General features: G+C 38.0%; 1 protein-coding gene across 2 annotated transcripts; it reads right to left on the reverse strand.

Moving 5' to 3' along the window:
* Positions 1-228: 228 nt before the first annotated feature.
* Positions 229-98569, reverse strand: CEP162 (centrosomal protein 162). 2 transcript variants are annotated; one of them, XM_066254215.1, is made up of 27 exons: positions 97981-98569; positions 96594-96675; positions 89747-89858; positions 84063-84209; positions 83567-83750; positions 80798-80865; positions 77810-77925; positions 76275-76305; positions 73404-73520; positions 66523-66711; positions 65507-65588; positions 60830-61112; positions 59354-59612; positions 49620-49753; positions 49133-49360; positions 48493-48633; positions 46658-46770; positions 44622-44727; positions 38794-38920; positions 37463-37626; positions 36391-36495; positions 32221-32448; positions 30281-30933; positions 19507-19648; positions 17075-17173; positions 13697-13831; positions 229-2205 (listed from the first exon to the last, which is right to left on the reverse strand). In XM_066254215.1, exons 2-27 carry the CDS (start codon positions 96648-96650, stop codon positions 1996-1998), a joined length of 4230 nt encoding a protein of 1409 aa, XP_066110312.1. In that variant the 5' UTR covers positions 96651-96675; positions 97981-98569; the 3' UTR covers positions 229-1995. The 2 variants fall into 2 exon arrangements, with proteins under 2 accessions (XP_066110312.1, XP_066110314.1); XM_066254217.1 differs by having other exon boundaries at positions 97977-98569.
* Positions 98570-144179: the final 45610 nt, after the last annotated feature.

Here is a 144179-nt window from a genome sequence, read left to right on the forward strand (position 1 = left end):
CTGCCATGTGCATAGCTTATCCCAAAACAGAATATAAAATCCTCATCAAAATAGGATGCACTTTTGCTGTAAGTAATCATCTATGCAATGCCTGCAACTTTCTTGTGTTTCAGAATCAGTGATGTCTGTGCCTGGAACAAAGCCCACATGAATAGCTGCTCAGAAACAGGGAGGAATGGCTGTAGCTATAAATTAATAGGTTTGCAGATAAAACACACACAAAGCAAATAATCAAAATAGTCTATATTAATATATAACTTAAAATAAGATTCTTTCCCATAAAAATGTAGCAAATAATAATTAATGCTTTTTCTACCCTCTTAGGACAAGGACATTAAAAAATACGGGACATTAAGCAGTCACTGTATTTCTTATATTTAATTTCTGTATTTCATGTTTGCTATTCATAATTTTACCAAGATCTATTTTACCTGTCCTTTATACAGTATTTCACATTGTAATTATTCTAGGATTACATTTATTAACTTATGATTATTGAGCAAGTGGAAAGTGGCCAAAGTTGAGATGTTTTTATATTTACTATACCAGAATTTATAGTATGAAAAAAAGAATGTAAAAACTCAACTTTTATATTCACATTTTGAATATATTAGATGGTATAAACTTCTCAAATTAACTTCATTTTAAAATCTTCTGAAATGTAGCTACAATGAAATGAAGAATTTATGTGGCTTTCAATAATTATGCTTCTGTTGGACAGTGCTCAGCTATAACATTTGAAAACAAAGGGGCTATAGCTTTAACTCACCAGTATCTTTTTTTTTTTTTTTTTAGAATTTTTTTTTTTTCTTATTGAAACTGGAAACGGAGAGAGACAGTCAGACAGACTCCCGCATGCACCCGACCGGGATCCACCCGGCACGCCCACCAGGGGCGACACTCTGCCCACCAGGGGGCGATGCTCTGCCCCTCCGGGGTGTCACTCTGCCGCAACCAGAGCCACTCTAGCACCTGGGGTAGAGGCCAAGGCGCCATCCCCAGCGCCCGGGCCATCTTTGCTCCAATGGAGCCTCGGCTGCGGGAGGGGAAGAGAGAGACAGAGAGGAAGGAGGGGGTGGGGGTGGAGAAGCAAATGGGAGCTTCCTATGTGCCCTGGCCAGGAATCGAACCCGGGTCCCCCGCACGCCAGGCCAACGCTCTTCTGCTGAGCCAACCGGCCAGGGCCAACTCACCAGTATCTTTTAATCTTACAATACTATCTGCTTTTGGAAATGGGAATTGTAAAATAATAATCTGGCTACTTTTGTACATGCTTTGAATTTTTTCTAAAGAACATATATTACTTTTTAAATAGAGAAAGTAGAAATGTTGTATTTTGTCTATAATCTTAGAGATAAAAAATGGACTGGTATTTAAGACATGTAGATAAAACAATAAATCAAATCCCCCTACTACTTGTGAAATATATTTTGTATCTCCATCAGGTGAAAAAAGAGGCATTTAGAGGTAGCAGTGGAAATCTGGGAGAGCCGAAGATAGTTCATTGTCTACTTGTACAGACGTTAACAATTTCTGCCCAAATTAGCAGAAGTTCAGCTAGTCAGGTGCCTGTCAATGTGGTTGTGCAAGCCACTGTGCTCACATTCCTCTATTTCCATGAGAAAGAGGCGCTTTTTTTCTAGCACTGAAAACTAAGAATATAGTCAACAATGACAGAGTATGTGCAACTTTCTTTTCCTATTTAGAATATAAGTGAGAACTTTTACTATAAAATTCACCAATTCTAATCACCTGACATAAAGAGACTTGTCCATAAATTATTTAAAATATAACCGGTTAATGACTTTCAGTAAAATATACCATAATGCTTTTTCCTTACTGGTTAAGGGCAATTTATTCTGAAGGGTAGTTTTGTGCTGTTCTCTGGCAATATACTGGACCACTTGTTTTCAAAAGCCTTCCTCTGACAGTGGCACAACCCCAGCCACCAGACATCTTCAGGACTGTCCAGCAGGTCCTGTGGAATCTGAACTCCTAGTAATAATCTGGCGCAGTCACTTCCTCTGCAAAAGCAACTGGCACGACCACGCCCTGCCGATGCAGCTCTCGGAGAACATCTAATATTGCGTCCAACTCCGTGCGGAACTTGTCCAGCTCACGGTTCTTCAGCTGTGCGAGTCTTTTCCATTTCTCAATTTCTTTGTTTTGTTCAGTTTCTACTACTTGGTGTGTATGCTGTATTATCTGTAAGTAAAAGAAATTCCATATTACTGTGAGTTCATGGGGGTGGGTGAAGAACATTTAACAATCTCAAAGAGCTGAAGTGGGACGGTGCTGGGGGCAGTAAACCAGTGACCTGAAGGAGGAGGAGCCCTACCTAATGGAGCTCACTGTGCCAATAAACAGGCTTGCAGGCAAAGATGGCTACAAGAGGGAAAGTACTATCTAATTCTGATAGGAAGTTTTATTTTATTTTATTTTAAGCTGTGAATAAGAGTACCATTTAAAGCATCAGGAATTTCTAGAACCTTGGAAAACATCCCCCAAACACTATTCCTCTTCAGAACACCACTTGTGATACAATCAAGACAGCTTTAATACACAACACATCACCACACTCATTATAGAACGAGAAATAATGATAAAAGCACACACAGGTAGCATCTGCCGTGCGCCAGGCTTGGTTTTAAACATTTTATGCATGTTAACTCATTTAACCCTGCCATACACCCAGGAGGTAGAATTTATATATTTATCTGCATTTAACGGGTGGGGAAATGGAAGCACGGATAAGATAAAAATGATAATAATTTGGTCAAGGTTCATACACAGCCCACTGGGGGCAGAATCGGTTTCACACCCAGGCAGCCTGGGCGGAGTCCTGCTATTACCCACCATGCCAGACTGCCTTGCTTATGTGGGTCAGTTTTTTCAATAGTGAAGTGAGGGCACCCTGGCAAATACCGTAAGGGAATCATTAGTCATAAGCAGTACAAGTCACAGAAAGTTAGACATATAAGAACTAGGTTGGGCAACAAAATCAATAATTTTTTTAAACATGCTTGAACATCTCCAGTATAATTTTTATCTATAGTCCTGCCTTGCTCTAGAATCACTTCATAATTCTAAAATAAAAGCACTTTATTTATTTATTTATTTTTAAAATTTATTATTTATTTTATTTTATTTATTTATTTTTAGAGAGGAGAGAGAGACAGAGAGGGAGAGAGAGGAGAGACAGAGAGAGAGAAGGGGGGAGGAGCAGGAAGCATTAACTCCCATATGTGCCTTGACCAGGCAAGCCCAGGGTTTCGAACTGGCGACCTCAGCATTTCCAGGTCGAAGCTTTATCCACTGCGCCACCACAGGTCAGGCAATAAAAGCACTTTAAAAATATTATGTAAACAGATGTTTACGGGGAACACAAAATACTGTATAAAATTTCAATTCTAAGGTAACATCACTACAGTTTCAAAATTATTTCCTTCTGATGAAAATTTAAGATCTTCCTAGCAATTTTCGAGTACCCTATACAGTATTGTTAACATAGTCATCATGCTGTAAGTTATGTCCCTAGAACTTATACTGGCTGTTTGCACCCTTTGACCATGTTTCCCCAGTTTCCCCACCTGGCAACCACTAATTTCCTCTCTTTTTATGAGTTTGGTATTTTTTAGATTCTACACGTGAGAGCATCCAATATTGTCTTTCTCTGACTTGCTCCACTTAGCATAATACCCTCAAGGTCCATCCATGTTGTCACAAATGGCAGAATTTAATTTTTTATGACTGAGTATTATTGCACTGTATGTATATACACCACATTATTCATTCTCCCCGCCAGTGGACATTTACATTGTTTCCATATATTGGCTGTCACAATAATGCTGCAGTGAACATCGGGGTGCAGATATCTCTTTGGTATAGTGATTTTGTTTCCTTCAGGCATATAAAGTGGGAATGTTGGATCACATGGTAGTTCCATTTTTAATGTTTTGAGAAACTGCCATACTGTTTTCTTTAGTGACTGCACTAATTTACACTACCACCAACAGGGCACAAGTGTTCTTTTTTCTCCACATCCTCACCAGTACTTGTTATTTTTGTCTTTTTCATGATAGCTATTCCAATTGGTGTGAGGTGTTATCTCCTTGTGGGTCTGACTTGCATTTCCCTAATAATTAGTGATCTTGAGCACTTTTTCATGTAACAGTTGGCCATTTAAATATATATATTCTTTGGAAAAATATCCAGGCCCTCTGCCCATTTTTAATTATTATTTTTGCTATTGAGTTATGAGTTCCTTGTATAATCAGGATATTAAACCTTTACAGATGTGTGGTTTCCAAAGACTTTCTCCCACTTTACAGGTTGCCTTTTCACTTTATTTCTTTAGCTATGCAGACACTTTATGGTTTGGTATACTAGTCCCACTTAACTATATTTTGTTGCTGTGCTGTATCATATCCAAAACCTCATTATCAAGACATGTCAAGGAGCTCTTTCCCTATGTTTTCGTCTAGGAGCTTTATGGTTTCATGTATTATATTTAAGTGTTTAGTTTCATTTTTTTGTGTGCGAATATTCAGTTTACCAGAATCATTTATCGATGGGACTGTCATTTCTCCATTGAGTATTCTTTACTCCTTGGTCAATATTAGTTGACTATATGTATATGCATGGACTTATTTCTGAGCTCTTGATTCTGTTCCATTGTTTTAATGTGTGTTTTTAATGCCAGTAACATACTATTTCAATTACTGTAGCTGTGTAATGTAGTTTAAAATTAGAATGTGTGATGCCTCTAGCTTTGTTGCCAGGATTGATTGTGCTACCTGGGGGCCTTTATGGTTCTGTGAATTTTAAAGTTGTTCCTTAATGAGTGGAGATACATTCTTTGAAACTTGTTAGGCAGTTTTGTCACTGTATAAACATCATCGAGTGCACTTAAACCTAGATGGTATCTCCTAGTATATACACTTAGGCTATGTATATAATCTTATGGAACCACCATAAATATATATATGCCATCCATCATTGACTGTATGCAGAACATGATTATACTATTAAAAATGTCAATGAAATATTGATACAGAGTGCACTAACTGTATACATTGACTTTGGACATTTTAACAATAAAATTATTCCCTGCTTTTCAAAAATTACCTTAATGCCACTTCTATGATAAACCTATACACTAGTATCTGGTTTTGCTAAGCAAAAGAAATGCCAAGATTTTTGCATTTGTGAGTAAAGGCAAAAGTGAACATAGCATTCATTGTTTGTTTTGCAAGCAAGCTGTTGATAGAGGCAGCATGCACCCCAATCAGCAAGGGTGGCACTGCTTTTACTCTGTTAATGTTATCTTAGGTTTTATGGGGCATTTGGTATGACTGGGGGTCTGAGAAGGCTAAAAATTTTACACATGAATTCTTGGAACTGCTTCTATTTACACCATTTCTGCTTATGAAAGGTTTCATAGGACTGACTACTTTTGGAGAGTGTGGGAAACCTGCATTAATTCTTCCAATCTATGAATATGGAATACCTGTCCATTACTTTTTTGTCTTATTAAATTTCTTCCATCAGCGTCTTATATTTCTCAGTGTACAGATCCTTTACTTTGTTGGCTAGATTACCAGGTATTTTATTGCTGTTGGTGTTGCTGTACACAGGAGTGCTTTCTTTTTCAGATAATTTGCTGTTAATATGTAAAAACACCATTGATTTTTGTAGATAGATATTTGTACTCTGCACCCTGAATTCATTGACTAACCAAGTTTTTAGGTGTAGTCTTCAGGGTTTTCTCTATATAAGATCACGTCATCTGCAAATAGAGACAATTTTATTTCTTCCTTTCCTTTTGATGCTTTTTCTTTCGCTTTCTTGCCTGATTGATCTGGCTAGGAATTCCAGTACTGTGTTGCAGATGAGTGGGGAGAGAGAGCACTCTTGTCTGGTTACAGACGTTAGAGAAAAAAGCTTCAACCTTTGACTACTGAGTATAATGTTAGCTATGGGCTTGTCATATATGACCTTTATTATGCTGAGGTACTTTCCTTCTATAGCTAATTTGTTGAGAGTTTTTGTCATGAATGGAAGTTGAATTTTGTCAAATGCTTTCTGTGCATCTATTGAGATGATATGATTTTTATTTTTCATTCTATTAATGTGATGTACCACATTTATTCATTCATATATATTGATCCATGCTTATATCCCAGGGATTAATTCCATTTGATCCTGGTATGTGACAATTTTAATGTTACAATTTGGTTTGTATTTTTTTTGAGAGTTTCTGCATCTATATTCATCAGGGATAGTGGGATCTAGTTTTCTTGTCCTGCAGTATTCTTATCTGGCTTTACTATCAGGATAATGCTGGACTTGTAAAATGAGTTTGGGGGAGTGTTTCCTCATCTACTCTTTGGAGAAGTTTGAGAAGAAATGGCATTTATTTGTCTTTAATAGCTTGGTAGAATTCACCAGTGAAGCCATCTGGTTCTGGGCTTTTCTTTGTTGGAATATTTTTGATTACTGATTCAATCTCCATACTAGTATTGTATGTGTTAATGATTTCAATCTTGGTAGATTATGTTTCTAGGAATTTACCAATTACTTCTAGGTTATCCAATTTGTTTAGGTATAAAGGCATAGCTCTTTTTATGGTGCTTCATAAGTGTAGCAATTTTTACAAACTTAAGGCCAGACACCTTACCAGCAAAAAGATTCCAGTTAGCTTGACTGAAATACCCACTTTCTTGTGGTGCTGTGAAATACCCACGGTAGTTGTTCATTGGTCTCCTATGATCCTTTGTATAGTGCTCACAAAAATTAGGGGATATTTAATTGCTTCATATTCATTTTGAAATGCTCCTTGATTTTTTGTGAGCAGTATATTTTTGTGGTATCAGTTGTAATATCTCCTCTTCTTTGAATTTTTAATCTTAAATCTTCTTTTTTGCTGGTCAGTCAAGTTTTGTCAGGTTTATCATTTCGAAAATCAATGCTTAGTTTTGTTAAACTTTCCTATTGCTTTTCTATTCTATATTTCATTTATTTATGTTCTAATCTTTATTTCCTCTCTTGCTAAATTTTTTTCTAGTTCCTTGGCATGTACAGTTAGGTTGTTTGAGGTCTTTTTTTCTTGATGTATGGACTTTATCCCTATAACCTCCCCTCTTAGAATAGCTTTTACTGAATCCCATAATTATAGGTATGTTGTGCTTTCATTTGTCTCAAGAGACATTTTTATTTTCCTTTTGGTTTCATCTTTGATACATTGACTATTTAGGAATGTTGTTGAATTTCCATGTAAATTTGAGATTTTTTTTTTCAGTTTCCTTCCTATTGATTTCTAGTTTCATATCATTGTGGTCAGAAATGATACTGGCTATGACTTCACTCTTCTTAAATTTGCTAATTGTTTTGTGGTCTAACATGATCTGTCCTAGAAAATATGCCTCATGTGACTGAAAAGAATGTACATTCTGATACTGTCAGAGGAAATGCATTGTATATGTCTGCTAGGTCTATTTTGTCTACAGTTCATTCCAAGCCTGCCATTTCCTCATTGATTTTTCTGCTGGATGATATATCCATTGTTTAGAGAAAGGCACTAAAGTCCCCTACCATTACTATATTGCTATTTTATTTTCCCTTTTAGTTCTGATATAGTGTTTTATATATTTTGGTGTGCTGGTATTGGGTTCATAAATATTTACAATAGTTATATTTTGATGGATTGACCCCTTTATCATTTTTTTGTGTCTTCTGGTATTTGTAGCTTAAAATTTATTTTGTTTGATATAAATATAGCTAGCTAGTCCTGCTTTCTTTTGGTTAACATTTGCTTGAAATATTTTTTTCTACCCCTTCGCTCTTAGTTTATCTGTATCTTTAAAGCTAAACTGAATCTCTTACATGTAGTATATTGTTTGGATCTTGTTTTTTCATCCATTCAGCAATCCCATGGTTTTGAATGGAGAATTTAATCCATTTATATTTAAAGTAATTATTGATTGATAAGAACGTATGATTGAGATTTTGTTTTCTGATTTATATATCCTATGTTCCTTATTTCTTACATCTTGTACTCATTTATTATTTGATGACATTTATAGCACTTTTTTTTTTTTTAACGAGACAGAGATAGACAGGAAAGAAGAGAGATGAGAAACATCAACTCATAGTTGCATCACTTTATGCCTTGACCAGGGAGCTCCAGCTGAGCCAGTGACACTTTGCTCAAGCCAGCAACCTTGGGCTTCAAGCCAGTGAACTCTGGACTCAAGCTAGCGACCACGGGATCATGTCTGTAATCCCACATTCAAGCCAGCAACCCTGTCCTCAAGCTGGTGACCTCGCGGTTTCGAACCTGGGTGCTCAGCATGTACCACCACCTGGTCAGGCAATATAGCACCATGTTTTGACTCCTTTATCATAATTCTTTGTGTAATTACTACAGATTTTTCCTTTGCGATTACCATAAGGCTTATATAAACTGTGATGTATTTACAATGTCCTATTTTAAACTGATAAAAACTTAAATTTGATAGCATACCTTATATTTCTACTTCTTCCACCCTCACTTTCAGGTTATTGATACTATAGTTTACATATTTTTATACTGTATATCCAATAACAAACTAATGCATTTATGGTTTTTAAAATAAGTTTGGTTTTTAATTTTTAATCTAGAGTTCTAAGTAAATTATGCACTATTATAATATTAGAGAATCTGACTTAGACTATATATCATATTTACCATTATTAGTGAGTTTACACCTACAATCATATGTTCTTATGATGTTAATTATCATTCTCTTATTTCTACTTGAATTCTTTTTAGAACTTTTGTATGGCAGGGCTAGGGATGATGAACTCCATTAGGTTTTTTATGAAAGTCTTTATTCTAATTTCTAAAGGACAGTTTGCCAGGTATAGTATTATTTTATTTATTTATTTATTTATTTATTTTTATTTGTATTTTTTCTGAAGTTGGAAATAGGAAGGCAGTCAGACAGACTCCCGCATGTGCCCAACCAGAATCCACCCGGCATGCCCACCAGGGGGCGATGTTATGCCCATCTGGGGCGTTGCTCTGTTGCGACCAGAGCCATTCTAGCGCCTGAGGCAGAGGCCACAGAGCCATCCTCAGCGCCCGAGCCAACTTTGCTCCAATGGAGCCTTGGCTGTGGGAGGGGAAGTTAGAGCCAGAGAGGAAGGAGAGGGGGAGGGGTGGAGAAGCAGATGGGCTTCTCCTGTGTGCCCTGGCCAGGAATCGAACCCAGGACTCCTGCATGCCAGGCCAATGCTCTACCACTGAGTCAACTGGCCAGGGCCAGGTATAGTATTATTGATTGACAGTTTTTCTTTCAATATTTTTTAATATATCATCTCACTGTCGCATGGCCAGCAAAATTTCTGTTGAGAAATACTGTAGTCTATGGAAATTCCAACATATGTAACATGTTGCTTTTCTCTTGCTGTTTACAAAATTCTATTTGTCTTTGACTTCTTAAAACTTTTTAAAGAGATATGACTGACATATCACACTATATTCACTTGAAGTGTTCAACATAATTTGATATTGATATATACTGCAAAATTATCACCAAATAACTCTTATTAACATCCATAGTCATTTAGTTTACAAAACTTTTCTTTTTACTAGAAATTAAAATGTTTAAGAAACTTTTCAATTACAGTTGACATACATCAGGTGTACAACACAGTGATTAGACACTTATATCACTTACAAATTAATCACCCTAATAAGTCCAATACCCATCTGACACCACACATAGTTAGTACCTGTAGGCCCTATACTGTACTTTACATCCCTGTGAATGGTTCTTATAACTTGCATTCGGTCTACTTTAATACCTTCAACCTTTTTCACTCACTTCCCCCACCCTCTTTCCATCTAGCGACCAGCAATTTGTTTTCTGTACCCATGAGTTTGTTTCTATTTTGGTGACTCCTTTGTTTTTTTAATTCCATGTATAAGTGAAATGATACGGTTATCTTTCTTTCTCTGTTTCACTTATTTGACTTAACATAGTACCCTCTAGGTCTATCCATGTTGTCACAAAGGGCAAGATTTCATTCTTTTTTATGGCTCAGTAATTGATTATTCCATTAAACTCACACATACACACACACACACACACACACACACACACACACACACACACTCTTTATCCATTCATCTACTGAGGAACACTGGGTCCCTTCCATATCTTGGCTATTATAATCTGCAATGAACACAAGGATGCACACATCTTTTTAAATTAGTGTTTTGGATTTGTTTTCATAAATACCCAGAAGTGAAGTTAGTGGGTCATATAGTGGTTCTATTTTTAATTTTTTTGAGGAACCTCCATACTGTTTTCCATAATGGCTGCATCAATATACAATCCTATCAACAGAGCATGAGGGTTCCGTTTTTTTCACATCTTTGATAACTTACTGTTTGTTGATTCATTGCTCATAAAATAGCCATTCTGACAGGTGTGAGTTAATACCTCATTGTGGTTTTAATTTGTATTTCTCTGATGAATAGTGATGTTGAACATCTTTTTATATGTCTATTGAGCCATGTGTATGTCCTCTTTGGTGATATCTCTTCAGGTCCTCTGCCCATTCTTAATCTGATACTTTCTTAGGGGGGTGGTGGTAAGTTGTACGAGTTCTTTACATACTTTGGAGACTAATCCCTTCTTGGATGTCTCATTGGTGAACAACTTCTCCCATTCAGTAGGTTGTGCTTTCATTTTGTTGATGATTTCCTTTGCTATGCAAAGACATTTTAGTTTAATGTAGTCCCATTTGCTTATTTATTTTTTTTTTTTTTTTTGTATTTTTCTGAAGCTAGAAATGGGGAGAGAGTCAAACAGACTCCCGCATGCGCCCGACCGGGATCCACCCAGCACGCCCACCAGGGGCTACGCTCTGCCCACCAGGGGGCGATGCTCTGCCCCTCCGGGGCGTCGCTCTGCCGTGACCAGAGCCACTCTAGCGCCTGGGGCAGAGGCCAAGGAGCCATCCCCAGTGCCCGGGCCATCTTTGCTCCAATGGAGCCTTGGCTGCGGGAGGGGAAGAGAGAGACAGAGAGGAAGGAGGGGGGTGGTGGAGAAGCAGATGGGCGCTTCTCCTATGTGCCCTGACCGGGAATCGAACCCGGGTCCCCCGCACGCCAGGCCGAAGCTCTACCGCTGAGCCAACCAGCCAGGGCAAGGGTGATGTCTATTTAACATAATCAGCAGTTCTAATGCTATAGAAATGTTTACCTGAAACCTATGTGCTCTTATTGATCAATGTCACCCTGTTAAAATTTAATAATCTAAATAAAATTTTAAAAAAGAAAAATCATGATAGTTTTATAGGAATTTCTTGGTATATAACTTGTTTTGCTACTTTTAAAATTCTTTGTCTTAATTTTGGCATTTGAATTATGATTTGTCTTAGCGTGGGCTTCTTTGGGTCCATCTTGTTTGGAATTCTCTGTGCTTCCTGAATTTGTATGTCTATTTGCTTTGCCTGATTAGCCTTTTATGAGCTGTTTCTCAGTACACTATAGTCTTGTGGGTTTCATGGACACAAGACCCACTGCCTTTCAAAGCTGTATGTTTTGGGGGCTCATCTCTCCGGTGCAGGTCTTAAAGTACCCAATATGTGGTTCAAATTCTTTGCTCCTCAGGGAAAAGATCTGTGTTTTGAGCTCCCTCTTGATTGTGAGTCACTAAGCTGGAGGTGGAGACTTTTAATGAGATTGTGTCTCAGCTTCCCTGACCTGTTTTGATGTGGGTTTTTATTTGCATGATATATAAGTTGTTCACCTAGTTTCTGGGTTGCTTTCAGAGACTATTCTATATGTAGCTAAAGATTTGGTATGTCCATGGCAGGAGGTGAGTTCTTGAACTTTTCTGTCACAATCTGACCTCCACTGGTTGAGCCCTATAGATTCTGACCCAAAATCCCCATGAGGTGAGACCTAAGTGGGCCTCCTGGGAAGCAAACTGCTGTGGTGCCAAGCTGGATGCTTACTGTGGGCTCTCTTTTCCCCACTGGAGAAAAAGTAGGTCCCAGGGAGCCTTCTGGTGCAGCACTATGCTGGCCTGTGGGAGGGCCAGTACTGTCAGTCAGAGTTGGCTGTTCCCTACCCTTCTTAATGTAGTCCTTCTTGGTCTCTGTGGGACAAATGGGTAGGTCAGTCCTATCTCTGTGCTCTGAAATTTCCCCAATTGCCTTGTTTATGAATGCATGCTAGCTGTTCTTCCTGTGAGGGAAACTGAAGTCAGAACAGCCAATGTTGCCATCTAGATGACATCCCAATTTAGCATTTTACTATGAAACTGAAATCCATCACCTTCTCTATAAATCAAGGATATCTTTAAAACTCTACTACCTTTATACAATGTGTTTTTAAGAGAAATCCACAAATAAGAGTAAGAATGAGAAATTTTATTAATCTCTTTGCTCTCCATTTCACACTCTGTAGTTCCTATAATAATAATAAATAAAAACTAGGGACAAGATCCGTGTTTTGAGCTCCCTCTTGATTGTGAGTCACTAAGCTGGAGGTGGAGACTTTTAATGAGATTGTGCCTAGGGTTTCTCTGTGGAACTTAGGTCAGTCATAAAGCTTTTAATGTATGTGAAATTTCTGTTTGCAAAGAATGTATAAATTTACACTGTTTTAGACTAAATGTTTGTGTGCCACCCCTAACCCTTTTATATGTTTAAGCCCTAACTAACTGTGTGGCTGTATTTAGGGTTAGGAACTAATAGAGGTCTCAAGGGCAGGGCCCCTGAGCACAACTGGATTACGATTGGACTAGTGTCCTTATAGGAGGAGGTATCAGAGAGCTCTGTCTCTACATCCCCTCTGCCACGCCACAGTGCACACACTGAGGAAAGGCCAGGTACGTGCCAGGATGAAGGCTCTCACCAGAAGATTAATTAGCTGGAACCTTGATCTTGAAATTCTAGCCTCCAGAACGGTAAGAAAATTAATTTGTTTTTTAAGTTTCCCAGTTAATAATATTTTGCTGTACCAGACCAAGCTGAATATATACCGTTGAAGCAAAGTCAAATATCAGCACCAAGGCTAATGCTTTAAACACATATGACCTTACTTCTGCCAGTTTTTTTAAAATTTATTCATTTTAGAGAAGAAAGAGAGAGAGAGAGAGAGAGAGAGAGAGAAAGAGAAAGGAGGGAGGAGCAGGAAGCATCAACTTCCATATGTGCTTTGACCAGGTAAACCTAGGGTTTTGAACCAGTGACCTCAGTGTTCCAGGTTGACACTTTATCCACTGCGCCACCACAGGTCAGGCATGCCAGTTTTACTATTAAGTCATCTGTTTATAATTAAGTATATAGTAATATTACTAGTGTTGGCACATAATTTAAATAATCACATTTTAATGTAGAGCTAGTTTTTACAAATATTTATTGAAATTACTTGAACTTCTTAGATACCTACCAATAATTAAGAACATGATAAAGTTGTTTCTCTATTTCTTCACATAAGGCAAACCAATCTTCAGGTATCTGAGATTTAAAGTCATTTTTCTCTTAAAAGCTATGTACATATTGTTAATAAAATCAATATATAATGGAAACACTTTAAAAAAAGTCAGTTTTGCTAGCGATGACAAAACTATAGCAAACTGGGAAGTATTTAAGGAGAACTATACAATTATGTAAATGTGATTTACTACTTTACCTGTTGAAGTTCTTGCTCTCTTTGTTTATGTCTTATTTCCATGTGCTGAATTTTCTTTTCTAAGCCCATGAAATGTTTCATTTCTGGTGTATGGTTTTCTTTGGCCTCTCTCAATTCTTCTAAGAGTTTTGTAATCTAAAATTGAGGTATGAAGTAAATGAAAAACTATGATAAGAAAATAATTTATTTTAAAAGGTAGATTTAAAAAGAACATTAATCACATTTTCTTTGTTTAAAGTTTCTCCAGATAAGAGGCTTCTTGTTAAAGGTATCTTCAGTTGTTAGGGTAATTAATACCTTTTGTTCTCTATGTCAGGAAGTAAAAGCTCATCCTAGATCTCATAATTTCAGATAATTAGACCACCTTTACCTCCCACGTATGTCCTGGCTTATGGCATTCACAATTAAGCTGCGCATTTTTCTTTGGTACATTCAGCTTTGCTACAAAGTATTTGTTAATAGAGTGATTCCTTTTAAAATTAATACAGAAAGAGTCCAATAAATATGGATCCTTCTTTTATCAACTCCCTATAACACTATTTTTAATTCTCTTTTGGCTCTTATCATATTAAAATTTATGATTCATCCCACAAATAAATGCATGCATACAGAGATAATGAAATAATAATCTTTCTGTGCTGGCTGCTCTCTCAGGTCTAGAGATTGCAGAGATGAAAGACACAGAGGAAGTTACAATCTGGGGCAGACCCTTCTTTTATACACCCTGGCCCACAGAGGAAATGGTATTTTATGTCACCAGAGAGTTAAATGGAGAGGATGTGCAGATCTTTATTCTGGGCTTGATGAAACAATCAGTTGCTTTTTCTTTATGCCATATAATTATAATTTACTAACATCAAAATAATTAACAAGCAAATGAAAATAGATAAAATTAACAAATTCAATCATGTTTTACATGGAAATATCCAGTACCTAATGACACTGATAATAGTAACACACACACACCTCTCTTCCTAAATTAGCTTTAAAAATGTAAAAATACAAGCAAATTAAGTCAGAGGCACATCTCAAAATTTTTTTTTTGTTTTGTATTTTTCTGAAGTTGGAAACGGGGAGGCAGTAAGACAGACTCCCACATGCGCCCGACCGGGATCCACCCAGCATGCCCGCAAGGGGGTGATGCTCTGCCCATCTGGGGCGTTGCTCTATTGCAACCAGGGCCATTCTAGCGCCTGAGGCAGAGGCCATGGAGTCATCCTCAGTGCCCGGGCCAACTTTGTTCCAATGGAGTCTTGGCTGCGGGAGGGGAAGAGAGAGACAAAGAGGAAGGAGAGGGGGAGGGGTGGAGAAGTAGATGGGTGCCTCTCCTGTGTGCCCTGTCCGGGAATCAAACCCAGGACTCCTGCATGCCAGTCTGATGCTCTACCACTGAGCCAACCAGCCAGGGCACATCTCAAATTTTAAGTGAACTATTTCTAACAACAACCAAAAAAAAGCAGACTTTAACTGGATTAATTGCAGAAAGGTCAGAGGCTTTCTAGAACATGCTGTGGTGATGGGTGCCAGGCATCACGTTACAGTGTGTCCATAAAGTCATGGTGCACTTTTGACCAGTCACAGGAAAGTAACAAAAGATGATAGAAATGTGAAATCTGCACCAAATAAAAGAAAAACTCTCCCAGTTTCATACCTATTCAGTGCAGTTCGATGTGGGCCCATGCACAGATTTTTTAGGGCTCCTTAGGTAGCTATCCCGTAGAGCCTCTACAGACTCGTCACTGACTGATAGCCCACCAGAACGGGGTTTCTCCACCAAACTGCCAGTCTCCTTCAACTGCTTATCCCACCGAGTAATGTTATTCCTATGTGGTGGTGCTTCATTATAAACGCACCGATATTCACGTTGCACTTTGGTCACGGATTCAAATTTAGCAAGCCACAGAACACACTAAACTTTCCTCTGTACTGTCCACATCTTGACTGGCATGGCCGTGGGCTGCTCCACTGTATACACGGTGTTACGTCATCATCTACGCATGTGCACATGCAGCCACATCATCCTACAGAAACTGGGAGGGTTTTCCTTTTATTTGGTGCAGATTTCACATTTCTATTGTCTTTTGTTGCTTTCCTGTGACCGGTCTAAAGTGCACCGTGACTTTTACAGACACACTGTATGTCAAAACAACGAAAGATTCCAAACTGCAAAGGCTGTCAGAGGCGCTGTCATACACGTAATGGTTAAATGTCACTTTAACTTCTGTACACTCTTTAATGATTGAAAAATAATTGTGAGTCTGTCATTAGACAACATTTCCAGCCATCGCTATCTTATGATCTACATATAATCCATCTCCTGACATACAGCTGGGGAGTTCTTGGTCAACTGATAACAGAGCTGAGTGAATGCGAGTTCCTGTACGGCATGCTACGATGGAGAGATGTCCAAGGAACAGTGAGGGACACCTACTTGAAAGGGAGGTGGGCCGCAGGATTCTTGAGACAACTGTGTTTGAATCAATCTTCAATTACAAGTAGTAATGAGCCATGGCATTATGTGCTAGGCACTATTTTAAGTACTTTAAAGATGATGTCTTAGTTTAGTTTATCAAACATATTTATTTATTGTCTGATTCCCCAAATAAAATAAGCTCCATGAAAGCAGGGATTTCTACTTTGTTCTAAAGCTGTGCTCAGCAGAGAGAAGGTATTTAACAATTATTCATCAACTAATTAATGAATTAGTTTCCATGATTAAACATTCATTTGTAAATTACATAAATTCAAAAATTTGCTTCTAGACAAGACTAGAGAAAATATCCTTTCATTTGTATCTAATGAAATGCACCTTTAAGAGAATTATTAAAGTCAAATAACTTATTTTTTAAAAATTCTTGTATTTTAGTGAACTTATCCCATGAAGGTAACTGGACACATATGCAAAGATGCACGATCAAAAACGCTTCCTGTTTCTATAAAAGGGGCATAACAGTACCTACGCTTTGGGGTTAGAGTGAGAACCACACAGAGCACATGTCACAGTGCCTAGTACATACTAAACACTTAAACATTGACAACTATGAATGGTATGGGAGTTTCCAAAAAGGTCTATTTCCTGTAATTATATTATTATTGGTGATCCAGCATCACTGTCATGATTACTTTACCAATTTTTCTAACCAAATAGTCTTAGTACAAAAATGGCTTTAACCATTCAAAAGAACTGAACATCATATCTCCACTGCACAGAAAATAACTGACTTTCCATGAACAAGTTATTAATATTATCTTGACATGTGGTATTTTTAGGCTATGTCTAATTGCACATTTAAGTTAAAAAATTTATGCAGAAATATGAGTATGATTGAAATGGCTAAGAGAAGCTTAAGTTAGCCCAATATTTCTGTTATTTCTTACCTCTTTCTGTAGGATTTCTTCTCGAACTTGAGAAACTACGAGAGACTCTTGTTTACTCTGCAGCTCATTAACTTGATCTTGGAAATGCTTTATAAGTACCTTGGAAATTGTTAGAAGTACTGAGTTAAGAAAGCTCTTCCTTGAACATTATTTGAAAAATATAAGAAAGCTAACTAATGACTTTTGTTTGTACTAAAAAGTAAAGATCCTAATATTTTAAAATTACCATATTCTAGAAATCAACGGCCATTGGAATTAAGTTCATTGAATTAAATTTACTGAATAAATTCATTGTTTCGTTTCTTTCAACATTTAACATAATGTTTATTTGTAACAAAGCCTTATATATTACAAATTAATGACTATGTAACTACTTGACTTCTTTGTCTCTAGTACTTTTCTTCTGAAGGCCTGAAAAATACATGTTAGAATAAACTTTTATAAAGTCTATAAACATTTTGAAGAAAGTGGCCAATATAATCTTTATACTTCGTGATTAAGTAGAATAACAGCTTTGCATTAAAGAGCTATTAAGACAACTAAATAAAGATGACACAAGCCTAATAATATCTGTGATATAAATGTTAGTCTCATATTTTGAGACAAAGAAACAATACAAGTACTTCCATCAGGAATTGAAAAAATTTGGGAGAATTCATCTCTTTAATGTTTTTACGATCAGACTATGCTGACTTCGTTTAAATCAGTTTGCAATATTATATATGTAATTCTGGGAAAATAATGTATTTATGGCATTATGGCACAATGATACTACTTTTCCCACCTCTCCTAGACTGCTCTCACTATATAATCACTTAATATATATATAATGTCTATACTGCACACTGACACCCGATTCTTATGACGAAAAAGGCTACAGTTATCTGCAAGGCTATATAATGGTTCCTTTTTTTTTTTTTTTTTTTTTTTACAGAGAGAGGGACAGACAGGAAGGGAGAGAGATGAGAAGCATCAATTCTTTGTTGCAGCATCTTAGTTGTTCACTGATTGTTTTTTTCATATGTGCCTTGACCAAGGGGCTACAGCAGAGCAAGTGACCCCTTGCTCAAGCCAGCAACCTTGGGCTTCAAGTCATCGACCTTTGGGCTCAAGCCAGTGACCATGGGGTCATGTCTATGATCTCACAATCAAGCCAGCGACCTTACACTCAGCTGGTGACCCCGTGCTCAAGTGAGATGAGCCCGTACTCAACCTGGCAACCTCGGGGTTTTGAACCTGGGGCCTCCGTGTACCAGTCCAATGCTCTATCTACTGCATCACCATCTGGTCAAACTATAATGGTTACTTTTGAAAAGTACTTTAAGTCTTTTTCATTGAAGTATTAAATACAGCCATAGTCATTTCTTAGCTATCTGAGATTAAATTACAAGCCTCATTACATTTCACTGTTAAGTACCCCAAACACCTCAATATGCATCTCCTTACAGGGTATTTTTCACAAAACCACAGTAACATTTTACACCTAAGAAAATCTACAATAATTTCATAGTATCTAATATCTAGTCCATATTTAAATTTCCCCAACTGGCAGATTTATTTTTAATTAAGATGCTATTAAATAATATAGGTGGGAGAGGTGGTGGTGAGATAATTATTTCTTGAAGTTTTCCCCCTCGGCTTGTTTTTTTAATAATAAAACCTACAGAAAAGATGAGCAAAATTAACATTCATATATTTTTCAACTTGAATTACCAACTGCTAACATTTTGCCATATTTTTTTTTCTTGGATACACCATTTGAAAGTAATTTGCATATTCTATTTTAAGGCTGTTTTTTCAACTTACTACCACCATAGAAGAGGCCACATGGCCTCTGAAAGACGTCTGAAAAGACATCCAAGAAGGATCCAAAAGGATCCAAGAAGGAAGATGCTTTTGAGGAAATGCAGATGAGTTTTTGGCATGCCTTGTCATCATTTTTAAAAGACTGTGCTTCATAATAGCTAGAGCTCTCTCTCTCTCTCTCTCTCTCTCTCTCTCTCTCTTCATTATTTTATCTCCAGTGTCTGACTGTCTAGAGACCTAGAATCATTATTTGTTTAATGAACAAAAGGTTACAGGGCAAAAGTGACTACAGCAATTGTCAGTTGGGACTTAGGCTAGAGGAAGATGGTTTAATATTTAAGTTCAAGTACTAAAGTCTCCATCACGTTAGAGCCCTCAACGTTCCAATAACACCTATTTAGAAAAAGATCTATTTGAGGGATATAGGGACAAAAGTGCAAAACAGAGTTATAACTTTAGAATAAATTTACGGTAATGGTTTCCTTACATAAAAAGAAAATCAAGCCAACAATACCATTTCTATCACCAACATAACAGTGAATTTAAAGTATTTCCAAATAATGTTCTATTAACAATAGTACTGAAAATAAATCACATTAAAGTCAAAATCTGTTAAGGTTACCTACCTCTTGAGTTGCTATTTTACGATTTAGTTCAGCTACTTTGGAAGAAGAATTTTCTATTGCATTTTGGCAAAGGAGTTTTTCTATTTCCCTCTGATGAGATGCTTTGAGAGATGTGATGTATGTAGCAGTATCTTCCTTGATCCTTTAGAGCAAACAAATGAAAACAACACATAAAAGCAACTTTTCAACCTCTAACCTCAAGGTTAGCACAAAAATAGAGTAAGAAGCTTCGAAGTTCAAGAAGCAATGGGAGGGAGGGCAACACTATCTACTGCACAGTGTTAGGTGCTTACACATTGTTTATTGCCTAAGATTTCTTACAGCTGCTCCATGAGCTCACATTATTTATTGCATTTTATAAAGGCAAACTTCAATATAGGAAAAAGTGATATATCTTGGGTCCCAGATCAGTAAACTACAGAGCTGTGGTTTGAGCCCAGCAGAGCGGAACCTCAGAGTCCAGGCCAGGCCTCCCACTTTCCCTCCCACCTGTGGCTGCACTTTCTGAGGGAGTCAAAGGTTTTAAATGTTCTGTTTGGATTTAAAGAATAGGGCCTGTCATTTTACTTTTAAGAAAAAGTCAGATTTCTTGCCCAGATTCTTATTTGGATTATCACAATTGTTCCTTTTAAAATCTCTAATGCTTTTCTAGGCAACGATCTCCAGTTTTGTCCCATGCATATGGCTCAGTTAGGTGCATGTTGTAAGAAGAAAATTTTACAGTAATTTTCAGGATACAGGGTAACTGAACCTAATTAATTTGGACCATTAAGTGTGACTTTTCATTTGTCTCAGACAAAATTTATGCATTCAGAGGCAGTTTTGTAAATGTTAAAGTTATAACTAAAGAGCTGATATATTTCTTATAGATAAGCATGTCTTCTCTTATTAAAAAAATGTTTTTTAGAAGGACAATATTTTAATCAAAGTAGATATTTAGTAAATTACGGTTGGTATCTGTTAATGACAATTCCAAACCAACATATCTGTTGCTTATTTGATTATATGAATATTTCATCATGAGAACAGTGTGATTAGGGTCCTAAGAAAAACATAAAGATCTAAAGCACCCATGATATAACTGTTCATAATAAAAAACAGCCTAAATCTGGGACTAGGAAAGGTTATTTCTCACTTCTCAGACCCAGAGCTAACAATACTAAAAAATTATAAATATGTATAGAAAAAATTATAGGAAAAACCTGAATTTTAAATCATTTTTAGGAAAGAATGTGATTCTTTCCAAATAGCTTCACAGCTACTATCATATTCAGTTCTATAGGAAAAGTTTAAACTTGGAAGCAATATGGTTACCATGATGACACAATGAGACATTGCTGCCAATTAATAGTAAGTATTTGTTAGCATTCCTATACTCATTCTTCCTGCATTCTACCAGGACGTATCTATTCCTTCATGCAGGCTCTCATTACTCATCATGATGCCTCCAACTCTGTGTTCCTTCAGTCAGACAGATGTACTGAAGTCCTAAGCTTTGAAGGGCATATGTTATATATTCTCAGTATATAATATAAGTAATGATATTAATTAATGTAGCTCTCAAGGAGGTACAAGGAAGAGTTATGATTAGTGCTTTCTTGGTACACAAATTATATAAGAGTTGGGAGGTAGAAGGAGGAAATTTCTTGGGAAGCTCTAGGAAATACTTTGTTGAAGAGGGAGGACTTGAAACATGAAAGAACAAAAGGCAGTGAAAAAATTCAGCAAGTGAAGCTTAGAAAGTCAGATTTTTGAGGAGGGAGAATGAAGAAGAGTCATGAGTCAGTTAAAAGGACCAGAAACAGGAAAAAAAAAGTGTCAGAGCTGCCATGTCATGGAGGTTAAAAGGGGAAACCGTTCAGAAAAGACAGTGTAGTCAACAACGTCAAGGAGAATGGGGATGGAGAAAACACCACCGGGCAGAGAAAAGTCACTATTGAGACCAGGCTTAAAAGAATAACGAGGAGGAGAGCCACATTTAAGAGAAAGTGAGATGGAAATAAAAGAAGAGGCTACTTAAAAACTGGTACAGAAAGATGGAGAAAGATGACCAGAATTTGGTTTGATCAGGTGAAAAAAATCTGAGCATGTGAGAAACTTCCAAGGAAACAGACAGGAGATAGTACTTGGAGATTCTGAGAAGGAAAGGGATGACTACAAGTTCTTTAAGGCATGAATGGAAGTGATCACAAGATTTAATTTGAAAAGATCATTTTGGGAGTGACGTCACGGAAATGGCGCCGTGAGCAGCGCATCCGACAGATCTCCCCAAAATCACAACAAATTTATCAACTAGAAACAGAAAAATTTATCCTTGGAGCATTCCGGAGTTCCACACAAACTGAAAGCGAAAGGACTGTTATCACTTGAATCTGAGAAACGAGGGTGTAGAGGAAGCTACCGCAGGGACGTTCATTCAAGCCGCAGTGCGCCTGAGGTGAGTCAGCCCACACTCGGGAGCGGCGAACAGCTGCCGGCGCGCGCCCGGTCCGGTTGCAGAGCGAGCACCGCCCACACTCGGGAGCCGCAGAGGGAGTGCGCCTGCGGTGAGTCGGCCCACACTCGGGAGCAGAGAGCAGCCGCCGGCCTGTCCATTGCAGAGCGAGTACCGCCCACACTCAGGAGCGGCGAGCAGCCGCCGGTGAGCAGCCGCCGGCGAGCGCCGCTAATGTTCCCAGCGGCCCACGCACTGCCAGTGAGAGACCCCAGCCACCGGTGCCCGGAGCCCCCCATTCGCGCGCATGCCCTGGGCAATCCACGCACCCAGAGCGCCCTACTGGCCCGCACACCCAGGGTGCCCCATTATCCTGCACCCGGTGCGCCCCAGCCGCCAGCAGCGGGGCGAGCGGGAGAGGCGCCAAGGCGGTCTTCCCTACTTGGGAGATTCTCTCCGTGGGCGGGGCACCTCACCCAGCCATTCAAGCTAACAATCAAGCGTTGGGGGAGGGGCACTCAGGCAGCCTGAAATACCTTCGGGAGCACAGCTGCGGACCCAAACACTGAAATTAGCTTAACCCATGAAATCTGCGCACCCATGGGTTCTAATTGATAAGATCTCTCTCAGTTCAGCGATCCAAGACAAGACGCGTGATATTTTTTAGTGCCTCTCGCTAAAGGGGCAGGGGCAACTTCTGATTGATAGAGCCTCCATATTCAGGGATAAACGCTAACAAGAGGGACTTGGCAGATAATAAGATCTATACTACACTAGTCGCAAGCAGAGACTAGTGCCTCTTCTTCCCAGCCAAAACAGGCTACAAAGTGTGGAAAGCCTGGGTTGAGTGGTCCAACTGAATGCTAGGTGCTAAACAGTTACCTTGACAACAATTGACTCCCACCCCTGCCTGATTACACTGGAGGCTCTGACTGCCAGAGCCTTTCCCAAAGCCTTGCACTGAGTGGGGATAGAGTGGGGATTTCCCAGCTCTTTGAGCCTCTTACTCCCCAGGCAGAAGCAGTTGCAGCCTTATAGCTGGATCACCAGGCTGCTAATTCAGGAAGGGGGGACTAGGAGAGAGACTCCAGGAAAGCAAACTCTCTCATCGTTGGACCCTGCAAACGCCAACAAGCCTTGACTACCAGCAAGACTAAAGCCAATTATATGACACTGCCATAGAATCCCATCAACTGCAAATCCCTACCTAAGTGTGACACAGGGGCAGAGCCTGGGGTACAGAGTCACTGACCAGGAAGAGGGAGAGAAAAGAAAAAGGAAGAAGTTAACCTCTCAAAATCAAGAAAAATCCACAGACTTTACAACTTGTTCCACTAATTTTTTGTTTTTTGTTGTTTGTTTCTTCTATCTTATTGCCTTTATTATTATTATTTCTATTTCCTCCACCTCGGTCCTTCTATTCTCTGCCCATCTTATGCTTCCCTTTTCTTGAACTACACTACCCATGAGTGTTACATTTTATTTCTCTTCTTCATCCTCACCCTCCTTTAAGGTTATACTCAAAAACACTTAACTCTCACTCTCTCCTCTTTTTTTTTTTTTTTGTTTTGTTTTGTTTTATTTTGTTTTTTTCTCTTCCTTTTTTTTCTTCCTTCGTTTTTCTCTTTTTCTTATTTTTTCTTTTCTATTCGTTTTTTCTTTTCTCGTTTTACTTTCCTCCCATTTAATCCTCAATCAAGAACAAATTAGTTAATTTGGGACTCAAGGGTTTTTTTTGGCTTTATTTTTCTTTTTCGCTTTTGTTTTTGTTTTTTTTTTTTTGTTTGTTTATTTTTGTGGCATTTTGGGTACTTTTTACGTTGCTTTTTAACTCACTAGCATTCCTCCCAACCCAAGGTCTCCATTGTATTTAGTCTTCGCTCCACTTAATACAACAGATTTTTACTTATTATTTTTATTTTTTTCTTCTTTATTATTTTTTTTCCTCCTTTTTTCTGGTTCCCTCTTATCCCTCTCATTATATCTCTTAGTCGACCATCACTTACAAGCAAATCATCTTATGCTTGTCTAAGATTTTCTTCCTTTTTTTTTGCATTTAGTAGGTCCCTACTCCCTTTTTTTGCCCCTTGAACTCTTCACCCCAAATCAGGCCCTCCATTATAGGCAGTTTTTGATCCATTTAGCATAATATAATTCACAGGTCATCACGATATTTCCCTGAGGAGGGGAGAGGAGGGAAAGAGAAGAAAGAAAAAAGGGGGAAATAATAAATTATTACTGTTTTTTTTTTGTGGGGTGTTTTACCTTTTTTTTTTTTTTTTTTTTTTTTACTTTTTACTCTTTATTAATTCTAATTAGTGCTATCAACAAGACCACCCTCAGATGCCAATAAGAAAGAGGAAATCAAATATTATGGATACAAAAGAAAGAGAGGTAACACAAATAGATGTGGAAAAATCTATGGAGAAAAGACTTAACATATTGGAAGCCTTGGAGCTAAATGACAGAGAATTTAAAATAGAAATCTTAAAAATACTCAGAGATATACAAGAAAACACAGAAAGGCAATTTAGGGAGATCAGAAAACAACTCAATGAACACAAAGAATATATTACCAAGGAAATTGAAACTATAAAAACAAATCAAACAGAAATGAAAAACTCAATTCACGAGCTGAAAAACGAGGTAACAAGCTTAGCTAACAGAACAGCCCAGATTGAAGATAGGATTAGTGAAATACAAGACAAACAACTTGAGGCACAACAGAGAGAAGAAGAAAGAGACTTAAAAATAATAAAAAACGAGAAAGCCCTACAGGAATTGTCTGACTCCATCAGAAAGAATAACATAAGAATAATAGGTATATCAGAGGGAGAAGAGAAAGAAAATGGAATGGAGAATATAGTCAAACAAATAATAGACGAGAACTTCCCAAGCCTGTGGAAAGAACTAAAGCCTCAAATTCAAGAAGCAAACAGAACACCGAGTTTTCTTAACCCCAACAAACCCACTCCAAGGCACATCATAATAAAGATGACACAAACCAATGACAAAGAAAAAATTCTCAAGGCAGCCAGGGAAAAGAAGAGTACAACATATAAAGGAAGGCCTATTAGATTATCATCAGATTTCTCAGCAGAAACTCTACAAGCTAGAAGAGAGTGGACCCCAATATTTAAAGCCCTGAAAGAGAGGAACTTTCAGCCAAGAATACTATACCCATCAAAGCTATCCTTCAAGTACGAAGGAGATATAAAAACATTCACAAATACAGAAAAGATGAGAGAATTTATCAGCAGAAAGCCCCCACTCCAGGAAATACTAAAGGGGTTTTTCCAACCAGATTCAAAGAACAAAAGAAAACAACACCACAAGTAACAGCTCCACCAAGAACACAATAAAACCAAACTTAAACTGTGACAACAAAGGAAAAAAAGGGGGGAGAGGATGGAGATTAACAGTAGCAAAGGACGATGAAGTGCAGAAATACTCATAAGATAGGGTACTACAATGAATATGGTAGGTACCCTTTTCATTACTTAATGGTAACCACCCTTGAAAAAACCACCACAAAAACACTTGACTTAAAAAAGGTAGCAACAGAGGAAAGAAGTATGGAACACAAACAAACAAAAACAAATGATAGAAAAACAAAAGAGAAGAATCAAACAAGATACAAAACTAACAGAAAGCAATTTATAAAATGGCAGTAGGGAACCCACAAGTGTCAATAACTACACTAAATGTAAATGGATTAAACTTACCAATAAAAAGACACAGAGTAGCAGAATGGATTAAAAAAGAAAATCCAACTGTATGCTGCCTACAAGAAACACATCTAAGCAACAAGGATAAAAACAAATTCAAAGTGAAAGGCTGGAAAACAATACTCCAAGCAAACAGCACCCCAAAAAAAGCAGGTGTAGCAATACTCATATCTAATAATGCTGACTACAAGACACAAAAAGTACTCAGAGACAAAAATGGTCATTTCATAATGATTAAGGGGAAGTTGAATCAAGAAGACATAACAATCCTTAATATATATGCACCAAACCAAGGAGCACCAAAATATATAAGACAGCTACTTATTGACCTTAAAACAAAAACTAACAAAAATACAATCATACTTGGAGACCTCAATACACCGCTGATGGCTCTAGATCGGTCATCCAAACAGAGAATCAATAAAGATATAGTGGCCTTAAACGAAATACTAAACACCTGGATATGATAGACATCTACAGGACACTTCATCCCAAAGCGACAGAGTATACATTTTTCTCTAGTGTACATGGAACATTCTCAAGAATTGACCATATGTTGGGCCACAAAGACAATATCAGCAAATTTAGAAAAATTGAAATTGTACCAAGCATATTTTCTGATCATAAAGCCTTGAAACTAGAATTCAACTGCAAAAAAGAGGGGGAAAAACCCACAAAAATGTGGAAACTAAACAACATACTTCTAAAAAATGAATGGGTCAAAGAAGAAATAAGCGCAGAGATCAAAAGATATATACAAATGAAAATGAAAATACGACATATCAGAATCTCTGGGATGCAGTAAAAGCAGTAATAAGAGGAAAGTTCATATCACTTCAGGCCTATATGAACAAACAAGAGAGAGCCGAAGTAAACCACTTAACTTCACACCTTAAGGAACTAGAAAAAGAAGAACAAAGACAACCCAAAACCAGCCGAAGAAAGGAGATAATAAAAATCAGAGCAGAAATAAATGAAATAGAGAACAGAAAAACTATAGAAAAAATCAATAAAACAAGGAGCTGGTTCTTTGAAAAGATCAACAAAATTGACAAACCCTTGGCAAGACTCACCAAGGAAAAAAGGCACAGGACTCAAATAAATAAAATCCAAAATGAAAGAGGAGAGATCACCACAGACATCATAGATATACAAAGAATTATTGTAGAATACTATGAAAAATTATATGCCACCAAATACAACAATCTAGAAGAAATGGATAAATTCCTAGAACAATACAACCTTCCTAGACTGAGTCATGAAGAAGCAGAAAGCCTAAACAGACCAATCAGCAGGGAGGAAATAGAAAAAACTATTAAAAACCTCCCCCAAAATAAAAGTCCAGGCCCAGACGGTTATACTAGTGAATTCTATCAAACATTCAAAGAAGACTTGGTTCCTATTCTACTCAAAGTCTTCCAAAAAATTGAAGAAGAAGCAATACTTCCAAACACATTTTATGAGGACAACATAACCCTCATACCAAAACCTGGCAAGGATGGCACAAAGAAAGAAAACTACAGACCAATATCTCTAATGAATACAGATGCTAAAATACTAAACAAAATACTGGCAAACCGAATACAACAACATATTAAAAAAATAATACATCATGATCAAGTGGGATTCATCCCAGAATCTCAAGGATGGTTCAACATACGCAAAACGGTTAACGTAATACACCATATCAACAAAACAAAGAACAAAAACCACATGATCTTATCAATAGATGCAGAAAAGGCTTTTGATAAAATACAACACAATTTTATGTTTAAGACTCTCAACAAAATGGGTATAGAAGGAAAATATCTCAACATGATAAAGGCCATATATGATAAACCATCAGCCAACATCATATTAAACGGCATAAAACTGAGGACTTTCTACCTTAAATGAGGAACAAGATAGGGTTGTCCACTCTCTCCACTCTTATTTAACGTGGTGCTAGAAGTTCTGGCCAGAGCAATCAGACAAGACAAAGAAATAAAAGGCATCCATATCGGAAAAGAAGAAGTAAAGGTATCACTTTTTGCTGATGATATGATCCTATACATCGAAAACCCGAAGGACTCCACAAAAAGATTATTAGAAACAATAAACCAATACAGTAAGGTCGCAGGATACAAAATTAACATACAAAAGTCCATAGCCTTTCTATATGCCAACAATGAAATATTAGAAAACGAACTCAAAAAAATAATCCCCTTCACGATTGCAACAAGAAAAATAAAATACCTAGGAATAAACATAACAAAGAATGTAAAGGACCTTTATAATGAAAATTACAAAGCATTGTTAAGGGAAATCGAAAAAGATACAATGAGATGGAAAAATATTCCTTGTTCTTGGATAGGAAGAATAAATATAATCAAAATGGCCATATTACCCAAAGCAATATACAAATTTAATGCAATTCCCATCAAAATTCCTATGAGATTTTTTAAAGAAATGGAACAAAAAATCATCAGATTTATATGGAACTATAAAAAACCCCGAATAGCCAAAACAATCCTAAGGAAAAAGAATGAAGCTGGGGGCATTACAATACCTGACTTTAAACTATATTATAGGGCCACGATAATCAAAACAGCATCGTATTGGCAGAAAAATAGACACTCAGACCAATGGAACAGAATAGAAAGCCCAGAAATAAAACCACTTTTATATATGGTCAAATAATCTTTGATAAAGGGGCCAACAACACACAATGGAGAAAAGAAAGCCTCTTCAACAAATGGTGTTGGGAAAACTGGAAAGCCACATGCAAAAGAATGAAACTCGACTACAGCCTGTCCCTGTGTACTAAAATTAATTCAAAATGGATCAAAGACCTAAATATAAGACCTGAAACAATAAAGTACATAGAAGAAGACATAGGTACTAAAATCATGGACCTGGGTTTTAAAGAACATTTTATGAACTTGACTCCAATGGCAAGAGAAGAGAAGTGAAGGCAAAGATAAATGAATGGGACTACATCAGAATAAAAAGTTTTTGCTCAGCAAGAGAAACTGATATAAAAATAAACAGACAGCCAACTAAATGGGAAATGATATTTTCAAACAACAGCTCAGATAAGGGCCTAATATCCAAAATTTACAAAGAACTCATAAAACTCAACAACAAACAAACAAACAATCCAATAAAAAAATGGGAAGAGGACATGAACAGACACTTCTCCCAGGAAGAGATACAAATGGCCAACAGATATATGAAAAGATGCTCAGCTTCATTAGTTATTAGAGAAATGCAAATCAAAACTACAATGAGATACCACCTCACCCCTGTTAGATTAGCTATTATCAACAAGACGGGGAATAGCAAATGTTGGAGAAGCTGTGGAGAAAAAGGAACCCTCATTCACTGTTGGTGGGACTGTAAAGTAGTACAACCATTATGGAAGAAAGTATGGTGGTTCCTCAAAAAACTGCAAATAGAACTACCTTATGACCCAGCAATCCCTCTACTGGGTATATACCCCAAAACCTCAGAAACATTGATACGTGAAGACACATGTAGCCCCATGTTCATTGCAGCACTGTTCACAGTGGCCAAGACATGGAAACAACCAAAAAGCCCTTCAATAGAAGACTGGATAAAGAAGATGTGGCACATATACACTATGGAATACTACTCAGCCATAAGAAATGATGACATCAGATCATTTACAGCAAAATGGTGGGAACTTGATAACATTATACAGAGTGAAATAAGTAAATCAGAAAAAAACAAGAACTATATGATTCCATACATTGGTGGAACATAAAAACGAGACTAAGAGACATGGACAAGAGTGTGGTGGTTACCAGGGGTGGGAGGAGGGAGGACATGGGAGGGAGGGAGGGAGAGAGTTAGGGGGAGGGGGAGGGGCACAGAGAACTAGATAGAGGGTGGCGGAGGACAATCTGACTTTGGGTGAGGGGTATGCAACATAATTTAATGACAAAATAACCTAGACATGTTTTCTTTGAATATATGTATCCTGATTTATTAATGTCATCCCATTACCATTAATAAAAATTTATTTAAAAAAAAAAATCATTTTGGAAAAGAGGACCCTGACCTCTTAGAACAGCGGTTCTCCACCTGTGGGTCGCGACCCCGACGGGCATCGAACGACCAAAACACAGGGGTCGCCTAAAAATATGTATTTCCGATGGCTTTAGGCGACCCCTGTGTTTTGGTCGTTCGACCTCCGCTGGGGTCGTGACCCACAGGTTGAGAACCGCTGTCTTAGAATGTCAATTCGTTTCCATAATAACGTTTTGACAGCGCTCTGTTGACAGTGCTCTGCCTATGGCAATCATAAATAATGATCTTCCGTCAAAAGAAGGCCCCATGGGTCATGTACAAAGAAGACGAGACTGATCAGCCCAAGGACATGGCTTGGGCTGACATGGACATTCAGGTTCAGGCTGACAGGAGATTCTGGCTTCCAAAAGCTAGAGGATCCTACTCTGAAACATCTATGCTTAGCGATATAATACAACTTCTTAAAACTTGACTATAAATTCAGTTTAGAGTATACAGTAACTATCCAAAAGAAATGAATCTTATAATTTAAAAAAGTTTTATGTTTTTGTGCCCATGTATTTACAAATTCACATTTTACCTTTTTATGGCATTCTCAAACTGGTTCATAGCTACTTCAGATTTCATCTTCAGCTCATTCATCTCTACAATTAATCTCTCCAGTTCACTTTTCAATCTGCTGTTTTCTTGTAAAACCTCTGAAATATGGGAATCAGTAAAGGTGTGTGGTTGATAAAGTTTGTCATCCAGGGCTCCAGGGAGGGAGTCAGCATTTCCCTTACTTGGGTGCAAAACCTCTTTCTTCACCCTTTTTGTAGTCATTTCCTCCCTGCCCCTGGAGTTCTGATGAGAGAGCATCATTCTTCTTTCCTTCTGAAGCCTCTCCACAGTTTTCGAAAGGTCTTTTATTTCTCTTCCCTTTGCAGCCAGCTCCTCATTGAGTCTTACCAGTTTAGCTTTAGCATGAGCCTGTTCCACCTGGAATTCTATAGACTGGAAATCTTGATCATCTTTGCCATTTTTCTTGAGTTCTATTTCAGCATTCTGACGTTTAAGCATGTCTATTTCTGCTTCAAGGTTTCTTACAGTGATCTGATGGGCTTCCTTAATGTCATCAAGCTCCTTCTCTAGTGCTTTAACCCTGGAGGCGTGGTCATGTTGGTTCTGGGGTGCTTCCTTCAATTTGTGGGCAAGTAGCTGCTCCTGCTCCTCCAGTCTCTGTTCATACTGAATCTGAAGGAAAGATTCCATGTAATGCCAAACCACTGCTAACCATTTCATTAGTCACTGAAGCCCTGCATCCTACCAGAACCTACCATGTTGTTAGTTTAGAAATCATTACACATTCTGATGCCTCCTACTCTCTGCTCTCTGAGTTAGTCCAATGAACTGAAGTCCTAATCTTTGGAGAGAAGAACATTATATATAGTGGTACCTTGAGATATGAACAGACCAACATACAATTTATTTTTAAGATACAAGCTGTGACTCGGTCTGTATTTTTGTTTAAGATCCGAGCGAAATTCCGAGATATGAGTCGTGATTCGGAAAGCTGCTGCTAGTTGGCACTGGCGCATGGGTCCAGTATCAGCAGTTTGATATATGAGTTGACTGACTTACGAGCTTGGTTACAGAACGAATTAAATTTGTATCTCAACGTACCACTGTATTCTCAATATGTTATATAATTTTGGAATTAATGCTGCTTAATAAACATTAACTTACACATATTCTTGCATACCCCAAAACTTATTTTAAACCCCCTATTTAAAGCTTATTTTAAACAGTCAAACCTATTATTGTATACTCTTTCCTATGCAAATCAACAAACTAGATACTCTTTGAGGATAAACAGGGAAAGCAACTGGGGGTACTCAAGTCTTTATGATACAGCACATTTTCAGCTTTCCCTGAATATCAATTAAGAAATCTCACAGGGAATAAGTCAACTTGAAATTTATATCCTGGAGATTTTTATTATAAATAAAGTAACCTCAATTGTTTAGTCTGTGAACAAGGCACTGACAGTGTTTGCTCATTCATTCAATGACTATTTAGCTATGACTGAGTGCCAGGCACTGGGTCAGATTCTGGGGATAAAGAAACTCAATTTTCATCTTCAAAAAGTTCACAGCCTAGTGAGGAGAGTGACATGCAACAGTTTCAATGTCCCATAACTGTGATAATGGGCCTCTGAACATGTAAATTTCAATAAAAATATTTTCAACCATGATAATTCAAAAAGTTTTACACTGAATATATATCAGATATGCTTTACTCTGCCTTTTCATGACATGACTTAATTTACACTAATTCTAATATCATTGAGAACTTGATTATTTCATGTTTAAAATAAGTTACTGAAGGAGGACTAAAAAATAAAGGTTTCTTATGCATCTGACACTCATGGTGAAGATTTTGAAGGAAAAGATGTTTACAGCTATTTGCTAAAATGAGATCTAAGAAGCCCAGCCCATGGTCCATCTCCGAGCCCTATTGCTATGGCTACCTGGTACTTACTTTCATTTTCTGGAACTCCTGTTCCATGGTACGAAGGCTTCTCTTGGCTTCTTCATCCTTGCCCTCCAGATCGGCTTCTAGATTTTTTATCCTTTTTTCCATAAATTCCATTGTATTTCTATCCACTGTATTTCTACCCACTGTATCACCAGCTGCTGATGCAGCCAATATTAAAGCAGGCAAAGAATTAGGATATCTTCTCTTTAAAATTCCTTCCATTTCCTTAACCTAATAAAATATTTTTGTATATATGTATGTTCACAAATATATTATAATTAAGCAATTTAATACAGATAACACTATATTAGTTATGTCTAGATTTCAAAGAGATGCTTATATCACATCTCAGGACTGAGATGAATGCACAAACACAAATTAATTTTAAATTTTATACTTAGAGTAGCTGAAAAAAAACCTTATAGTATGATGTCTAATTAAGTACTGATGAATTTACAGAAATCTTTTTACATTCATTTGAAATAGATCTTGGGACTATTCTACTACAATACCTTTAACAAAAGAAAGCATACAAACATATGCATATATAAAACCAAAGACAGAGACATGAACATCAACCTATTCCTGTATGTGCCCTGACTAGGGATCAAATCAGCAATCTCTGTGCTTCAGGATGATGCTCTGACCAACTGGGCTATCCAGCCAGGGCTAATAACCAGTTTTTTTGAGGACAAAACTCTTTTCCCTCCTTTTTATTCTACAGACCCCCTCAAATGATAGTGCTTATGCTATCTACTATTACTTATTTGCACACGAATGTGCAAACTTATTGCAGGTAAACATACAGCTTCCTATGCACCTGCCTCTTCCTGTAACAATCTCCATCCTACCCTCACCAGCCCCACCTCCTAAATGAAGTTTAATCTATTTTAAAATAACTTCAACTAAGGAGGAAGGAGGACTAGATGACAAAGACTAATGTTCATTTAGTCTACTATAAAACACTAACATATTACACCGTCTCTCTGAGAGAATGGCACAAGGGTCCACAGAAATTAGTTTGATTTTATATATGCATATGTGTGTATGCCTTCTTTTGTTAAAGGTACTGGGGGTTAAGGTATCTTTGAAAAACATATTTAAACATTAAATTCTTCTAAGTTTTCTAGCCTCTGAATATGCAATCAAATAAAATAGTACCTAAGAGGCAGTCTGTGCAGTGGTTAGAGCACATTTGTTGTTCAACTGTATCACTAGCTTCATGACCTGTGTCAACTCCTCAATCAAAATCTCTTTTGCCTCACTGGTAAAATGGGGATGATAACAATATCAATGTCATGCCATTTTATACAATTAAGTGAGGAACAAATGACATTTATTTTGGTCAAGTGCTTGGCAGAGTGCCCAGCATATAGGGAGAGTTTGATAATGTTAGATATAATTATAATGTGGTCTCAAAAGCTACCTTTCTTAAAGACAAGATAGGTTGCTTGTACTCAAAATCCCATTGATAAATTATTCATACAGTATTATGTATTAAAGGGTCACATCATTTGCAAAGTTAACAGCAAATATTTCCATTCATAAAAACCACTTGAACATTCACAGATGTACCATAAACTGGGATATATCCAGATAGAAATATCAATAACATTTCATCTGTAAAATTTTCAAAGCTTTGCTTCCTCTGGTATTTAAAACCAAGTAATTTGCATTAGATGTAAGCATATAAAGGTATATATATACACACCACATGTATAAAAATATCTAAATTTTAAAAATGAATTTAACATAGTCACAATGCATTCATTTAAAATTTTAAGAAATTGCCCTGGTTGGCTAGCTCAGATGGTTAGAGCACCATCCCCATGTGCAGAGGCTGCCAGTCTGATCCCCCATCAGGGCACACACAGGAACAGATCAGTGTTTCTCTCTCTCAAGTCAATAAATAAAAAGATAAAATTCTAAGAAATATTTTCAACCTAATTTTGATATCTTGAAATGTATATTACATTTTTGGGGGGAAAATCAGATTTTATTTGTATCTTCTTTAATTTTGCTTTTCCTATTATTATTTAATTACTGACACTAGTGTGGCTGCCATACCAAGTAATTTTCTTCTTTTAAATTTTCACTGGAAATTAAACTACAGGATATTCCATTAAATAAGAGTATGAACAAATGCATACAATCTAAAAATTTAATTATAACATGCATCTATAATTAGCCTCATTTTTACTTGTGTGCTATTTAGAAAAGGAGGTATTTTATTCTGTAATTAATCTATTTCATAATATATGGCTCCAAAATGATTCTGAATATATTATGATATAATGATAAAACATATATTAAGGTTTAAAATAATTAGGAAAGAAATGTCCGTGAGAATAGAATTAATAAAATCTAAAATATACATGTAGCAAACTATACAAACTACTATTTTTTTTTAAGCGAGAGAAAGACAGGCAGGGACAGACAGACAGGAAAGGAGAGGAATGAGAAGTCTCAGCTCATAGTTGTGGCACCTTCTTTGTTCACTGATTGCTTTCTCATATGTGCCTTGACCAGGGGCTCCAGCTGAGCCAGTGACCCCTTGTTCAAACCAGCAACCACAGGGTCATGTCTGTGATCCCACGCTCAAGCCTGAGACCCGTGCTCAAGCTTGTGAACCTGCTCTCAAGCTGGCTGAGCCCGCTCTCAAGCCAGCGACCTTGGATTTTCGAACCTGGGACCTCAGCATCCCAAGCTGAAGCTCTGTCCACTGTGCCACCGCCTGCTCAGGCCAAACTACTATTAATGATAATATTTTAGAAATATATAATGTAAGATGATAAACCAATACACTTAATGAAAGTGTTAATAAAAGAGGGAAGTTACTTTTATAAAGCACTGTATCTGGTCAGCATTTATCACCATTTCATATCTTAATCTTGCTAATAAGCATGCTTAATTATTTTCCTCACTTATTCAGTTCTACATTACTTCTCTTAAAATATGTTTATCTATTAGAGAAGTATTTCCCTTGCTCTTTTTCTCTCTCACAATTCTGGGTGGTTAATCTAAATCTTATGCACTGAGAAAAAGCCAAGCAATCCTGGACTATAGTCACTTGAGAATACTTCTAGCTTTCCAAATCACCTTTGTGGCTCCTTTCCCGTGGACCATTGAGTCACAATGCCAAGTCATACCTTTTACTAGAAGAACAGGTTCTGTAAAAGTAACAGTTAATTTTTTGCTTCTCTTCATGTAACTAACTGGGATGATATTGAGCTCAGTGCTGACCTCACAGTTTTGGGTTTGTGATGGAAGAACAGCCATACATTTAAAGTGTCAGGTCTTGACTGAAGAATCAGGCTCTCCTGTGTACAAGGCTGGAAAGTCTTATTTTGTTTTACTATTTAGTTAATGGACAGAAATACTGTATTATAGAATTTTTAAAAACAGAAGGAAAAAGTTAACTAATATTCTACCTCACAAAATGAAACTTTATCCTAATAAATGTTACCATAACGATTGTTAAAAAAAATATCTCCCAGCCACACTGACTATAAAATGAGTATTTTTAAGCCTGAATATAAGAGTTCAAAATTATGTCCAGCTCTTTGGGCTGCTGACCTTCTGTTTCCCAGGTGTTTTGCAATACCTCCCAGTATCACTAACATGTTCCCAACTCAAGGACTTCCTTTCATCAGGAGAAAGAGTCCTAAACTCTATACCCAGAGTTTCTAAATCCTGCTTCCTTTTTCTTTTTTTTTTTAAATTTCAGCAAGAGAGGAAGGGAAAGAGAGGAACAGAGGAACATCAATCTGTTCCTGTATATGCCCTGATCAGGGACCAAACCAGCAACCTCTGTGCTTCAGGATGGTGCTCTTAACTGACCTATCTGACCATGTCCTGCTTTTTCTTCTTAGGTAGCTAATCGAGTGGTGATGCAAACTCACCTACCATCAATACACCTACCATGTAATGAGGCACATAAAGTCTAAAATTTTTTTATGCATAGGTTATATAAAATGTTTACTACTTTTATTAATGTTACTTTAAATATAGTATATCAAATATATTTAAAGACGAGGCAGTTTTATATGAAAATAAATGAATAAAAACAAGAATTTCTAGGTTGACTACATCTTATAACAGAAACTCCTAAAATAAGAAAAAACACAATAGTATATAGAAATACCTTAATAAAAGTTTACCCTGAACACATACTTGTCTTTCTAGGTCCTGAATTTTTTTGGCATCTGCTGCTTTATCTTTTAAACGCATCTTCTGCTGAATAGATGGATTTCCAGATTCAGCTTTCAGTTTCTCAACCTATCAGTAAGTGAAAACATGTTAAGGCGCATATTTTATTTTATTTTATTTTATTTTATTTTATTTTAAGATTTTATTTATTCATTTTAGAGAGAGGAGACAGAGAGAGAGAGACAGACAGAGAAGGGAGGGAGGAGCAGGAAGCATCAACTCCCATATGTGCCTTGACCAGGGAAGCCAGGGTTTCGAACCAGCATATTTTAAACACACCAGAGAAACAGCTGGAGGGAAGCCCAATAATAGTGTCTTCATTCACTGATTAATTCCCAGCTATGGTGCTGTGCTGGAGGGGTGGAGGGCGACCAGCTGAGCCAGGCCCCTGCTGTCACGGTGTTGATGCTCTAGGGAGGTGGTTTTCAACCATCAGTCCACAGACCGCTCTGCCAGGAATTTTGTGCCGGTCTGTGAAAGAGTCAACCACCCTGATGTTGTATGAAGATTAAAAACCACTGCTCTACTTGAAAGAGACAGTTGATAAGCTAATAAAGTAAATTAATAACAAAACCTTAGAAAGCAATAATGTTGTGAAGAAAATAAAAAATAAAGGAATGGGAAGAAAGGGTCCAAGAGGGTGAGGTTGGCAGCAACATTTAATAAGGAGATCAGGAAAGAACCAAGGCTAGAGAAGGGTAGGCCAAGGCAACAATCGGTTTGAGCTTGACATGTTTGAGAATCCATGGAGGTGTGGCTGAAAGACAGGGATACGTAGCCTGGCTCGGATGAGGCTGGAGAGGTAGGCAGGGTTCAGACCACGAGGGCACCCGACAGGTTGTGATACGGAGTTTGGATTTATTTGCAGTTTAATCTAAAATAGACTACACATCTAAAAGCAAACCAGAACCCATACCAGCTATCTTAATTCACAGAATTTAGAGTATTGGTTCAATGACACAAGGCTAAGAACTGATTGTTGAATTTCATAGGGTTGACCTACAGAAATATGATACATTCTGAAATGATGTATTACCTCAAGTTTGAGCCTCTCAATTTCTTCATTTGCTTCTTTAAGTCGAATTGCATCTTTATCCAGAAGTTCCTGATTTTCTGCATACCACTGTAATCTTTTTTGCAGACGACTGATTTCTTGTTTATGCGTTTCTTCTAAAATTTTTATTTCATATAATTTTTCACCTATAGGATAAAGTAATTCAACTTTATAATTTTTCAAAATATATAAATTAAAAGATTTTAAATAAAAAACAACGCCTATCTAATGAAAGCATTATAAAAAGATGAGGTAAAACACAACTGATGTATGCAAGAAAGGGTCCAGTTTAACTTACTAGTAAAGGGAGATGAAGAGAATGTTCATAATTAAATCCTCACACTCACAGCAAAGTGGACAATGTAGATATTTTTGATACATTAGTTGCTTTCTCACTGACTTCCATTATAAATGTAAACTTGTGTCCATAGAAAAATAAATATTGGATTTAAGATAATAAAAATAAAGTATTTTATAATTATATTAAAAAGTTACAATAGTAAATAAACATTAGTAGGTGCTTACCACACATGACTTTAAACAACTTATATGATGGGTACTATTCTTACTATTCTATTTTTACAGAAAATAAATTTAATTTTCTTACAGACAGGTAAGTGAATTTTATTGTTCATTATCTTACACTGAAGATCATACTATTACAGAGGAAAAATCTTAACTTTCACAAAGAACTTCTGGCCCACCTTTCTGGCCTGGTGCTCTGCTACCCGTGCACAGGTGCAGTCAATGCCATGCCCATTAAACTCACCAGAACAGGGTCCCCCCATGCCTTCACTTCTGAACCTTCCCATCTGCCAAGTGTCACTCCTCCTGAGACCCTTATTCAGCACACTTTCATGTTTGTAATATTTTTTTATATTAAACTTCTGCATTCTTCTCTTACTCCTTTTTGCTTTCTCTGGTGGAGAATGCCATATTCATCCTTGCGTTTTCTACAAACCTAGAGCATAGTATCACTTGTTCACCTGGCAAACACTTGAGAGTTTACGTTTTCGGTCCAGGGATAAAAAGACAGACCATGCCCTCCAGAAGGTCACAGTCTAGCTGGGGTGACAAACATGTAAGCAACTAAACATCAAGGCTACATATTCAAAATCTTGATTATCTTTAATCTGATAATCCTGATAAAACCAATGAAATACACATACTTATTACTAATTTTAAAATGTTTCCAACATTACAATATATTTCAAGGAACAGCAGTTTGATTATACTGTCCAATTGCTATTACTTAAATTCAAGAGTGAACAGTTATGAACATAAAGATAAACTGTTTTAGCTCGGTGGTTTACCTGTGGCAAAAGCAACCTGATCTTTGGCTTGGTCTCTCTCTTTCTTCATTTTTTCCAAGTCTACTTCAAGAGCCTGTTTGTCTTGCTTCAGTCTTTTGATGTCTTCTAATAAACTATTTTTTTCTTTCTTGATATTCATAGAAATACAAAAGCAAACTATTTTTAACCACATAAATTACAGGAGCTTCTCCTTCACACACTCCATCATAAATACTCTTTTTTCTAAATTAGCTCTGATTTTATTACTGCCCCCCCCCATTATTAATAGCTCTCCACAGTATATGAGAATCGGTTCTAATCATCTAACTCAGCACAGCGTAAAAGACCTTCTAATCTACTGTTCTAACTTCTGGACATTGCAATAACCTCCTAACTAGTCTGACTCTTCTACCTTCAGCATCTACAATCTGTTCTCCTCACAGTAGCCAGAGGAATTGCTTTAAAGGGTCAGTTTATAGCACTCCTCTGTCTGAAACTCTGGTGGCTCCGATCCTTTAAGGATCCAAAGTCCTTACCATGACCTTCAGTGTCACATAAGCCAGCTTGCCCAGGCCTCTGACCACATCTACTACAAAGCTTCCCCCTCCCACTCCACTCCAGCCACAGAGACTAGTTCTCTGAACACAACCAGCACACTTCTACCCTGACGTGTTTGCCCTTACTACTTTCTTTGCCCACAGCACTCTGCCTCAGACAGCAGGTGGCTCGCTCCTTTACTCCATCAGTATTTCTGCTCAAATGAAACTCTTTCTGGAACAGCAACCCCCAGCCTGGCCCCTGCGTATGTTGCTTCATTTTCTTCTCACAACACTTACCACCACCTGACATACTATATATCATATTTACTTAAAAGCAGGACTTGATTGTGCTAACCCTTCCATCTATCACAAATGCATAAAAAATGCTTGGCATATAAAAAAAAGTGAATTCTCAGTATGCTCCACTTTCCACTCTCAATGGTCCCCATTCTACTGCTCGACAAAATCTTACCTATCCTTCAAAGCTTAGTTCAAATGAGGCTATTCCTGATTTGAACTAAGCTTTCCCCAAAACTTTCACTCTAGGATAGCATTTATTACTTTGTTTCATATGATAGTGATTTGTGTAAATGCCTCCTCTTTTATTAGGCTGAAAGCTCTATGGGGATCAAGGCTGAATTATTTGTTTACTTTATAGGACTGTAAGTACATGGCAGACACTCAATAAATGTACACTTAGCTCAACTCTTGCTGCAGTTTATGGTGGCACACTTGGTATAGCTGAGTTTCAAAATAAAAATTCTTACCAATTCTGTATTATATTGCCTTACAGTCTAAAATCCCATTTTACTAAGAAAATAATCCATTCATAAAGTATTAAATAATCTTGGTTTCTAACTGCATCACTGATTAACTGCATCATTTCATTGTTTCATCTTCTGTCGAAGTCTTTTTTAGGAGAACAGTGAGTTTCTTCAAGTTTTTGAATGCTCAGGTATTTTTCTACAAATAGTTTTTTTAAGTCCAGCCAATTTAGAAATGTTCTCCAGCACTGTCCACTTCACGGCATTACAGAATTTTAGAATTCAAAGGAACTTGAAACATCTTGAGTTCAAACATGCAATCACTGCTTAAATAGATGTCCACTTGATTCTTGCATCTGTCCAGGGACTGAGACTTCCCACCGTTAGGAAGGCCAGTATGGCCCATGTCAATCCTGTGGGCTGGCAAGTACCTTCCCTACCTTGTAAGTTACTGCGCAGATATGCAGAGAGAGTCTCTGCTGGCCTCGCTGACCTTACCTTCCACCACTCTTGTCCTTACTCACTCACTTTTGCTTCAGTGGCCTCCGCTTCTGGAAGGTAACAAACCCATTTCTGATTCAGGGCTTGTGCTGTCCCGTTGGCTAGGTGGATTAATCTTTGCACAATTAGCTGCTGCTCTCTTATCTCTCAGCTCAGACATCACTAGCTCAGACAGTGCCTCCTTGGCCACACTATTAAATGCTGTCTTCCCTACCCTGCCCACCCTTATTCTCTGTATTTATTTTCTTTAAAGAACTTATGACTATGTGTTAATTATTTCACTGGTTTACTTACTGTCTGTTTTTCCCACTAGAATATATGTCCCTAGTGAGCAAGGTCCATGCCTGTCCTGTTTAGCTACTGTTTTCCAATGCCAAGACAAGTGCCTGGTACCTGGCCGGTATATGATCAAGGCTGACTGAAAGAATGCCTGAGGTCAGCCTCATTCTCCTCCCCATCCTGGGACACGAAAGGAAAAACTCAGGACTTTTGCTTTTCGGATGTATCCATCCCTAAGTTATAAAGACAAACTAACATTTTAAGACTAAACCAATTAGCACTTTTTTTTTTACAGAGACAGAGAGAGAGTCAGAGAGAGGGATAGACAGGGACAGACAGGAACGGAGAGAGATGAGAAGCATCAATCATCAGCTTTTCATTGCAACAGCTTAGTTGTTCATTGATTGCTTTCTCATATGTGCCTTGACCATGGGTCAGCAGACCGAGTAACCCCTTGCTCGAACCAGCGACCTTGGGTCCAATCTGGTGAGCTTTGCTCAAACCAGATGAGCCCACGCTCAAGCTGGCGACCTCGAGGTCTCGAACCTGGGTCCTCCACATCCCAGTCTGATGCTCTATCCACTGCACCACCACCTTGTCAGGCTTAGTACTACTTTTTAAGGTACATATTAGACTTAATATATAGTTGATATGAAAATTATATATTACAGATTTATTCTAGGATAAATAATTTTTCTTTTAAAACTAAACACAGAATACCAAGGTAAATAAAAATAAAGGTATATTTACATTCCATCTTTCAGTATTTGAATGAAGAAACAAATCCCTAAAGAGAATTTTTACCTTAAATAATGTTTTCTTTTTTAAATTTATTTTAAGGTTTTCTCTGCCTTTGTCAATTTCACTATAATGAGCCTAGATATAGATTTTTACTTATTTATTCTAAGTGGGACTCACTGCATTCTCTAAATCTGAGAATCCATCTCTTTTATAATTTCTAGAAAATTTTCAGCCATTCCCATATAAAAAGATTTACACACACACACACACACACACACACACACACTATAGCATCTCATATTTCTTATAGTCTCCATTTTTCTATTTTTCTGTGTTTTGTTCTAAGGTTCTTAGATATATCATTTATTATTTTTTCTTGTGTTTGATTATCTAACTTTTACTTATTTTTTAGTGTCCAGGAATATATTTTATTTTATTTCCAGAGTTGTTTTACTCTGAATTTGCCTAGTCTGTTTTCTCCTTTTCTCATTTATTCTGTATATTTAATCGTTTTAAGATTATTTATTTTATAGTCTATTAATAATTCTATCAGGGTGCTACCCATGCCTGCTCATGGTGGTTTATTTCTCTGGGTTTTGTAGTTTTGTGCTGTGAGAATATTGTCCGCAGAATTTTATCTGTAGGAGTATCATGTGAGCTCGGTCGGTTAAGGATTTATACCTCTAAAAGCTGTTTCGCATTTGTTACTTCTAGATACACTAGAGGTCATCACTGACTCAGGACCAGAGTTTATATTTTATTTTTTTGCTGTTTGAGCATGACCATCCCCTGTACATAATGTCAACTCAAATACTAAATCACAAAGGTAAAAGAAATTATATTTATATTGAACAACCAGTCAAACATGGGCATCAAGCAGTTGAGACTTTTCCCCCTTCCCTATCTAGAGATCAAGTTAAGACAGAAAAGCTTAGCTGACACCTCAGCCCCTTATGAAGGTGGGTGGGTTTTCTCCCAGCACTGTTTTCCTGAAGGATGTGGCCCTCTGGAATCCTGCCATCTTGTCTCCACTCTGCTGTCACAGCTCAAGCCCTGTGGTTACTGAACTAGTAGCACAGAAGCAGATGCTTCCTGCTAGGTTTTTATCCCTGTTCATTTCTGACCCCTAGAGATCTTCCCTACTTTCTTGAGAGCTTGGTGTAATGCATTTACAGGACGCTTATTAAATTTATTCAACATTTTCCTGTGATTTCAGTGACAGTTTTAGTGTCCTATTTATCAGAAAAATATGTTCAAAACAGTACTTTTAAAAGATCCCTCGTAACAGCCTTCAAATAAAGCTAATAGTATGCTTAAAACCTGACCAGGTGTTTCCAAGCCCTCACAGAATACGGCAATATTAACTCTGTTAACCTGCCAACTCCGAAGCCCACTGACAAAGGAGGGCGAAATTTGAAAAAAAATGTATTACATAAAGTTACTGAACTCAAGTTTTTATTTTTTTGTTTTTTTGGGTTTTTTTGGGTTTTTTCTTTACAGGGACAGAGAAAGAGAGAGTCAGAGAGAGGGATAGATAGGGACAGACAGACAGGAGCGGAGAGAGATGAGAAGCAGCAATCATCAGTTTTTTGTTGCGACATCTTAGTTGTTCATTGATTGCTTTCTCATATGTGCCTTGACTGCAGACCTTCAGCAGACCGAGTAACCCCTTGCTCGAGCCAGCGACCTTGGGTCCAAGCTGGTGAGCTTTCTGCTCAAGCCAGATGAGCCCGTGCTCAAGTTGGCGACCTTGGGGGTCTCGAACCTGGGTCCTCGGCATCCCAGTCCAACGCTCTATCCACTGCGCCACTGCCTGGTCAGACTGAACTCAAGTTTTATTAATCATAAAATTCATACAATTCCTCATCAAAACTCCCATCCATTAGCTTGTCCTCGTCCGTGTCTGATGACGAATCACTGTCTTCATATTATTGCCTTGTCCTCAGTTCCATCTATGGCATTTGGAATGCCACAACCACTGTATAAGATGCATCCAATTTTTAGATCCCAAATTTTTCAAAAAAGGGTGTGTCTTATACATGGGGAACTACAGTATTTATCTATCTAATAATCTGTACATACATTCATCCAAAGAAAGTTCTTTAATGGATTCACATTTTAAGCTGCATTTTATATACTATAAAAACCTGTTAAACATCAATTATGTGTGTTTCAATTTCCATGTGACCATAACTTCACTTTAATAAATTTCTAATTAAAAAGTGGTATGTAATTGGAATTTTTCTAGTTTACATAATCATTCAAATAAATTGGAGGGGCTTCTAGTTTAATGCCATGGTTCTTAAGGAGAAGGAGTGGGGAGAACTAACTGCCCTCCCACAGAGGATGTTTGGAAATGTGGCAATGGTGAGTGCACTGGGGACAGTGTTTATAAAAATTATGCAATACATGACACTGTTCTGCTTAAAACAGAATTAATCTGTCCAAAATTCCAAAATGTCTCCATTGATAAATACTGTTCTAGAATATTTTTGGCCATATTCTTTTAAATACAGTAAATATAAAGAAAAATTAGAAAGCAACTATTGCCTTTTACCTTTCTGTTAAATATGAAAGATACAAATATTTGTAGGTATAGTTTCTGCCCCCTGGAAGTGTGTAGTCCACTTAGGAAGACAGTCAAAAGCCAACTAAGTTTTTAAGGTGAGCAATCATCTTAAAATTGTTTTTCTATTTTAGCTGTATATTTTCCATGGGGAATTTACTTAAAATAATATAAACATGCCCTACATAAGGTTGTGCCTCCCTTATAGCTTCATACAGTAAATGCCCGAAGGCAGGGTCTATTCCAAGGCAGATGCCATCTAAACCCAGCAGTACACTGTTTCTTCTACATTAAGGTCACATGTATGCTAAATGCTAATCTTGATATTTAATTTTTAAGTGGTATAAAATTGATAAAAGGACCTTATTTTCCATAAATTACAAAAATGTCCTTTTCACACGTGGAAATTTTTATATAGTCTTTACTATTGCTAATAGTTAAAACCCACATGCGACTCACCTGTGCCCCCCGCAGTTCCGCTAACAGATCTGTAAAGTTCTGGTTTCCGGTGGGCGCTGAACCTTCAACTGCTTGAGACAGGGAACGATTTTTTTGCACTTGTTCTCTGATTTATTTGAAAAAAATAAATACTTTTTTACAAGGCACTCTTTTTCAATTCAAAATATTTAATTTTTAAAAATTAAAAACTCTAATGGATACTGGAACTATGTGAGTCATTGAAGGTAAATTTAATCTAAAAAATAAAATATCACTTAAAGGGAAATATGGTTTAAGGGAATTATTTATGTTTAACTAAGAGAAGTGTTTGTTAAATCTAAAGGAATTGAAAACCCTATGATTATTTTATTGAATATTTAATATATGATTAAATAATGTAACTATAAAATGTTTCCTCCCACTTCTCAAAAGAAAAAAAATCAAGTGTCCCAGAAAGAAGTGCTGCATTTTTCCTGCGGTCTTGAGCACTCCTAGTTTCATCATTCCAGACTCCATTCTGAGAAACACATATTATCATACATCTGGAAACTAACAAAACCAAACACAGGCTATTATTTTTACCTTAGATTCAATTTTTCTGTTTTTCCAGAGAAATTATATAAGGAGTTTAAGAATTTATATACTGTATAATCATTTAATCCTAATGTACTAAAGAAACCATTTATTTCATTATGAAAGTTAAAGTTTCAATTTTGGAGGCTGGAATAGTTCTCTTTTAAAAGCCAGGTAGTGTGTATATAAGAATATTTTAAAATCCTTTATTGAAACATCTAGGAAGAAAGCAGATGTAAATGCTTCCTTGCATCAGACCTGTGCACTGGGGCTACACTTACCAGGGGAAAGGAACTTTTTTCTTTTCTTTTATAAATTTACAAAAAAAAATGCTCTTGCTTGCCAACCTGTGCACCTTCTAGCTTTGTCTGCTATAAGGTGTACCTTTTTCTATTTTGCATGAAAGATTAGTATGAGCTAAGCAGTCTTGCTTCTTACATCCTAGGTTTTCTAACAACAAAAAGAAGCATGAATTAATACAGCATCATGACATTCACAGCCAAAGAAGCTTCTGATAGCAGTCCTGACTGACTAGGTGTCAATGTGGAATGATGGACAACTGGCAGTCATCTCCTAAAGGCAGATAAGTATTCTAGCATGCCCATGTTTACGGTTCAGCATTTTCACTTAATACATTAAAGCTGGGTGTAGTAACATCCTGAAGACCTGAAATATGATTCCTAAGTAGGTGCTGGTGCTCCATCAGCTCACCATGGTTGAGTGTTGGTGATAATTCAAGGTCTTCCTTCTCTTGAGAAATGCCTCACACAGACAGCAACTCCTCTCCTTGGCACAGAGAATATCCCTCAACTACTTCTTGGGAAGCATCCCAGAAAGTGATACACTGGCTTGGGGGTACAAGAGGTTGCTCCCCAGAGGATATTACCCACCTGCTTCCTGGGACAACTCCTGGCCAGTGACTGACTGGTTTATGGGTACAAAAAGCTACCTTTTCTTGCTTCAAGGCGGGACCAACCACATGATGCAACCTGTTCTCGCGAGCTTCCAGGTGAGAGCAGAATAAAGCCGATCTCAGCTGAGAGCACATTTTTATTACCTTCCCTCCCTTTGCCCACCCTCATCTTGCTTCTCTTTCTCCCTTTCTCATCAGTTATCCTCTAGAAAATCACCTCCACAAAGATTTCCATCTGAGACTCGACATGTATGGAACCTGACCTAGGGCAGTATGATTCATTTTTTTAAAGTATTATTACTAATATTCCTTACATAAGCATCTCAGGCTTAATGACCAACCAAGAGGAGTGTTGTTATGTTCAGTTTCAGTTGCTGAAAATACTGTAGCATGTATTACTCATCTAATACCAAAAGAAAAATCCATTGACTATGAAATATATTACAAAATTGAAAATCAGTGTACAATTTTTTTCATTTCTAAGTATACCTGAATGTATTATTAATATAGCAATAAAATAATTAGAAACCGTATAAGTATAACTGATTTTAAGAATCTGAAAAGGACTTACTTTAATGAAGCTAACTCACTGAATAAACTCTGGTTTTCTTTGAACATCCGCTCCTCGTTTTTCTTGTTTTGTTCTTGAAGATCTTTCACTTGGTTATACAATCTTTCATTTTCCTTTTTATAAGTAGAAAAATCACATTTTAGTTAAATACCTAAATATATATATATGCTCATAACAGATACAGACTTTACATATTTTTTAAGTTTTTAAAATTTCTTCAGTTTTTGAGTAAGCAAAATCCTTTTAAAATTCTTTATATCATCACAGAAGAAAACTATGAAAACAATTCTTTCCAAAATGCTTATTAAAAAAAAAAAGTTGCAAAAAGTCCCAAAGCCAAGGAGCCTAATGTCAGTGCGAGGTACCTCATTTCACAAGAGTAAATGGGTGAGTGCCTCCAAGAGGAACCACATTCCAATTCTGAGCTCCGAGACAGAGAGGCCAGAGGGACTGTCTGTACCCTTTTTTTCTATTTTCACCTGTCTTCCCATGGTGGGATAATTCAGTATAGCCACAATGAGTGTCCATGCTTGTTTCTATAACTTTCTGTGGTCGGGAAGTTAGAGACTTGGGTGTTCCTAAAGATCAGGACAAAGCAGGTCAGACACTAGACCCAGCTTACCCCTAGGCTTGAGCTAAAAAGTGACACAAACAGTGAGATCAGAGAGAGAAAGTACCAAACCATGCTTAGGTGCTCTGGCTTATCAACCTCTTTAAAACAAGGACTCTGATGAATACCAAGGATGTTTAAGGACTAATGAAAACTAGGAATCATCTCACCATGTCTGGCCTAGTGCCTGGCAGACCATCTGTGCTTAAATATCTGCAGAATTAATGAAACCCAGAAAAAAATATATATTGACTCATAAAGTTTGTGTTATCTTTGTGGGAGGAGGTGGCTGGCAAACTTCTAGGTCTATGAAATCCTCCTTAAAACCCATATTTTGTATAGCAACATTAGAATGGCAGGCCAAGGGCTCAGAAGGGGGCTAACTCAGGGGCAATGTGTCCTGTAAAATCAGTACTATTTCATTTACAGTGAACATTGTAATCTCTGATGTGGTAACACTTTCTTTGGGATGTCCCTGGATGACAATGCTTATTATTGATAGGCTCAGTGTTTAGGCTATGACAGTCAAAAGAGGAAAAGGGTAGAAAGACAGAAGAAGAAGGGGAAGGAAGTAAAAAGAAGGGGGGGGCTTGGGGGATGGGGAAGGGAAGAAACGAAGATGAAATCTCATGCTGGAGATTACTAAACCTATCCTGGTTGATTGATTTGCTCAAGGCTGCAGAGCAGGTGGTAGAACTAAGTCTAAAACCAGAATCCTTGAATCCAGAACACATGCTCTTAACCATTTTAATTCTAACTATGAGAACTACGAAGACCAGCCAAATGATCACTACCTCATACTTGCCAAAATTCCAGTTAAATGAGCACATATTCAAACACAGAAAAGGATAGAGATGAGAAGCATCAATTTGAAATGAATCACTTTAGTTGTTCATTGACTGCTTCTATACATGCCTTGACCGTGGATGGGGGCTCAAGCCAAGCCAGTGATCCCTTGCTCAAGCCAGAGACCCAGGGCTTGAGCCAGCAACCCTGGGTTTTAAGCCAGCGACCCCGGGATCATGTTGATGACCCAAGCTGGCAATCCTGTGCTCTAGCCGGCGACCTTGACGTTTGACTCTGGGACCTCAGCATCCCAGGCTGACTCTCTATCCACTGTGCCACCACCGATCAGATAGCACATAAAATATTTTAATATGCCTTTTTTTTAAATAATCAGAGAATCTCAAGAATGACCTCACTATGTGTTGAAGAGTCAACATACCTGCTGATATCCCTGAAGAAGTGTCTCTTGTTCCTGTATTTCTTTTTGGATTTGCTTCAATTTTTCTTCAGTGACAGGATCAGCTGGTTCTCCAAAATGTAACCACCTTTGTTTTTTGTTTGTTTCTCCCAAGCTGTTTAACTTGAGAAAAATGCAGAAATTGTTTTATTTGGAGAAAGACTGATGTTAAAAGTGAGGCAGAATGAGTCTTATAACCATACTGGAATTAACATAACACTAACTACAATTAAATCATTATAGTGTTGTTTGGTGGTAATGGTTTTGAAATGGCAGTAACTCAGAAATACTACAGTGTTTTTCTGGTAATCTAGACCTTTTATAGCAGTTCTTTCTGTACTTTCTTTTTGAAGGTCACAGTCAACTACATGATTGATCTTAAAAAGGACTGCTGACAGAAGAAAAGTATCAAAATGAGCCAATATAAATTTTGATTTTTCCTCGCATGAGGTTGGATTTAGGCTCTTATGTAAGGAGGCACTCTCAGGAACTATGCTCATGTTTTATAAGCAAATACATCAAGCCAAACAGCTCCAGGAACAAAGGATGACAACTCATTTAGCAGGGAATACAAGTTCTTTTTTAATCAATAAAAAGAAAAATAGAACAATGTGTCTAGTACCTTGGCTTGAAGAATGTAATTGTCCTGACTCAATTTGAAGAGTTCCTTTTCCTGTTGTCTTTTTAGTTCTTCCATCTTATTTTCCAGCTCTCTTTCTTTTTCCGAGAATGTGACTTTAATTTGCTCAATTAGGGCTTGTGCACCTCTCCACTTTTCCTCTGCTTCCTGAACTCTCTTAAACATAATTAATTCTGTGTCCATGTTCTCAGCATAGTATCCTGAAGGATCCTTTTAAGGAAAAGAAAGCATCACTTCATTATAGATTTATACATGAGTCAAACACGGGTGGCTTGGGGAAAAAAACCCACAAAAAAGAAAATGACAAGGTTAATAATGTTCTGCTAAATAAGTAAATCAGTATGTATTCAATAAGATTGAACACTTGAAGCAAAAGAAATTTCACATATTTCATTATTTATAATTTGGTTTTAATATAAATTTAAAACATAAAAACATTGTTAATGTTGTTTTGAAATTTAATACCTACATTCTGAAACTGAACACAGGAACCAGTTTCTGTAGTGTCTTCAGACTTCTTAGGAGTAAGCAGGCACCTTTCAGTTTTGGAAGCTGGTTTACCCAATGCTGCAGTCTTGATGAGTTTTGTTTCAGGTAAGATTTCTAAATATTATAGAGAGTAGATAAAAACACCACAAATGCAAATTTGAATGTTTATTCAGCAATTATGTAACAATAAGATAAGTGAAGATCTCAAAAAGCCTGAGGTATAACACTGAACTCTAAACTGTTGCCCGTAACCAACATTCCACTCAATTTGACATAGAAGGCCTAAGATTCTTGTCAAATCATCACAAATGGAATTAAATAAATGTGAGAATGTGGATTGGAATAATTTTAGGCTTTACTACTTTTAAATAAATTATTATTTTAAAAGTTCACATTAACAAGAATATCTAAACAATATATTAAAGAGCAACTAATAACTTTATGAAGCACTTTAGTTAAAATAAAAGGCGCTTTCAAAGCATACTTTTTATAGTACGTAGTGTATATCAATATACTACAGTATCAGTGGGATAATATAAGTTGCATGGAAACTTTCTAACAGCTAAACTGATTTAAAAAGAGAAAATTATAATACTGCTCTAATACCCTGATAATATATATATTTCATTAGAAAAAATGTGATTACTGTATATATTCTGGTTGAATTTTCACCTTTTAATTCTAAAGCCAATAAATTCAGTTAATAATAAAAAAATTAAGGTAACTACATACAAGAGCTTCCCCCCCCCCAGAGACAGTGTCAGAGAGAGGAACAGAGACAGACAGACATGAATGGAGAGAGATGAGAAACATCAATCATCAGTTTTTCATTGCGATACCATAGTTGTTCATTGATTGCTTTCTCATATGTGCCTTAACCACAGGCCTTCAGCAGACCAAGTGACCCCTTGCTCGAGCCAGAGACCTGGGGTCCAAGCTGATGAGCCTTGCTCAAACCAGATGAGCCTGTGCTCAAGCTGGCGACCTTGAGGTCTCACACCTGGGTCCTCCACATCCCAGTCCAACGCTCTATCCACTGTGCCATGGCCTGGTCAGGCTACAAGAGCTCTTGAAGTCCATATTCAAATATTGCAGGATCTGAGCTCACCACTCAGTATACATTACAACTGTCTTAGAGGTAAACAAAGAATCTGAAATTTATATTTTTAATTTCTTCAAGATGCTAAATTTTTAAGTCTAAAATTTATTTTTTCATTAGAAGTGAAATACGTGGTTACTAAAGATTTGGAAAATAAAAAGTCTCAAGAAGAAACAAGTCACCACCCAAAGATTTTAATTTTTTTCCCCCAAGCATACAGACATTTTCTTACAGAGTAGTAATAATGTTTAACTGAACTGGTAGATTTGGAAGGTTTTCTGGAGAAATTTCTTAAAACATTCTCTAAAAAATTATTTGAGTCATTGAAAAAGCAGGCATTAATCCTTCCAGATTGTTGGAGGTCCATTAATATGGCCCGTGAGTGAGCTGGATCTGCTGGCACTGAGATCCTCCCTGGACAGGGTGGTCAGGAGTGTGGCAGGTGGATCTTGTTCAAGCTATAGTCAGTCATTGCTTTTATACCAGAATTTTCCCTTCCCAGGTTCTGAACTTTGATTTCACTAAGTAATTATTTTCAGTAATGATAGGTGGGACCAATGATCTCTTCTTGAAAAAACAATGGATTAAGAAAACTCAGTCAAACGAGAAACCAATCAAAATAATGCCCAAATGGAGAAGATATGGCTAACGGACTAGTGAAAAGCGCTCACTCTCTTTATTAAAGCCAAGATCTAAATTCAAAAGCTGAGGGAAACTACAGATGTAGAGGAGAATAAAATAAATATATCTTCAACAAGTAAAAGTTAAACCAACAAAAATGGATAGGAGTTGGGAATGGAAGAGATTTACTACCATATATTTCATTAAAGGGAAAACTGATGCCCTGGACAGTTGGCTCAGTGGTAGCGTGCTGGCCTGGCCTGTGGAAGTCCTGGGTTAAATTCCTGGTCAGGGCACACAGGAGAAGCACCCATCTGCTTTTCCATCCCTCTCCTTCTAGCTTCTCTCTCTCTCTCTCTTCTCCTCTCCTCCTACTGCCATGGCTAACTGGAGGGAGTTGGCCCCAGGCACTGAGGATGGCTCCATAGCCTCCGGTTCAGGTGCTAAGAAATGGCTCCTGTTGCAAAGGAGCAAGGGCCCCAGATGGGCAGAGCATCACCCCCTAGTGGGCTTGCTGAGTGGATCCTGGTTGGGGAGCATGTGGAAGTCTGTGCCTCCTCTCCTCTCACTAAAAAATTTAAAAAAAAACCTGATAACGTAGAAAATTGAAAAACACAGTTAAAAAGAGTAACATAGTTTAGACAACCTTTGAGGGGTTTTCACAATCTATTTTCTTAAAGGGATCTTTTAGGATATAATATTTCTTAGGATAAAGTTTCTTTTATACAGACTTAAATAAAACCAAGTCTAAAATCTTATTTTAAAAAAATCTTCTAAAGTGTGATCTTATTCTTATAAAATGTTTGTTCATTATCCACATGTCTGCCTCTCTCCTGCCTTCTATCTACTTGTGCTTCCTTCTATCTCTGTAAGTACCTATATAGTGAGAAGCATGGCTAAATTATTGCATTCTTCTAACTTTCTGTATTTTCTATTTATTTATTTTTTTACAGAGACGAGAGAGAGTCAGAGAGAGGGATCGATAGATAGGGACAGACAGACAGGAACGGAGAGAGATGAGAAGCATCAATCATCAGTTTTTCGTTGCGACCTTAGTTATTCATTGATTGCTTTCTCATATGTGCCTTGACCATGGGCCTTCAGCAGACCGAGTAACCCCTTGCTTGAGCCAGCGACCTTGGGTCCAAGCTGGTGAGCTTTTGCTCAAACCAGATGAGCCTGCGCTCAAGCTGGTGACCTCGGGGTCTTGAACCTGGGTCCTCTGCATCCCAGTCTGGCGCTCTATTCACTGCACCACTGCCTGGTCAGGCTTCTGTATTTTGATTTAAAAAATGACCAACTATTCCTTTCATAAAATAAAATTATCAGTCTCAAAATAAAAACACAAGAGTTAACAGTAATCTAATTTTGTCCTGGACAGTCATCGCCCTGGACTCCATGCAAGTGGGGCTGGCCACACAAAGTTCTGGCCAGTAAGATGAAAGCAAAATTTTCCTACATGGGACTTTCAGGAAATTGACTACTTTCCTGGTTAAGAAGTTAACATTCACCTTTTACCTTTCACCTTTCCTCAAGACAGGAGCTGGAGGATGAATAACCATCTTATGACAATGAAGACAAAGTCACAGACGAAGGATTTTGCAACAACAAAGAAGGGATCTGGTTCCTTGCACCGCTGCACCAACCCAAACTGCTTATCCATGGCCTCTTAGTTACATGAAAAAGAGAAGCCTTTTATTTAGGTAAATCCCAATAATTGGGCTTCTTTTACATCTTAACCAATGTTGATCCCAAATGTGTTCTTTAGACTTTCTATACACAAAGCATCTCAGAGCCTGTTTCTCCGAGAACCCAATCTGTGACATATAACAATTGCCCTAGTGATGGGATTCAAATAATTTAACTGGTTCTCTGCCCTAACAACTGTTTTAAGTATAAAAAAAGATATACCAAAAGATAGTTTATTATTTCATGCATTTACATTTAAATAACAATAAATGAGATACACAAAACTAGATTATAAGAAAGTTTTAAAATATTAATGAAGAAATATTAAATAATACCTGACAAAAACAGTAAAACTGTTATTTAAGATATTTTCATTCTGCTTCTTGACTGACGTCCTCTCTTGCAATTTTTTTTCACCTAGAGATGGTACTTAGAATACACTGTTGAGCCGATGAATGTTAAAAAGATGGCCTGGCTGGCTGCCTCAATGGTAGAGCATCGGCGTGGTGTGTGGATATCCCAGGTTTGATTCCTGGTCAAGGCACACAGAAGAAGCTCCTGTCTGCTTCTCCACCCATCCCTCTCTCACTTCTCTCTCTCTCTCTCTCTCTCTCTTCTCCCTCCTGTAGCCATGTCTCAATTGGAGCGAGTTGGCCCTGGGTGCTGAGGATAGCTCCATGGCTCTGTCTCAGGCACTCAGAAATGGCTCTGGTTGCAACAGAGCAACGCCCCAGATGGGCAGAGCATCACCCCCTAGTGGGCTTGCTGGGTGGATTGCAGTTGGGGTGCATGCGGGAGTCTGTCTGACTGCCTCTCCTCCTCTCATTTAAAAAAAAAAAAAGAGTAAGGAATGTAAATTTGTGGTTTCCACACTGGGCGGCTACCCAGGCACCCACCTTAGAGAGAACCCTGATTATAAGTGCCATTTTAACAACCAGTTCACAGAACTCAACAAAAAATTAGGTATCATCAGTTCTACCACACTGGTGTGAACCTGCTGAAAACCACCACTGAACTGCCCAAAGAAATTACAGTTCTAAATAAAAGTAAAGTGGCTTTGGGCAATTTTTTCAATAAAAGAGGTAAAACAAAATTATACCTAACAGATAATCTAGTGAAAGAAAAGTAGCTTAGTATAAAAATAGCAAGTTTATTATTGTATTTTAATATACATTTTAGTGGTTTTATTTTTATCTTGGTATTCATAAATACTATAAAAATTTGAAATATGGGAAAGTACTCATAAAAATATTGCTGTCTTCATCTATCAACTGCTATACCATCCCTCTCACTCCCCCCCCCCCCCATCTACTGTAACATTACTTCTGTCTTCACTCTTAGTAACTTCAACATACTCATAGGTAATGCTTTCAACCCTCTGGCTTTTGGTTCCTTATATTTCATTCCACCTCAGCTACTCATACTAGGTCTTTTTCTATTACTAGTAATGCAGTCACTCCCAAATCTCAGTTTTTAGGCATTTTATTCTGTCAATTCCTTCTCCTACGTCCTGCCCCACTGGGACTCAGTTTGTTAATTCCACCTATTCCAGACTATCATATCCCTTGATGTCCTTTCTTCCTTCATGCAGCTAAATGTGGCCTTTCACCCACAGGCACGCCTTGTCTCAATTTCAATTCATGATCACTAACTTCAAGTAGGCTCTTCTGCTGCTGTCAGTCTAACTAATCCTCTGGGATAATTATTTCATGTCTCCTCTTCTCTCTTCCAACACCCCTACCCCATTCTCACTGCCAGTTAATGGCACTGCATTTTATTTATCAGAAAAAACTAAAGCAATCAGAAGAAATCGTCCCCATTCTCTCAGCACTACTACCTAACTACCAGTATTGGTACCTACAGCCTCCCCCTTCCTATGTGCCGCCACAGATGAATGGTTCATGTTCCTATCTAAAGCCAACCCTTCCAATGTACATGAGATACCATTACAGTTCCTCCACTCAAGGTCACTGCTCTAGCAATTTTTCTCTCTCTCTCCATCATGTATTTTTCCTGTCTACTGAATTTTTCCAAAAAGCATAAATATACTACAATTTATACTATTATTTTTCCTATTTAAAAATAATAGAAAAGAAAAACTAAAGGCTTCTCTTGCCCGACCTGTGGTGGTGCAGGGGATCAAGTGTCAACCTGGAATGCTAAGATTGCTGGTTCAAATCCCTGGCTTGCCTGGTCAAGACACTACAAGAAGCAACTATTATGAGTTGATATACCCCTTTCTCCTCTAAAAAAACATCAATAAATAAAATCTTTAAAAAACAAACAAAATGAAAGGCTTGTCTTGACTCCACTGACCAGTTCTTTCCCCTGCCTTTTATAATCTTTTCTCCAGGATGGTCTATAACTTAAAGTATTCAATTCTACTATTACCACTCATTTGCCTTTTAGAGCCACATAGCCATGATAACTGCTTGCCCAACTTACTGATAATCTCTTCTTCCTAAACCCAAAGGTTAGTTGTCACTCCTCATCTTTATCTCCTGCAGCAAATGATAGAGCAGCTCAATTCTCCTTTATACACATTCTTCACTTGGGTCCCACATACTCATATTTGTCCCAATCATACTGTCTTCCATGTAGTTACTCCTCTTCTCCCTCACCTCTTAAGGTTACCATGCCCACGGCTGGCTCAGGCCTTGGTTGGCTTTTTTCTCTAGCTATACTCATTCTCTTGATCATCTTCATCAGTCTCATGGCTTACAACCCATGGCTTACAAATTAACAGTTCTTAACCTCTCCCAAATGATATCTACAGTCCACACCTACCTCTTGAACTCGACTTTTATATCTACTTCCTTGTCATCTCCACTTGCATGTAAAAGAGACATCTCAAAATGATCAACAACTAGATTTCTGATCTCTCCACCTGAGATCTACTCTACTTTTTCCTTCCTCATCTAGTGGGAGAGTGCCTCTGTTCTTCCAGTTTGTTAGGCCAAAAACACTTGCATCACCCATGACTCCTCTTTCATAACTAAACCAAGCTTTTAGAGTTCTGGTTCCATCTTCTAGATGTATTCTTATCCAACCAACTCTCTTTACCTCCAGTGCCACCACCTTGGTTCAACCTCATTACTTCTAGCCTGGATTCCTAAAACCTTCTTACTGGGCTCTATGTTTTTTCCTATGTCGCTATGGTATGTGTATATATCTATATGGTTTTAACACAGAAGCCAGAGAAATCCATTTAAAGGGTAAGTCAGATAGGTTGCTCCCATGCTCAAAACTTTTCAGTGGCTCACTAAGAGTATAAGCCTGTCTTTAAAATGCCCTAGGAAAACCTCATGTACCTTCCTCTTTGACTCTGATCTCATCTCTACTGCCCTCTTGGCTCACTCTGCCCTAGCCATATGGGGCTTCTATAATGTTCCTTGAATATGCCAGGCATTCTTCCTTACTATAAGACTCTTTCTTCTTTCTGGAATGTGCTACTCCCAAATATCCACATGACCAATTCCCTTACCTCCTACAAGTCTTTGTTCAAGTAGCTCTTTCTCAAGGCTTACTCTATCCTGCTTAAAATTGTGACCTGCTGCACTCCACCAACACTCTTGCTCTACTTTTTCTTTTCCTTAGCATGTAACATCCTTTCCTTAATTATCATGCTTATTGTTAACTGTTTGAGTAGTACAAACGTTCATGTATGTCCTCACTCCAAGGGTTAACAAAAAAAAAAACCTCATTACTCAAAGGGTTAAATGTCTATCTCTCCTCATCAGATGAAAAGCTCCACAGAATAGGGGAAGTTTCTCTGCTTATTTTGTTTACTGATGTTATCTACCATTGCCTGAACCAAGTTAGGTGCTGAAAAAATATTTTTTAAATGAGTAAATGTGAATAAAGTAAACTTAAAAAATGTTGGGGTTAATTTATCTAAAATAAACATACTAGAGTAATATTAAAAACAAAGAGTTATTTTTTTGCTTCCCAAAGTACAATATGAATACTCCTAAAATATTAATGTAATGTTTTTATCCGCTCCTTGATGATTCTAAAATTTGATAAACGTTCCAAGTGTCTTTTTTTAATATTAAGTACTAGATTAAATGAAAAGTTAATTATTAATAGATGAGTAGATAACATCACAAGCAAGTGTTCCACACCAAAGTGAGACAAAGGAGAACACAAAACTTTTTTTTAAGAGGCAGGGAGAGAGACAGGAACATCGAGCTGCTCCTGTATGTGCCCTGACCAGGGAATTGAACCGGCAACCTCTACCAGGGGTCTTCAAACTTTTTATAAAAACCGCCCACTTTTGCAGTGCTGGTCAACCTGGTCCCTACCCACAACCAAACAGCGCTGCAATTGGCCCACCATGAAAGCTGGACTGCCCATTAGTGGGTGGTAGGGACCAGGTTGACCAGCACTGCAAAAGAGGGTGGTTTTTATAAAAAGTTTGACGACCCCTGCCAGGGGTCGGGAACCTTTTTGGCTGAGAGAGCCATGAACAACACATATTTTAAAATGTAATTCCTTGAGAGCCATACGACCCGTGTACGTTACACATTATCGAATAAAAATTTGGTGTTGTCCCAGAGGACAGCTGTGATTGGCTCCAGCCACCCACAACCATGAACATGAGCGGTAGGAAATGAATGGATTGTAATACATGAGAATGTTTTATATTTTAAACGTTATTTTTTTTTATTAAATATTTGTCTGTGAGCCAGATGCAGCCATCAAAAGAGCCACATCTGGTTCGCAAGCCATGAGGAAGGGGAAGGGAAGCATTCATTTGTTGTTCCATTCAGTCATGCATCCTTTGATTGCTTCCCCTGTGTGCCCTGATTGGGGATCAAACCAGCAACTTTGTTTCCAGATGATACAAAAAAGACTTTTTAAGGGAGAGGATTAGAGGTCCCTAGATTAAGAACAGGAGGAAAAGGATGCTTGTATTAATCGAACAGAATTGTATTCGGTTTCTCCTGAATAACCAACCCCTCCTGCTGCTCTCCTTCCCTCTGACACAGATTAGCCCTGGCCTTTCCATCTCATATGCACAGGTTGCTGCAGCGAAATACACTCATGTAGAAGAAGAGAGTGTTTAATGCCTCAAGTATTTTAAATACAGGCATTCCTCAGAGATACTGTAGGTTCCAAACCACCGTAATAAAGGATTACAATAAAGTGAGTTGTGATCTTTTTTCTGGTGGAGGGTCTTGCCTTTCATTTGTAAAAAACATAACCTCTGTGAAGTGCAGAGCAAAAGCACATAAAATGAGGTACGCCTGTATAGTCAACGTGGCCCTGAAATGGATAATTGTAAGGAATGGCAAGGGAAGACACTAAGCTAGAAGTGAATTTTCCAGGAAGGCTAGCTCTCCTCTGACAACGACAACCATATAACAATGATATTGGTCCCCTATTAAATTTAATCACAAAGAAGAGGACAAAATGCTTCTGGCTCTATTATTGCTCTCCCTTTCCCACTGGAGTCTAAGGCAGCAGAAAAGTTGATCTGACCTAAACATTTCTATTTCTCTTATAGCTGCATGGGCTCCAAGCTGGAAATTAGCTTTTCTAACTGTCACTATAAATGACTACATTAGGACATAACAGAGGCACTGTGAGGTGTAAAAATATGCAATAGGTGATAAATAAAACATCCTGCCTCTCTAAGTCTGTACCGAACTAATATCTCTCTATCGACCTTTATTTGTACATTGCCGTTTGCATTCTGAATATATAGATCTTCTCTGGTAAGCTAAGCACTGGCTATTACAGAGCCAACTAGGTAAGGAGAGGCTTGATCTCCTATCTTATATTCACTTATTCAGGAAAACCTAGAAGTAATGATGAAAAACCTTCTATAAATTGACTCTTTCAGAAATGGATTGTGTACTTTAAGGTTAATTCTTTTCTATGAATAAGTCAAGTTCATAGAAGGAGAGAAGGAAACAGGGAAAGTAGAGGACAAGGAAAGTGAAATAATATAATACAGGTGTCCCTTGAAAAAAATGTGTTAGAGGTGCAGTCAAAAACCCACATAAAACCCGACTCTCCAAAAACTTAAGTATTAATAGCTTACTGATGACCAGATGCCTTACCAATACCATAAACAGTCAACACGTATTTTGTATGTTACATGTATATTGTACTGTATTCTGACAATGGTAAGCTACAGAGGAAATGTTTCTAAAAATATCATCAGGGAGGGAAAATACATTAACAGTATTTACTGACAAAAATCTGCGTGTAAGTGGATCCATGCAGTTCATACCCTTGTTCAAAGGTCAACTGCATATACACAGAATTCTATTATGAAAAGAGTATATGATGATTACCTTTTTTCTTAACTTGATTTGAGGTGGGAATGGACCTCAATGTTTTGCTTTTCATCATGTCCTTTGAAGTTTTCTTTTCCAGAGCAGAAAATGTCTTGAATGGTGAACTGGGTTTTCCATAGCCTGAGCTCCTAACTGATGCATATAATCCACTCTGAGGTTTTCTTTTAGGTAAAGGAGGAGCACTTTTGGCCTTCTTGTATGGTACCTGTTTATCAGTTACAGATCCTTCTCCAGAACTGAGCTGAGAGCTAAAACCCTGCACATAACAAGTACAAACTCTTCAGTACTTCAATGAATTTTAACTATGGGCGTAAATGAAGATTTAACAGATGGCAAAATCATAGCGATTACTAAGTAAGATAGTTTGCTAAAGGCAAACCACTACATTAAAGTTCTCAACAACTAATAATTAGAATTTTAGTATTTTGAAGCACATCTTTAGTCAGGAGTAAAACAAAGCAAAATAATATAACAAAGTAAGCCTGCCAGAAAGCAGTATGTGTAATTATGAGAATGAACATGTAAGAGAATATGAAAGAACATTATTTTGAAATGACGTAAAATCTTTTTTTTTTTTTACAGGGACAGAGAGAGAGTCAGAGAGAGGGATAGATATGGACAGACAGAAATGAATGGAGAGAGACGAGAAGCATCAATCATCAGTTTTTCGTTGCTACACCTTAGTTGTTCATTGATTGCTTTCTTACAGGTGCCTTGACCGCGGGCCTTCAGTAGATGGAGTAACCCCTTGCTCGAGCCAGAGACCTTGGGTCCAAGCTGGTGAGTTTTATGTTCAAACCAGATGAGCCCGCACTCAAGCTGGCGACCTCAGGGTCTCGAACCTGGGTCCTCTGCATCCCAGTCCGACACTCTATCCACTGCGCCACGGCCTGGTCTGGCGAAATGACATAAAATCTTATTTTCTTTTTCCTCAGATTTCTTAAGATAAAAAATACTTTAATACCCTGTATTATTCCACAAGGAACTGGAGATGGTTTATAATAAACAGATAACAAAATTATAAACCTGAAATCATGAAACTGTAAATCAGAATAGATGAAGAGCAGAGGAAAAAGGAATAGTGAAATACAAGTTTCTCAGCAGTTTCTAACAGTACTTATATGAAATGCCAACTTAACCTACTTTTGCAGAACATGAACTACTAGAAAGATTGAACAAAAATCACTAGAATGATGAATAAACTTTATTTTCTTATGCTACTCAAAAATTCTGGACTATGCTTACTAAAAAAATTTTACATGTAAAGGATGGTTTCTAAAAGGAAGCTAATACCACAGAGGTATTTTTGACTTTGGGGACTGCAGGGTGCTGTAATAAATACTGCTCACATATATCCCGGGTCTATTTGGAGGCTGGTAAGTAATCAATCCCACAAGCTTAAGAAGTACTTAGTTATCAGGAGTACTTATAGAACTTTATCAATATGTCTTAATTTAAATTATAAACACTTACTTTCTTTATTTTGTCATCCTGAGGTAATATTGAAGGACCACAAGATAGTTTTTTCCTCAAAATATCGAGGTACATTTTATCTACGTATTCTTCTATAGTGTTTACTCTTGGACAGCTATTTTCTATAATTTCATTTGTTGTCTTTTGTAAAACCACATTCTCTTCTTTTTTGTCAAAATATTGGTTCACATTTTGTGGCTCTTGAAACTCAACATCTGGCTTCATCTTAAAGGGTAAAGGACCTACAATTTCAGTTTCTTTACCATCAGCCAGTATCTTATAGCTATAAAACAAAAGAAAATGCAAAGAATAAACCCTACATGACTCAGCAAATATCAGTTTTATTAACATATATACACAGACTCACATTATATATATATTTAATATTTGTAACTTTAAATTAGGATTTTAATGTTAAATACATTATTTATAATTTTGGTTAACAGAGTATACTCACATAGTGTCATATATGAATTTCAAATAATTTTAATGCTGTATAAGAGATTACATGAATGACTCTGGGACCTACTTTAAACATTGGTTTAAAGCCAAACCAAACAAGACTAAGATACTTTCGTTTAAGAAAAAATAAAATATGAATTTCTAAGTAAACTTATATATCTTTTATCCATATAAGGTCAATGTACATTTATGGCAAAAAAACCCACTTTATACATTTCTGGAAAAAACTAAATCATAATTTATGCCAATGAAACATAGAATATAAATATTAAGCATAAATTTCATCACAGTAGAAGAAAATTTTTAAATAAACAAGATTACAAGGATTTTAAAATAAAATCATATTTATGGTTTTAAAACACTTAAATACAATCTAATATTTCAGATCATTAGATTTTAAAAATATAGAAATTGTCCCTTGAAATGCTCTAAATATAGTTAAACAGGAGAATATGAGGGGGCACCAACAGTACGGATATTGTTATTTTCAAACTACTTAATCATGGTCAATGTGGTCATTGAGATTTGTAATGTATAAAATGAGATTAAAGGAAAGTTTAAGAGGCTACCATTTTTGCATAAGGTAAATTAATTTCTCAGTAACTGTTCGAAGCTTCTTCTAAAGTAGATGAAATCACCTGAAAATATGTAATAGTTCTTTCATTGTTCATGGTAGCAGAACCTGGCTAGATGTTCATCAAAACTGTTTTCTACTTTTGCTGTGCACGAACTAAACCACATTTGCTTTCCAGCTTGCACTGAGATGGGCTCATTTACTAGTTCCTGTCTTTAGAATGTGAATGCTAGTGATCAGAACATAAAATATGTCATTAGCTTAGTGTTTCAGTTTTAGGTGGCAAGGAAGCAGATAGTAGAGGCTAGAGGGGTGGCCACCCATGTTTTATAGCAGCAAAACGTTGCTAAATTGTCACCTGCAATAGTGTATAAAGCCAACCTTGTGCCTATCGAGTCAGGGTAATAAAACAAAGAGCCAGAGAAAACAGGAAGTTTTTTTTTTAAACAGGAAATTTTAAAGTGCCAGCTACTATTGGCTACTTTGACAAGATATTAATAAGAAAGAGACAAGCTCAAGACAGAATAGGTAGGCTTGTAAGAAGAAATCAACAGGAAGAGAGAGTCTTGAAACTCGGGCCTCTTGGGTTTACTCTCTGTGTCTAGACTCAAACAGTAAGATTTGGCATTGAAAAATGCTATGAGAAAGTAAGATTTCATGAGACTTCTCAGGTGAGAAAATGACTCAGTTCCTTGGCAAAGAGCATATTAAATGTGTTGTCTTGACACGTAAGGTTATTATTCCAATATCCAAGCAAATGCAATAAAATAGAGAAAAAAGGAGAGGGACAAGGAGCAAAGATTTAAAACTTTTGTCTAGCAGGGAACGTTGTGTAGTTACTGGCACATGGAACTGACTGGAACCAAAAAGATCAGAAGCCTATTAAACTTTCTGAAGGAACTCAAGAAACCACAACCTTATTTAAAAAAAAAAAGCCAGTGACTGTTTGGGAGCCTTAAAAACCACCTGCAGGCAAGAAGTGAAGTGAGAAAGGAGTACACATCCTCCAAGATGGGCACACCCTCCCTGTAAACCCACTTCAGTGTGCCCAAAGGTGATAAAATACATGAACAGTTCTCCCAGGAGTGGAACCAGGAGCTATGTGAACACAGACTTACACAGTAGTTTCTCCTTAAGAAAGAATGGACTAATTAAGGAAAATCCCCATTTCCAAGGTGTGTGCGTGTGTGTGGGGGGGGTGTTAAATGTCTCCAGTGGAATTCAAGTTACGTTAATGATTATTAGTGTATTTTCCTTTCTGAGTGAGAGGGGAGTAGTTGTGCAGTTCCACCATTTCACACTGCAATGGCAGGACTGAAGCAATGTATAACTGCTTTTTAATTCATTATCAGACCATCAGGAGCACATTCGAACCTGATGGATAGAACCGTACTTCACTTCACTTGGAAATCCTGGCTTTTTAGAGGGATTGAGTCCTTAAGGAGACTTTGAGCTGTTTGCTTTGAGAATAGATAAGTCGGTCTGTGTATGAAGAAGAGTAAGGTGGAAATCTGGTTTTTGGAAGGGTATATCCTGGTTGAGAGTGGCTAGATGCTTACTGAAATCATTTATTTTTCTTTCTAGGTATATAAGCAAATCACATTTCCAGCCCTCTTGGGTCTTGTTAGCTAGATGTGCTGGTTCTTATCAACAGTATGTGAGCTAAAGTGATGTAATACTTTTGTGTTGAGGCAGTTAAAAGAAAGTATATGAAACCATCCTTTTTCTTTCCCTATTAACTGGTTAGATGCGGCCCCAACAACCTTAAAATCTTGTGTTTATGACAGAAGAAGCCTGAGTCCCTAAATGATTGTGTATAGCAGTGTCCTACCTTAACTTCACTGAACCACATGAGAGTATGATGTCAGCAAGAAATAAATTCTGATGAAGTCAAGCTATGAAAACTTCAAAGATTATGTTACAGCAGCTAGGATTATCTACCTCACAGTTTACTAAAGAATTTTTGGATATATGTACTAAAGTTTATACTACTGACATTTCTATAATTATTATACCTTTTAATGTAAGTGTACTTGTTTTTGGCTTTTAACCATAAGTGTAATAAGCTATGTTCTAATTTAGAATTCACATTACTAAAATGGTTCCACCTATATCAACAAAGACACAAGATGTAGAAAATCTCTTCAGGAACACTAATATATCCTCAAACAGTAATGATAAGCATAATATGCCCTTTAAAAATAGTAACTAGCACTGCAGACCAGTGGAAGAACATGCAGCTTAGCATGCAAGCAGATGGTTTTAGTGTAAACTTCACAGTATCATTTTTGCTCAACTAATACAAATGTATAGAATCAAGGTCAAGACATCACTTGTTTATACTTGGAAAATAGTGGGTTTCCATGACAAGCATACTATACAAGAGGCTCAAAATGTGTCTGTTGAAAACATGAATGAATGAATGACTAGCACATGAAGGGATGACAGCCTTTTCACAGACATATTTTATGGACATCAAATATCTGATAATGTAAGTGGTTAAGTATTTAAGTACATGGACTTCCTGTGTACCCTGGTCATTTCATATGACCTTGGAAAATTTATTTAACCTCTGTAAGGATCAGTTTTCTTAACCATCAAATGAATTAATAATGGAATATACTTCATGGAGTTACTGTAATATTAAATAAATAGCACACATAAAGAACTTAGCATAGGACTTGGCCTACCGTAAGCATATGATAAAAATGCTAGCTGCTATTATCATCATCAATATTATCATCTGGTTCTTGTGAGAGCTTCACCACTAAAGTGAGTTTATTGTAGTTTCAGCATTTGAATGATGAGGATCAAGGAGGCCTGTCCCACTTACTATAAAAACCACATAATAGATGTGATACTCTAAGTCAGGGGTCCCCAAACTTTTTACACAGAGAGCCAGTTCACTGTCCCTCAGACCGTTGGAGGGCCGCCACATACAGTGCTCCTCTCACTGACCACTAATGAAAGAGGTGCCCCTTCCGGAAGTGCAGGGGGGGGGGATAAATGGCCTCAGGGGGCCTCATGCGACCCGCGGGGCCGTAGTTTGGGGATGCCTGCTCTAAGTGATACACAAATGCAAAGTTGTTTTATGACAAGGTTATTGTGACGTGCTATATTTATTCTGTGTGGTGGAAAATGACAGCGAGGTCCCACAAGCTTCCACTAAAATGCATCAGAGCTGGAGCATTTTTACGAAGCCCATTTCTCTTAAGCCCAAAGTACTCACCTGTGAGATGACAGCCAGTCTATGAATAAATACAAAACTAACTGGCTTATAAACAAGCAAACTATGACTCATACAGAATAAAATTTATGTCCCATCTCTTCATACAAATCAACTATCCCTGAGCTATTTAAAGCTACAGAGATTATATTTTTCAGTAAAAACCTTTAAGATTTCTTAATAGCATTAACTTTTTTTAGTAGCATCTACTTTATTTTAGCACTAGAAGACTTGATGAATGAATTGAATAAAAACTAATTTAAAAAGAAGTGAGCAATGACTCATAGAAGGACGTATATAAGTTATATATTAATTATTCACTAGGAATGATTATAATGAGCAAATGATTCTACAAGTTTCCAGTGAAAAAACAATAAACAAATAACTTGTATGATCCATTTCAAAAAACTCATACCTGACAGGTTGTAAATCCAAACCACTGTTTCCAAAAGACTCTATTCTGATAGGCTTCATCAGCTCCTCTACTGTGGGCAAATCTAGGAGGAGGAAAAAATTAAAACAGCATCCAAAAATGTTATGAAACTTGCTTAATTTCACATCTCATACTAACAAAATCACATTTTGACAAATGATACATACAATAAACCCAATTTCTAAAATTAAACTTGCTTGTACCAAAGCAATCTCCTTTGATATTTACATTAGATATATATACATATATATTTAATGCAGACATACATATATCAAATATATGTGTATAGGTATATCCAAACACACATTTGTCTAATAAGTATATATTTAGTTGATCCCGAAATACTGTTCACTATAAAATAACTTCAGTTATTTTCATTGTACTAAAATATTTTCAATACATGGAAAAGATTTAAAAATATGAAAACACAGGTAATTTCTTAATTTGGTCAAGGTATATGAGAAAAGAAACTGGGCCCTGGCCAGTGGCTCAGTAGATAGAGCGCCGGCCCAGCGTATGAACGTCCTGGGTTTGATTCCCGGTAAAAGCACACAAGAGAAGTGACCATCTGCTTCTCTTCCTCACCTTCTCCCCCTTCTCTCTTTCTTCCCCTCCCAGAAGCAGTGGCTCAACTGGTTCAAGTGTTGGCCCCCTGTGCTGAAGATAACTCAGTTGGTAGAGCACATCAGCCTCAGGCACTAAAAACAGCTCTACTTATTCATGCATCGACCCCAGAAGGGGGTTGCCAGGTAAATCCCGGAAGGTGCGTATATGGGAGTCTATCTCCTTCTTTCATTTAAAAAAAAAAAAAAGAGAGAGAAGTGAAATTTTATCCCATGATGAGCTCTAATTTTATAATTAAACCACCAATTTCCAGAGTTCATTTGAACAAACCTTTTATATAAATTCAGAGACTAAGAAATAATCACCGAAGCAAATTGTATCTAAATTACACAAAACTGGAAACTGTTCAGAGAGGTTCTCAGATGAGCCTTTACCAGATTCCGTAGTAGAGATGTTTTTGGAGGACTCTTCATTTTCTTGAGGATGACCTTTCTCTGAGCTCTTGGTATTTTCCACGGCAGTATTCTCAATTCTTTGTTCATCAGTATCCAAGGAATGGACTATAAGACAGTAAGCCTGATGTAGAGCTTCAATGTCACTATTGCTTTGTCCATAAGAAAAACCTGGTAAAATAAATGTAATCTACAGCAGCAGTCCCCAACCCCCGGGCCGCGGACCAGTACCAGACTGTGGGCCATTTGGTACCGGTCAGCAGAGAAAGAGTAAATATTTATAACTTACATTATTTCTGTTTTATTTATATTTAAGTCTGAATGATGTTTTATTTTTAAAAAATGACCAGATTCCCTCTGTTACATCTGTCTAAGACTCACTCTTGACGCTTGTCTCGGTCATGTGATACATTTATCCATCCCACCCTAAAGGCCAGTCCATGAAAATATTTTCTGACATTAAACCACTCCGTGGCCCAAAAAAAGTTGGGACCACTGATCTACAGTATACTCACAGAAATAGATGAGAAATATAAAACCCTCCTATCACCCCTTAATCTGTCAGGAATGGTTAACAAAGCTGTAGGACATTGATGACATTATAAAGACGGGGCTAAATACAAAACTAGGTAATACGTAGGAATGGCCTACCAGTGTGAAATCACAGCAGGCTCGGTAACTCTTTCTAGCAAGTAGAAATGTGTCCTGATGTGGTAACTATAAAATCTGATGCCACTAGTTATTGTCCTCTCTTCCTACTCTTCATCAAACCCTCTGTAGTGGATAAAACTATTCCTAAATTTCCCAAATGAACACAATCATTTCAAGGATTCTGTCTCTCCCTTACCACTCACTACCCTCTCTTTCAGCTTTCTGTGCCACCAAGCAGTAGTCTGTATTTCCTCAACTGACATTCACTGCTCTAACTTGGAAATTCAGTGTATTCCAGCATTCTGCAAAAGCTCCTATAATAAAAAACAATTGCTAATGGCCAAATCCAGGCATCTTTAGTCTCGCATCAACACTGAGAGACATCCAACACTGACCTTTCCTGGAAACGGCTCTGCACCCCTTCTTGTTCTTCCGACCACTCTTATGGCTACTTCTCCATCTCTTACAGTAAAACGGCTTCTTCTCAGGGCTCCATCTTTAGCCTTCTTTTTTAAACCTCTCAGTTATTTACTTATGCCTTACTTCATTAAAACCTTTAGCCTCATCTATTACACGTTTTTGTCCTTATTTTTTTCTGAATAAAGACATTTAGATTATTCTGAAAGAAAATCACAACTAACATATCCCCAACTGAATTGTTACATTTCCTAACAAATCTTGTTTGACTACCATTATTTCCTACAGCATGACTACAATGTGTCCGTAAAGTCATGGTGCACTTTAGACTGATCACAGGAAAGCAACAAAAGATGACAGAAATGTGAAATCTGCACCAAATAAAAGGAACACCCTCCCAGTTTCTGTAGGATGATGTGGCAGCATGTGCATATGCGCAGATGATGATGTAACACTGCGTATACAGCGGAGCAGTGCACGGCCATGCCAGTAGAGATGTGGACAGTACAGAGGAAAGTTCAGTGTGTTCTGTGGCTCCCTAAATTTGAATCCGTGACCAAAGTGCAACGTGAATATCAGCGTGTTATAATGAAGCGCCACCACATAGGAATAACATTATTCGGTGGGATAAGCAGTTGAAGGAAACCAGCAGTCTGGTGGTGAAACCCCATTCTGGTAGGCCATCAGTCAGTGATGAGTCTGTAGAGGCTCTACGGCAGGGGTCTCAAACTCAACTCAGCATGTGGGCCGCAGAGCAAGATCACAGCCATTCGGTGGGCCGCACTAGGTCTACAAAAGGCAACTGTTACGCAACACTTTTCTCACTGCAGTTGAAAACAAAAAAAAAATTCAGTACAACAAGCACAATCGTACATGCAGTTTACTCAGTGTCACAAAACGACCAGAAACTGTAGTTCGCATCACAACTGCTGTTAACTAAGCTAATATCTAGCTAGGATGCTAGAGAAATGAAAAATACAAGTAGGCCCCTAGGCTTACTTAATTTTATCCAAAATATTTTGAACTTCGTGGATTAGTCTGCAGGCTGCACAAAATTGTTCGGCGGGCCGCGAGTTTGAGACCCCTGCTCTACGGGATAGCTAACTAAGGAGCCCTATAAAATCTGTGCATGAGCCTACATCAAACTGCACTTAATAGGCATGAAACTGGGAGAGTTTTCCTTTTATTTGGTGCAGATTTCACATTTCTATCGTCTTTTGTTGCTTTCCTGTTACCAGTCAAAAGTGCACCATGACTTTACGGACACACTGTATTTCCCTCGTCATCCAAAACAGAACACTCAATGGCACTGCTCACTCTTCCTTCTATAGTAACTTTCTCCTCCTCCCACCAACTGATAAATTCTGGAAAAAAGAATTCAAGGACACTAATAAGCTTTTTATGAATATTTTCTTACTAATTTTTTCACTTTCATTACTAATAGTGAAATTTTAAAAAGTAGAGAAAAGAGAGTTGCAGAAAGTAGAAAAAGAGGAAAGAAATGGGATGACCAGTCTCCTTTTCTTTTGATAGCCATGATTAATTAATGCTTAAAAATACAGTAGTATATACTGCCTCATCTTCCTCAATATAAACTATAAGCTGTATAGCATACAATTCTAAGGGGCTATTTTAAACTCTAAATGTAAAGGCAGCCAAATAAACCACAAAAGATCGTGTAAGAATACTTTACAACGGGATATTTTCTATATAATGTGTCACGTCACCACTGCTAGTTGGAGCACAGTCAATAAATATTTACTTAAATTAAAAACAAAAAAGAGGGATACATTAGAGCAGAATTGTTAACACTTAAGTGGCAGGGATTTTTTTAACAGGAAAAAGATCTTGTTAAGGTAAGCTTAACTTTTCCCCTATGATCTGTCAAAGTGAGTAGCATGACTGAAGGAGAGAAGTAATTTTTATGAAAGAAAAAGGCACAAGTGTTTTTCTCCTCTACAGCAATACTTAAGTATCTACTGAGTACATATAAAAGAAACTACCCCATGTTAAGTAGCATAACTGTACTGAATGCTCCTAATTTATCAGGTGTGAGGTGTCAGAAAGAAGAGGTTCCAAAGCAACAGTAGACCAACTGTGCAGGAAAACAAATGACTTAAAAGTTAGAAATTAGAAATAGAGGATAGAGAGGTATTAAGGGCTGCTCGAAAGACACTTTTCTCCTAATTTGAGTCATTAACCCAAGTGGTATTAAAATATTTCAGTCATAAATGTTATTTTTTCATGTATTTTATGGAAAGGCATAACCTGTCTGCCTTCAACATTAAAAAGAGAGTACCTCTAGCCTGACCAGGTGGTAGCACAGTGGATAGAGCATCGGACTGGGACACAGAGGACTCGGGTTTGAGACCCTGACGTCACCAGCTTGAGTGCGGGCTCATTGGGTTCGAGCAAGGCTCACCAGCTTGAGCCCAAGGTCACTGGCTCGAGCAAGGGGTCATTCGGTCTGCTGTACCCCCCCCCCCATCAAGGCACATATGAGAAATCAATCAATGGACAACTAGGGAACCGCAACAAATAATTGATGCTTCTCATCTCTCTTCCTTCCTGTCTGTCTGTCTCTATCTGTTCCTCTCTCTGACACTCTCTGTCTCTGCCACACACAAAAAAGAGTACCTCTATGAAGCTATTTTATATATAACAAGTCAAAAGCTCCCTGTATTTTTCCACTTAAGAAAGTTGAGACGGGTCAAATCCTGTTTTGTGGAGGCCAGGGCCAGGCTGTGGAGCAATACTGGCACCTTGTGACTGCTCCAGGCATGCAGCCTTAGCACAAAACAGGACTTGCCCGGGAGACAATGAAACCAAGTGACAAGCTAAATCTGGCCCAGTGTTAAGAAAACTTCACTTCTATAGCTACCAACCTTTGTAATACAATAATGCACAAATAATTTCATAACTATTATTTTAAAAAGATGGTCTTTGACAATGCGAAACCTAATCTGAGCCTACTTAATCTTAGAAGAAACATGGTCAAACAGAATGAAACAAAATAAAAAATAAAAACACTGATTTTATCAGTTCTTAAACCAAGTTCAGATGCTGATTTGAAGACTTTCAAGTGTATATCTAAAGTACCACGTAAATTCAGTACCCTACAACCAGATTTTTACTATAATGCCTTCAGCTTCTTTAGAACTTATGCTATTAATAGACAACTGATATAAATTATAATAATGGTAACAATCACAGAGTTGCTATTGCTTGTTGAATCTTAACAATGTACTACACACATACGTTACTGCAGTTGACCATCACAAGGGCTCATTTTTTTAGAAAAATTGTTTTAGATTCCCTTCACTGATCTTAGAAAGAGGAGAGAGGAGAAAAAGAGAAGGTGGGGGGAACAGGAAGCATCAACTCCCATATGTGCCTTGACTGGGCAAGCCCAGGGCCCCAAACCAGCGACCCCAGCACTCCAGGTTAATGCCCCATTCACTGTGCCACCACTCGTCAGGCACAAAATCTCATTTTAAAGAGGAAATAGGCTTAGAAGCATTAATTGTCCAATGTCACTCAGTGATAACTGGCAAGGATGAGAATATGAATCAAAGTCCACATGACAGTAAGTTTACTCTCTACTATCCTCCAATAACTGACTCATCAAACTATTTCAAAGAACACTTAAGGAATAACAACAAAAAACTTATATAGTTTTATATAACTGTTTGGATCATCTCAAAAAAACTTACTTTCCACAATACATTTTTTATTTTTGAATTTTTCTTACAACCTACAGCAGTAGTTTTCATACTGTATTTTACAAAATTATAGTGTTTCAGAGAAAATCATGAGTTCCTCAGATGTTTGGTTAAAATTTCATTTTTAAACATACTTTCAAGTTTAAAACTTAAAAACTGTAATAGAAGTGATTCTGAAAACTCAAATGTGCCATTTATGTAATTAATATTTTGAAGACCATCAGAGTGATAACTTTGCCTCCTGCTTTGTTTTCATCCATATTTTCAAGTTTCTCAGCCTTAGCTGGTTGGCTCAGTAGTAGAGCATCGATCTGGCGTGTGGATGTCCCAGGTGTGATTCCTGGTTAGGGCACACAGGAGAAGTGCTCATTGCATCTCTACCCCTTCCCTTCTCGCTTCTCTCTCTCTCTCTCTCTCTCTCTCTCCCCACCTCCTGCAGCCATGGCTCGATTGGAGGGAGTTGGCCTGAGATGTTGCGGATGGCTCCATGGCCTCGGCAGCAGGCACTAAGAAGAGCTCAGTTGCTGAGCAACAGAGCAACACCCCAGATAGGCAGAGCATCACCCTTAGTGGTCTTGCTGGGTGGATCTGGGACACATGCGAGAGTCTATCTCTACCTCCCCTCCACTCACTGAATTTAAAAAAAAAAGTTTCTCTAGCCATACTGTACATATATGAACTTCCTATAATGCATCACTGATAAGAAAAGCTACAGCTCCACACTGCTCTTTTAAAAGGATTTTCATGTCTGCTTACTGAAAACTGTGCAAGTGGATCGACTACCACAGCACATAAGTGACAGGAACTTAAGTAAGCAGCAGTAAGACGAACGTGTTCAGTGCACGCTTTCGTCATTGCAGAGTACTCAGCTGAGCAACATCAATAGGTAACATGCTTTGGTGGGAAAATTCTGTATTTTTACTTTTATATATTTATATTTTAAAATGGAAATGGATGAAACAAGATAGTGGTGACTCTCAGAATGGCAGTGACTAGCAAAAAAAGATCTGAGTAGACATTGTGGTTTGGGTTATGTTTTTTTATCTGAATGCTGGTTAAATGGGTATGTTCAGTGTTGAAATTTTATCAAGTTGCACTACTATTATACATGATATAGGTATATTATACTTCTCTATAGGTATATTATATCTACTTCAATAAAAAAGTAAAAAGAGAAAAATTTTAAAAGTCAAACAGACAGTTGTTTAGAATTGCTAAGTGATTTATCAATTCTATAGCTTTTTTTTTCCAACTGTTTGGATTGGTTTAGTTGATGACCATACTGGTCAACTGAGACTTGCAAAGCAAGCTAATTAAAAAGTTCCCAATTTCAACTATTTATATGGTAAACCAAGAATATTTTTGTATTAAAAACAAAAACAAAGTATACAAACATATCAGAAGTCTGATTACAATATGAGAATATAACAACTTCTGATTTCAAATACTTCAAAAGACCATTACTGCTCTAACTTTACTTGTAAATATTACAAATGTAAAACATTTATGTTTATACCAACAAAATACCATTTTTATCTATATAGAGTGTACATAAGATTTCACTTGAAGATAAGGATTCAACTTTTTTAAAAAAGTTTAAAATGACATTGTCCTAAAGACCTTTACAACCTTAATAATGTCTAGATAGATTATCACGGGTATTTCAAAATTTTGGTATGTGATCCAGTTTTTTCCTACACAAAGGGAACTATGAAAAATCATAATAAGACCAAAGTTTTACTTCTCCAATACATGGCAAATTTAACTGATACTCTGGAGTGGGGCAAGAAATTAGTTAATGTTCACCTACAGCGCTACATTTTGCATCAACAGCATTCATTCATTCATTAATAAGTATTTACTTAAAAATACAATTTACTTGGCTAACATTAGGTGTTACCATTAACAAGTTCCAAATATTTAAGTTGTTAGATATGATAGAAATAAGAGGTTTAAAATTTTATTGTCAACATAGTTATTACTTTTTTATATTGTTTATATTATATATAAATAGTCAATTAGTCATAAAATATTACACATGTAGAAAATACTGAGTTTTTTGAACATTCTTACCTGTTCCTGCCATTTCATTATCAGTTGTTTCGGGCAGGAGCTGTGGCATAACTGTTGCTCCATCGTGTTCGTCAAGGTTGGCCTCCGCAACTGAGTCTAAGGAATCAAGCAGCACCACTGGAACGATACGTAACAAGAGATATTAGGAATGCAGAGAAATTTGTATGGTTCCTTTAAGAAAGTATTTTAATCACATTCAATCCATATAAAAACAAAGAAATACATGTTTATAAATAAAGCATATATAATCATATCTATAATAAGTATCATTTTCTTCTTATGTATATCAACATTGTAACAATGCTTACATATAGGCTAATGTATGTGTCTATGTGAAAGAAAAAGGCCATAAGAAAAATAAGATATTTTTCCCCAACTTTATTGAGGTATAAATGACAATTAAAAATTGTAATATATTTAAGGAGTACTACTTGGTAATTAGATATACAGAGTGTCCGTAAAGTCATGGTGCACTTTTGACAGGTCACAGGAAAGCAACAAAAGACAATAGAAATGTGAAATCTGCACCAAATAAAAGGTAAACTCTCCCAGTTTCATATCTATTCGGTGCAGTTCGACGTGGGCTCATGCACAGATTTTTTAGGGCTCCTTAGGTAGCTACCCCGTAGAGCCTCTACAGACTCGTCACTGACTGATGGCCTACCAGAATGGGGTTTCACCACCAAACTGCTGGTTTCCTTCAACTGCTTATCCCACTGAGTAATGTTATTCCTATGTGGTGGCACTTCGTTATAAACACTCCGATATTTATGTTGCACTTTGGTCATGGATTTGAATTTAGCAAGCCACAGAACACACTGAACTTTCCTCTGTACTGTCCACATCTCGACTGGCATGGCCGTGGGCTGCTCCGCTGTATACACAGTGTTATGTCATCATCTGCGCATGCGCACATGCTGCCACATCATCCTACAGAAACTGGAAGGGTTTTCCTTTTATTTGGTGCAGATTTCACATTTCTATCATCTTTTGTTGCTTTCCTGTGACCGGTCAAAAGTGCACCATGACTTTACGGACACATTGTATTTGTACATTCTGAAATATTTACCACCATGAAGCAAATTAACATCCATCACCTTACATAGTTATTTACTTTTGTGTGTGGAGAACACTTGAGATCTCCCTTCTTAGCAAATTTTAAGTACACAATACATTATTGTGAACTACAGTCACATTGCTGAACACCAGATCTCCAGCACTTCTCTTGCACTAAAACTTCATCCCTCTTAGCCTACATCTTCCCACATCCTGCTCTGCCAGCCCATGGTCACTATAATGCTACTGTTCCTATGATTTTGACATTTTTATTTTTATTTAATTTATTTTTTGTATTTTTCTGAAGCTGGAAACGGGGAGAGACAGTCAGACAGACTCCCACATGCGCCCGACCGGGATCCACCTGGCACGCCCACCAGGGGGCGACGCTCTGCCCACCAGGGGGCGACGCTCTGCCCCTCCGGGGCGTCGCTCTGTTGCGACCAGAGCCACTCTAGCGCCTGGGGCAGAGGCCACAGAGCCATCCCCAGCGCCCAGACCATCTTTGCTCCAATGGAGCCTCGCTGTGGGAGGGGAAGAGAGAGACAGAGAGGAAGGAGAAGGGGAGGGGTGGAGAAGCAGATGGGCGCTTCTCCTGTGTGCCCTGGCCGGGAATCGAACCCGGGACTTCTGCACACCAGGCCGACGCTCTACCACTGAGCCAACTGGCCAGGGCCTGATTTTGACATTTTTAGATTCCACATATGAGATCATGTAGTATTTGGCTTTTTGTGTCTGCCTTAATTTCACTTAACTAAATGCCCTCCATGTTCATCCATGTTGTTGCAAATGGCAGGATTTTTTTAAGGCTGAATAATATATATATATGTTTATGTTTTTAATCCATTTTGAATTGACTTTTGTGCCTGTTGTTGTAAGATAGGTGTCCAGTTTCATCTTCTACATGTGGCTATCTATTTTCTAAATGCCATTTATTGGGGAGACTATCCCTTTCTACGTATTCTTGGTGCCCTTGTCAAAACTAATTGACCACATGTGCATAGCTCTATTTGTGGACTCTATTCTGTTCCAATGATTATGTGCTTTTAATGCCAATAGCATACTGTTCCGATTACTACAGCTTTTTAACAACTATTTGACATCAGGACATGTGATGCCGCCAGGTTTATTGTTATTTCGCAAGATTGTGCTGGTTATTTGGATCTTTTGTGGTTTCATGTGAATTAAATTTCTTTTTTCTGTGAAAAATGCCACGGGTATTTTAATAGGGACTGCACTGGCTCTCTAGTTCACTTTGGGTAGTATGGACATTAAAACAGTATTAATTTTTCTAATTCATGAACATGTAATAACTTTCCATTTACTTGTATAAGCTTCAATTTCTTTCATAGATATTTTTTAGTTTTCAGTATACATATCTATTACTTCCTTGGTTAAACTTAATCTTAAGTATTTTATTCTTTTGGATGTTATTTTAAATGGGTTTGTTTTCTTTTCATGATGTTTCTCTGGTTTTGGTATCAGGGTGATCCTGGACACAAAGAATGAGTTTGGAAGAATTCTTTCTTGTTCTCTGAGTTTAAAAAATTGGTATTAATTCTTCTTAGAATGTTTGGTAGTACACACCCATAAAGCTATCCAGTTCTGGGTTTTTAAAAAAGAATGTTCTTAAATAGAAAGGATTCAAGATGGGCAGAAGGGACATATTATTGAGGTAAGCTGTGAATTTTAATTCTTTAGAGATATTAAGAATATTAAAAAACAAATACAGATAGTGATTTATTCAGAATTATTTAGATGCAATTCTGAACAATTTTTTCCTAAGTAAAATATATGAATATACATAATATTTACCATTGGCCAGCATACCAGCTTTCTCTTCTTCCTAAAGGTAGAAAAGAATCATGTAATTTCAAACCAAAGTTATATAAAATGACCACAATGGAAATAGTAACAATATTTTTAAAACAGTGCTTTACTCCATTATGAAAAGACCAAGAAATGTTCTTTCTAGATTTATATCATTATATTATTCACTGATAATTCTACAAGACTAGAGATTATAGCTGTGAAGAGAACTTCGAGAAGTAATTACTTGGCAATTACTAGTAATTAATATAGGCCTTTACAAAAGCCTTGTTTAAAGCATCCAGATACCATCTGATCATCTACATTGCTCAGAAATTCTGTTTTCTGAACTCCAAGATTACATGTATACCTCATATAGGATTCCTTCTATTATAACATTACTATTTCCCCCTTATTGTTAAAAATTAATGTATAAATATAACTAGTACTCATTGTTTCATCTATATTTTGAGAGAAAATTTTCAAAAAGGTGGGTCACCAAATGGTAACATAGTTGAAATTCATCAATATTACAGGTTCCCTTAGAATAAGTTTTCTAATTAGTGTCACCAATGTTCTCCATGTGGCTTGGCAGTCTACAGGATGATCTTGTTACAACCAAGTTTTATCTCTTTCCTGTTCTGATTCTTACCCAGACAACTCTCTTCTAGGTTCCACATTTACGTTGATACATTTTTTATGCAGGCTACCCTTTCTTAATATAACACACTGTTGTGCCTGCTACTGCTCTATTTATTTTTCAGAAAATATTATAACTGCCATATCCCAAGTATAAATCCCACTAAATTTCTAAGGATACTCATCATATCTCATTAAATCTTTGTGTAGTGTTTTTCTACCCAAACTACATGATATAGACACCCATTGACAAAGTACTAGGTAAAAATAAGGTTAAGTCAGTCTATGGTTTCACACATGTTCAAAACATCTAGTCCTAACATGTAGTCTCCAAAAGAGACAGTCCAGTTCAAGACCAATGTAACAATTGTCCTACCGGTTACTATTAGACAGCTCAAGGATAAGTTATATCAGACAGGCAGTACTACCCTTAATCTTGGTAAGAACTGAGGAGACCAAGCATAGCAACAGCAACACTGAATGTGAAGAGAATGATGTAATTCATGATCCCAGCTGAGAAAATCTCAAACACTAATGTTACTGCCAGCATAAATATTAAGGAGGCATATTTATTGTATTCACAAAGGACAAGACCTACCAAAGAAAGGTGTAATTTATTATACCTGCCTAAATTGAGATTTTAATTAGGTTTTCAACTTCTAAAACTTAACCTAAGGAAATTACTTGCCAAAAGATATCCTTGAGAATATCAATTGCTATGATGTTTCATTAATATTTATACCAAACTGACACCCCGTTATGAAAATGTCCGCATGTTAAGAGACCTGTAACTTGACAACAATGAGCAAGACAATAAAGAACCGCATTATTTCCAGTTCTTCAAACAGTGACAGCTAAAGTGATAAAGTTTCAAAGCTGTCAAATATATAATTGATGTATACCTCTTTGGGTGCATTTATTTTTTCTGCTTTGGGACTTGCTTTGGAATTAGTTTCTTCATCCTTGGTAGTCAAAGGTGCATGAATATTCTCATCTTCAAAATCATCACTGTAATTTTCTGAAAAAATAATTTTTAAAAATATAAAGATCAAGTCAAATTCCAGGAAAAGACTGATTTCCAAAAGAAGAATTCTACATATTTATTGAAATAGTAACATAAATATAACTTTAGAAAACAGATATTTTGTCCAAAATTTAGTAATTCAATTCATAAGACTGATTTAGTTTTCTTTCATTTTTTGTATTTTCAAGTGTTTATAAAAGTTTTATATTTTTTAATCTTTTCTATTGTTTACTGACTAAAAATTTCTAGAGCTTCCCAAAAGATTTTATATTATCTTTAAAACAAACTTTAATATTTATTTTTAAAGACAAAAATCTCAAATTGCTGATTTATAAAAGGCAAACTCCTGACCCTCATAAAAGGATGAATTTTGCTTATTTTTATTTTATTTTTTTCCGAAGCTGGAAACAGGGAGGCGGTTTGACAGACTCCCGCATGTGCCCGACCGGGATCTACCCGGCATGCCCACCAGGGGGCGATGCTCTGCCCATTTGGGGCGCTGCTCTGTTGCATCCAGAGCCATTTTAGTGCCTGAGGCAGAGGCCATAGAGCCATCCTCAGCGCCAGGGCAAACTTTGCTCCAGTGGAGCCTTGGCTGTGGGAGGGGAAGAGAGAGACAGAGAGGAAGGAGAGGGGAAGGGGTGGAGAAGCAGATGGGCGCTTCTCTTGTGTGCCCTGGCTGGGAATCGAACCCAGGACTCCTGCCCGCCAGGCCGATGCTCTACCACTGAGCCAACCGGCCAGGGCCTGCTTATTTTTTTAAGTTGATTTTTTGGTCTGTGTAGATATCTCGACTATAAGCTTTAAATGGTACACTTATGAAAGGTTTATCTCTGATACTTCCCTTAGGAAATACTGGCCCTATATGATCTTCAATGTTTCCCAATCTTGGGACCTGAGAAATTAAAGACCCAAATTATATCTCAATAGTTTTGCAGCAGAAGAAAAAGGTGTGTTCATGTTAACATGATGCCATGAGACTATGCAGAAGATAGGGCAGAGATGATTTGGTCAGGATCTATTCATCAATTTTTAACTTGTTTACAGACCATACAAAGAACTAAAGAACTGACTGAGATCTGCAGACTTTAAAAGGAGAACGACTTTCACAGGGTAGAATCAATAATTCTAGACAGAAACACAGTCTTACCTGTAGTTCAAAAACTAGATCACATTTAGAAACTGGATGGCCTGATAGGAAAAAGACTGCATGTTCAGCCTTCTCTAAGAACAGATGAGACAACTTGACTGTAATTATTAATGAAAGTTTGGGAATAAATTTGAGAAGGCTTGGAAGTTAAATAGTGATGCTCCCAGTGAGATCTGCCTACAGAAACATCTCCATTTTAGTTCATAAGGAAAATGAGGCTGGAACAGAAAAGGTACTGTGACTTTGGCAAATAAGCTAGGTTACTTGGTTAACATCTATACTTGGAGGCCGAGGAGCTCATCTTTGCTTCTCCTCCAAATGGGAAAGAACATTAGCATTTCCAATATCAGTAGACAAAATTAAATTCACAGTTATTGAGAAATTACTTTGTATTAGACATTGTCCTTCTCAGTTCTAGGAGCAATATAAAAATGCTAAAGATGCTACTACTCTAGGAGGTAAGAAGAGATGATGAATAAGGAGAAACAGATATGGAATGGTATAGCAATGAACTTAGACACGACTTGGGATTTGGGAGCTACCTGAACTCAATTGAAAGGAATGTACTGTTTGTGTGACTGCAAACAGGTAGTATAAGAAACAGTGCAGGTAGTATAATTAGTGCTTAAGAGTATGACCAGGAGCCAGGAGGCTTGGATTCACTATTTAGTTCCACTACTTTCAGCTTTAGAACCGTCAGCAATGGTAAAATGTTACTTGAAAGTAGACTCTAATAAAATAAAGGGCAACTAAGGAAAAGAAAATGCAGCAAAGAGATAAAAGAAGGGACAATGGAATGCTATAAATACTCAATCCAACAGAATGCAGGACAAAAAATCAGTAACAACAAAAAAGATGGAAAGATACAAAACAAATGTCAAAACAGTAAATAACCATTACAATAAATATATTTTTGTAAAGTAAAGAAACATGAATTGAAAGCCAAAGATTGTCAGATTGAATAAGAAAGCAAAAGCCAACTATATGCTATCTATAAGAAAGTTGTTTTAATATTAATATAAAAAAACACAGACACACTAAAAGTCAAAAGATGAAAAAAAGATATACCACCTCAATCAAGCATTAAGGGTGTTTGTCTTGGCTCCACAGATTTCCCTGGTCCTAACACAAAAATCCTTTTTTCTGTCTTCCCAACTGGTCCACTGCTCACTGCCAACAAATACGGCGGCAGTGCACTTGAACAATTTCTTGGTAGCCCAAATTGCAACACAGATAATTCACTCCACCTGTTCAAAGCTCTTTCCAAGACAATATGATTTTCCTTTAAATTATTTTTCTCTTATTGATGTCTTTTTTTTTTTTTACAGATTCAGAGAAAGAGTCAGAGAGAGGGACAAATAGGGACAGACAGACAGGAATGAAGAGAGATGAGAAACATCAATCATCAGTTTTTCGTTGCGACCGCTTAGTTGTTCTTTGATTGCTTTCTCATATGTCCCTTGACCGTGGGCCTTCAGTAGACAAAGTAACCCCTTGCTGAAGCCAGTGACCTTGGGTCCAAGCTGGTGAGCTTTTGCACAAACCAGATGAGCCTGCGCTCAAGCTGGTGACCTCGGGGTCTCGAACCTGGGTCCTCTGCATCCCAGTCCGACGCTCTATCCACTGAGCCACCACCTGGTCAGGCTCTTATTGAGGTCTTTTTAAAAGCTGTATTATCTTTTAAAATAGTGTAAATCTTAAAACCAATGAAATTACCTGCCAGTTCTTCATGTTTCAATTCATTCTCATGCTTATCTTCAGTTAGTTCTAGGTTAGCTTGATTACTGGAAAAATATTACTCAATTTAGTATTACATAATACATTTGTATGCAATCCTTTGGGCATATTTTTAAAAATCTCTAACATTAAGTATTACTTCTCAAGTATTCTTGTTCTATAGAAAGCAAAAATTTGGGAACTACAGGATAACGTTTTGAAAATAAAGGTTTCTAAAAGCTTAATTACAAAGGAATAATGCCACATTTTTAAACTTTATACACATACATAGTTTTTTACAAAAATGTGTGCATTCACAAGTCTCAGGATCCAGATATCCTTTCTACATGAAAGGTCAGGAATTGACCACAGGAGCTATGAGAACCAGTGACATCTACAGGGAGGCCAGGTTATCATTTACATGCCAGTAAGCAATGTACCGTATTTCCCCATGTATAAGACGTTCTCTTTTCCAAAGAAATCTGGAGAATAAAAACTGAGTGTGTCTTATACAGTGGTTGTAGATTTTTTTTTACTCGCATTTTCCACTTTTTCGTGCTTGTTTTTGTGCTCTTTGTTGAAGACAGTGATTCGTCATCAGACACAGATGAGGACAAGCTAACGGATGGGGGTTTTGACAGTCATGAGGAGTTTGTATGAATTTTATGATGAATAAAACTTGAGTTCAATAACTTTATGTAATACACTTTTTTTCAAATTTCGGGCCCCAAAATTAAGGTACATCTTATACACGGGCGCATCTTATACAGAAGGAAATACATTAATCCTGAAATGGGAGCTGAATAGGAACCTTAAACCAAGAAAAACTCAGCAAAGGAACAATGAAGCCTGAGCAAGTTTGAAATGCACAGATATGTTAGTTCAGATCTGCTCTTTCAAACCCAGGAATCAGTTCCACCTTTCTCAGTCCATCAACCCTATCTTTAGTGAGATTAGACGGTCCAAAAAATTGTACAACTATAAAAATAATAGCAGAAAACAATATTGTATACTCAATACTATGCTGTACTCTGACTAGTCTTGTTTTGGAGCAAAAATATCAGTAGTTAAGAAATTGTTAGGAAATACTGCAAAGGGGCAAAAACTTGTCACTAACAAACCTGTGCAAGCTTAATCTATGTTGTCACTGTTGGGAGAGGCAGTCACCAGAGGCCACGTTACTGCTGGGTATGCCAAGAATGTAAGGCATGGACCCTCTTTCCCAGGTCATTTCTCAGGGTGTCTTCGTAGTGAGCAACCTTGAAAAATGAAGCAATGTTTCTGCCCAAAGAGAAGGCTTGTTTTCACTTTACTAGACAAGCAGTAGATTCCCCAAGCTTAGTTATCCTCTCCTGTAAAGCAACTCACCACATGTCCTGACAGCCATCATGGACCCTTTGTGTTGCCCCCGTGAGCTGTGGGGGACATAGGGAATTGAGGCAAAGAAACTTGCACTCAGGTACTAAACTGCTTTTGCTGTGAGAAATAAAGGCCTTTGTTTCTGACCAAGAAATCTTGTGTCTACTTTTAGCATCCATAAAACTGGCAGGCTAATTTCCAGTACTCTTCCAAGTAGGGTAAAAACTCTGAGCCTACACAGTCCATGCGAGTCACTGTTTTGTCCACCATCTATGAGAAGCTAAACATCAAAAGAACAGGTACTCTAATAAGAGAGATTATGATTCTCCTGACCATTAATATAATTACAGTTTGGTGTTCTTAAAAATCTTAAAATTATAAGTTGACTTTTATTTAAAGAAATTAAATGCTATATGAAATTGAGGAAATTAAAAATACCAGATCTTTTACAAAGGTCTTGAAAATGTCAAAGATCTACTACTACACTTACAGAGGACAGATCAGTCAATTCCTAGATTTCCAGAATAAATGAGGTTTTCAGATAAACATTAGGGTCAAATACTTATGTATAAAGGTAGGACACAGACCAAACCTCTTTGCTCCCTGGTTCCCCAACCCCTTTCTGTTCCTTCTTCCCCTGAATTTATAACAGCTACCTGGATTTTTATTTACCTCATCTGTGGAAAATCACTTGATAAATTATTTTCCTAATAAGGTCTTTCTGGCAATGTGCTGTTAGTCTTGATTGTATCTTGGGCATGAAATTTCAGATATCTGGAGGCAGAGTGGGCTCTCCAATACAAATCCATGTATTTTGCTCATATAGAGAAAAACTCACCCTCCCACAGCCAGTGGCTCGATTGGTTTGAGCATTGGCCCCGGTTGCTGAGGACAGCTCGGTTGGTCCGAGCATCAGTCCCAGATGGGGTTGCCACATGAATCCCAGTCGGGGCGCATACGGGAGTTTGTCTCATAACTTCCCTCCTCTCTTTTCATTTTTTTTTTTAACTGAAAGAAAAGAAAAACCACCCTGGCTGGATATCTTAGACCACTGTCCCAAAGCACAAAGGTTGCCAGTTCAATCCCTGGTCAGGGCACATACAGAAACAGAACAACGTTCCTGTCTTTCTCTCTCTGTTCCTCTATTACTAAAATCAATAAATAAAAAATGCTTTAAATATAAAAAATAAAAATAAAACACACTTCCAAAATTAATTGTGCCTATTTCTTTAAAAAAAGAAAAAGAAAAACTCTGACCGACATAATGAACTGAGATTATGGTTAAAAATAAGATTTTACTTTTGCCCGTTATAATTTTTCCATTTTAGCCTATGTACATACCAGCCTTCAAAAAAATAACAGAAGAACACAAAATTATTTAACAATTAGTTTATCTTGTATTTACATTACCTATATAAAGCTTTAAAATGTGTGGAGTCATTAGAATCCAATTCCTTATTTAATCTTGAATAATCAATCGAAGAAGTTAAGTCTTTCTCCAGTCTGGCAAAAAATTGCTCTTTTTCCTCTTGTTCTTCTAATGTATCTAATCCCAATCCGAGAACACTAGGATTGAGCTCAGAAACTATTATCTCTAAACGGAAAGCACAAATATATTTTATTAACAAACAGTAGTTTGATAAAACTAATTTCAATGAATCATTCATTGACATTATATAGTAAAATTTTTTAAAACTTGAAACATACTTTATTTACTTTCACCCAATATAGATTTATATTCACATATATTATACATGGTTATAAAGCTTCTCTAGGAGTGTAATTGTAAACCTCCTATTTGAGTGTTTTGTAAAGGAAGTTCCAAGACAGCTGTGAATTGATTTTTTTGTAAAAATTCTGATTATAAGCATTAAGCCTGTCAACTCATATGTCCCACATTTCTTACCATTTGTTTCTAAGCTGTCAATACTTAAGACAGAGGTTCCACTGCTCTTGAGAAACTGAATCCTCTCAGCAGACTCCTCTTCTATTTCCGTAATAGGCTGAGAAGTCGTCTTTGTTTTCAAATAGCTTACATTTGTTCCGAGCAGTCCTAGGGATGAGGTTATAGAGTTGGATATTTATATTCAGAACACTGTTTGACAACTATGCCAACACCATAATACTATTATAATTTTGTGTATAGTAGCTATAAAATAAATCTAGTGTATTAAATAAAAGTCCATCAGACCTAAAATTCACAAAGGAAAAGTTTTAACTCTATTTGTTTGCAGTGTACCTTATTAAGACTATATTAAAATTCTGTACAGTGAAGATGATGAAACATTTTAAAAAATTATTTTGAAGCACAGGACTTTATACAGTATACCATACCACTTTAACAATATTTATCCTCTACCCTGTGTGAAGAAGAGTAGTAAATAACTAGCTGAACTGGAAAAGGGAGATAATTCCAGGCACAGGGAAGAAGAGCGCCAAGGGATCAACAATGGGAGGGGCAGGCCACACCTGAGGATGCAAAGCAGCCAGTAAAGGTGGGTCTAGAGCAGCGGTTCTCAACCTGTGGGTCACGACCCCAGCAGGGGTCTAACGACCAAAACACAGGGGTCGCCTATTCCAATGGCTTTAGGCAACCCCTGTGTTTTGGTCGTTCGACCCCCGCCGGGGTCGCGACCCACAGGTTGAGTACCACTGGTCTAGAGGGAGGTAAGTCCAGGTAAAAATAAGCCCAGAGCAAGCTGATGACTAGATCATGCTCATCTTCACAGGCCAGGAACTAGAAAATACTGAAAAAGTTACGTAATATCAAAATTTCTTTATCCTAATAGTACTTATTTGTAGTAAAAAACTGATACAGGAAAAGTAATAAATTATGTTTTATGTGATAGAAATATTAAGATTAGAAAAATATCACTTTGCTTAGAAGGAAGCCTTAATCAAGAGATACAAATTCTGACTACAATTTCCTAATTAGTGTCCTCTTGAAAAAGGTTCAGAATCTATTTATCTTTTGGCTTTGTGTAAATAATGGTTTTCTAGCACAAATAACTTCCACAGCTGCAGAAAATCAAGAGCTATATCTAATAATAGACACTTCAAAAGAAAAAGTGCACGATAAGGTTCGGGCTATGGTAGTGTGTCTGCGGTCTTACCCTGGCTCCAAAGCTGGACACAGGGATGTGACCCACACTACTGAGCTCATGAGAGGCTCCTATAACCCAAACCTAGATCTAGATTAGTTATTGGTAATGACGAGTAAAGCCGGTAAGAGGATCTGATAGTTCTACCCTCTCAGCAAAACATTTTATCCTTATGGTAACTGAAAGAGAAAGTAAAATGAAAAGACTCGAGTTACTCAGTGCTAATGTTTAATGGCATCTATACCTAAGATGGGCAATGCATTCCTCATCTCATGAGGGTGTTCACATCTTCCTCAGAAGCTTCTACATTCAGGATGGTAGGGATCACCCAGTACTAGTACTCAGAACATAACATAAACTCGATAAAAGTCTGTGATTGAACCAAATTATGCCCTCGGGTGGTGAAACCCTCTCCCTTGTGTTAAAAAAGACATTGTCAAAATTTGTTTCTTAAGTGTCCTTCCTTGCATCCTTCACTAATCAAATCCACTTCTGATGGATAAATTCTTTTTTTTTTTTTTTTACAATTTTATTCATTTTAGAGAGAGGAGAGAGAGAGAAGGGGGAGGAGCAGGAAGCATCAACTCCCAAATGTGCTTTGACCAGGCAAGCCTGGTTTTGAACTGGCGACCTCAGCACTCTAGGTTGAAACTTTATCCACTGTGCCACCACAAGTCAGGTACAATAAACTCTTTTAAAAATTATTAATACATTGTAGGTCAAGTAAGTTTGTAACTATATGTATGTTTGCTTGCTTACAGTTTGCATGGGGTGTGGGGGACAGGCTGTAAGCTGGCAAAGTCATTATAGCCTAAGGATTAGTTTTAAGACTAAGCATTTCCCACCCTTTTAATATTAAGATATTTTCAACATCCTTCTAATACTAAGATTTTCTACAAACTAAGCTTTTCCCCATACCCTTGACTATTGCATGATGTGGGGTAGTGCACTCTTATGAGGAATCCCATTTATGCCTCAGATAAGTGGCTTTTATATCAGAGACTTCCTTATTTGTAAATTGGCTTAAAAGCTTTAATTTCTTTCTTTTTTTTTTTTGTATTTTTCTGAAGCTGGAAACGGGGAGAGACAGTCAGACAGACTCCCACATGCGCCCGACCGGGATCCACCCGGCACGCCCACCAGGGGCGATGCTCTGCCCACCAGGGGGCGATGCTCTGCCCCTCCGGGGCATCACTCTGCTGCGACCAGAGCCACTCTAGCGCCTGGGGCAGAGGCCAAGGAGCCATCCCCAGTGCCCGGGCCATTTTTGCTCCAATGGAGCCTCTGCTGCGGGAGGGGAAGAGAGAGACAGAGAGGAAGGAGGGAGGGGGTGGAGAAGCAAATGGGCACCTCTCCTATGTGCCCTGGCCGGGAATCGAACCCGGGTCCCCCCGCACGCCAGTCCGACGCTCTACCGCTGAGCCAACCGGCCAGGGCCAAAAGCTTTAATTTCTACACTATGAAATAAGGCAGACCAGGGGCTCTCTCACTCAAATCCTGTCATCAGCACTGCAAAGGAGAGGCAGCCAAGATGGCGGAGTGCTGAAGGAGAAGCCAGTTTATGCAGAGAGGAGGAGATGGGGAAGAGAGGTGAATAAGGCCGGTGAGGTAGAAACCTTTGATTCTAGGAATACTTGGATGAGTCAATGGCTTTGGGAGCCCTGAAAGGAAAGGGAAGTGTTTTCCGACTGTATTTCTCACCAGCCGGGTGCGAGCTAGGAGTAAAGCTAATGGCCCACCAGTTCTTGGCTCCACTGTTCCATTATCATCTGTCCGAATCAAATGAGAACCTCCACGGGCCAGGTGGCTGTGATGGTGGCCGCGGCTACTGGCTTTACATACATTTAGTCAGATTGTTAGAGGGGGTGTAAGAAGACCTCTATTCTTGTCTTCTTGAGAGAAAGAATTCAATCAAGAGACAAAGTGCAGCAAGTGAAGGAAGAAATTACTGGCTGTACAAGAAGAAGTCAGAGAAAAGGGGACCTTGGAGAGAGGTTCAAGGGATTCGACTGCCACTGCCCACTGCTCCTCTGGTTGCAAGTCTCCTGGGATCGTTTGGAGCTTAGGAGAAAGAGGAGGCAAGAAAAATTATGCCTGGGGAGAAAAGGATAAGGAGGAGTGGGGAAGAGAAAGGCACAGGCATACTACTGAAAGAGAGTGCGCCCTGGGACTTCAGTCCTGAGGGATTTTAAGGGTCAGGATTTCCGGGGAGGTCCCAGGGAGGATGTCAATAGAATATTTATTGGCTTTCCAGTGTGTTCTTTTAGGATTGTGTTCTCCACAGACTGGTCGGCACCAAGGCAGGGGTCATCAGTCAATGCAGCTGGTCCTGAGGATAGTCGTGACTTTGCTTTATCTGGTTTTGCTGCTTTCCTAGGCCTAAAAGTTACCTCTAGGAGTTAATGCTTAAAGGCTATTATTCTCTGGCTTTCTTGTTTGTTCCTCTTTTAATAGGGTCTAAATCCACATGGCTAGCAATATGCAGGGGAAGAAAGGTTAGGGGAGGGTCCAAATCCCATGACCAGTGATATGAAATCAGGGGATTTAAACCACATGACCAGATAAGGGAGCAAAGGTCACCCTAGAGGTGAGGTCCCTTTTTTCCCAATTTTGCCCATTGCTAGGCACCTGGGGCTTGCCACTCTGGTGGGCTTCTGTGCCTGGTCTCTAGTCCCTGCTCTGCTCATGTTTGTCTAACTGCCTACCACAAGATTATATTCAAGTGTTTATCTAGAACCTATTCTTTTCCTTTGGGGTGAGTTTACACATCATTCCATCTTTGATTATTTTCTAGAAAAGAGACTGTAATGCTAATTAAGTCTCCAATCTTTGTCAACAATTCCTATAGTACTTTATATAACATCCTTTTCAAGCACCAACAGGGGAAGAAATTCTAAAAAGCATTCTTCACATGCAAACTTGAGCACTGTTGCATGGCTTCAGGATTTATTTAAAAAATGCACTGAATTTTTCAATAAGGCTATTCCTCATTGAACACTATTAAGAACAGAGTACCGACTATCAAATTCACTCTTTCATTCATTTGTTAAACACACTAATTATTTACCATTGGGGGTCAGGGGATACAAGGAAAAGAAGCACTTCCTGCCCTCACAAAGTGCCCAACCTCAGGAGCTTTGTGTTGACAGGTTACAACTATCAATACAATGTGTAGATGCTACTGTGGTGTTCTGACATTGAGACAAAAAAGAAAATAATTGTGTTGATAAGCGAGCTAGAAGAGTTAGGGGGGGATTGCAGGAGGAGGCAATAATACCAAACTTCCAGACAAGAGGAAGAGGAAAGACATTCTAGCAGCAGGAAAGCATGACTGATGCACACAGGCATGGAGCCGACGGTGTTTCCAGGAGATAAGGGCTCACTGAGCACAGCTGAAGCACAGGAGGCTACAGAGCAGGCTTCCAGTCAGAGTATGTAGAGCCTTAACTGTCACATTAAGGCATTCAGGCTCAATTTTATGGGAAAAAACAAAAGCCATGGGTAAATTTTTCCCCTACAGAAGAAATATCAAATCTTATCAGTATATAAAGTGATGCTTAATGATCCAGAGTGTGAACATAGGCATTTTATAGAGGTAGTCGGGGGTTGCTTACAGGTACAGTAGTTACTATATAGCACACTGAAGAAAACAATTCAGAGAGTCATTTTCCATTTCTAACAATGTAATGAGGAGTAGTTCTAAGAAAGGTATACACATGTTGCAGACATAATCAATAATGAATTCTCTACCACTAAGCCAGTAAATTATTTCTTCTACTATTATTAAGACTGTGACACTGCATGACCAGGTGGTGGCGTAGTGGATAGAGCATGGATCTGGGACATTGAGAACCCAGGTTCAAAACCATGAGGTTGTTGGCCTGAGCTGGGGCTCAACAGCTTGCGCACGGGGTCACCAGCTCAAGCGTGGGATCACAGACATGACCCTATGGTCACTGGCTTGAGCCAAAGGTCACTGGCTTGGCTGGAGTCCCAGGTCAAGGCACATATGAGAAGCAATCAGTGAACAACTAAAGTGCTGCAACTATGAGTTGATGTTTTTCATCTCTCCCCCGTCTGTCTCTCTCCTTTGCTGGAAAAAAAAAAAAGAGAGAGAGAGAGAGAGAAAGAGACTGACAGCAAATCTATAATTTCTTAAAATCTGCCCCATGCAATGACATTAATGTGTTGTCAGAATAATTTGCTAAATCATCTTACTATTAAATGTGATAATATATAAGTATACCTATATTATTCATCATTTTGAGTAAATTTAAGTAATCTCAATGTAAAATAACCTAATTATGCAGATTCTCAATTATATAGTACATAATAAAAGTGAACATGAAAATCAATTCAAACCTCAAAACTTCACACTATTAGAATTATTTTCTTTATATATTTATACTCTAGAAACAAAATCCAAAATTAAGTCTTGACTGACCCCTAGTGGTCAAATAATCTGAAATGAAAAACCAGCAATATTTACCATCATCTTCAAAATCATCTTCCGTTATCCACCATGGCAGCGTATCTTTCTTTTTCACTTCTCTTGGCTGTCTATGTGTTTTGTTTGAATTTTCAAAAGAATCATCTGAAAGCTGAATCAGACATAGGCTACTGAATTTTAAATTTGAGAATTCCAGATTCATCACTAAAAATGTTTCTTTGTTCTCTCACAGTGCAGCTATCACATATATAAGCAATATTCTTAGCAATAATATATAAATTCATTTTTGTAAACATGTGACCAAAGTAACCTAAAAATCAAGCAAATATCTCTAAACACCAATTTCATACACAAAATTAAGCAAGTAAACTACCTAGGGAGACCAAAAACAACAAAGAAAGAAATATGAAGAAAATCAGGAAAGAAAAAAAAAAATACAACCTCTTCTAGACATTCTTGAAGATCTAAGAATAAATAATAATTGAGCAAAATTACTTAGCATCACTTAGAAGAACACAGAATTCTAAGATCTGGGAATGAACATTTCATCACAATAATTAATAATTTTAATAAACATTTGTCCTTTTCAACTCTTTAGATCCAAACTTTTGCTATAATCCTAAATTCCCTACTCTAACCTTAATCTAGCCCCCTCATTCTTAGCTAATAACTTGGTGTCTCTCTTCACTGACAAAATAAAACACCTTCAGTGAAAAACCATCCTCCTTCCCCTCACTCCATCATTAAACTCACCTGGTTAGACATTTTTTCCTCTCCCAGAAAAGAAACGCATTCTTCTGCTTCAAGAAGAACCTACAGAGGGGTTACTTCCCACCTCTCTGGGTTCTTACTTCCTTGATTATCCCACTTTATCTATCTCCAATCCCTCCTCTCTCTCCTCGCCATCCTTCCCCTTCATTCTATAATCCTGCTCATCACTGCATCCCCAGGACATGGTACAACTGTGGACTGGAAGAACAAACACTCAAGTCTACTTAAAAAAAAAAAAAAAGAAAAGTTTCACATTCCTGCCTCCCTTTTACTCAAGGTATCATTTTTCCTTTCTACACCAACTTCTTGAGTTTACTGCTCAATCCCTTACAACCTGTTTTCATCCAAAAGAGCTCTCCCTCAGGCACCAAAGGCCCCCTAAACACCACTAACAAAGGACCCCTGTCAGTCATTCTCCCGATCACATCATGGAGCCTAACACTGGTGACCAACTCTTAAACTGCTTGATACTCACTACCTTGAAACTCACTACCTTTGACTTCACAGCATCACTTAACTCCATGTTTGGTGGAAAACTTGGTGGTCTGGTGGAAAAGCTCGGTGACCTTCCCCTCCCATCTACTTTAATAGCCCTTGGCAATTTCATCCATTCCTTTAACACTAGACTTCCCCAGGACTCTGCTGTTGGTCCTTCTTATCCTCATTCTACACACTTTCTGGAAAAGCAACCAGCATTTATCCCACACCTGCTCTATGTCAGGATCTATTCCCACGTTATCTTAATCGTTAAGTAATCTAGGAGAGACTTACAGATAGGAAAACAGCTCAAAGAGGCTAACAACTTGCAGAAGATGCTACTGTTAGTATTACAGAGGTGGGATTCAAACTGAGAGCTCTGTGACTAATACCTGTCCACCTTCCACTATACTGTACAGTCTCCCAACTAGGACACTGCTACCAGACTGAACTTTTAAACTTCCAAGATCCCAAACAAATTTCCACCTCCCAACCAAGCAACACTACCTCAACAATATGTAAGAACGTCGATTTTTAAATGTTCAAAAAAAAAGTTATTGTCTTCTCTGACAACCAGTCAGGAAGAAGGGAGAAGGGAAGAAAATATATTCTTTATCCACCTAAATTTTAGCTGCATCATACTCAGTCTACTCCTATATACCATGGCCACATAAGAATACAGAAGGAGTACAGGTTTTGGGGCCTGACAGCTCTGAGTTCAAATTTAAACTCCAAAATATGCTAGCTCCTTTACATAGTCATAGTAGCACTGACCTTGTAGGATTGTGGCAAAAATCAGAAAAACAAAACAAAACAATGGAGAACGCCCACCCTACTAACAAACAGTAGGTATTCCCACTTGTGACAACATTATACCCTGCTCTCCCGATTACTATCATTAAAACAAAAGAAAAAAGCTGGTCCCAATATAACAACAGTGCTGGTAAGGATATGAAGAAATTGGAACCCTAATAATACACTGCTGGTGGGAACGTAAAACAACAGTGCTGGTGAGGATATGAAGAAATTGGAACGCTAATAATACACTGCTGGTGGGAATGTAAAATAACACGGCCACTTAGAAAACAGTCCGGCAGTCCCTCTAAAGGTTAAACGGAGTTATAATAGGACTCAGCATTTCCACTACTAGCTAGATACACAAGAGACAAGAAAGCATACATCCACACAAAAACAGGTACATGATTGTTCATACCAGAATTATTGATAATTGCCAAAAAGTGGAAAGAACTCAAATGTCTAGCAGCTGATTAAGTGGGTAAACAAATGTGGTAAATCCATACAATGGAATATTATTCAGCTATAAAAAGGAACGAAGTACTGATACATGCTACAACATGAATGAACCTTGACACCATTATGTTAAGAAGAAGCCAAATACAGATACTGTATGACCGTTTCTATAAAATGTTTAAAACAGGAATATCTTCAGAGACAGAAAGTAAATTCATGATCCCTAAGGCTGGGAAAGGGGTAACTGCTAATAGGTACAGGGTTTCTTTTGGGAATAATGAAATATTCTAAAAGTGATAGTGGTGATAGTTGCATAACTCAGTGAATATAATAAAAACCACTGAATTATGCACTTTAAATGGGTAAATTATTAGTTGTATATAAAAAAGCTGGTACCATTAATCTCCTTAAAAGCAAAGCAATGTAAACCATTATCTCTGAATAAACTGTTTGAACAATAATTTATCAAAATAATTTCAGCATGACTCTACAATCATTAAAAAAGAGACACTAGCTAACCCAAATACTTAACATGACGTAAGAGCTTTAATGAGTAAAGGCTGAATATGAGAGTGGAAGAGGGAGTGTGTTACAGGGGTGATAAGGGGTAGAAGAAAAAAGAAATTGACCTGTATCACTTATCTTTTATAATGAAAATACTTCCCATAAATTTAATTTTCTAAATATGCCCATATTTGACATAAAAAAGATTTTTTTAAATGGGAAGTGAGACTCATATCCTATCTACTACACAACAATTCTACAAAGTAGGCATTATTTTTCCTGTTAGATAATGAAAGTGAGGTTCCTTCTATTGCATCGTATATCAAACTCCCTTTATGAACCAAAATGTTAGTATAATAGTTTAAAATGTGACTCTTCTTTTTTTTTTTTTTTTTTTTATAATTTTATTTTTTTAATGGGGTGACATCAATAAATCAGGATACATATATTCAAAGATAACAAGTCCAGGTTATCTTGTCGTTCAATTATGTTGCATACCCACCACCCAAAGTCAGATTGTCCTCCGTCACCCTCTATCTTGTTCTCTCTGTGCCCCTCCCCCTCCCCCTTTCCCTCCCCCATTCCCCCCTCCCCCCCGTAACCACCACACTCTTATCAATGTCTCTTAGTTTCACTATTATGTCCCACCTACGTATGGAATAATACAGTTCCTGTTTTTTTCTGATTTACTTATTTCGCTTCGTATCATGTTATCAAGATCCCACCATTTTGCTGTAAATGTTCCGATGTCATCATTTCTTATGGCTGAGTAGTATTCCATAGTGTATATGTGCCACATCTTCTTTATCCAGTCATCTATTGATGGGCTTTTTGGTTGTTTCCATGTCCTGGCCACTGTGAACAATGCTGCAATAAACATGGGGCTGCATGTGTCTTTACGTATCAATGTTTCTGAGTTTTGGGGATATATACCCAGTAGAGGAATTGCTGGGTCATAAGGTAGTTCTATTTTCAGTTTTTTGAGGAACCACCATACTTTCTTCCATAATGGTTGTACTACTTAACATTCCCACCAACAGTGGATGAGGGTTCCTTTTTCTCCACAGCCTCTCCAACATTTGCTATTACCTGACTTGCTAATAACAGCTAATCGAACAGGTGTGAGGTGGTATCTCATTGCCGTTTTGATTTGCATTTCTCTAATAGCTAAAGAAGATGAGCATCTTTTCATATATCTGTTGGCCATTTGTATTTCTTCCTGGGAGAAGTGTCTATTCATATCCTCTTCCCATTTTTTTATTGGATTGTTTGTTTGTTGTTGAGTTTTATGAGTTCTTTGTATATTTTGGATATTAAGCCCTTATCTGAGCTGTTGTTTGAAAATATCATTTCCCATTTAGTTGGCTTTCTGTTTATTTTGTTATCAGTTTCTCTTGCTGAGCAAAAAAATGTGACTCTTCTTAATGCTCCACAAGGCCTCTCTGTGCAGTGGTGGGCTTCCGCCGGTTTGCACCAGTTCAGCAGAACCGATACCTTAATTTTTTGTTGAGTTCAGCGAACTGGTTGTTAAAATGGCACTTGTAATCAGGGTTCTTTCTCAGATTGGTGCCTGGGCAGCTGCCCATTGTGAAAATCACAAATTTATATTCCTTACTCCTTTTTAACGTTCATCTGCACAACAGCGTATTCTAAGTGCCCGTAGTAATGTTCATTCCATCCATCAGTGAAAAAAATTGCAAGTGAGGAGACCAATCAAGAAGTAATATGGAAATGTCTTAAATAATCGTTTTATTGTTGTCAGGTATAATGATTTTCATTAATATTTTAAAACTCTTTCTTATAACAATCGAGTTTTGTGTACTTCTTTTATTATTCTTATTTAAGTATTAAATGCATGAAATAATAAACTACCTTTCAGTATATTGGGTTTTTTATATAATTAAAATGGCCATTAGGGCAGAGAACGGGTTGTTAAATTATTTGAATCCCATCACTGTCTCCATGTACTTATCAATAATACATGTAACATGGTGTTAACCCTCTAATTTGTACATTCAGCAATCATTAAGCACCTATTAGGTACTATAGCAGGCATGGCCAACATATGGCCCATGGGCCAGACCAGGCCTGTGTAATGAGTTTATGCGGCCCACGATTAAATTTTTAATATTTCTGCTACTTTAAAATCTCAGCTACTCAGAAGCGGAAGCATCTTTGATTATTGGAAAGTAAGATATTTAAAAAAATAGTGATACGCGGAAAAGAATTCTACATGTGACTAATCTAGGGTTAACTTCCAATAATTTTTCGAATAGATTCGCGATACCTCTTTATTTCTTTAAAAAAAATTCCATTATAAAGATTTACAACTTTTGTACTCATCTGTACTCGATATGAACTGTTTGACATTTAGCAGCGACGTGAAACCCACATTCTTTTAGGCAGAGTTTGCCAGTGTGCACCCAAGGTCAAACAATTCGTTATTTTTGTGATCAAGTGTGCTGAATCAAGTGGCATTGTAGCATAAACCAGTAGTCCCCAACCTTTTTTGGGTCACAGACCGGTTTAATGTCAGAAAATATTTTCACGGACTGGCCTTTAGGGTGGGACGGATAAATGTATCACATGACTGAGACAAGCGTCAAGAGTGAGTCTTAGACGAATGTAACAGAGGGAATCTGGTCATTTTTTAAAAATAAAACATTGTTCAGACTTAAATATAAATAAAACAGAAATAATATAAGTTATTTATTCTTTCTCTGCGGACCAGTATTAAATGGCCCACGGACCGGTACCGGTCTGCAGTTGGGGACCACTGGCATAGACAATAGCTGCAGTTGACAACTGAAAACATGTCCAGGCTGTTTGTAAACGAAGTAATTGTTTTATTTGTGATATAACCCCTTCAAGCTCATTCTATTAATTAAATACTGTTTTGATTGATTGTGATACAGTTTGGATATTTATACGGTATGTAATTATATTTTTATTAAAATAATATAGTATATTAAGAATTTTTTTCACTCACATTTATTCACAAATTACATAATAAAATTTTGTTTACTTAAACCAATCATTTTTGTATTTAACATTTTTTAACTTTAATGTTTGTCTGGCTTGTGAAAAAAAGTTTTCTTTCTAATCTGGCCCGGGGGCAGAACCTGTTGGCCACGCCTGTACTATAGGTACAGCAAGGAACACCTAACTATCACATTACAGATTACACATTCTTATACTCGGAGACAAAAAATAGACCATTGTGAATAAAATAATGAAGGGTGCTAAGTGTCACACAGAAAATTAAATACATGGTATGGCGAGAAGTGACTTGGTGGTTACTTTTTTTTTACTGGATAAACAGAGAAAACCCTCTCTGAGGTCATATTTAAGATGAGCGCTTCAGCAACCAGGTGAAGACTAGGGTAATAGCTCTGTCGGCAGAGGGAACAGCTAGTGCAAAGCTCCTAACGTGAATTGAGCTTGGCATGTGTCGGGAAAAAATGCCACTGCAGCCTAAGTGGATAATGAGGAAGAGTGGTACAAAGTCAGTGAGAAAGACATGAGCAAAATCATCCAGAGCTTTGTAAACCACAAGAAAGAGTTTGGACTTTTATTCTATATGACAGGAGGCCAATAGAGGATGTTTTACATACGGAGGAACAGAGTCTGATTTACGTAACATTATGGAGCCTGCAGAGTGGTAAGATAGTACTTGGGAACTGCTGCAGTAGCCAGCTGAGCTACTGGTGTCCCAGCCTAGGATGGCGGCAGAGAAAAGGAAGGGACTGAGAGGACAGGCATACTCTGGAGAGAGTTGACAGAGCTTGATGACAGACTGTATCTGAAAGGTGAAACATAAAATGAACGATGAGGTTTCTGAGACAAATTTACAATATAGATTTAAAAAAATAAAAAACTTTACCTCTTTCATGAATTGTTCAAACTCTTCATCCAGTTCTTCTTTGGAATAGTGAGCCATATTTAATAATTTTCACTTGGAAACACTAAATAACAAGAAATAAATATCTTTTGAGGAAATCCATATCACATCATGAAAACAACTCTCTCTTATGGTTTAGTACATATGCACAATTATGCATCAGTAAGCTGGACAAGGGACTCCTAATTTATTCATAAAACTTATCTGGCAAAACAGCTTTTGCTTGACCAAGCAGTGGTGCACCGGCCTCAGGGAACCAGGTTCGAAACTTGAGCGTGGAAACATTGATGTGAACCCATGGCCACCGGCTTGAAGCCCAAGGTCGCTGGCTTGAGCAAGGGGTCACTTGCTCTGCTGTGCCCCTCCACAAGGCACATGTGAGAAAGCAATCACTGAATAAGGTGCCGCAAGGAAGAATTGATACTTCTCATCTCTCTCCCTTCCTGTCTTTCTGTACCTATCTGTCCATCTCTCTGTCAAAAAAAACCCCAAAAACAAAAAACAAAAACCAGCTTTCATAGTCTGCCTGTACTTGGGGTTCAGAAATACATTTTTTATTATTTATATCCAATTATTAAATGACCTCCATAATATTTCCTAACTCTATACATGTTTAGGTGTGCGTGTTAAAATTTAATAGCCCTTAAACCTCTCAAGGAATCTTTTATAAATTCAAAATGAGCAAAACTAAAAGGTCATTTCTTTTTTGCAAAGCACAGGAAAGTTTGTGCTGCCTGATTATCCAGCTAGTTATTTATTGATAATTAATAGCTTTGCAAAACAGACTTTCCAGACATGGGTATGCTAACAAATACAAATAAATGGAATCAAATGGAATTTATGAAGACTCAAAATCTACCTAAAATAAAATCAATGGAGTATACACATCCATCAGAATCCATTATCATTCTCCTGGAGCGAGGAAAAGCCAACAAACACAGTGCAATAGGGATGTGCAATGCAAAGCTCCCCCCACTCCCCGCACCCCTAAGAGCTCAATTCCAGGCCTGATGCGCCCGCAGCTTCAGTTCCCGGAGGCGGGGCGAGGGAGGGAGGTGGAGATCAGACAACACTTCGCGGGACGCACAGAATAACCCCTCCTCGCCAGCGTTATCATTTCTGCTCAGTCCAGGGTGTGTGAGGTTAAGGTCTTGGCCCCAAATTCTAGGTGAGAGGCGGATCCCACCGAGAGGGTCTTCAGCTCGGGGAGTCACGGCTCCAGGAAGCGCGGGCTCAAGAGCCGGCGGGAGACAAAGACGCGCTAGCAGCTGGAGTCCTGGCGGGGGCGGGAGCAACCGGGCGCCAAAGCTCTGAGGACAGTCTCGGCCACCGTGAACCAAGGGGAAACAAGTGTCCATGCCTCACCTACCTTCACTCGAATTCCGCGCTTCGCCAAAGGTCAGCGGGGGGCCCAGCAGTTGTCAGGGTAACGGACTCAAGCTGCCGGGTCTGGGGTCACATGACCCGGGCTGGTCACGTGGCAGTTCGTGGACCCGTCGGAAGGGCGTTACTGTCTGTTGGCCTCAAAGAGTGATGGTTAAAATAGCCTTGGCTCAGGATAATTGAGTGCATAAGAGCGGTCTCTGCTGCACCGGGAGAAACTCTGCGGCTTTCTCTGCGCTCCCTGGAAACGCGGAAGCTCCACCCGGTCACGAGATCAGGAACACGTGCACGATGGATGTTGTAGGCCTAACCCGTGGCTTCCTGGGAAGTGTAGTTTAGCTCCCCTAGTACGTGTTTTCCGCGCTTGTCTTCCTTCCTAACCTGCCACGTACTTGTCGTTTCTGCTCTCTACTTTCCGAACAAAACTTTTGGAAACATTTAATTTATTGTATTTCTTCTGCATACAAAGTCCTGTGTGGACGCCGTGAGAGAGACTCAGACCTGTGAGAAAGATCACTTGTCAGAATGGGGACTCTTCTACCCTGGAGTGGGCAAGAAATTGAAAATACACCATATACACCCCTACCTGATATACCTACCTGCTTTTCCTCCCTTCTATGGGTATAATTACTTACTTGGATTTTTATTTTATTTTTGCTATTACAATAAAAACAAAAGCATTTAGGGTCGTGAAAGTAAAATCAACAACGTTGAAAGGATCGCTGCTGGCAGACACATAGGTTAAGGACCTCATCTTCAGCCTGAATTTTTAATTCAGCACGTGTTTATTGTGATACAAGTGTGTGCATGCTGTGCCCTATGATACAGATTTGAATAATACAGATTTTCTTAAAGCTATTGTTTATGGCCCATTTAAGTTGAGCCTCACCTGCATTATTTCATATAGTCATTGCAATCTACCAGTCGTTTTAACTCTGTTTATATTTTGTTCTGTGTAGGTACAAGATAATGATAAGTACCAATTCTCTGGCCCACTAGATTGCTTTCCCACCCATCCCTACTAGTAACCTTCTCGCAAATCAGACTTCTTTCCCATTAATTTATACTATGCATCAGCCTCGGATTTTCTTGGCCTCCTCTTTTACTCCAGCCACAGCTGCTTAGGACCATTTCCACTCAGGCTTTGATGAACTTCACACAGGTGTGACTTGAACTGTGTGCTGGCTGTAAGCCTGCAAAGCAGACCTTTTAACTTTCTGATCCTTGGGGGCATCCATTCAGCACTCAACACTTACAACTTCTGAATGTGAGGTCATAACCTTTGTGGGCCCATCATTGATCAAAGGGGGGTTGCATCTGCTGAATAAATGATGCTCCCCTTCAATTCTGGGATGGACAGTATTGATACACATTTCATAAGACTTCTCAGAATGTACTGTGTGATCCAGAACCAGTTCACAGCAGAGGCCAATTTGATAATTATGGAGAAAACAGCTGAGTTAGGCTTGCTCACTGGTTTCCTGCCTGCAAGCACTTTGCACAATTAGTGCATGAGCATGTAGCAAAAAGCTACGTGTCTGCGTCTATGAAAAGCTGTAGGTGCTTTCCCTTGGTGGCAGTTCTCCCAGATTGCTCCTCTGACACTGGGAAGTATGGTTCCTCGATTCCCTCAGCCGCCACCCTGAGGGGCGGTGTTCCTGATCTCTTGCCCTCCACTACGAAAAGCAGGTTTTCATTTGTTTATTTGCCTGTGCTCCTGTCTCCGTGAGCCTCCAATAAATGGGAATGGCCCAATACTTTACAGCTCTGCAGTTCTTCTACCATCTGCCTGAATCCAATGCAAACCTGCTTGGCCTCCACCATCATTACAATAATACATTCTTGCATTGCCTTTCCATCCTTCTCTTTGTCATTCTCCGTTCATCACTCCTGCTACTTGGCAACACATTCCCAAATAAATTACTCTTATGCAGGCTATGTTCTGCTTTAAGGGGATAGCTAGTATCTGAATTAGCCCTAGAAAGTAGACCATTAGGATGAGATTTGGAAACTGGATAACCTACCACTCAGATGACAATGAAGACCCCACTGCTAATGGGATATGGGGTGGGAATAACCAGAGACATGCAGCTCTTCAGATTCTTATATGAAGTTGGTCAGGCAGAAATACAGGTGGTAGGTGAAGGGTTGACTCATATACACTCACTGTTATATGAGATCATCATTTCCTACACCTGCAGGAGAGGTCACTCGCAAATGATGCTTGTCCTCAGGATCCAGCCCTTCCGCCACTCCTCAGCTCCATGCCAGTGGTGAAAATCAGGCCCCAGATCACATTATCAGGACAAAATAACTGCAGAGGAGACTAAAAGCACAACCTCTTCAGGTGTACTGAGTTAGGGCCCTGGGAGAAAACCAGGAAACTTGGAATATGGACATTTGGATAGATGACTGGTGTGGGGAAAACAGTTGTGTTAGGCTTGCTCGCTGGTTTCTTGGCATCAAGCACTTTGCACAATTAGTGTGTGAGCATATGGCAGAAAGCCACGTGTGTCTATGAAAAGCTATGGGTGCTTTCTGTCGGCGATTCTCCCAGATTGCTCTCCTGCCACTGTCACTGTGAGTGATTCCCTCAGCTGCCACCGTGAGGGGCAGTGTTTCTGATCCCATGCCCTCCACTGTGAAAAGCCATTTTCCTTTGATTCACTTGCCCATCTTTGTGAGCCTCCAATAAATGGTTAATGGTCTGATGCTTCCCCCCTCTGTAGTTTCTCTCCCATCTACCTGAATTCAGTGTGAGCCTGCCTGGCCTCAACCACCAGCGTTACAAGTGGTAATAACTCTCAGATTTCCCTGAACTCTCAACACTGGCAGGAGCAGTCTCATTCTTTTTCCTCAAGGAGAGCATCCTCCTATTGCCTGGAGACCCTGCAAAGATTCAGAGGCTCTCATATGAGAAAGGTAACTCACAAATGATGCTTGTTCTTCTCAGGATCCAGCCCTTCCACCACTCCTCAGCTCCATGCCGGTAACTGAGATCAGATCTCAGACACCTGAGCAGGGAAATACAATCCTTGCTTCAGGAGGAAATGATTTACAGTAATTGCAGTTCCCACATTATATACTAAAAGGAACCAGGAAAAGCATGTAGGTGTTGAACTAGTAGGGTGAATAAAACAAGGCTGTATGGGGAAGAATTTATTGGCTTGGGAACAGTCGATCATGATTTAATGATCACTATCTTAGCATGAACAGCTGGAGCCGGTCCTAATATGCTGCTGGGATGCTTCCTTGACGGCTGGATGTGATAATGGCCAGTAGGAAAATGAGGTAGAGATGCTGAAGTTGCTTTGGCATAAAGGGTGAAGATGTCAGAAGGCTCATGGGGATGTAAATGTTAGACTGGATTTGTTATGTGATATCTAGAATCTAGCACCTTGACTTTGGTCCCCGGGAGGATTCATAAGACATTCCCTTTAGTAAGGCAATAAGGAATTCACTGGTAAGTGGGACATCAACATTTTTGAATGAATTTGATGATGTCTGTCCTCCACAGGTCAGAGTAATTAAAAGGAGATGCTGCTATGGAACTAGTTTCCCTAGTGTCAGTGGGATTAGGGGATTTCTGAATGTCAGAACCCATGTAACATTACTTTATCCGAGGCAAGATGGTTGTAATTACTGACATGGTCAGAAGTCTGTAGTAGCAATCAGGTTGCCTTGACTTGTAGGAATCTGTGGCGAGGGCTAATAAATCACAGTGTTTTCAGAGATGAGACAAACAAACACTGACTAGATGATTACTTGTTTGTGTGTGTAACAAAGAGATCTGGAGAGCAGAATTCTACCATCAGCTATCATAGTGGAAAATCCAGTCCTTTGCCCAACTTTTAGAGTGATATAACTTCACTGATCCTAGTTTCATTGGTTAAAAGGGAGGCTGAGGGCTCTTGAGGAAGACCTGTGTATCACAAGAATAGTTATAAACATTCTCCCTATCCTTCCACAAAGGGAGGGCCTATGGCCATTTACCACAGGAACACTAGATTTAAGAAAAAAGAATAGTTAGGCTTTTTGGGTACTTTGGATAATGGTTATGAGCTGACACTAATACCAGAGGACCAGAAAGCTGCCATGGTCCTCTGGTTAGAATATGGGCATATAGAGGCCAAGTAAAAATTGGAAAGAAGGATACTTAGACTTTTCAAGAACTGTTGGATAAAGGGTATGAGCTGACACTGAGGCCAGGAGACCTGAAATGCCATCGTGGTTTTTGAGTTAGAGTAGAGGCATATGGAGGCCAGGTGAAATTTAAAGTTCTAGTTCAAGAATGTGTCACAGAAGGTACAATGGTTCTGTGGCCTTTCAACCTTGAAGATGGCAACAATTAAATCCTACTACAGCAATGAGTTTGCATTCTCTGCCAGCAGATTCTCCACCAGTACCACTAACTGAGGGCTTATGGAATACCTTATCTATTGGCATGGCATCCCCTACACATTGCCTTTGCTCAAGAGATTAATCTGTGACAAAGATGGTACAACAATAGGTGCACAACCACAGGATCCACTGGGATTACAATGTATCTCATCATGCAGAAGCAGATGACCTAATACAATGTTGGATTGGCCTGTTGAAGGCTCAGCTAAAGTTCCAGATTGGAGAAAAGATGAGATATGTGCTATATCAATGGCTGACATATGGTGCTATGTCCCCTCAGGAACCAAGGGGTGGAATGCAATCAGTTCTTTTCACTGTCACTCCTAATAACCCATTTTCACAGTTTATGCTTTCTGTTCCTGACAGCTTAAGCTCTGCTCAATTAGAGGTCCTGGATGTCAGGAAAGAGAACACCTCCACCAAAGGACAAAGTAAAAGAGTTCCACAGAACATGACTATCACCTGATCACTTCCGGCTCCTCATTCCCAAAACATCAAGTAAAGGGGAATACTATATTAGTACATTTGCAAGATTAATCTGCCCTTACCAACATGAAGAGCCTAGGTGGCTGCTCTAACAATGGAGACAAGGAGAATATTCATCTCCTGGTGTTTTGTGCCAGGTGATAATGGTGAAACCTAAGGGAAGGAAGTCTGGATCACTCTCAGACAAGCTGTCTTAGACCAGCTGAGATGCTGACCAAGGATGAGAGAAATTTAGAATGGGTAGAGCAGGAGAAAGATGATGACTATCAATAAGGCTTTAGGACCGGCTACAGCAGCAGGGGCTGCAGCTAGTTCCATAAACATCTTGTAGACTGTGGCGTCCCCAAACTATGGCCCGCGGGCCGCATGCGGCCCCCTGAGGCCATTTATCCAGCCCCCACCGCACTTCTGGAAGGGGCATCTCTTTCATTGGTGGTCAGTGAGAGGACCACTGTATGTGGCGGCCCTCCAACGGTCTGAGGGACAGTGAACTGGCTCTCTGTGTAAAAAGTTTGGGGACCCCTGCAAGTTGCGGCTGGCCAGCACCTTAAAGGGGAATTGGTGACAGACTGGAGTTAATGAAGAGAAAGTATGAATCGAAGTAGTGCAAATGTTCTGTTGTATCAGATACCACCTGTGCATCACTTTAAATCCTCTTCTCTGCTTCTTACTGAAGTCACTGTTTCTACAACCGGTTCCCATAGACTTTGACAGGCTCTTGCAGATGCAACTGGAGAGCGCCTCACCTCTGATCGGGGTGTGAGCCTCTTATTTCCTTCCCTGGAACTTTTCTGAAATAGAAATGTGAAATGCCCATTGAATTGCCACACATGCGCAACCTATGATTATTTATGCAGTAAAGTCCAGGGAGCTACCCTCACCCACTGGGGATGGAAGACCATGGAAAAAGCCTCCTCTTTTTAATTTTGTGGACTTCATTAAGGCTTCTCAGAAGATTTACGGTATCCAGTACAAGTTGGCCATAGCCAGAGTCATTTTGATAATGCATCACTATTTCATCTTTTCTCTCTTCCTTGTTTTTAGCCACCTGTTCATGATTACTGCTCTGTGAGGTCGGCCTTTTTGGGAGGAATTGAGGCCAAGACAGCAATCTTACTATCTAACTTGAAATAAATACATACAAATAATCAGGTCTTCATATACAGTTATGCTTCATTATTCACATGTATAGAGATCTAGGAAGAGTGATGGTTTTGTAAATTAAAATACTTGTTTCAGCTTTTTCAAACATTATTCTTTGTTCATTTTATATTTGAGAGCTAGTAGTCACAGAAGTAAGTTGCTATATCACTGAAATGTTCATTCTGCTATATAAAGTAAGCCTATATGTTTAGAGATTTAAAGATTGTGAATAAGAGAATTTTTTGTGTGTGCTTTAGACTGGGATGAAATTTTCCAGCATTTTTTTCTGTATTGTTGAATAATTGGAACTATTACATTCTCACAGTAAATAAATATGAAAAGAAGGGGAAGTTTCTTCAATAACAAGGTCAATGGAATTTTAGGCATTATTTCTGTTAGTATTTGTAATGTCAGTTTATACTTTCACCATCAGAGGTCATGAAAGGACAGTGTTGAACAGAAATTTTGAGCTTGTTGAAAATTACGTTTGAAATTTAAACTGTCACTTTCTGAGAAGGTGTTTTAAAAGAGAAAAATCATAATCTACTTAATGTCATTTGTAATTGAAGGAAATAATTTTTAAGAGTAAAATTATCTGGTGGGTTACAATTACATCAGGTATCATTTTACTTTAGTGCTCTCAATTTTTACTTAAAGAATAAAAATTTAAATGCAAAGTGTGTTGACTGCTTGTCTTGAAAATATATGATATTTAATTTTAGCTGGGTTTGTGGGGGTCTATAACTGACAAAAATAAGGGAAGTAATAAAATTAAACTTGGAGGTGTCTAGGAATATATTTTCTTCTTTTTTTAGATGAGAGGAGGGGAGTTAGTGAGGCAGACTCTCGCAAGTGCCCCAATTGGGATCCACCAGGCAAATCTGTCTGGGGCTGATACTTGAGTACTGAGCTATTTTTAGCACCTGCATCTGAGGCACTTGTACCAACTAATCTATCCTCAGTGCCAGGGCCAATGCTGAAACAAATCAAGCCACTGACCTCTGGTCGCAACATGGCGACGCCCAGGATGGGCAGAGCATCGCCCCCTGGTGGGCAGAGCGTTGCCCCATAGTGGGCGTGCCAGGTGGATCCCGGTCGGGCGCATGCGGGAGTCTGTCTGACTGTCTCTCCCCGTTTCCAGCTTCAGAAAAATGCAAAAAAAAAAAAAATAAAAAAAAAAAAAAAATAAATAAATAAAAATAAATAAATAAAAAAAATCAAGCCACTGACTGCAGGAGAGGAAGAAAGGAAGAGATGGGGGAGGAGGAGAGAAGCAGATGGTCACTTCTCCTATGTGCCCTGACCGGGAATTGAACCCAGAGCTTCCATATATCAGGCAGACACTCTTCACTGACTCACCGGCCAGGACCAAAAATATTTATTACTGGACAAAGCATATATTTCACAAGGCATATTGAAGTGTCTCATAAACTTTGCATCTAAAAAACTGGCAATGAAAAATGTATTAAATACTGTATTGATGATAATACATTTTAATTGAAATATCTACTACTGACACGTATTTTGGTTGTCATAGGAAGCACACATTGACTTAAAACTTTCACTGCTCTAGATGAAGTATTATAAATGCAAAAAAAACCTATTAAGTAAAATACTTTGCATTTGGATTTTGAAACACATGTTATTATTGCCCTTTTTTTAGTAATAATAAAAAACCTCCTTATAAAACTGATTGTTAATATTTTTTGCATGAGCATAATTTTTTGTTTTTAAATATTTTTTTGTTTTAAATATTTGTACCACATGAAATAAATAGGCCACAAAAAGACAAATAGAATGTGAATTCCCATTATATAAGGTATCTAAGTCATCAAATTCATAGATAAAACATAAAATACAGAGTTTTAGTTTCCAAGATTTAAAAAAAAAAGTTCTGTAGATTGTATTTTAACACACACACACACACACAAAATAAGGATGAAAAAATACAGTAGCACCCTGGCCAGTTGGCTCAGCAGTAGAGCGTGCGGGGGGCCCGGGTTCTATTCCCCGCCAGGGCACATAGGAGAAGCGCCCATTTGCCTCTCCATCCCTCCCCCTCTCCTTCCTCTCTGTCTCTCTCTTCCCCTCCCGCAGCCAAGGCTCCATTGGAGCAAAGATGGCCCGGGCGCTGGGGATGGCTCCTTGGTCTCTGCCCCAGGCGCTAGAGTGGCTCTGGTTGCGGCAGAGTGACGCCCTGGAGGGCCAGAGCATCGCCCCCTGGTGGGCAGAGCGTCGCCCCTGGTGGGCCTGCCGGGTGGATCCCGGTCGGGCGCATGTGGGAGTCTGACTGTCTCTCCCCGTTTCCGGCTTCAGAAAAATACAAAAAAAAAAAAAAAAGAAAGAAAGAAAAAAAAAAAGAAAAAATACAGTAGCACATAAGTTGACTCTAGACAATCAAAATTCTTTCTATTGAAGCTGGAGTCCAATGTTACTAGCACCTATGGTCACCTGTAGAGCCTCTAAACAGCTTTGGGTCTAGCTAGCCAAAGGAGCCAAAGGAACCCCTGCAGGACAAGGTTTCGATTAGAATGTGACACTATCCATCCCAACTTCCTCATTGATTCAATAGCTACAACAATAGCATCTATACCATAGTGTACAGTGACTTGTACATCATAACGCTCACTATGTGTTAACTATTGTGTTGTTATTTGTGAAACACATGTATGGTAAATAATTTGGTAACAGTTATTATCACCATTATTATTTGTTCAATTTTTTTAAATCCAGTGTATTAAAAGATATTTTTTGTTTCTTTGAGCCCCAGAGGCATCACAGCTGTCAGAAAGTTTTATAAATAATAAGAACACACTCTGTGACTGAGCAGAGGTGTCCATTTTTGTGAGCTATTGAAACAGCCAGTCCTTAGTCTTCACTAATATCTATATAGTTGTCCCTCCCCTCACTTCTAGCCTCTCTTTGTAGTCAATTCTATCTTACTGGATATACTCCCTCATCTTTCAGCAATTCTCAAGTTCTGGAAGCCTCCAAACTGGTCATCTGTGCAGTCTGCTCCTATCTGAAATCCCTCTCTCTACATGCAATGACCACGTGTGGTTGTTGGCAGGAGGCTGACAGCACAGATCAAATTCTGGAGCCTCACTACTAGTTTTATTGTTTTAATTCCTATTCCTCTTATGGTAATAATAACGATTTTAAAGTTACTCTTTGGGTTTTTTAGAAATTATGATAATAATAACTTTAAAGTTATTCTTTGGGATTTTTAGAACTTAGAACTTTGGGGTTTTGTAAACTTTTAGTTGCTCTCACATGCTTAATAAATTACTAAATTTAGGGTTCATCGACTTTAATAGGAAAACATGGCATTTAGATATAAAAATAGATCTGCTACCTGTGCAAATATTGATGTGTGCTATTAAGAAATATTTTATGCATTTTTTGTTTTTTTGTTGTGTAATCAATTTTAAAAGGAAAAATATTAATATTTGATATGAAATGGGAGAAATTTTTCATTTTTTTCTTTAAGTTTTTCTTTGAAGAGCTTTTTTTTTATTTAGAAAGTTAAAGCACACGTACCATTTTCTAGTCACCATATAAATCTCATAGATGGAAAACAAGCTTTCTTTGAAAGGAAAAGAAAATATAGAAAGACTCTTTCTACAATTCCACCAAACCTTTCACCAATGCTTCTAACAAGTTCCAAAATGAATTTCATCTCCATCCCCTCACTTGTTGGCCCTCTGCAGGAGGTTTTAATGAGCAATAAACTGGCTCTTATGGTGAAAGCCAAAGGAAGGAAAAGACTGAATAATACACCATCTGGGTTATTCCACATTCAATACCCAACGATATTGAAAATAACATTAGTTCTATAGCACCACTGCCTTATTAAAGGAATCCTTTTCTCTGAGTAAAGTACATATGGAGCAAAAGAACACCGAATTCAGATTTATTTCATGCTCACATCCAAGCCTTCAGTGTCTTCCTGATACTTCAGTTGAAAAAGACAGTTTTTCTTTTCTTCTATCTCTAGTGGAAAAGTCCTCTTATTTATTGCTTTTAAATATTAATTGATTGAGACTGCCTGCTTTTTCTCTTTTTCTCCTACCAGATCATAAACTCTGGGGATTGTTGTTGTGCTACTAATTTTTATATTATATCAATATTTTGCACAAAATAGATGTTCAATAAGTAGTTGTTGAAGCTATTGGCCTAATTGTCTCTTGGTCGCATTTTATTATCTAATGGTTTAAGTTAAAATTTAACACTTTTCTAAGAGTGTAAATATTTCCTGGAGAGTTGTCAAAGGGATGGGAGTAATGCTCAAGAACTCCCACCACTACCCTCTAGCCCACCCCTGTGCATTGACAGATTATCCTTTGGTATGGGCATTGGCAAACACATTATTTCTAGACAGAGCTAATTACAATTACAATAGAACTGTGGTGAGCCCTTATTTCTTTCTGTAATTTTAATGATAGCAATGATAACTAAATGACTAGGGGCAGTACAATGACAGGTGTGGGAGTTGTAGAATCTCCTCCATCAGCTCAGCCATTGCTCAGAGTCAACCCTATACTCTCTCAGAGTCTACCAAATGGAGGGATGTTGGCTGGGAGGCAGGGCTGGCTGAAAACCAATTCCAGACAGGCAACTAGATAGTATCATCTGAATATTAGAAGAGAATTGCATACTTTTGACTCACATCAACAGCCTTTTAAGGTCTGGGTTATACAACCAGAATTTACTGCTAATATGAGTTTGTTTTACATTTTTAAATTTAACAATCCTTCAAGAAAAAAAACCTTTTTTTTTTTTTACTTTTGAAAAGTTGCCTAGTCTTTAAAGAATAAAATCTTAGGATATGATAACATTTCAAATATCAAATTTAGAATTGTAATTCAAATTTTGTTAAATGCATATATACAACCTCACAGAAAAAATACATATAGGCCATATGTGCAAATTATTATGGTTGGGGACCACATTTATTTTGTTTTTAACTTATTATATTTTTCTAATTATCAGCATTTGAAGCATAGTGTTTTATGAAATTTGGGAGAAAAAAAAGAAAGCACATAGTAATATATAAAACATGTAAATATGTACTACTTTATATACATTTTAAATTTTTTGATTGAGATTATTTGGGGAAGAAATAAATTAGAGATAAAATTAAATTTCTGTTTCATTTCAATTTCCAAATACATTTATAATCAGGAAAAAGCAAGAAGCTTTTAATTTTCTGAGAAGTTATTGTAAATATGGTTGCATTTTACATGTTTATGCCTATTTCATGTGCAGTTCCTAATATGAGAGCTTTATATTTTATAAATCCACAGAATATAGAAAAATCAGTAAACTTTTAAGGATATTTATAGCCTAAATCAGTGGTTCTCAAAGTGTGTGCCAGGGTGCACTGGTGTGCCCTAGAAGATTTCCAGGTGTGCCCTATGGTATTCTAGAGAAATATGTGCCTGTTGGGGACCAAAAAACCAACAGAATTTTTGGAGTTTAGATTTTGGGAATCAGAGGTGTGGGGAATTGGCTGTAAACTGACATTCTGCCCAACCCACCCACCTCACTTGCCGGATTAGGTTGCAAAAGGCTGTTAAGCTGTGGTGCTGGATTGTTTACATTACCCCCCATGTTCCCCAGAAAGACTGGAGGCAAGTTTCTTCTATCCTTTGTTTGATGTAAAGTTAAGATGATATGTATGGTGGGGGTTTTGGATTGATGATTAAACATAAGGAATTGTCTCTTGAAGCCTTTTGAATTTCTATAAAAAAAGAATATGTGGGAATATCTAAAAAAACTTTGAACATTTTACTACAGTTTTCAACATCCTATTTATATGATTTAGGATTTTCTACCCTCAACACAATTAAGAGTAAAAAGAGAGGAATTCTTCAACATATTGACAAGGAAATGAGAGTTTGCCTTTCTAATATATGCCCAAACATTGGAGAAATTTCTAGGACACATCAGGCTCATGTTTCTCATAAACACAAGAATGAAAAAACTTAACACATTTGCGCCAGGACCTGTTGAATCTACTAAATCTTACTAAGAATATATCTATACATATAAAAAGATAACTTTTTAAATTTTTTAACCTCTCTTTTTTATGAATTCTAAAAAGCATAACAAAAAATGTAACATAAAAATGTTTTTTAATGTCAGAATAAATTTAATTTTGTCTTATTTATTTCATTTAATTATCATAAAAGCACGCTTGGACATTATATATTTTTTCTTTAATATTTGACTTACTTATTATAACATATTTTTCAGAAATTTGTATATAGTGCGCCTACAATTATTTGTAGGATTTTAAATGTGCCCTGACTTCAAAAAGTTTGAGAACCACTGGTCTAAATGAAGATTAAGTTATTGTATATCTGTAATAAAGATTTCATACTGTAAAAGGGGTCCAAAGTAATAATGCTCTAATAGTATAATAAATAAATGTTAAAATAGGAATAGCAGATGTGCAAGCTGAAACTTGCAATAAAACTCCCTTTTTGCATTGTAGTTTCTTTATCTAGGTCATGGTGAATCAAAATATTTTGTCCTAAGAAGGGAAACTCGCTTTATTTGATTTCTTGGCATACTGGACCACATGTAGTCCAGGGTAAAGATAAGAATGAGAGTTAGAGACAAAAGGAGGGAAAGAACAAATAGTAAACTTTAATAGTTTCATAAAAATACTGTACACATTTACACTGGCGGAGCATGTAATGACAAACCCAAGCAAGACTATATGGAATGAATGGTTTCCCAAAACCCAGATTAAAATTTTTTATCAGCATAAATTTCTGAGAATTGTTGAGGTGCCCAAATCTCCCAGGTACTCTGATGGAAGCTGTAACTTGTGCAATGAATAGTAAGTTTACATATGTGTAAAAACAATAATCACTTTCTCTTAGAACAATGATTACACTCCCCCTGAATTTATGCATATTTATTCCTCACACATTTTTTCATTTCAAATATCATATCATTTTTCTTTCTAAAGTTAGCTTTTTCAGTTTAATTTGGTGCATTTTGTTGGAAGAATTATCATGTTTTTTACCACTATTTTTCAAATACCTGAGGAACAGTAGCTCTCTGTGACTCCAACAGACACCCAGCTGACAACTAACAATGGTGTTTGTTGAAGAATCATTGCTTTTTTGCTAGCATCCAAATGAATACCAAGTAAAAGAAATCTCAACCCTAAAATAAATAAACATTATTCACCAATACTTTCTGTTACTTTTCAGTTAATATTAATAGTATAAAGAATATTTTCTATTATGTTATTGATAAAAATCTAACATTTAGCATGAAATTTATTCTTTATAAATTTAATAACTATAATACAGCCTGAGAATTATCAAATTTTATATTGTTATACTGATATATTTTGCAATATGAAAGTGTTTAAAGAATTCTGTCTCACTTGGAATCTGAAATCCAGTTAGAGACAATGTGCTCTCCACTGTCTTCACAGCATAGGGGGCCCATATAAATCATAGTGTGTATGAGTATTACCCATCAGAATTTGAATACTTTTGAAATTTCTTTAGCTTTTATCTATAAATAATGAAAACTATTCAAAAGATTGCTATACTACCCAGCTTATCACTAGTTTAAGCAATATAACAAGCACACGTGAGTTTTGCTATAGATGCAATTGTAGCAGTATGCCAAAGACCACAACATGATCAATGTTAGAACTAAGAATGGCATTGAGAGGTGCCGGTCATGAGGCCGATGGCTAGTATTTCCCTGTGAGGAAATGGCATGATGAGGTTCATGACAGGATTACCTTCCAGCTCTTAATTGCCCTTTGAAGTTCTGGGAATAGTCAGCTTCCTGCCACTGGACAAAAGGAAGATGATGCCTTTGCCATGGTCAGTAGGGGCCAGTGTCTTCTAGGGGCCATCTATAGAATTCAAAACAATCTCCCTAGGAGAACCGTGAAACTTATTCAACAAACTTTACTGAGGCCATATTTTGTCCCAGGCATGACACCCTGGCTCTGAAGACACAGAGATAAATGCCAGTCCCTGCCAAGAAGAACTCACTGTTGAAATGGGAAATTAATTGTGAAATGACATCATGATTACAACACCCTGTAAGAAGTACTACAATAAATTGTAGTGACCACAACAAAGGAAGTATCAGCCAATGCTTCATAGAGGAGATAAGTTTAGATCAAGGGTAGATAGATGCTCCTTCATTAGAATATAAGAAGTGTCGCCTGAGCAGGTGGTGGCGCAATGGATAGAGCATTGGCCTGGGACACTGAGGACCCAGGTTTGAAACCCCAAGGTCACCGGCTTGAGTGCAGACTCATCTGACTTGAGCACAAGGTTACTAGCTTGAGCATGGAATCATAGCTTGAGCCCAAGAGTCACTGGCTTGAAGCCCATGGTCCCCGGCTTGAACCCAAGGTCACTGGCTTGAGCAAGAGGTCACTGGCTTGGCTGGAGCCTCCCAGTCAAGGCACATATGAGAAAACAAACAATGAACAACCGAGGTGCTGCAGCTATGAGTTGATGCTTCTCATCTCTCTCCCTTTCTGTCTGTCTGTCTATATGTCTTTCTCCCTCCCTCTCACTAAATATATATATGAAGTGTCAAGAATAGCATTTTTTAAGAGGCACATGGAGCAGGTCTTCTTTTGAAAATGTTGAATAGTCTGATAACTGAAGTACAGATGGTACCTCTGTTGATTTTTTTTGTTGTCCAGCATCTGATTTTGTTTTTTTATGGCCATGCTCTCCATCTAAAGTTGAACGGTCAGCCTGCTGTATTTGCAACCCTCACCACTTCCTTCTCTCTTGGCAAGGAATGGATATCTCACAAGTCTGCCAGTCAGATGGAGCAAGGGAAGCAGAAAAACACACTGAGTAGAGAACCGTTCTAGTGTTAACGGCATTGTTGGTCTTACTGCTTCCAGGAGCAGTGGCTGTGGGGCCAGTGTCACACACAGCATCCAGAAACAGTGTCTAGAGAGAGTGGCATCAGTGGTACAAAGCACAGGACCATTGTTCTGTGGTGACAGAAGTGGTGGTCTCAACTGTCTTGGTTCTACAGACTTCTTTTGGCTGTGGTTTTTCTGCTTAGCCTCCCTTTCTTCCTGTCTTTTCTGTTTTTGTTTTTTCAATCTTCCTAAGATTTCTATGAGCTACTCAATATATGCTCTCATAAATTCCTTGCCTGTTTTATCGGACATAATTCTTGCAACTAATGACCCTTTTAGGTCAATAGTGTTCACGTCTGAGTTGGGAAGGTGAGGGTGGAGTGTTAATGGTCTCATATGCCATGCTAGGTGTTTGTTTTCACATCAAAGTATTTCAAATAGGGGAATGATATGATCATATTTGAATTTTTAAAAGATAATTCTGTTGTCTATCTTGAGATTGGTAAGGAGGAGAATAGAGACAAAGAGTCTGGGTAGGAGATTATTGTGATGGTCAGGCAAGAGATAATGATGGCTTTAAAAGAGAGGGGCAGTTGGGGAGAGAAAGAGAAAGGATTTGAAATATTTTTCCAGAAGCTAAGTATATTGGTTTGGGTGACTTATAAAGTGGGTTAGAGGGAGAAGTGTTGATGGCAGTTTTGAAGTTTCTAGCTTGGATGAATGGATAGGTGGACACATGGGTAACGGGGCCATTGACTAAGTAAGCTAAAGATGTTGTGAATGTATTGAATCATTGAATTTAAGGTGCAGTTGGAAATACCCAGTAGGCAGGTACATATGCAGAGATGAATTTGAGCAGAGAAGTGAGGAATAAAAAAATATGGATGACCGCGGTGGTCAGACTGGATGAAGCACCTTTGAGAGTTACAGACAGGTATACAATTGGCTGAATAAAATGTCCTCTGGAATATCAAGAGCAACCACTCTCAAAGTTACTTTAAGGATTTTTCATTCACTACCAGTTATTTTGTTGTATAATTTGTAAAAGGCTATTCATATTCAATTTTAATTGGAAAAAGAGAGGTATTATGGGTTAGTTTGATACTCTGTTCTTAAAGCAGCAGAATTTTTTAAAAACTGCTTACTGCATGGAACACCAATTTAAGAGATGTTTGCAAATAGAGGCTCTGGTTGAAACAGGCACAGAGGTCAAGAATCCCACCAATTTCCAAAATGACCCTTGAGGCACCGCCTCAGACTCCTAAGGCTATATACACATTGCTATATACACCCGTGTGGATCTTTAACAGTAAATCCACTGTCTCCCTTCAAAGTGCCCCTTAATTCCCAACCTGTGATGCTTTGGCTCCTGTTTGTGTCTGGTCGGTGCTGGCATTGCCACATGGAGGAGCTATAAACTGCACTGCTACCATGAAACACCAGTGCCACAACAAGGGCACGGTCTCAGGCTACTCTCAAAGCTCTCTAACTGGGATGCCAGATCCATGGGTATAAGGGCCTCTTCTCCCACACTCTAACACACCTTTCTTGATAGCCTAAAGCACATATGAACATTTTCATCTGCCTTTAGGCATTACCTTTTAAATAAATCCAGTCTGCCAGTCCAGATGGGAACAGACATCATACTACCCTTCCATCTATACCTTATTTGGCTGTCCCTCACCTTGATCAAAAACAAAAGCAGACCAATGAAGCCAAACGGATATGTTTGTAAAGGAGTTGCTTGTGGGTGTATGCATATGTGTGACTGAATGTGTACCGGGAGAGAGTGGGAGGTATCTGAACCATTCAACATCCAGTCAAAAATGCCCTGCTACACATGGAGCACAGCTTAAAACTCAATGGACTGCTTTGAAAAGAACAATGGCTTTTTATCACCAGAACACAGCCAAAATCTTATTTATGCTATTTAGTACTGAGTGGCTTGGGTTTTAAGTTACCTCACCTCTTTGAGCATTAATTTCTTTATTAGTAAGATGAGAATAAAAATAACACTTATCTCTCAGGATGGTTAAGATTCAAGATAGTATTGGTAATGAACTTTTGGCACTGGTAGGTGCTCGGCAAATAATTAAGAAAATGGGTCTGATCTATTTCCTTAGATATTTAAAATTGATATACTTAGCATGTGTCTTTTGAAGTGGGCTTCCACTTTGTTCTTATTGTGTTTTTTCATTCAAAACTGACATCTCCTGTATGTGTGCACATATGTATTACAGAAGAGATATGTACTTATTCACCGAAGAAAGAAACATTGAATATGTGAAATCATTTAAGAGGTATGAGGAACCATATCTTCTCTTTATGAGGGAGATAAACTATTTTTAAAAAACTGTATGTGTGTGCAAGATCCCATTTCAAAGTGAGTTGAACTGTATAAATATTTTAGATATTCCTAATTAACGATCTGTGAGCAAGCGTGACTTACGGAAATATTGTGCAAAAGCATTTGTGCCTTTGCTTCCAAACACCTAGCATGGCTGGAACAAACTTGTATGTTCTAAAAGCATTTTTCAGAAAAAACAAGCTTTTGAAATGAAAATAAACACAAGGGCTTTGAACATGGCAAATTAAGCAGATGCTGACCATTTTTGTTTTGGTGAAATAGTATTTTGTCAATTGCTTGTGGTCTTTTTGTACCATATACTCTTCCTTTATCCTCTTTTACATCAGACACAGATTTCCTACTCCTTGCTAATCTATTCATCTTCCTTTTTTTCTCTTAAAACTTCACATGGACTAACTAGTAACAGGGGTTTCAAGTTTACAGATAGTGGCTTAAATTTTCAATTGCATTGTTTGTAAAGTTTTCGATTGGGAAAATAGCTTAGAGTGAGAGGGAAGATAAAATGTTGTCATCAATGCTAACAAAAAGTTTTTGTGTTTGTCATTTAAAATATTATCACTGGAAATGAGATCATCTCTATTCAAGCTATTGATTCATTCATTAATTCAGTAAATAGTTTGTGAACACCAGTAACTGATAGCTCTGGAGAGGAGCTGTGAATAGGGGAAGAGATGATCTTTACCTTGAATAAAGCTTAAAAATAGTTAGAATTAGAAAATTTTGGGCAAGATTCACAGAGAATCCAGAATGTCCACCAATCATTTTTGTGATGCAGTATGGAAAACTCAAGACATTGGGAACAATACACTTCCTGTTCTCATGTGCTGACGGTCTTACTCATCACTCCTTTATCTGCCACTTAAGTCAGTTTTATTATTCTGACTCATCAATTGGGGTTTAACTCAGAAAACATGAAACCATTCATCTGGCAAACCTGATGATTGAACTCAGCTATTTATATATGTTATATTTAAGATGAATTACTTATTAAAATTTTCATGTTGCATGTAAATGCTTTCCAATAACAATACTATTTCTTAGTGTTATCTTGAAGAGTCTTTAACCTTTTTATTGCTTAGTTTTGTGAGGGGGTATTATCACTGTGAACATGACAAAGAAAGCAGTTTGAACAAAGTTCTTAATTCACCACTGTTTGTTTGCTTTTAATTCAGTATGAAACTGTTAACCTTTACAAAAAGACAACTAGGAATATGGCTAAATATTTATTTTCATAATCTCTAGTTTCACATATTTTTAAGTTCAGAACTGAAATCCTATATCTCCTCTGATGCCCTACCAGAGTTAATGGTACAAATTCCTTTTTTGAACTTTCTCCCCTGACTTAGTCCTCTTAATTTTTTATGGCTCTAAAAAATAAAACATGAAAAGGCAAAGCCAGATATATTTTATCTTTCATGTATGACAGATGTTCCCTCACCCATATTTCATGGGCATAATCCGTCCTTGGAAAACATAGAAATGGATGTTTCTGCCTGCAAAGCCTCATGAAAAAAAGGCTGATTGTCTTAACAAATCCTTCATAATGAGTCTTAGGGCCACACACTCTTTGGGATTCTGGAGGAAATTCTGCATTGAGTGATAAAAGAATTAGCATGAGACTAAAATCTAGAAAGTGGCTACAACTTTATAAACGACGATAGTAGCTATTCAGATGGAACACGTTCTATTGGTGCCATTTTAAAGTTATTTAACTGTCTTTTTAAAATATTTGATGCACGAAGGGGAAGGCCAAGCATGACTTATGGGTGGGTTTCGTTTTTAAGATGGTCATGGAGGCTCATATGGTCAGGTGTTCATATGGATATTTTGAATGGCCAAATAAGAAAAGAAAGAAGTTTATTAACTTCAGACATAAAACAAACCAGAGGCTCTAGATACAAAACTGCTCAGATACACATTTGCTTTAATCATTACAGAAGGACATAGATAACGCTTTCTTTGGGTTAAGCCCAATCCTATCTCCTTATAAAATGCTGGCAGATAGAGCAGCTTTGCCTTTCAGATTTTCACCCAGTTATTTTTAGTTCTTCTGAAGCCTGGGAAATAAGAAATATAACCTCCTTGAAGAATCCAAGCGAGCCAACCATAGCAGAGTCTCTGAATCTGATTAGATAAAACAACAAAGAGGTTCTGTCGGGGCAGAGGCAGGAAGAGCCAAGGTGGGTGGCAATCTCTGCCTAACTCGGGAAATGTAGCCTCAAAGAATTCAAAAGTGGGTGAAAAAAATAACATAAGCAATAGACAACTTTCCCACATCTCAGGTCACTCTCTAAATACAGCTAGAAAAAAGTTCCCCACACTACACTTTTTTTTTTTAATTTTTGAAGTATAATAAACAGTATGTGAATGTATGTTTATCCTAAGCACCACACTGAGAGATTCGCTCTCTAGTAATGTTTGTGCTCTGTATGAACCAGTTCTCATCCCTCTTATTAGTTTAGAAGCTAAATCAGAATCCAGCTTAAGTGATCAAAGTGGAAATAATTTAATGAAGTAATTTAATGAAGCCTGTCCTCTCAGTTATTAAAATGGGAGAGAAACATGGGAATAAGGGTAGAGAGAAATTCTCCCCCTGGATTCCTGGTGAATAGGAGACAGAGTTCAGCCAGGGTTGGGGGTGGTTGATGTGCTGACAGTTGTCATCAGTAGCTTTGACAGACCCTACTGAATAAGCAGTGTTCTGTGTGCCTGTCCCCGGCATCCTCACTTTGTAAAAGAAAACAAATAAAAGGAGGCCGGGTACTGAAATACAAGAGAGTGGACATCTGGCATCTTCTGGAAGTCATTGAAGTGCCCTGCATTTCAGTTTTACTGTTTGAGATGGGACAATTGTCTTACATGTCACATTCATTTCATAATTTGACAATCACTGCAAATGTGAACACATTTCCTCCTACATTGCTGATGTCCATGGTTAAAACTGGAGAAGCTAAAAAGAGTCAAATTATAGTACGGCCCTGGCTGCTTGGCTCAGTTTTAGAGTGTTGGCTTGGCATGTGGATGTCCCGGGTTTGATTCCCAGTCAGGGCACATAGGAGAAGTGACCATCGCTTTTTCTACCCCTCCATCTCCTTCTTCTTCTCTCTCTCTCTCTCTCTCTCTCTCTCTCTCTCTCTCTCTCCCTCTGTCTCTCCTCCCACAGCCATTGCTTCCTTAGATTGGTCTGAGCACGTTGGTGCCCAGCTGCTGAAGATGGCTTTGTGGAACCTCCCCCTCAGGCACTAAAAAATAGCTCAGTTGGGAGCATGGCCCCAGATGGGCAGAACATCGGCCCCAGATGGGGATTACTGGGTGGATCCTGGTGTGGGTGCATGCAGGAGTCTGTCTCTGTATCTCCCCTCCTCTCACTTGGAAAAAGAAGAAAACAAAATTATAGGAAGGCATTTAATTTGTTTCTTAGGTATGAGCAAAATCAAACTTGCTATCATCCCTTCCTTTTTCTCTCCAAGTTTCTCAACTTCTGTCTTCATTTATCAATACACTGGTTCTTTTGCTTGTATGAGCAGCTGAGAAGCACCATGGCAGATGTGAGAGAAAGTGTTAGTGAAGGAATAAGAGCATGCTTCATCCGGGGGATTCCACAGTCTGTGCAGGCGCTGGGAGGCACTCAGGGCATATATGAGCATGAATGAACAGGATGGTGGGTCAGCTGGGATTCCAGAAGGGATCGTGACTCTCTCAGATTCCACCGTTAGTCATTCTGAGCTATTTTCTGTACATACACAGGTTTTTTGTGTATAGTCTCAGTTCCATGACAGTTGTAGATGCTACGGGGTATCCAGATGCAAATGAAAAATTATTCACCTCCACTTCTTCAAACTTGAGAGCACTGCTGATAGGACCAAAGTGCAGCAGTACAGGTGCTCCAGGCTTCCTGCCACCGTGGCGTTGAGCACGTGGTCTGTTTGGTCTGGGCCCATTCAGAAATTCTGCCTCTTTCCTGTGCCTCCTTGTACAGTGCCTTTGGGAATGGGACCTGGAACTTGCTTTTCTGTACTACTGTGGCTCTGCTAGTTCCTTGATTTCCAGACTTGGAAATCTGAAGACCCCACCTTGGGCAGCCAGCCTCACCTTATTGCTCTCTGTATTGCAAACACTCCTAGACAAAGGCATTAGGAGATCTCTGGTTTTAAAATATGACTCAGCATTTTATATCATACTCTCATTTTTATCTAAAGACAACACCTGGACAAAGAATATCTATCTGTCCTCTGAATTATACAGTATTGGCTCCTCACTTGCACTTCCGTTAGGTCAGACTCTGTGGTAGCCTATACAAGTGTTCTGGCTATAGCTGAAAACTTCTTTGTTTGAAGTTTTACGTATTGCTTGTGAGATGGACTATTTCTACTGAAACATCTTGAATTTCACATTCAAAATAGAAGTCACAAAACTCATGATCTAATTTTAAACTTTATAATGAAACGCTTTGTATATAAATGTTAAAATTGATTATGATGTTATCTATCCAGCCTCGGGTATAATAAGTAAGTCATAACTTTCTAGTCATTGGTTTCCCAATCTTCAAAATAAAATACCTTACTCTTAGGGAAAGTTTTTCAGTTTACAAAGTGTTTTCATACACACTACCTTTTCGATCCCTAAAGAAGTTTGGGCTAGATGGTTTATAAGTCAGTCTCCCCTGGCTTTAAACCTCTATTCGTTTGTGATTATGTTTCTACAAAGGATAGAGGCTAGAATGTGTTTTTTAACAGGAGAAATAGTAGAATAAACTGGCCCCATGCAGCAGAGTGACTTATGAATGCTCTTCATAAAGTCCTTGTATCTCCAGATAGCACGTTTTAAAAGTCGCCATATGGTGCTCAGCGTTTCTGTTTAAAGGGTCAGAGACTCATCATCTGGGGGTTCTGAAATGGAGGAGACAGTCTGTCAGTGCCTTGGGAGCCACAGCAGCTGAGTATTTGAAGTTGGGGCAGCCACCCACATCGTGCCAAATTTGCCACCATGGAACTGGCTGTGCAGGCTCCGAAAGGGAGCACAAAGAATATGACACCTGTCCTCCCATTGATTCCCTTTCTTTCAGCATCTTTCTCACTAATCACCTCTGAACCGCATCAGCACAATAAACACTGGCAGAGACAAGCCTCCAGCAGAGCACGCAGTCTTCATACAGAGTGTGTCTTGAAAATAATACCCAGATTAAGATTCTTTGTTGTTGCAAGCTTTTTGAAAGTGGTCATTTCCTTAATGTGATAAGAACATGAAACGTTTTCAAAGAAATAAGATTTGGTTATGTGTTTGTCAGGATCAATGGGGTCTTAACCAGCACTTTAGGAAATATTGCCACGGTAAGAATTTCTCTTAATCTTCTCGTTGTAATTCGGAAAATAATTTAATCAGTGTTGTGGAATGTTCCCATATTTGAGGTGGTATAAAGCAAGCATATGGAGTTTATGGACTAAAGAAAGTCTTTTGCGATCTAAAACATTGCCTGTAATTCTAGCAGGATGCACACAGAATTTAAAAACATTTTTTTCCTCCTTGTACAGTCATAGAGGAAGATTGAGATCTTTTAAAGTTTGGGATCATTCCTTAAAGAGTGTGTATGTTACTAATTCTGTATTCTGTGGGGCTATGTGAGGAGTTCTCTCAAGTACCGGAGCAAAAGCACAATGGCTGACTCATCTTTGGGTTTGGATTACATGTGTGGGGTTGTGTTTTGGATGGAGCTTTCTGGAATAGCAACACTCCATCAAAAACACAGTGGCACACCTGTACTCCAAATGCTTGAATAAGGCAAAACATATGACATCAAAATGCTGGGAATCATATTAAAAAGAAAAAAAGAAAAGAATGCAGGCTGCAGCAAAAGATAAAGACAGCACTGAGGCACTAATATACATGAAGAGTAGAAAGTTTTATATATGCTGCTCATGAAATGATTTATCTGTCATTTAACCTCAGCTCATAAGCCATGTTTGTTCTGCCTGATGTTGACATAGACACCGCATACACAGCCTGTGAAAAGTTGCTCAGATGGATGTTTCATCCTCAAAAGTCAATTATCATCACAAGTTGCACAATGAGAAATGACTGCAGCTTGTATTTCCAAAGGTTCTAAAATACCGCAAAGGTAACAAAATGGCTTCTTTGGGAATTTTTAATAGCAACAAGTGGTGCAGAATAGATTTCACTATTTGAAGAGGGAATGTTATACATTAATGTTTAATTTTTTAAAGAAATTTTGTGTTATTGTTTTTCATCTAATACTTATAAAAATTACCTTTCTAATCTAATGAACTCTTACTCAGACCTCTTAGAGGAAAGTATTCGTAGTGTCAATCTGATTGAACTTTTAATTTTACCTAGTTCACTTTTTTATGTATACAATTAAAAACAAATGTACTAGAAATTGTTCTATCTGTTTGTGTAATCATTTTAACTGGCTGCAAGAAATTGTTCTTGCATGCAAAGAGGCAGTTGTGAAAATAGAACTTCTGATAAATAAAAGTTTATTTCTCTGTGTCAAAAGATTGATTTTTATTTTTAATAACTGAGTTTGAACTTTTGTTGACTAAAACTTGTTTTATTATAGACCTTCTTCTCCTTACCATTGCCACTGGCTACAAGATTGATAGATAATAAGAGCATCTTGTTTGTTGGGTGATGTTTCTGTAATTTTTTTCAAAGAATGCTTCTATATTGAAATTGCAGAGGATTGTGATTTTAAGTAGCTACCTTCTCTCCATACTCGGTGCATCGCACCCATGAGAGAGCTGCTTAGCAGTTCAAACCTGCTCCTTGCTGAAGTCTGAAACACAGGGGGTAAGATTAACACCAAAGTTTGAACACTCAGCTTTCTAGTGATTGGTTCTATATGGAAGACCAAGGTTTGGCATTAAACACAAATTTTTCCTCTGAAAGCATCCCAAGAAATGATTATTAAAAATCATTAACTACTTTTTATAATGGACACTCAGGAAAACACATCTAACTTGGAAGTTTGGTGCCACCTTAGTCTTTATTGAGAAACATGTGGCTGACAATTGAGAAGCTGGGAAATATTGTGTGGATTAAAGGAAATAAATTAAGAGCTGAGTTGTATAAATCTTGAGGGCCCGTTGCACCTGGAATCATTTTTGTGGCATTGCATACAATTGGGTTTTCTCCTCTTTAAAATATCCTGGCTGCAGAATGAAAATTGCTTTTTTAAGTAAAATGCTATACCAATCTTTCATTTGGTCAATAGAAAAATATTTTTTTAACTTTATTTTTCTTTTCTTGTTGAGATTTTTAGAAAGTACCAGAGTGTTTTTGTAGAAAGTAACAAATTCTTCTGTCACGCATCTCTGATCCCATACCAATATTCTTTCTTTGTGCATTTTCTTTATTTTTTATTGAATCCATTTAATTCAGTTTATGCTTTATATTCTCAGAAAATTTGGAGAATTCACATAGATTGAGTTTGGTAGAGACATTCTGGATATGGTATATGAAGTTTTAGGGCATTTCTAAGAATTGGTTTTGAGGACACTGAACATACTGAATTTGCCTGTAGAACAACAGTGATAAACATTAGAGTTTCCCTTCATACTATGTCGAGGGAGAAAATAAGAGAGGAATAATTATGCCATTCTGAGCTCTTGCTTTTTCACAACATTCTGCTAAATATTATTTGTGCATTATCCAGTAATATGAACATTTATTGACAAGCATTTCATGTGTCAAACTCTAGCTGAAGCCCTTTAAGTGTATGAACTCATGAATCCTTACTGGAAACCCTTCAGGCATTATTTGCACTTTGCAGATGAGGAAACTGAAACTGACAGAGCTCTTGACCATTTTTGCTAGCTTGCTTCTTTATACTGCTCTATTCTCTTAGTCAATATTTGAAATAACCTGAAAATAGGCTTAATGGCCTCATGTATGCGATATATATAAAAATTATAGAAATATATATATAGGAAGCTCAGTGTTTAGGTCACTTGTCCCAAATTAAAGCACCTGGAAATTGGTAGAGTCAGAATTCAACCCAGAACAGAGAGACCTAAGCTTGTGTTTTATTGACAAGAGATATACTTTCTCTAGAAGACTAAGTCAACGCCTATAGAGAGCTTGTTCTACCAGGTTGTGTCTGGGATCACGACTATAGGCAGTGTGAAGAGCTCTGTAGTCTGCCCAGAACTGTAGCCTGTACAGATGGTTCCAATTGGCCTCTTTACCAGGCTGCAGGGTCAGTGCTGAGAATGAATTGGGAATTTCAGAGTGGTTTGCTTCCCAGAGTGGACATGCGCCTTCAGACAGGCTCTCTGAGGAAATCCCGCTGGGATTTCCACATAGCACACATATTTGTAATGTCTTCCCCTGCCTCGGGCTACAAGGGTGCTTTGTAGTTAGAACCTAGTTCATGTTAGTATCCCATCTGGTCTTTGGTGGAGCACATTGCAGAAAGTGAACTATAGATTAACCTCCAAGCCAGAAAATATTTTCATGGTTCCCATTTCCATAGAGTCACAAGGGTGTATGAGAATAGAATGCTTGGCAGGAAGTAAAACTCTATACTCTCAGGAACATTCTTTTCTTTAGTTCTAATTATATCTGTTCAGACCTATCTACTTATAAGAGGCTGCAACTAGGGACCAGTGCAGAAAGCATCACTCTGTTCCAATGGCATGGGTTAAAGAGAAAAGGCAGCATGTACCAGGCCCTGCATGTTCAGGTCTATCTAATAGAAATAAAATTTCAGCAATTGCCTTTATAGATGTCCTATAGTTATACTATTTTTATATTATGGTGCTTCTTATCAATTTGGGGGATAAATATAGTAAACAATAATTCATATTGTTTTGTGACAACAAATGTACACATTGTCAATGTGGTTCCTTCTCGGTTATATATATTATATTATCTTCCAAATTCATGAGCACCAGAAGGTTTATGTTTCCAATGGTCTTTCTCAGCTCATGTATTGTGTACCTCGCCAAGCTCTTTTACAAGGTAGAGATTAATGTAATTTAATTTATAAATGAATCCAGTAAATCAGAGGTCCCCAAACTATGGCCCGCGGGCTGCATGCGGCCCCTTGAGGCCATTTATCCAGCCCCCGCCACACTTCCAGAAGAAGCACCTCTTTCATTGGTGGTCAGTGAGAGGAGCATAGTTCTCATTGAAATACTGGTCAGTTTGTTGATTTAAATTTACTTGTTCTTTATTTTAAATATTGTATTTGTTCCTGTTTTGTTTTGTTTTGTTTTGTTTTTACTTTAAAATAAGATATGTGCAGTGTGCATAGGGATTTGTTCATAGTTTTTTTTATAGTCCAGCCCTCCAATAGTCTGAGGGACAGTGAACTGGCCCCCTGTGTAAAAAGTTTGGGGACCCCTGCAGTAAATGCAAACAAATTGAGTCATATGATTCTAGCTCCATGAGCCCACCATGGCCAGATTCTGAAGTCTTTTAGAGCAGACCTTAACCTTGGGTCTGTAGGACAGAAATAGACCCTAACAGGTTCATAAACCTTCAAAACTAAATAGAGAATTTTGTGTCTGTTAATTGTGGGAGAAAGAGGCCATAGCATTTATCAGAGACTGTAAAGGGCTATGACCCACAAAAGGGATGACTGACCCATAAGAATTCCAGTAGCATTAGTTTCTTTCTTACAACCAGAATCAAAGATGATGGAAGCAAAAGAACAACAATAAAAAATATACATATAGATAATTTCTTTTTTTAAATGTTTCTTATGGATAGTGTTATTTCTTTTGCATACAGGAGGTATTATGTATCAATATGGAGATATCCACGTCCTTTTTACGTCTGAAGATTAACATAAAATTCTGTGAATAATACATAAAATAAGTATGCTACATGCATAGAATCTTTCAGTTATTTCTTAACTGAAATGAAACATATTCAATAACATTTCTAGAAAAATATTTTGAATGATTCATACATTATTCGCAAACAGCTACTGAAGGTCACAAAAGGAAATAACATTCTGTGAGTGATTTTCCATATTGGAATAAGAAAATGCTGTTTGTTTCCTTCAGAACAGAGATGTAAAAAAATACACCAAGACAGAATTAAGGATTAATTTCTAAGAGCTTTCCTTCTGCACTTAGGAGAGAATTCTCCTTTCTCTCTGTGACAGTCAGTGGGCACGTCCTTCCTTTCATTGTCTCCCTGTCCTTCCTCCCTGGGCTTGAGCTCACTGTCACCACTCTCCTGACATTCCAAGTTTGACATCTCAGGACTATCATCCACTGGTCTCTGCAACAGGGGTGACACTGATGTCAGAAAAGACATTAGGAAAGATGAAAGGGAAGACACATTAAGTAAAACCTTGTTACTTTGCCCTATGTGAATCTCTTTCCCAACTAAGGCTGCAACTGCAGAGTCAACACATGGTGTCATCAGTCATAGCCTCAACCCCTGTGTTCCTTTGCTAGCATCTCAGTCTTTCTGCTCTCTTCTAGAGGGCACTACTACTGCCACTAAATGCTCAAGATGCTATCACTTTTTCTCTTGAACACAGTTAAGCCTGCCTCAGTCTTGTCAAAGAATGATCCTTAGTTAAAAGAATGCTGCCGCCCCTCCCCCTGCCGCCCCAGGGCATTGACACTTGTCTTTCCTTTGTCCCATTATTTAGCTGCATTATCTGCTTGGCTCCCTCTCTCACTTCTTCCAGGTCTCTATCAGATGGCCACATTACTGGGCCTTCCCAATTCATTTCTCTATATCCTCTTTCACTTGCTTCATTTTTCTTCACAGCACTTTCAGCATCATACTACAATGAACTATTTTTTTGTTTGTATTTCTTTCTTCCCATCAGATTGAGGGTAAGAGCTCCATTTCATTTACTGGTCCATGCCTAGAGCAGTACCTGACATGTAGTAACAGCCAATAAATATTCTAAATTAATTGAATAAACACCACCTAACACTATTTTGCAGTTTACAAAGTACTTTCATACTTATTGTTTTATTTAATCCACCCCAAACCCTTATTTGTTATCCTTATTTTATTAGTGAGAAACCTGAGGACCTATCCTCTGCAACTTCAGTTTCCTATTTGAGAGTTTAACTCCTAAAAGATATTTGTTTCTTATTCTTAGGTTAACTTACATTGCCTCTTGTGCTTTTTTGATTCTGAGCATATTTCAGAAATTCTCCACCCTGGCTGTCTAGTGGAAGCATTTTAGAAGCTTAAAAAATTACTTTCATGAGGCTTAATGACCAAATAAATGAGAATGCAAAAGAAAGATTACATGTACTATTACACAAATACCTTCCTGGGTGGTATTTTTAAGAAAGAGAGAGAAGGAGAAAGAGAGGGAGAGAGACAAATAGGAAGGGAAATAGATAGAAGCATCAAGTCATAGTTGAATCATTTTATTTGTTTATTAATTGCTTTTCATATACGCCTTGACCCGAAGGCTCAAGCCAAGCTATTGACACCTTGCTCAAGCCAACGACATTGGGCTCAGGCCTAGGACCTGGGGCTTTAAATCAGAGATCTTTGGGCTCAGCCTAGTGACCATGGGATCATTTTGTTGGTCCCACACTCAAGCCAGTGACCTCAAGGTTTCGAATCTGGGACCTCAGCATTCTGGGCTGACACTCTATAACCACTGTACCGCAGGTGATTAAGAACCACAGGTGACTTTTAAAAATTCAGTTTCTTTACGTTCTTATTTTAGTTAATATAGTGGTAATAGTATGCTCAGAATATATACTTAAATTACCCTTACTTTTGAGGTCAGATTTTCTCCTTAGTACTTTTAATATCAATGATTCCTGTGCCTTTGTGCAACTGAGATTGAGAACTATTGGGTCTTTGAATGCTCAGGCCCACTTTTCTGTACACCAATTTTACTCAAATATTTGGGAAAAAATATTATTTTTAGTAGAATAAATTTGGTTATATCATAGATTTCCATGCAAAATATTCATAAATTTCAAAGAGTAATTCCTTAGACTGCAAAGAAATTTCTTGCATGACCAGGTAGTGGTGCAGTGGATAGAGCGTTGGACTGGGATGCAGAGGACCCAGGTTCGAAACCCTGAGGTCGCCAACTTGAGCATGGGCTCACCAGCTTGAGCACGGGGTCGCTGGCTTGAAGCTCAAGGATGCTGACTTAAGCCCAAGGCTTGAGCAAGGGGGTCACTTGCTCTGTTGTAGGCCCCCAGTCCAGGCACATATGAGACAGCAATCAATGAACAACTAAGGTGCCGCAATGATGAACTAATGCTTCTCATCTCTCTCCTTTCCTGTTTTTTGTCCTCCTCTCTCTCTCTCTCTCTCTCTCTCTCTCTCTCTCACACACACACACACACACACACACACACAAATAAATAAAGAAAAAGAAATTTCTTGTTTGTGGTGGCCTTAATTATGGTACTGGCTCTTCTTGGCCAAACGGACAATTCCACAGAAAAGTAACAGTAGAGGAAGGTTTAGGAGGCAGAACAAAAATTAACATTATTCTGTGTGCTGAGGCAAAGACAAGAGTTTTAGGCTTTAATGATAAAAAGGAAAATGAAAAATGAATTAATGATAAATTGGGGAGCTCTATGTACATATTCATTTAGCAAAGAAATTTCAACAGACATTTACCAAGACTGTCCTAGGCACCAGAACTAGGAAGATGAATCGAAGGAGTTGCAGGCTATCAGGAGGAACAATGACAATATTATTACAGCTCAGTGTGGTCAATGCTGGGAGAGAAGGGTGCACAAAGTGCAAATGGAGTACAGAGTGCCAACCTGATAATTTTTTTTTTAGAGACAGAGGAAGAAATAAAAAGACATAGGAAGGAATAGGAAGTATCAACTCATAATATACAGCTCACAAAAATTAGAGGATATTTCAAAATGAATATGAAGCAATAAAAAAGAAGCATTTGATTTTTTTAATTAAACAAGAACATCAGAAAAGCAAACAAGTCAAAGAAAGTTGTTCAATTATGCAAATGAGATGCAAAACCTACTTTTATTTTATTGGTGAAAATGCACTATACAAAAGGCTGAAAGTACTGGAGTATCTGCACATTCCCTGATCCCCTAATTTTCGTAAGCAGTTGCTTCCCATATGCGCCTGGACTGGGCAAGCTCCGGGTTTCGAACAACCAGCCTCAGGATTCTAGGTTGACATTTTATCCACTGTGCCACCACAGGCCAGGCCAATCTGATAATTTTATAAATTAAGAGTGAGGACTAAAAATGGGCAGAGATGATACTATGTATTTGTTGAGTACTTTATAGTTTCAAAGCACTTCTGTATAAATTATTTGTTTGATCTTCCTCAAACACTTTAAGATCAAATAAATGAGAGAAAGTAAGAGACTTGATCAGCATCATGCTACTAGGTCCAAGTCCTGGTCTTCTGTTTCCTATAACACCATCTCCCATTTATGCTCTTTAAATAGGACACCTATGATGCTAATTAGAAAATGGGATAATATTAGTGTTATTTATTTTCCTTCTTATAAAAAGATAAAATATTAAATTCCTTTGCGCATGAACATGATCTTCCATAGCATCTGTCTGATACTTATGACAAAATTGCTACTTGAATAATAAATGGAGTGATTTTGCTAATATTGAATGCTGATGAATAAAATCTCTGTCAATCAATGCCTAATCTATGTAAAGAATAAAATTTGTCTTTCCTTTGAAAACTTTAAGGAATCCTTTTCATGGTTAAAGGCTAAATAAAACTTGTCTTATTGGTTTCCCTTAAAAGTTTGTTTTCTAACTTGCACAATGTGTGTTATTATAACAAATAAAAACATTTTAAAAAAGCACTGGGTATGCTTTTTCCTTTAGATAAATGCTATGCTCCTAGAACATATGACATCATATTTGGCTCCGATGTTTGGAAATGAAACAGTATCAAAGATGACAAGTTCTAGTAGACATGTCATAACAGGAGATGAAATTTAAAATAAGACTGACAAAATAAAATTTGAGGAAGCTGACTATTTTTTAAATTGTACATATATCATGACAGTTTGGGGGTTAATCTCTAGAACCAGCACAAGGATGAATGAGGTAATAGTCGCACATGTTGTGGATAAGATAAACGAAGGAGGGAAAAGCCCATTTCCAGGCTAATGTGCAACTAAGATTATATGCGTGATGCCTGGAAACTGTTGTGTGGTTAGGATAATATAGGGTTCAAAAAAAATTGATGCTGATGGAGTGGTGAGCAGTCATGTTGGACCTGAAGCTTTCTGAATAGGGCATGAGAAGGAATTGGCTGGAGCCTGCCAAGGGGAAGATATGGAAGCAAGAAAATGGGAGGTGAGCTACAAAACCCCCTCACAGAAACGACATTAGAAGGGTAGGTAATTAAAACTTCACTGAAAAGTGAAATCTGATGATAACACGAGCTTAATGCTGTTCATGTGTACATTAGAGCATGAGAGGAGATCGTGGCACTGATTTCCATTCCCGACTACCCAGATGTTATTACTGTCGGAGAAATGTTCAGAGGTCTTGTTTGGAACCACTTTGTTTTTTTATTCTGTGGCTTTGAGGAAGGAGAAAGAAAGCACTGTGAGGCATGTGTTGACTGAAATGCACCATTAATTTCATGTCTCCTTTGTAGAAACACTTTTAAAGTGTGCCAAGATGTTTTTAGTGTTTCAACAACATGCTTTTGTGTCAATAGAGATATGAGGGTACATGTTCATAGTATCAATAAAAATATCGTAGTAATTTACAGGGTTGGACTGAACTCTAAATTGGGTCACAAATGAAGCTCTTTCACTGTGGACAGAGATAGCAGGAACTTCTATTTTGTTTCTGAGCCACTGAGATGGGAATAAACATGATCTCTGACTGCCTCTATGATCTGAAGTCTTGGTTGCCAGGGGGCTTGAGTTTTATGAAGGGACCCCAGTTTTGAACCTCTCTTCCCTACTCAACATATCCCAGATTTACAAGCTTTGAGGTTTTAGAAGGAAAGGAAAAAAAAGGCTTATTTGTTTCTTTCTTAACTGGTGTAGTTTTCCAGATGGTATTAGAAGATATTATTGGCTGAGAAGAAACATTTGTTTGTGTCCCAGTCTTGTACTTGGGTCTGCAAATTTGGCAAATGGCTCACTTTGAATAACTAAACAAATAAACAAAGCATTTTCAGTATTTGCTGACACTCACTATACTTTCTTCTCAAACTTTGCCAGATGCAAACACCAAGGGCCAGTTTCCCTCGTTTTGTTCTGTTCAAAATCTCTTTAGGGGAAGTACACTGGTGAGGTTTCTATATCTGATTTTGTATATTGTGTCTGTGGTCATATGATTCCACGGTTGTTTACTGATGAGTTAAATGGCATATGGCAACAAGACAGGGGCTTGTTGATCTAACCCTCTTAATGTCAAGCCAATGGAGCACTTTCCCATCAATGCCACAATATTTAAATTGCTACTGTTTCATGCAGAGAAGTAGGCACTCCAGTATTCATAGATGTTTAAGACCAAGTTTCTGATCTGAAAGTATCTATAATATTATAGAGAACTGATGAGTACACATACCACTTCTTAAGTCTGCTGCTCTAAGAGAAATAATGAAAAAGGCAATGAGGCTGGATGTAAAGAGACAAGCATGGGCTTTGAAGTCCAGGTGGACATGGGTTCAAATTCTGACTTAGCTACTTCTTTACCAACAGCATACTGCTCTACCCCCCCAGAGCCTTAGTTCCCTTATCTGAGATGCAGAGAAACTGCCATTACTTTATAGGGATATAGTAATTGCTAAATAAGATAGTTCCTGAAAAACTTCCCAGCACTATGCTTGATATATAGAAGATGCTCAGCAAAAACTGGTTCCTTCCATCAAACAGGCCATAAAGGATCCATAGCTGAGAAGATTAGGAAATGCTCTGCTTCTGAGCTGAGTATTAAAGGATATGGACTTTCGTGCTAGTGATTTAGAGAGCACAGTGCAGGAAGACAGAATAGCATAAGAGAGGCAACATATTTGGGGAATAACATGCAGTTTAATTTGACTAATATGGGAGCTCTGGTAGAGATGGGTCACAGATATAGCCATGAAGGACCTCCAAATGCAACATGAAGATATATTATAAAATTCTGAGAGCAAAATGTGTCAGTGACATAAGAAGGGGGGCCCTATACAACTAGAGTTGTCCCAAAGGAACATTAATCTGGCAGCAACATGTTCAGTGGCTCACAGTGGGGAGAGGCAGAAGCCAGGAGACTGGCTAGAACCAGTGTAGAGTAGTTCTGAAGAGAAGTAATCTAGGTTTCCACTGTGGAGGCAGGGCAAAGGGCATGCAGGTGTGAGATGAGCAAAAAGGAAACTTGAATTGCTCCTTTGACTTCTGCCTAGATAACACTCTCTCTCTTCCTTACTTGTCTCTTTGTATTTATCCCACTAGACAGAATGGTATTTGTTTATAGGTTTGTCTCCCCTACTGAGAACTGTATTTTGTGTTTTACTCATCTTGGTATTTCTAGACTGTCTCAGAGTCTGAGAATACTGTCAGCCCCTGAAAAGAATTTGGTTAGTACAAGAATAAATATTGACAACATGTGGAAGACAGACAAAAATTGGAATAGTGAGAGGAAACTAAAAAGAAAAGAAATGAGAAGATAAGAACAAAATGAGGGGAAGTAAAGAGAAAGATAAGAAGGTTGTTTTGGAACAGCTTGAGTTCATTCACAACCAGGGATGTGAAATTGTAGCCATTAAAAATTAGATTAACACTTCCCTTCTTTTTTCCCTTTACCCTGAAGCCTTCACCCCATGCACTGCTCTTAATAAATAATACTTGATGAAGACGGTGATGATGTGTCCTCTTCATGTTCATCCAGGCATTTCTCAGTTTGTGAATGGGTTAGGTTCCAAATGTCTGTTGTAAGTCAGTTGTTTGGCTATTGGAATGTTTCTTTTCCTTTGAGACAATGTAACAGTCAGTGGTTAAATTCTCCAACTACTTCACAAAAGGCTATTTAATCCACCAAGTGTCAGAATTATAGTACTAATGTACTGTAGAGTAGTAATTCCTTATAGGCTTATTGTAGACTTCTTGATGGTTTACAAAGTGATTTTGCATTGCATACATTTACAAATGGAATGTCTGCATAATATATGTGTATATATATTTTTTTGTGGAAAAATGAATTTCTTGTTTTAAATGAGGAGGCCAGTGACTCATCCTCCACCCACTCCGATCTCTGTGAAATGACTTGGCTTCCACACAGAGGCTCCCACACTGCCCTTCCCCAAGCTGCTGGCTCCCAGGGAGATCCCATGACAGGGAAGTAGAATGGATGTGTATCAGTGCAGGAGGGCTCTGTGGTGAAGGGCACCATCTTGGCTTTGTAGGCAGAAGAGTCAGTCGTAGCTAGATTCTGTCACTACCAGCTGGTAATCTTGTGTGTATTTAGGTTTCCTTTATGAGAAAGGAAGATAATGATGCCTGCCCCATGTTTAAGATGTGACAATGTATGAAGGAATACATACAGCACAGTGTGTGCTCAAAAGTGTTCCACTGCTCTTTCCCACTGCTAAACTCTGAAACGGAATGGGTGATGAGAAGCCCCTGCCACAATCGGCTCCACTCATGCGGTAGGGAAGGGGTTAGAAACTTGGGAGAGGCCCCAGTGGGGATGCTGCCCTGGTGGGCAAGTTCCCAGAGGGGGAGCAGTGAGGGCTCCAGGGCGCTGATTCTCCCAGACACCAGTGACAGCTGTGGCGTGTATTTCTGCATCAATATTGGGTGAGCTCTATCCTAGGGGAACCAAGGCCAGGTTGTATATTATCACTATGACGGATCTACCCCAAATCTCAGTCATCACATATCAAGCTGGTGGCAGAAGAAAGAAAAAGTGCCATTGTAGTGCAGGCCCATTAAAAATTCCAGTGCTGCCTGACCTGAGGTGGCACAGTGGATAGAGCATCAACCTGGAATACAGAGGTCGCTGGTTTGAAACCCCAGACTTGCCCAGTCAAAGCACATATGAGATAACTACTACCAGTTGGTGCTTCCTGCTCCCCCTCCCCCTATCCCTTTCTCCCTCTCTCTAAAATTAACAAATTAAAATGAAAAAATCTTAAAAAAAATTTCAGTGCACATCTTGCAACACATCATTCACATATAACATTAGCTAGCATCATGTGACCATATCAGCTGCACAGGATTAGAAAGTACAGTCCTGCTGCTCGCCCAGGAAGAAAACAACTTTGGGGGTCAGCTGGCAGGCTCTGCCACAGATGGGGGAAGAGTGCTAAGGAGCTACTGGATAACACAAATTGTTTTTGAGTGAGTAATTATAAGTAAAAAAACACCTGACTGCAATTCAAGATAAGTAAGACAAGCTGAATGAACACCAGAGAATTCCTAGTAAGAGGATGGCCTATGGACTTTGGGGGTAAACTTTGACAGGTATCAAGAAATGAAAGAGATGAAGTAGAACAATGTTAAATAGCTTTCAAAGTAGATGAAAGCATAAAGATAATGGCTCTTTAAAGTCTCTCCACCAAGAAAGTGTTTAAAATAATGCCTTTTTTTGGTTTGTTTTGGACAGAGACAGAGAGAGAGTCAGAAAGAGGGAAAATAGGGACAGACAGGAAGGGAGAGCAATGAGAAGCATCAATTCTTCGTTGCATCTCCTTAGTTGTTCAATGATTGCTTTCTCATATGTGCCTTGACTGGACGGCTACAGCAGAGTGAGTGACTCCTTGCTCAAGCCAGCAACCTTGGGCTCAAGCCAGTGGCATGGGGTCATGTCTATGATCCCACACTCAAGCCAGTGACCCCTTGCTCAAGCTGGTGAGCCCGAGCTCGACTCATTAACCTTGGGGTTTCAAACTTGGGTCCTCCATGTTCCAGTCCAACGCTCTATTCACTGTGCCACTGCCTGGTGAGGCAGTGCCAAATTTAATATCTAATATAACTTAACCCCAGCTATTATTCTAATATAAGGGTGCTGCTATTCTAATGTAAGGGCACAAATAGTCACTTTTCATATTTTTTTTTCTTTGAATTATGTAACATGTTGACTCAATGTCTGGATATTCAAGTCGCACCATAGCTGTGGTTGATTAGGACAGTTATCTACATTCAAACCTTCTCTGACTGGCCTTGTAAAAGGTCCTAGAAAGAGCATGGATTTTGGAGTCTGATCACTTCAGCAGGACAAAGAGTTCCCAGGAGTTTAACACAAAAAGATGCCTAAGATGTGGAATCATGCCACAAGAAGCTTACAGTCTAGTGACAAAGACAAGAGTATGAAGAAGTATTAGTGCAATGGCACCAGTGTAGCTCAGTGGTGCATTCCTGGGATGGGGACATTGCAGAGGGGAGAGTGCTGAGAGGGAGGCTGAAGGGAGAAAGGGAAAGTGAAGGGGTTGGTTAGCAACAGAGACGAGAAGAGACAGGAGCAGCCAGAACACAGAACATCTCGGAAGCCATGTCAAAGGGCGTAGGCTGTCATCCTATAGCTGAGTGGAGGCTAATTTCACTCTGGTGCACAAGCCTCAGTGAGCTCAGAGGAATATTATCTCTTGATATAGAAGTCATGCTGATTTATTTGTAAAAATGGCTTCCCAAAACATCTCAGTATGGTCTTATTCTATTAAATTATATTAGAACAGGTGTGTGTGTGTTTGTGTGTGTTTTGTTTTAGGCATACAAACATTCTTTAGATTACAGGCATGGAAGGCCCCTATATATCAGAGGCAGAAGGTGAAAGTTGCAAATTATGTTCCTTGTCTCTCCTGGGCCTGGACTTATAAAATAATTTTTCTTCTAGAATAGAAATTGCTCAAAACCAACTTAAAATGCAATGTAAATGCTTCCCATTGAATGTTTGGGTGCATTGCATGTTGCATTGATTTAACTACTGGTTTAGAAGCCAATAACTATAGATCAATCATTTTGCTTTTATTCCAAAAGAGTAGGGAATGGGACCACTGAGAGAGGGAAAATAAATATCTGTACATAATAATCTAAGACACAACAGTCACCTTATAACAGGGGATTGCTTGGAGCATTTCTCATTTTGTGAAGCTTCTGGCTATTAGAGCAATTCTCACACTTGTCTTCTCATTAGAATCACCTGGGAGCTTTAAAACATGCTGATCCTCAGATCACATCCCACACCAATTAAATCAAATTCTCAGAGAGTGGTACTCAGGCACCAACATTTTTTAAAGCTCCCCAAGTGATCCAATTGACAGCCCAGTTTGAGAAACTAGGATTACCTATTCTATGGAAATAGCAAATTTCAATTAATCAACTCATTGGTAGTAGGGGCTAAGACATAGGCCCTGCCCTCAAGTGTGTTCTGCTCTAGGGCACAGACTGAGCCTACAGGGGCTGGAAGATGGGGAGATGGTCAGGAGTGATAGACTGGGTGTGGAACATTGGTTCAAATGTGTATCATTGAATATCATGATCAATATTTGCTGATAGTCATGCTTTGTAGCTGGAGAAACTGGAATATAAATCTAGAAGGATTCACTAGAGAAAAATATTTTCTATTAGATGAGGATTAGAAGCCCAAGAAACTGGCTTGCATTTTTGGGTGTAGTTGACCATTATGTTTGCCTATCTAATTCAGACACTGCTAAGGATTTAAAAACAAAACAACCCTCCAAGCTCCTGCCCCCCCAAATCAAAAGCCTTTGTAATGATATTGCTTAAAAACAACAATACATTTCTAGATAAAAGCTACACAATAATATTTGTTTAAAATATACTGTAAAAAAGAACAGTTACTGGAAAAGACAATCGTTTTCTCTTAAGTGTTTAGAACTAAAGAGCTCTTGCCAGGCAGCAGGGCAAAATTTTATTTTATACACCAATAATAACATGCTTATAGGGTTATAATCTCTAATGTGACAAAGATATTAGGATATCTTTAGCCAACATCTGATGAATGGCTGATAAATCATACTGATTTTTATTTCTTTATTCTATTTTTCCTTCATTACTTTCCTTAATTATAATTCCTTGAATTACTCTAAACCTTTCCTAAACTAGGATTTGTAATTGTGCTTTCTTTTCTCTTTATTAGATGAGTAGCTGTCATGGAAAAAGCACAGATGTCGAGCCCTAGTTCTACTCAGGATCTCTGGGACTGTGTTTCCTTGAGTGTAAAATGGTGATAGTAATTGTTTGGTTGAAAAGCTAGAGTAATAACTCTAACAAGTGTCAAAGAACCGTATGCAGATTTTTATGCTTATTAAATAAAACTAATAAATGTATGAGTGGGAACATGTGTACTTTAGATACTCTAAAGTACATTTAGAGTATCTGTTTGATATTATGTGTTGGTTCCCCCTACTTACATTTGCTCAGGTACCATTCTTTATTACCTGGAAGAATCCGTGATAATGTCCAATACAAGTGAAATGACAGGTTATACAGAGTTCCTATAGTGTTAACGGGGTTGGAGGGTGAAGAGAAAGAGAGAAATTTGTAGGTATTAGTGACCAAAAGCTAAATCATAAAAGAATATAAGAGTAATTTTAAAAAATTTAACATGTTCTACAATTTAAGACATAAGATAATTTATATGATAGCTTATAGAACATAATTGGATTCTCAAGTACTATCATGACCAACGTAAAATCAAAAGCTCACTTTTATAATTCAACATTTTAACTAATGAAATCCACTTATCTTGATGATGCATACATTCGCTAATACTTTTAAGGCTATTATTTCTAGGTGCCAAGAATAACAGGTAAGCATAATTTCTGTGTGACTTCTCTGTTTCTTGGCTCATATAATAAAAGACCTTTCAACTTGATGGTGGTGTTTTAAATTAAAATATCAAGTCAGTTTATACATCTGGCCTTACTTGGTGGTTTTCTAACTGGCCAATGCTATATCTTAAATGTACTCATATTAATCATAGTTCAAAGTAGCCACAACATTAAATAATAATTTTTTGAATATATATGTTCTGAGAAAGGATACCTAAACCCCCTTCAGTTTTTGTCATCAAACCATGGGCAGAGGAAAGGGCGGGAAGGAAGAGAGGGCCAGATCTGCACTTCAGGCCATCAGCTAACTCCCAGAGTTGTTCATTGTGAGTTTCCGTTCTGTTGCCAAAGTGAAGATGGAGACGCATGTGGCATATGGCCACACTGTCATACTCTCCTGCCAGCTGCAAACCTCATCACAGTTCCTGTGAAGTACATTTCCACAGATCAGGTTTCTGCCAGGGAAGACTTTAACAATCTCCTACTCCACTTTCAACCAACAACAATTAGTATTAGCAAATAGTTCAGGCCACTGCCTGGGATTACATATGATTTCTCTTCAAAAAAGGCAAACTTTTACTCAAACCAGACCCACATGCTGAACATTTGAGCTCTCCTCTTAGATATAATGAAGTTGAGACAGTTTCTATCTTTCATTTAAATAAGAAAATCACTCTCACATTTGAAATCAAATTGGCTGTCTTCCCTTGCTGGGTTAGCCATCTGGTAAGGGGGACTTTTGGAGGACTTATGTTCGGGAGTTTAGGGGGAAAAATCATTATCCTTTTGTCCTTTTGTGCCTTACTCTTTTAATGTGGTCAGACTTTGCTTTAGTGTTTTCACAGCAGGTCTTTTTTTCTCTTTTAGATAACACATATGGCAAATAAGTTATATTCTTAATACATTTTACAGCCAAAATTTGCTATTTTTTCAAGTTGGGAATCAAAAAAGCATATACCTGATTGAGGTCACTATGGCTCATTGTAAAACAATGGAAATTCAGAGGGTTCACTATCTTCATCTACTACATACCTGTTTTCCTTTTAATACTGCTATGTTATTTTTTAGGGTAAGCTATTTCTCAGATAAGATATAGTCAGGTTCTTTCCCATGTGTTTCAAGAGTTTATGATTGCGCCAAATAGACTACACTTTAGCATGTCCAGAGATTTTAATGTTGTTCTTTTCCCCCCAAGTTCAGGTCTTAAAAAAAAATAAAACAAAACAAAAATCAACAACAAAAAATCGATGTGATGGCTGCTACCTATCTGGTCCCCCTTGTGGTGTTCTCCCATCGTGGACAAAGACTGATTATATATCAAGCAGTTACAGAAGAACCACCTCATAGTAATAATAATCCTTTCCATTATATTCCACTTGGCTTCAGAAAATCACAGATAATTTGAAGTTATAAATTTCATGGAATAGAAGGTAGCTAAAGAAATCTTATGAGCATTATAAAATGCTCATTATGGAACTGCATGGATCTCAATAGGGAGATCCATACTGGCCTGAACTAACCTGACATTAGCTTAGGCAAAGCTGACCTTTTGTAAGTATTAAAAAAGCAAATTTGTATATAAAACACATATTTATATTTATGCACAGGTACCCTAGAGTCATAGGGAGTATTTATCTTTTGCTATTTTACTATTTCTACAGAAATTACCTTCAATGCATTTAAATATTTTAAGATTAGATTTCAAAATTAATCAGTTTGATATTAATTTCCTCCAGGGAAAGGAAGGAAAATCAGAGATCAGGAGAGACACTGATGGCAAGAAACACCTATGCCTTTCCTTTTCTTTTTTTTTTTAATTTTTAAAAATGTTTTTTTTATTTTTCTGACGTTGGAAATGGGGAGGCAGTCAGACAGATTCCTGCATGCACCCAACCGGGATCCACCCGGCATGCCCACCAGGGGGCGATGCTCTGCCCATCTGGGGCATCGCTCTGTTGCAACCAGAGCCATTTTAGCACCTGAGGCAGAGGACACAGAGCCATCCTCAGCGCTCGGGCCAACTTTGCTCCAGTGGAGCTTTGGCTGTGGGAGGGGAAGAGAGAGACAAAGAGAGAAAGGAGAGGGGGAGGGGTGGAGAAGCAGATGGGCGCTTCTCCTGTGTGCCCTGGCCGAGAATTGAACCCGGGACTCCTGCACACCAGGCTGACTCTCTACCACTGAGCCAACCGGCCAGGGCTAAGTATGCCTTTTCTATGAGTCAATTGGCTGGGCTGTACTGAGTTTCCTGGAATCCTCTTTTGTGTATAGCATGAGACACAAAGACTTGGGCGATTTGGAAGAGGAAAGGAAGTCAGAGCCATTTTGTGATGCACACAATTGCTGATCTGCTGACTCACCCTGATAGAAAGCAGCAGCGGGCCTGCAACTGCTCTAGCTCCCTCTGGGTTCTTCTTCAGCTTCCCTGACTCCTGGGGTGTATGTTCAGCCTTGTGAAGAAGAACTCTTGTTTCTGGAGGATATCTGTATTCGTTTTCATTGCTGCTGTAACAAATTAACACAAATGTAGTAGCTTAAAATAATTTCTTATCTTACGGTTCTATAGGTCTGACATGCACCTCACTGGAATCAAGATCTTTTATTCAATGCTGTGTTTGTTCTGATGGGGAAAAGAATTTTGCATTAGAGAATCTCGTGATAACAGCATTATTTCTGTCAAAGGTGGAAAAAGGTAAATTGTGGAAAAATTATGTAAACATTTTTTCATGAATTTTTCTTTAAAATCCAGGCTGTGATAGGAGAAAATAGAAGGGATATTATGAACTTAAACACCTTGAATATAAAATTGTTTATATTAATCATGGGCAAATTATATATTCTTTAAATATTAAATAAATAGATAATTATGGGAAATGAATGTGAACAAATTGGGATGTTGAAGAAATTACTCTTTTTCATTAAGCAATAAAATTCTTCATGAGAAAGGTAGAATTTAAGATGTTTTTGTAATGAATTAAGGAAAAAGAATTGTTTCAGGCAGGAGAGTTTTTCCTTCTAATACATTACAAATGCCCTAGAAACATGTAGATTTATTCCTGCTCCATTTTTATCTTCCCATCTGAATGTAAGTGGAATGTAGTGATAGTACTACAATCAAATCATATAGGTAGTTTTGAAAATATAGTAGTTTAGGGATAATGCCCATAGATAATTGGCATAGACAACCCTTTTTCGTGTGACTGTTACAGAGAAGCATTGATACTTCCTCAGACTGCCTGGAAATTTGACGGTCCAGAAAAATTCTGAAATTTGGTGGATGCTCACCCCTTTACACACTGGAAAAAACATGTTGAATTTACTTTCTTGTCTAACTTCATTCAAAACTTCTGCATTTGTTGATCAGCTGGTGTGCTGATGCGGTTCCCAGAAGAACATTGCTCTCTGCAAGGGCACTTATTTAACCACCCACGTCCTGGCCCATGGCCCATTGGCACACTTGTTCCCCTTTGTGAATCAGGATTAGAGAGTAAACTCAATCTGCTACACACACACCATGGCACATTCTTGAAGCGTGGCTGTCTAGACTATTTCCTTCACACAGTGGCTCAAGGTCTTTTATGGAGCGATTGCCGGAATGTTAAATCATGGGCGGTGGCTTCTTCAACGGATTCCTTAACCGGTTTTGACAGTGAAGTTTTAAGCGGTCCTCTTCCACAGATCAGTATGGTCATTAATGTGTCTATTCAAATTAGCTTTAAAGTGAGTTTTCTGGTGGCTAAAGCTCTTTATTTCTCACCTGTGCTCTTTCTAGAAGTGAAGAGGATTTATTTAGTCTCTACACTCTTTTTTTTTTGGCTTTTTTTGGTTGGTTTTCTGGAGTGAGATATATGGGTTTTGTTTTTTTTTTGGAAAATAGAGAATTCAAAGCCAGCCCCACACACCTAACTATCTACCTAGAATCTCTGAGTTTTGAACTAGTTTAAGGAAGTCCAAGTATTTGAAAGAACAGTTAATGTCTTTGAATTCTTGAAACCATATCCATGGCTCCATATTTATTAGCCAAGCAAATTCATTTTCATGTGCTTCATTTTTCCTATTTCATAAAAAAGGTGTCCAATCAGTAACAATAGTAAAATAGGAGTTTAAAATAAGAATAAGATAGGGAAATCAGAATTGAGCAAGGAGAAAATAAACTGTGCAGATGTTCAATATTGTGTAAGCTCTAAGATCATATATATTTCTTGGAGCTAGAAATTGCAACTCACTTTATGTTTGGTTTAGGAAAGCCTACTCCTTGTAGTAGTATGTTTTCTTCTATTGCTTTTATAATTTCTTTTGCATTGTTTGTCAACCTGGCTGCAAAATATTCTTGCATATGTCTTAACATAGACATTATGTCCAATTGTCTCAACATCAGCCAATAAATCCTTTTCCAATTGGTTTACAAGATACTTTTACTAAATTCTTAATCTTCCCAAACACCTGCATCTGTTTTGGGTGCATTGACTTTGCCAGTGCCATCATGTTTTAGTTACTGTAGCTTTCTATTGTGTTCTAGTATTTGATATACCAAATGAAAAATACTTTGTCTACTCTTTTAGAGATAAGACTTAGAATAAACTTGTCACATTTATTAAGGAATGCCATTTAGGTTCTGATTAAGATTATGTTAAATTTGTAGATATATCTGGGTCAATTGGAGATTTCATACTACTGAATAGCCCATACAAGAACATGGTCTACTTAGGCGTTCCTTTGTGTCATTTTTTCTTGCTCAGTTGGTTATTACATAACCTGATTCAATTACATTTAGAGAAGAAACAAAATGAAATAAAATACCTCTGTGATACTTAAATTCAGCCAAACAACAAGTGCCTTTTGTGATTGTTATTCTAGAAGAGGTCAAATTATTAAATATATTAGTTGTAAAAATAATAAAAAAAGATAATCACTTTGGCTACTTGCATGTGTAATATCAGTCCTCTTATCACAAAATATCACTTAATAAATACTTGTTAGTGAGAAAGTGTTGAATATTATTATTTCCAGGCCTGTCAGCTTCCACCTCCAGTTTTACAACACCTTTCCTTCAGGCCAGTAGGGGGTGCTCCTGCAGCAACCTGCCCTCTATCAACACCATTGAATCCTAACAAATTTCAAACCTTAAGAAGTATTGGTTTATAAATTATCAACTGCAGTTCTCACACATTCCAACAGACTCACATCTGTGGGCATTTTATGTAGAAGACAAGTAATGGGAGAAGGTGAGATCTTCAAAGTGTCTTGTAATCGAAGAAGGCCTGTATTATATAAGCACAGAAGGCAGAAAGGGATTATAACAACTTGCGTTTGGGTGAAAGAGGGGAGCCTCTGCTTTTAAGGGCTATTCTTTTGAGCTTTGGTGCCAGCAGACTGCTTTGTGAGCTGTGAGTTTCCTGATCTTAGTCCTTTAAGGGCAACATTTTTTAAGTGGTGTTTTAAAGAGGGGAGACCAGCTCGGGAGAGCAATGAGTTGGGGGCTGTGGAAGGAAATGTGTCCGGTTGCAGACAATCCTGTGGGAAAAAAATTTTGATTCTATCTACTGGCTTTGGAAAAGCTCCCCTCATTGTGGACGGTGGTGATGTTCAAAGAGGTGTGTCACTTTCCACCTCCCGATCTATCTGTTCAGTCCTTCTTTATGCTCCCAAACCACCCAGTGTTTATTTCTATTTTGCAAATGTCACATTTTGTGATATTCAACCGTGTGCAAAAATCACACTGTGTTTGTCTAGCATAGAGTCTGCTTACTGTAGGCAGCCAATAATTATTTGTTCAGTGGATGACAGAAGGAAAGGAAGGTAGGTAGAAAAAAAGGAGGAAAAAAGAAAAAGTTATATAGCGGTAGACTGATCTGATACAGTAAGTGAATTTTTAAATTATTCCAGAATCTGGAAATAATAATAATAATAATAAAATCCACACAAAATATTACTGGGTATAACCTAATACAAATGATAACAGAAAGCAATTTGTTTGTAATGAGGTTAGTAAGTAACAATATTTATAATAACAAATATATAATGTGACTGTAACTACCTCATTGTGAAATGAAGACCATTTGATATTTATGTGAAGTTCAAAACTTAATTGCATAATGTAAAAGTGTCCTTAAAAGTATGAGGTTCTCCTCATTTGCTACAGATAGGAATGTAAACTGGTTCAGCCACTATGGAAAACAGTATGGAAGCTCCTCAAAAAATTAAGAATAGAACTAGTATAAGACCAGGAATCCCTTCTCTGGGTATCTACTGAAAAATTTGAAAACATTTATTTGCAAAGATATATTCACCCTGAACCCTGGCCGGTTGGCTCAGTGGTAGAGCGTCGGCCTGGTGTGCAGGAGTCCTGGGTTTGATTCCCCGCCAGGGCACACAGGAGAAGTGCTCATCTGCTTCTCCACCCCTCCCCCTCTCCTTCCTCTCTGTCTCTCTCTTCCCCTCCCGCAGTCGAGGCTCCATTGGAGCAAAGTTGGCCTGGGCACTGAGGATGGCTCCATGACCTCTGCCTCAGGCGCTAGAATGGCTCTGGATGCAACAGAGTGACACCCCAGATGGGCAGAGCATCGCCCCCTGGTGGGTGTGCTGGGTGGATCCTGGTCGGGCACATGTGGGAGTTTGTCTGACTGCCTCCCTGTTTCCAGCTTCGGAAAAATGCAAAAAAAAAAAAAAAAAAAAAAAAAAAAGATACATTCACCCTGTAAGGCTGGTGGTTGTAGCCATGCAAATTTGCATTGAATTCAGGCAGATGGTAAAGGAACTATGGAGCTGAAAAAAGGTGGGCCATTCCATTTATTAGAATCTAGCAACGGCGGACAAGCAAGCAGGCAGGGAAAACCACTTCCTCTCTCTCTAAGGCTGTCTCCATTATATAATCTTGTAACTGTGCCATCTGCACACCAACCGTTTTATTGGTAGCTGTTGGGGCCTTTTGTCTCAGCGGCTAGAACTTCTGTTCTGGTTTAAGCTGCCACCTAAGCTCTAAAAGAACTTTATTAGACTTGCCATCTAATTTCTCCCTATCTGCCCCAGCTGCAATCAAATCTACTGACATCTGGGTTTGAGTAACCTTTATAGGCCCATTTCCCTTGTTAGTTGGGGGTAGGAGGAAGCATGGGCAGCAGCCATCACTGCTTTATGATCCTGTGCTGCCTCCAACTTCCCCAAATCTGCTACCAGCTGCATAACTACT

The sequence above is a fragment of the Saccopteryx bilineata genome, chromosome 1 (assembly GCF_036850765.1).
Source record: "Saccopteryx bilineata isolate mSacBil1 chromosome 1, mSacBil1_pri_phased_curated, whole genome shotgun sequence".
Classification (NCBI taxonomy): Eukaryota; Metazoa; Chordata; class Mammalia; order Chiroptera; family Emballonuridae; genus Saccopteryx; species Saccopteryx bilineata.

What these genes read in the sequence shown, in the direction of transcription:
- CEP162 (XM_066254215.1), bottom strand. Translation starts at nt 96,650, where the DNA reads ATGGCTCACTATTCCAAAGAAGAACTGGATGAAGAGTTTGAACAATTC. An exon ending in AGATGATTTTGAAGATGATG is followed by an intron (nt 84,210 to 89,746) that starts GTAAATATTGCT and finishes CCTCATCCCTAG; the next exon opens with GACTGCTCGGAACAAATGTA. An exon ending in GAAACATGAAGAACTGGCAG is followed by an intron (nt 77,926 to 80,797) that starts GTAATTTCATTG and finishes TTATTTTTTCAG; the next exon opens with AAAATTACAGTGATGATTTT.